This window comes from Bombyx mandarina, chromosome 16, assembly GCF_030267445.1.
Source record: "Bombyx mandarina strain Sakado chromosome 16, ASM3026744v2".
Taxonomy (NCBI): Eukaryota; Metazoa; Arthropoda; class Insecta; order Lepidoptera; family Bombycidae; genus Bombyx; species Bombyx mandarina.
In genome coordinates, this window is record NC_143222.1 from 12,088,577 (window position 1) to 12,209,697 (window position 121,121).

At 38.6% G+C, this 121,121-nt stretch overlaps 1 protein-coding gene and 1 long non-coding RNA gene across 2 annotated transcripts; both read left to right on the plus strand.

The window, feature by feature from the left end:
- The first annotated feature begins 8,972 nt into the window (after positions 1-8,972).
- Positions 8,973-112,977, plus strand: LOC114240436 (uncharacterized protein CG3556). The gene is made up of 10 exons (XM_089733481.1): positions 8,973-9,172; positions 104,577-104,646; positions 105,105-105,295; positions 106,529-106,626; positions 107,078-107,325; positions 108,534-108,694; positions 109,333-109,549; positions 110,546-110,696; positions 111,762-111,973; positions 112,557-112,977. Exons 2-10 carry the CDS (start codon positions 104,586-104,588, stop codon positions 112,616-112,618), a joined length of 1,401 nt encoding a protein of 466 aa, XP_089589607.1. The 5' UTR covers positions 8,973-9,172; positions 104,577-104,585; the 3' UTR covers positions 112,619-112,977.
- A 5,172-nt stretch (positions 112,978-118,149) lies between these two features.
- LOC149501362 (uncharacterized) lies at positions 118,150-119,627 on the plus strand. The gene is made up of 2 exons (XR_016324311.1): positions 118,150-118,532; positions 119,419-119,627. It is a non-coding gene; the product is annotated as an uncharacterized LOC149501362 (long non-coding RNA).
- Positions 119,628-121,121: the final 1,494 nt, after the last annotated feature.

The window sequence follows — 121,121 nt, forward strand, 5'->3', positions numbered from 1 at the left end:
TAACATCAGGTGGGCTGTAGGCTCGTCCACCCATCTAAACCAAACCAAAAAAAAACTCCTGCATTTTTTGCAGTGAGTAGGGAAATGTTCTCGAAAATGGAAGCAGGTAGTGATTCGTCAAATGATACTATTTTTATTCGTAGCTAATAAACGAATTTTCGACCTATAAAGCACTTTTATCAATTTTCATGCAATGTTCAATGTCCGGTGATAAATATTACATCGACCTTTAAAAAGAGAAGATCGGATAATTTCGGCTTCGTAGAGCGTTATCTCTCTCGCACACTACCTACGTCACGCTCAAGTGCGGTAGTATGCCGTCCTAATAGATACCAGACTGTTTCCTGCAACAGAGATAGCGCTCTTCGAAAAGCCGGAATTAGCCGACTGTCTGTTTCACAAAGTCGATGTGCAATATTTATTGTCGGGCACTGTAAGGGGATTCAGACAAATAATCTTGATTTCAATAACCCATTTATGCATTACATAATAATTAACAAAACACGACCTGTATCGTAAATAGTACAAACGTGTCGTCCGTGTGTAATAAGTTCGAATGCAACTTAACTCCGCTGCGATAAAGTTTCAGATTATATAGATATCTTTGACTAAAATACCTATAAATTTTCCACTTTAGTGGTTTATAATAGTAGAAATTAGTGGAATACCCATTATTTTTTCGAAATATTTTCGACTTAGACTCTTTAAAGAGATTTCAATTAAATAAACTCCTCCCACCACAGTGTTTTTTGCATCGTTTTATGAGATGGTTGTATTTTTGAGCTTGAAAATAATTCTGGTGGTAGTTTGTATTCCTTCAGTGACGATGACGTAGGTCTAAAAGCCCTTAAAAATTACTTCAAGTTAGTTTTACGTAAACAGTACCAGGTTACCATAAATATTAAGAAGCAAAAACAATTTCTTTTGATCGTCCTGTACCAACAATAGCTTGTTAGTATTTGCCACATTTTCATAATTTCTTGTCTTTCTTTTCGTTTTGAATTCCGTAATTAACCTTACTTGTATAATTTACGCATTTTTTATTTATTTTTTAGAATTGCGTAAGCAAATATATCGCGTTCATCTCTAAATATTCCAAACCCACCAAGAGAAGTTATGCAATTATGATCTCGCACCTTTTGCTTATTATGGTTTTATTTATTTATTTATTTATTAAGTTGCACCAACAAAGTGATCATCAATACAAAACATTGACAAATTGACAAAAGTTCATGGCAGATGTCACCTCAATTATAGGTGCAATCGACAGTGCATTAACATAAAAAAATATATATATATACAGCTAAGATTTGATTACATTTCATTCATTGCTTGCTTAAGATTAATTTAATTGGGAGATGATCCGCGACAGATTTTTCCTGTAAGTAGTGAGACAGTTAGAAAAAACATCTATTTCATTTAAAATAAGTTCAGCGCAATCGGACAACTCCGAAGGAACATTGACGGAGACCGCGCTACCGTGGACATTATTGTAGTCCCAAAGGATTCTGTTTAAGATAGAGTAAGCACCTAAATTCGAACAAGCTAAATCCCAGATAGAGACTAAAGTGTTCAGTTAAGTCGTCGTGGCCTAAAGGATAAGACGTCCGGTGCATTCGTATCTAGCAAGCGATGGAACGCTGTTCGAATCCCAGGCGGGTACTAATTTTTCTAACGAAATACGTTTTTTTTTTTTAATTGCTTAAATAGGTGGACGAGCTCACAGCCCACCTGGTGTTAATTGGTTACTGGAGCCCATAGACATCTACAACGTAAATGCGCCACCCACCTCGAGATATAAGTTCTAAGGTCTCAGAATAGTTACTACGGCTACCCCCACCCTTCGAACCGAAACGCATTACTGCTTCACGGCGGAAATAGGCGGGGTGGGGTCCTACCACCAATGATTACGCAAATTATAATTTTTGCGGGTTTGATTTTTATTACACGATGTTATTCCTTCACCATGGAAGTCAATCGTGAACATTTGTTGAGTACGTATTTCATTAGAAAAATTGGTACCCGCCTGCGGGATTCGAACGCCGGTGCATCGCTACATACGAATGCACCGGACGTCTCATCCTTTAGGCCACGACGACTTGGTCAACGTACTCAACAAATGTTCACGATTGACTTCCACGGCGAAGGAATAACATCGTGTAATTAAAATCAAACCCGCAAAATTATAGTTTGCGTAATTACTGGTGGTAGTTCCTCTTGTAAGTCGGCACGGGTAGGTACCACCGTCCTGCCTATTTCTGCCGTGAAGCAGTAATGCGTTTCGGTTAGTAGTGGGGGTAGCCGTTGTAACTATACTTGAGACCTTAAAACCTATATCTCAAGGTGGGTGGTGCATTTATGTTGTAGATGTCTATGGGCTCTAGTAACCACTTAACACCAGGTTGGCTGTGAGCTCGTTCACCTAAAAAAGCAATAAAATAAAAAAGATTTTGCAGAAAGAGCGAAATATTCTTAAATTGTTCATCTAAAACAAAGTTCCCGTGTAATAATGCATTGCGCTATTTATCATGAAAGTTGACGACAAAAGGGGTAGCAGCATATGAGGGTGTTGCATGCAAAGTCACAATCTCGGCTGTAGAAGTAACGCTCCTACGCTCTTCATGTAAAACCGGGGTTGTCAGATGTTTTTTCTCTAATTTCCCACATCAAAACTCCACTTTGCTTTATGGACAAAAATTTAAACACCAAATAAATATTACAACTACTTCTTATTACAGATACAGTGCACTAAACAATTTGCTAAAAACATTATTAAAGACTTCAATATTTTACACTATAATGGCGAAACAAGTTAATCAAAAAGCGCTTTAATATGATTAAGTATCTATGATCTGATTAAAAAACTGACTAAAATACAGTTTTTTATATTCAAAATTTTGCAATTTTTTTTACGTAATCACCAACAAAGATAACTTTTCAGTTACATTTCACTCAAAGGCTACCACCCCCAGTAACTCATTTTTCCCACGAAATAGTGAAAACGTTACCAACCTAGCAATGCCGTGTAAAAAGGGCTAGGCTTGTCGATTTTAATATATCGATGTCTTTAATTCTAAAACGGGCTATAATTGTTACATGCCATTATTCAGAAGGTAATTTAAAGAATACTTATACCAGAAAGGAACGTAAATTGTAAATTTAAGTAGACAACATAATATGTAATACAATGTAAAACTGTTACCAGAGTCTGTAGTACCACAAGAGGAATTACGTCCTTTTGAACATAAGAACGAAGTATTTAATTAATTTAAGACGTACCCGTTCACATCATGGTCTAAATTAATAAAACAGTTAATGTTGGACTGCCAAAGATCACTCTATGATTTGTGGGTACCATATTATTATGTTCCGAGGGTCGATTCATTAGAAAGTGTTTAACATGATCCCATTATCTTGCATCGCCCGTCACTGGAATATTTAGTTAATCCTTAGTAGATAGATCTTTATTAACACCTAACATCCGACTTTAAAAGTGTTTTCCGGGCATTATGACGATGAATCCTGATGATGATGATGAATCCTTGAAATGAAAATACGAGACAGAAGAAGACAGATCCTTTTTTAAACGTAGTTTTAGAATATTCGGCGATAAGCTTGGCTGCGTCTCGAGTAATGCTGCGATCCATGACCGATGACCACTCGTCATCAAACGGGTAAAATCTACAAATATAAAAAAAAACACGTGTGGCACTCGGAGACTGCCGCGGTAAAGCTATTGCATAGCATTTTTTATCAACTTATGCAATTACAATTAGACAATAATAATTTAATATTAAAACAATAATAAAATAAAATCACGCTATATTTATAAACATTAAGAAAAGCAAAACATTAACTGTCCCCTTCACACACATAAGCTAGACCGCGCGAGAGAGAGATGGGTAGACTTTTCATAAAAAGACTTTCATAAAAAGTCTGCCCATATCTCTCTCGCACTGCATGCGTAACATGATGCGCATGCAGTGCAACGTCACGCCGCGTGCTTATTCACAAACACTACACAAGTGCAACGTGTGAATGTGTTGAACGCGAGCTACATGGTAGGCGGAGTGGGGGTGTTAGGTTTTATTTTCGTTACGAAATTTCTTGATTCGGTCTCCGCGCTTAAAGCCCGCGATAAAAGCTATGCAATAGCTTAAAAAACCTAATCTCAGCCTAAATCTAACAAAATATACAATAACCAGTATGTAGTGGTAGCTTACTAAGCTTGAATCACATTACATTTGTTAGAATCAGAAGAAATCTTTCATACTGTCTACAAAATTTAATCGGTTTGTTTGAGAGTTGTTGGACGATTCAAGTTTTACATCAAGATTAACTCACAGTAACGACTTATGTTATAGGTTAGACTTCTATCGCACACTGTGTCCCATCACTAAGGCTGTAAACTATTTTCGGAACGGGCTGTACTCATGGCGTACCGGCATAGTACATTTTATCGTATTTATATACATTTTATTGTATTTACCCGCGCATTTTACATCCTTAAAGAAATAGACATTCTATTTAAAAAAAATTTCCTTGATTATTTTAGAAGATAAGTTTGTAAGCGTGACTACTATACAATGATGATTGTTGTTGTTGTTGTTGTAGTCCTAGGGTACCCCGCTGGTACATAGGGCCCTCACAAGTTGTCTCCACTTTACCCTGTCTTGCGCTTGCTCCTTAATGATAGAGCATTGTAAATTAATTTGTTTTTTTAGTGTTGCTTTTCTTCTGCATCTTATTATCTTGCAATTATTTTGAATTTGGAACACGTATATTATTTTTAGAGATGAAACGGATACCGGATAGTAAATCACTATACGGCCGGATTTCGGATGGTAAAATTTAAGAAAATCTCATGGTTATACAAAAGGCAATTAATACCACAATTATAGGCTATGGACAACTTTTATTTTTATAATCGCATGTCAAAAGTGATTGTTTTATCAATAGTTTGTTTAATACTCAAAGTTAACAAGTGGCAAATTGTGGTGAATGAATACCAAATCGTCGTCGTACCGAGTCGTCGCGATCTCCGTTCACGTGCGACAACACCCGAACGCGCACGGATACTTCCGAAAGTTGATTTGAAACTTTGATTTGATTTGAAAAAAAAAGGGGCCGAATATCCGGCGCTCCGGCCTCGCAGCTTGCCGAATATTCAGTATCCGGTATCCGGCCAAACCACTATCCGTTTCATCTCTAATTATTTTAAAAACTTCTCTCGATTTTGCTCCATTTCACATATTTTTTCGTGTTCATTATCGAATTACAATATGAAATGGGGTGTTAAAGAAAAAAGGCTTGCAATGATCGTCTTACGCAAAGTCGTTATGGAGTCGTCGGTCATATTCCAGACACTTCAAAACTTCAAAGCTTGGCATCAGCCGTACGTTCGTATATCGTAATATCAACAGATACAACAATATTTCGTCTGTCAAAGATCGGGGCGGCTGCGTGCTGTTAGAACTACAAAGGCTGTTAATGCTGGTAAAGCCAGAATTCGTCGAAACCCCATTAGGAAGCAAAAAATGTGATCGGCTATATCGGCCTCTATAAAAGCCAAAGGTGGCCATTTCGAATAGATTTTTTTTGCTGAGACTAATAAATATGTAGGTAAAATTTTAATAATATTACATTACTTCGTTTAAAAAAAATGTATTTTCATGGAGGAATGGAGCGTTTAGATGTGAGTAAGAGAAAACGATAAGAAAAGGAGGAAAGAATGGAAGAGAAAAGGAAGATGGCGATGACGGTTAAACGAGCAAGGCGTAAAAAGGTGTTTAGGCGGGCTCCGGATAGCCTGCCGACCGAGAGGGCTGGTGGTCGTGGCACCGACGACCGCCAGTCCGGCGTCCCGAGGGGGAGGGTGATGGGAGAGATGTGCTTCGCACTAAACACTTGACTTTCCCCCCTTTGCCTTTTCATGAGTTCTGTCTCATGTGAGGTTTGGACGTTGGTTGTTGAGCGACAGGAGGTTTTAGTCGGTTCGACTCCGACATGCTCCGCCCGCCGTCCCCAGTGGAGGGCGGAAGCCCGGCGACTTCCTCCGGAAAAAAAAAAAAAATTTTTTGTTAAACCTAATTGTTTGGGCTTGGTTCTTTTTATATTTAGAGCGCAATCGATAAGACACTTGGTAGTTTGTTAGGAACTCACCGAAGGTCTTTGTAGTTATAATAATATTTTGTAGCACTATCTTCCTGGAGTGGCCACTCCTGTCTTCCTTCTTTTTATCTTGATGAACACTATCAGTTTTTTAAGTAATTAATTAGCTGCACTCAATATTCGCTACTATTTTTCGCGATCGCACAATTTTGATGCGCACGATTCAAACTCGACTTTATAATTACATTGATATAAGAGGGGAAAGGGGCGGGACTATATCGATGCGCTCTCAATTACGTTCAAAAATATTAATGCGATGTATCCATTGCAGATAGCGTAAACAATAATGGTATTCTCGTTTTGCCAGTGCTCTCCAATTTGGTAGGACAGCTATGGTACAAATACAACGAGACTTCAACTACGACTCTAGGTTAGAGGCGGTTTCGATGTCATGAACTTTATGACCTTAAGGATAGGAGTTATTATGGGTATGGCACTCATCGCAGCCACAATTTTTTTTTTATTGCCTAGATGTGTGTATAATTTTGCGGGTTTGATTTTTATTACACGATGTTATTCCTTCACCGTGGAAGTCAATCGTGAACAATTGATAAGTACGTATTTCATTAGAAAAATTGGTACCCGCCTGCGGGATCCGAACACCGTTGCATCGCTATATACGAATGCACCGGACGTCTTATCCTTTAGGCCACGACGACTTCAAAACCACAAACTTAGAATTATTATTATATTTCATCGCTTCATTTTTCAGATATAATATTTGGTAAATATTATATCTTCAAATGAAGCGATTCATATAATAATGATCGAACTTCACTTGGGAAGTTCGTTTGATCTTATATTTTACTTGGTACCAAAAGTAATATAGTACAGGTTTCAATTTACAAATAAAAAGCGTCTTTGAATGCATTTATAAGCATCATTGATTCTGATCTATGTCCAAATTCATAGTCTCTAACTCATTTAATCTCTCTAACTCACTCACGTCCCTAACTCAAAAAAAGAAAGAAAACAATAGATGTAATTTTTTTATTGTCTATTATGTATTTCCGTCTACACGGGTGGATGAGCTCACGATCCACCTGCTATTAAGTGGTTACCGGAGTCCATAGACAATGTGATGACATGAGAAATGACATTGAAATGAATTCTAAGTCTCAATTGTACAACATAATTACTTTCCCTTCTTTGAAATAGGAACGCATTACTGACTGATTGTACAAATAGGTGATACAGCTACCCGTGCGGGCTCACAAAACGCCCTACCAGTAGAAGAGTATTTAGCGAATTAAAGGCTTAAATTAAATTAATACTAATAAAATTAAATTAATAATAATAAAAACAAAAAATTTAATTAAAGAATTAAAAATTATTTTTTTTGTTTTTATTATTATTATTGCTTTTATTTTAGTCCGAGATTGTAGTTATTATTTTTATTTAATTGTAGTATAAATGAAATGTTAATGCAGTGTAATGAAGTGTAATATGGATGCAAAATCTGAAGTAAATGAAATCAATAAAAAAAGTAATAAAAAAAGGCAGGCTGAAATTTGACTGACTCGATGGTGCAATAGTTAGCACCCCTGACTATTGCGCCGAGGGTCGCGAATTCGACCCTCACACGGGACAAGCATTCATGTGATGAACAGGTTTGCTGGGCGTTTATTATCTATATATGCATATCTTTAAACGTATATAAGTATGTATGTCAGTTTCTGGTACCCAAAACACGGGGAACCCTAATTTGGGGTCTTACAAGCGTGCGTGATTTGTTCCTAGTTATTTATTTAAAGCTGGGATCGGAAAAGAACGAAAATTATTGCTGAACTATTCTCGAAACCGAAAACGTAAACCGAACCGATCTATACGTCTCTCTTCGCATTTACGGATTCTTATAGTTTAAGTTATTAATTGGAGTTTATGTAATATTGGAATGTTCATAAGGCCTGTAATTATTAATCAAAATCTTTATGCAACTATTGTTGAGTGTTATTTTTTTTTTTGTTATTGCTTAGAGGGGTGGACGAGCTCACAGCCCACCTGATGTTAAGTGGTTACTGGAGCCCATAGACATCTACAACGTAAATGCGCCACCCACTTTGAGATATAAGTTCTAAGGTCTCAGTATATTTACAACGGCTGCCCCCACCCTTCAAACCGAAACGCATTACTGCTTCACGGCAGAAATAGGCAAGGCGGTAAACATTTGTTAAGTACGTATTTCATTAGAAAAATTGGTACCCGCCTGCGAGATTCGAACATCGGTGCATCGCTCAACACGAATGCACCGGACGTCTTATCCTTTAGGCCACGACGACGACGATTTAAGTCTTCGGCTCATTTTATTCCTTTGCTATCAAACCGACAGTGTTCCAGTAAGTAGTTCTAATAAAAGTCAATAAGCCTTACAATTTAAATTAAGGCTTTATACTCCACCGCAAAACGCGTATACGTCAAGAAGATCCTGTACCTTTAAAACATACATAATATGTAACCTTCCTTTGTTTCTATTTAAGCGATCAATATATCTGTGAGCTCGGCTCCTTCTAAGACAAATGATTAACATTATCTCAATGCAAAGACAGACAAAGGTGTGTTAACTGAACGCACGTCCAGCCATTTTGTATTATTATTGTTTGCGAAAAGGACCGTCGGAGACAATTCCCGCTAATGCGTCACTCTTGGAGCATTCACATGGGACCCGACGTTACGGGAATACGTGCTTTAAAAGCAACTGAATTAACGTAGGTATTTCTTTGAACGTCTCCTAACGAGATAATGACAAAAACGTTGTCAATCAAAGCGAAGAAGGTCAGAAGCGCGACGGAAATTAGAGTTATAAGTCTCTAATGGGGGGTGGCAGGTGAATGCATCTGGGCTGCATAGGGGGTTGGAAGAACCCTTAGCTTCGTTCAGCCTACGTTCAGTCTCCTTCGGGCGGTTGCGGGAGGCGGACGTGTCCTCAAATCGGCCGCAAAACGAACTTCAACCAGAAATACAAGTCCTGTGACGAAAATAACAGCGAAAAGCGACCAATAAGGTGAGTCGAATAAATTTTATTTTAGGGAATTCCTTATTCAAATTCGCATTTTTTTTTTCTTTTTTAACGGCTAAATTCGGCTGTCTGGTTCGCCATTTCGGCCGAATTACGGTTTATTAAAAAAGTTGAAGTTTAGCGGGTCGGCTTAAAAAGGCATTTGGGAGTGTTTAAACAGCTCCGGCCGTCGGGGCGGGTATTGCTTTACGTCTAATATTTCTGCTACAGGCTTCGGGGATTATTTCGACGTTTCTTCGGGATTACGCGCCGTTTGTTTCGTGTACTTTTGACGTTGAGAGATGACGAGTTTATCCCATCGTATCTGAAAGGGCCTGAAAGGGCTTCCAGTGTACGGGAATACATAGCTAATTGATGGTTCCGGACGAGAGATAGTGGTTTTCTATTGTTTAAAAAAACAATCCTATACACATTAGATACACATAGCATCCTTAGTGATTTCTTAAGAGCGTAATACGGTAGACAAAATAACGAATCTTTATTTAAACAGTCACCGGAGCCCATAGAACACAATGAAAACGCCACAGCTATAGCAGTTTTAAATCTCAATTGTAGAAGGGCTGTTCGATCCCAGAGACTGAAACACACGAAATTTTTGCAGCAGAAAATAAGCAGAATTGTGGTACCTACCGATCCGGGTCTTTAACATGCTCTACTTAAGATAGCCACTGAGAATTAGGGAAATTGATAGCAAAGCACATGGAGTTACTGCATTTATGGAAGCGTGGTACGAAGGTATTGCATTTTTAAAGTATTCATATTAAAAAAACTAAACTAAATCTTCATAAAGTTTTATCAAAATCAGTGAATTTGAAAAACAAAGATGTCAATAAAGTCAGATACTTTGTAATTTTCAGAAAGTTATTTAATAAATGTCTTATCTGCTAGTTTCTCAATTTATAGTTTATTTTCTTTTGTTTGTCGCCTTCGAAGGCAGACGATCATAGGAGATACTTGATGGTGAGTGATCACCGTCGGATATCAGAAATCAGTTGAGGATACATTAAAACCTCGTATGCAGAAGAACATGGCATAGCACTCAGCTAACACGGTGGGGTTCAATTCTGAAATGGTTCTATAACAAATATAGAAACTGATTAACTGTTTTTTTTGTTTATTGCTTAGATGGGTGGACGAGCTCACAGCCCACCTGGTGTTAAGTGGTTACTGGAGCCCATAGACATCTACAACGTAAATGCGCCACCCACCTTGAGATATAAGTTCTAAGATCTCGGTATACTTACAATGGCTGCCCCACCCTTCAAACCGAAACGCATTACTGCTTCACGGCAGAAATAGGCAGGGTGGTGGTACCCACCCGCGCGGACTCACAAGAGGTCCTACCACCAGTACATTATTTATTACCAATTCCAATTATTTACCAATTTATTATACTTCCTGATACTATCACCAGGCTTAGGCATTATACCGCTTTGAGGAAACAAGAGTCTCATTATAAATGGAGACCAAATTAAACATATTAAAACAAAAAGAACTTAGCGTTGGTTCATATAAGTCGACAGAATTTGACATCAGCGGATATTAATAGCTACTTATGTTACACACAGTTGTCATCGCAATCCTCACCTTTGCGTCTATTCAAACGAGATGACACCATTTTAATAGTCTACACTTTGAGACGAGGCGAATGAGACACCATTCTAGACTCAGACCCATTGCGGAGTAGAACATTCCAGAACCAGCGATGACTATTTGCTGTGAATATACCGGCATTTTAATGTTCGTCTATACTATGTGTGTCTACTAATTAACTAGTGCGGGCTTATAGCACGGTGTACCATCAGCTCTTATGTAGCCATCATAGAACCCAACATATTTAAAAGATACTTGAACCCCGCTTATACGAAGACATTATCAAGTAAGCTTGCGTATATACAAGTTCCGAACAACAACATTAGGACCGTCGGTCTACCGAGCAATATCACCCGTTGGAAGTCGTCGTGGCTTAAAGGATAAGACGTCCGGTGCATTCGTATGTGGCGATGCACCGGTGTTCGAATCCCGTAGGCGTGTACCAATTTTTCTAATGAAATACGTACTTAACAAATGTTCAAGATTGACTTCCACGGTGAATGAATAACATCGTGTAATAAAAATCAAACCAGCAAAATTATAATTTGCGTAATTACTAATGGTAGGACCTCGTGTGAGTTCGCAGGGTAGGTACAACCACACTGACTATTTCTGCCGTGAAGCAGTAATGCGTTTCGGTTTAAAGAGTGGGGCAGCCGTTGTAACTATACTGAGACCTTAGAACTCTTATCTGAAGGTGGGTGGCGGCATGTACGTTGTAGATGTCTAGCTGTGAGCTCGTCCACCTATCTAAGCAATAAAAAAAACCTTCTTTTCATCGTTAACTCACAAACTTATTTGGCTGTAAGGTCGCAGAAGACTACTAAGAGATTCATTCGAAAACGAGCAGAAACGATGACTGAGTTTTAATCCAGTGACCGCCAATCGCAAACCCACACGGATAGGTACCACCGATCTGCCTAATATCTGCAACACAATAACTATGCGTTCCGATTAGAAGGTTGAGACTGTCGTTACAATACAATGGAACTTTCGACCTCATGTGTCAAGTTCGTTCGTTCGCTATATCATTTTTATAGTTTCCAGTAACCACTTAACACCGGGTGGGCCGTGAGCTAGCCAAACCATCTAGTGCAGTATATAAAAAGTGTACCTAATACAGGCGGAGTTGTTAACTATGAATCATATGCGTCATTATTCCATTGTCAGACCATTTATCAATTAAGATCGCATTAAATGGCAGTCCTCGGTGGTATGCTCCTCAAAATCTCTCATTGTCCTGGTGTTTTTGAATGCAGTATTAAATTTTTCTTACTCAGATGTTATTTTTACATATTTACTGAGTATTTCATCAGACAATTAAAATTCCGGTTTCCGTCCAATTGGTATGGCGTTTTCCACGACAATAGACACAAAAACCCGTAAACTTTCATGTTTACTATATGTACTGAGCTTTCACTAGACATTACCATTATGGTTTTTTTGTAATTAAAACATATGATGGTGATCAGAGAATTTTGTAATTGAAAACGCAGACAAAATCTTTAAAATTATTCGTAGCTGAGATTCAATTTTAACTTTTTGATTTCTTATTATTTTTGTTTTATTATTACCGACGTTTCAGATACTTTAGAGATGACGTGGTCACGAATGACTAAAGTGTTATTCGGCCTAGGTTTAATAGTATCTACAGAGATCGTTTTTGCCACGCACCAGAGCTCCCCTCCACGGTGTTTCCCGAGCGCTATGACATATCCTTCTTCAAACGAGGCTTGTAGAGAGTACTCAACGGTAGGCAGCGGTTGGGCTCTGCCCCTGTCTTTGCTGAAGTTCCTGGGCGACGGTAGCCACTCACCATCATGTGGACCGTATGCTCGTCTGCCTACAATAGGGAAATATAAAAAAAAACCTTTTACAAACAAACAAAAACAGTATAAATGCGTAAACGATTTCCTAACTTTGTCTACTTTTGTTTTTAATGTATGTTTTACTCTCTTAGCTTTCTAAGAAATAGGTTCATACTCAGTATCTTCGGATTAGCCTTTCCCACAGTCTAATTTTGCATCAAGCCAGATTTTGTTTCTTTTTATTTGTGTTTTTATGTATCTTTAGCTTGTGATGTGTATTGTGAGCCTAATACATATATATATATATGTCGGCGGCGGCGGCGGCGGGGATGGCTGAGCGGTAGTTTCCGTTATCACTCGTATTTGGTTGAACTCAGTTTATAAAAAGTCAATAAAACCTTTTGAATATTAATTATTGAAACTCAACACACACAACTTTCATAATGACAGGATAAACCGACAGTTTCGTTGCACATACCGACAGACCGACTGACCGACTGACTGACTGACTGACTGACTGTCAGAGATTCACTGACTGAGACGGACGGAATGACTGTCTGAAACGGAATGCCACGACTCTGTCCACGTACCGCCATTTTATAACTGTGGCGTTACGTAGTCTACCCTTCATTTTGTGATATTTATCAAAACAACATTTCATCAGAAAGTCGTCAACCACGACACGGCCATTCTGTCACTTTGACGTTTGTGTATCGTTGATATTCCGAACTATTGACCCGGATGCGACATATATATATATGTATGTGGTGTCGTGGGACACCAGGTAGGAACGAAGTTCCTTCGGGTAATGTAGAATCGACACTATTTGCAAATAAAATAAAAAATAATAGATATTTCGTGGAGCCTTAGTGACATAAATCGACATAATTAGGCGCGTAGGGCACCGGTAACCTACACGGCAATCACAATGTGTTAATTTATAACATTCAGTGCTCAATTAATCAACACGAGCGTGACGAACTTATGTTATACCTACGAATAAATACTAAGTCTATTTATTCGTAGTAGTTATCACTCTTATTTTACCACTAGATATGCAAAAGTTCCTTATAAATTCCTAATATTAAAATGCTCCATTTTGATAAGCCATCAAAGACATTATTCTTCTTTGATCTCTCGAAATAAATTCTAAGTAGAACGGAGGGCTATACAAATATTCCCTCTGGACTGAAAGTAATCCAAAGAGGGTTCCGTTTTTCGTTGTGTGCGATGATTGACAGTCGAACTTAAGGCCTATGTGCTGTTAAGCGAATATCTGGGTCCATGAAAACGAATCTGTAGATATGAGACCGAAGATTTAATTTGTACTAGTGGTCCCGCAGTAGTCGAAATTCGACTATAATTAATTGGAATTGTAAGTTTTTTTAAATTGATTTTATGTATTTTTTATGCATAATTAAATAATAATAATAGCATTCTTCTTCTCTATATTCTCTATAGGTGTGGGAAATTTCATACTCCTCCGTCCGCGTAAAAAGAGATACAAAGTTTTTGCTTCAGGTATTAATACATAGAGTAAATATTTCGTCAGAAAAATTTATATCTGTCGGTGGAATTTGAACACTGGGACAGTTGTGTTCCACGATACGAGTAGACCGGCCATCGTATCCTTTAGGCCAAGATGACTTCAGTATCGATATCCTTGAATTTGAAGGAGCAAGGAAAATTACGATCGCTAGTGACCCCGTAGACGTACTCCTGTCGATCTCAATTTAAAAAAAAAGGTTATTACCTTCAATAAAACATACCTTGGGTTTATGGGTGATAATAATACCATATTGTATAACGGCCGTCTGGTGTAGTGGTAAGTGACATGGTCACTACACAAGGGGGTCGCGGGTTCGAATCCCGCCAAGGGAAGATATTTGTATGATAAATATAAATGTCTTTACCCGGGTTATGGATGTTATTAAATATTAAATATATGTATATAATAAAAATCTTACATTTATTTCCGTTATCTGGTACCTGTAACACAAGTTCTTTACGAACTTATCACGGGACCAGTTAACGTGGCGTGACTGTTAGTTAATATTTATTTATTTATTTATTTTATTTATTATTGTCATGTGTAAATGGCCTATGTGTATTCAATTGCCTACGTCGTAGCGTCGTAAACCCCGTTGCTTTATTACTAAGTTATAGCTCCGTTAATAATAGTGGTTATAACGTTAATTATTATAGCAGTTATAACTGTATTGTTTGTGATAATTTTGTTATATATACAACATAACGATAAGCTATCTGATGTGGCTAGGAGAACATCTAACAAAGTAAATGCTCTGAGGAATTGTTCGAGATGATACCGTCATCTCATTTTTACCATCGCACCTCCCGCCACCGGAGTAGAGTCCATCCATACTACCTGGAGTCATTGCTGTCATCCACAGCGCGTTTCCAGAGCTATTTTTTGCCACGTACCATCCGGCTATGGAATGAACTCTTCCTTCCACGGTGTTTCCCGAGCGCTATGACATGTCCTTCTTCAAACGAGGCAGCGGCAGCTAAACGGTAGGCAGCAGCTTGGCTCTGCCCCTGGCATTGCTGAAGTCCATGGGCGACGGTAACCACTCACCATCAGGTGGGCCGTATGCTCATCTGCCTACAAGGGCAATAACAAATAAAAAATAAAGTAAAAAAATACATGTTTTTTTTAATAGCACACACTATTCAGAATTATATAGTATTACGACCATCCCACCTTTTACCACCAATAAACTTACAGAATAATTTGGAAAATGAAAATAACAGAAGAGTATAAAATACAAATACGTATGAGTTCCGAATTCTAATGATAGTCGGAGCTCAACGTGGTAGAAACCTGCAGCCTTTGATGAAAAGCCAGACTGACTATTATAAAAATTATCAGTGTCAATACTTTCAGTACCACACACCTCAATAAGACTATACGTAAATGAATCTTAAACGAAATTTGCAAATGGCCGCCGCGCGCGCGGTAACTCACTTTTGCGGACGGATCGTATCGCTTCGAATTCCTATGGAAAGGAATATTTCATGAGCACATAATGTTATTACCGCAGGTAAATATCGCTCAGGAACGCACCGCTTCGAGTAGAATCTACATAATGGCACAATATTATGTAACGTTGTGGAGAATATGAAGGGGTGTGTGCGGTGCGTACTTTAAACAATATTATCGGTAATTCAAATGAGTGGTTTCAATGAAGTTATCGCCTAATAATCTAGATTTAAGACAGGATTGAGTTGAGTAAGTTAATTGGTGAGATAAATGAAAGTACCTTCAGAAATAAGGGTGAAGACGCGACTTTATTATAACTTTATTATGATTTTTACTGGTGGTACCTACCTATTTCTGCCGTGAAGCAGTAATGAGTTTCAGTTTGAAGGGTGGAGCAGCCGCTGTAACTATACTGAGAACTGAGAAATATATCTTAGAACTTGTATCTCAAGGTGGGTGGCGCAGTTACGTTGTAGATGTCCATGGGCTCCAGTAACCACTTAACAACAGGTGGGCTGTGAGCTCGTCCACCAATCTAAGCAATAAAAAAAAATTAACTGATTAGTATGATTTTTAAAATGATTTCTTTACATTGTAAGTTAGATTAGTTTTCGATATCGTGTTGTTTTGTCGTATAGTTTTAAGGACCATTGTGTACAAATTCAGCATTTTGTTTGCTTAATCGTGCGCACATGCCTTATGTTGCAAGCCACATTTTGTGTCTTTATACTTGTTTTTTTTATGTATCTTTTTAGCTTGTGATGTGTATTGTGTGCCTAATAAATAAATAAATAAATTTCTTTGACGGCTTCAGTTCGTGCGGCAACAAATTATCAATTCTCTTTACCCTACCGCCAGTTTGACGCAAATGGACCAATATTATTTTGAGGTTAACGTCGAAAGCTATTGCTAACTCAGCAGTTGATTTAATATCGTCGTTTCCACTATCGCCTTTGGTTCGTCGTTGTTGACTTTAGTTTTCGGGCAAGCACGCGCTCATTTTTTACGTACGTTCGCTTTTAGTGCTCACTCCATACTCATCTATACTAATATATAAATCAACAGTAGTTGTTACGGATGTTCCGTTATAACTACTGAAGCATGCATCCAATTGACTTGAAACTTGGTATCCATGTAGAAAATACATGTACTTAATGGATAGGCTAATATTTATTTGAGTGTTGGACTCCCTAATAATAATGACCATAAATAATAATGTTAATTTTAAATGCCCAGCGAAGCGGGCGAGTACGGCTAGTCATTAATAATTGTGAGCCGATAGAACTCGTATTCCATAATTACTCGAAATTTTCGTGTCCATCTTGATCCAAAAAGATATTATACAAATGTGCTAAAAATAAAACACCGATCAATAAAATAATGACTGAATTTGTAAATAGAAACCTAAATATTTGAAATAAGATTTATTTCTATTAAAAATTAGCTGACCCGACAGACTTCGTAGTGCCTCAATCGATAAATAAAAGACCTAAACTTTTGTATAAAATAAACTTAAAACAAACAAAATGAATCCGTCTTTCGAATTCTGAATTTTCATATTTATCAACTTTTTAAACCTTCCACAAATAATTCAAGACCAAAATTAGCCGAATCGGTCGAGCCGCTCTGAGTTTTAGCAAGACTAACGAACAGCAATTTATTTGTATATATATGTATATAGATTAATTGCCTGCTACACATAAATTATTTTTCAAATGGCCCGTATGGCAAGACCTGTTATTTGGGCTGTATCTTAAGATTTAGCTAATTTTATAATACAGATATCTCTTCTAGAGTAAAGAGATAAGTAGGTTAAACCGAATGTTTTTCCATACGACTATGCCGGAGCTCAAATCTCGCAGGCAACAAATTTCTAAGTAGATACTTGCACTATAAAAACGACTTCGACAACAAATAATAGTAATAACAATATAATCTTTTTAAATTTCCATACTTAGACATAATTGAGTATTGTAGGTCCACACTGGAAGGCACCACAATCGTGCGTTATTCCAAGGCGAATCAAGCTTGAAGGGTGTAAAGGCCTTTATACAACCAAATTGAGACTTACTTCATGTCTCAACGCAGGTTACGTCATTTCGTCTATCACCCAAATGCAAAACTGCAATACGAGTAGGTATCAAGTCACTGCATAGTTTTATTTAGGTGATTTTAAATCAGTGATGTACAGCCACTATCTATACTTGATATTATAAAGCTGAAGAGTTTGTTTGTTTGAACGCGCTAATCTCAAGAACTACTGGTCCGATTTGAAGAATTATTTCAGTGTTAGATAGCCCATTTATCGAGGAAGGCTATAGGCTATATAACATCACGCTAAGACCAATGCAAGCGGAACACCAATAAAGAATGTTTCAAAATCGGGGTTTTTTCCCCTTTTGATAGCTTCCACTGCGTGCGCTGCGGAAACGATTAAAGATTCGCTAAAATAATGTACGAGAGGTTCGTTACCTTTTAAAAAATCTAAAAAAAAGTCCGCGACAGCATATGTCTGTATGTTAAGGTTGGCTCTCTATAACGTTTTTAATGCTAACCAAATTTGTTCTAAAATAAAGCATTATTTGTGAAGGCGTTTTTATAAAGATGATTTTCTATGTAAATGCAGAGGCGGGTAAAATTTAGCGTTATGCCAAACTAACTATTCACAAGCTAGTACTGAAATAAAGTTATGTTTTCGATGCGACGAAATCTTTTTTGTAAGCAAAGTTTTTGTTTTACAAATATATTACTATGCTTTTTGTTTCCTTACTACAATATTTTTTTTCTTTGACAGTAAAAGGAACTTGTGACGTTTGTCACTTGAAAATATGACATGTTAGTTTTCATTTTACGAGAATTAAATTGCTTCATTTATTTTAAAATGTGGAAAAATTTAACAAGTAATTAAATTTTCTTTTGACTAATCTTATCAACATAATATTTGATTCACACGAAGAACGTAATTTTGGTAATATACACCGGCTAAATCCAGCAACATCTCCTTATAGCTCTGCACTCCTGGTAACAACGTGGCTTGGGAAGGGGTTCTAGAAATAATATTTTCACAGCAAACACAATGAGAGAACCGGCTCTTTTGTGTTCTAAGAGCAAGAACGGGACCGCTTTGTGTTTCACGCATAATATTTGCGTACTCTGCTGTATGCTGTAAAATTTCCTGGTATAGCTACAAATTCTTTGAAAAAAAAAAATATATGTATTTTACGTATTTCAAAATAAAAAAACTCGATTTTTATTCATTCAATCCAGCCACCACACGAATATCCCGCCAAATGTAGGTCAAGCAAAACGTGCTAACACTGGATATCTCATCAGATCGGATAACATGGTAATAAACCATTAGTCTAATAATTAAAAACGTAAATATAACTGATAGTAAAATTGTAAATTAGATGACACTTTTAATAAGATCAATAATAAACTACCTACAAGAATGGCACATAATTATTATTCTTTTCTGGATTTTTCTTGAATTTTTGGAACGAAGTTCCTCATGGGGCGATGCGGAGGGGTACTAACCGGGAAAAAACATCCGTAACGTAAGATTTTTATTAGTAATGCACACAGTGTACGTATTAACTTTGTAATAACGTACAAAAAATAACTTTTTTTTTCATTTCATCAATAAAAGCATCATAGTAAAAAATGTATACCTGAATAATTATTTTCTTTATAACTCGAATAGAACTTAAAATTTATATTTTTATAATAAGGAACTTCGTTCCTATCCGGTGTCCCACGACACCACACATCTTTTTTAAATTAAAAATAATAGCTAGTATCGTGAGGCACTAAAGTGATTGAATGTATCGAACAAAGGGCTTAAAAATCCAATATACTCTCTCAAAAGCAACAGACAACAGACAATAGTGTCATCGTCGAACTGCCAGACCGAAAACTAAAAAGCCTGAGAGTCAATTACTAACCCGATCGGAACCACGGCGAACGGAGAAATAATAACAAAGGGAAACTGGGAATAGCTCCTGACTTGAGTGCTGTTGCTTTTGCCTTTTATTATAAGTTTTCCTCCTTACAATTATGTTGTCCTAGTAGGTTGTTCGGAGTAAAAGACGTGTGTTGAGGTTATTTTAAAAAAATATAAATTTTACTAGCTGACCCGGCAGACTTCGTAGTGCCTCAATCAATAAATAAAATACCTAAGCTTTTGTATAAAATAAACTTAAACAAACAAAAGGAATCCGTCCGACGACGGACACATCAAAGGAAAAGCAAAATTGTTATTTTTAATTTAATTCCGAGCATTTTCATATTTATCTACCTTTTAAACCTTCTCTGGACTTCCACAAATAATTCATGACCAAAATTGGACAAATCGGTCCAGCCGTTCTCGAGTTTTAGCGAGACAATGAACAGCAATTCATTTTTATATATTATATTTATTTTATATATTATATATTTATATTTTATAAATTTTATTTTTCAAATTAATTGTGGTATTGGTAACGTGAAAAGGTTGATTAATTTAGGGATTGTCCTACCTATCATTATGATTGATGATTGTTAGCACTGTTTAAAAAATTAAAACTTTCACCTATTATAACCTGCTTAAAAAGGATTTTTTTTTTTATTGCTTAGATGGGTGGACGAGCTCACAGCCCACCTTATGTTAAGTGGTTACTGGAGCCCATAGACATCCACAACGTAAATGCGCCACCCACCTTGAGATACAAGTTCTAAGGTCTCAAGTATAGTAACGACGGCTGCCCCACCCTTCAAACCGAAACGCATTACTGCTTCACGGCAGAAATAAGCAGGGCGGTGGTACCAACCCGCGCGGACTCACAAGAGGTCCTACCACCAGTAATTACGCAAATTGTAATTTTGCGGGTTTCATTTTTATTACACGATGTTATTCCTTCACCGTGGAAGTCAATCGTGAACATTTGTTGAGTACGTATTTCATTAGAAAAATTGGTACCCGCCTGCGGGATTCGAACACCGGTGCATCGCTCAACACGAATGCACTGGACGTCTTATCCGTTAGGCCACGACGACTACATTAAAAAGGATAAAGTTCTTAATTCGATTTTTTTATGTAAATTTGTTAACTTCAAAACTTTTCTAGATAAACCGATCTTCATGATACTTCTTTCTTGAAAGCTGGTGCGTCTCATGTCTGAATTCATTTAAATTTTATCAAGATTTCACCTCAATTTTGTGAGTTATATATAATATATAATAATGCATATTTAATAGACTTTGACTGCATTTATGATACTCTCATTTTATCGAACTCAATTTTCCTTAAGGTTAAAAATGTCTATTCTTATCGTCCTTTTATACCTAGAATCACACTGAGCTAGTCGTGAAATTGTTAATATCCATAGATAAAAATGATTAGGTGTTCATTAGTACACACTCACTATTACGTAATCCAAGCAAAGATAAAAGATAACCTAAAATAGACACATCAATCTAAATAAATAAAAACCTTTGTGAATTTAGTACTGTCTATCATAAATCAGATACACGACTGCCAATATACATACATTAATTTATGAATACCTAGTACATGCTATATACGTTGAGGACAATGGTGTGAAAAGATAGCTCCTCACGCCGAAGCGTAAAAGCTTTTTTGTTGTAGGCACACGAAATAAGCTCGCATTATACGAGAATTTTATTCCAGTGCCTTCTATGAATATGTAATGGACGAAGTTTGTATGAAGAAAACCTTCGTTACTTTATACTAAGGCTCTGTATTTTTAGAATGTTCAATTTTGAGCTTTATTTCAAAAAGATTTATATTTAAATTGAATTAATTCTCTTTTTTTGTAAACCTCGCATTGCATATTTCTTCTATATGTTTTTTGTAAAACGAATACATTTTTGCCATAATTACGAATTCTCGAGCACGCTGTTGCTTCATTGAACTGTTCCATTTTATGTTGTCCTGGTATCTGACAGACGTTTAGATTGGTTTTTCTTTGATAGATTTTTTTTCACACGAGTCAGTCCGTCGGATTCAACTAAATTCGTGTCTAAATTAAATTTTGGAAAATGATTTGGACAAAGAAGGAACTGTATGTTCAAAGTGAGAGAGCATCTCGCAATCTGTTTTATTTTTAGTACGGTGACGTCATCATATATTGATTCGCCGTAAATAAAAATTGTGAACGGGTTCGAATTTCGTTCTGTTTTTCAATTAATACTGTTACAAGGATAACGAAAATTCTTTTGCTATTCGATTGCGAATTAAAAATATATTGTTATCTTCTCTGAGAAAAGAAATACGTCTTGAAGACAATTTCAATTAAGACCATCACTACATAGTATAAAACAAAGTCGCATTCTCTGTCCCCATATCTGTCTGTCCCTATGTATGCTTAAATCTTTAAAACTACGCAACAGATTTTGATGCGGTTTTTTTTAATAGATAGAGTGATTGAATAGGAAGGGTTATATGTATAATAACATCCATTAAACAGTGAAGAAATCAATAATAAATTACAGTTTCCGAAGCGAAGCGAGGGCGGGTCACTAGTTTGATACTAAAGCAAATGCTAAGAAGAATTGTAACAAATCTGTACTACAGCTTTCAGATATTTCCCTTTACACTTGTTGTTATTTTTGTTGTTAAATTTGGTCCTAAAACAATTAAAATTAATAAAGTCAGTACTTAGTAGTATTACAGGCGTAAATCTTTAACAATTGAATTCAGTTTTTATCCGTTCCCAAAAGACTTGAGCAACAAATTTGAAGATTGCAAGTGAACTTTTGTGATGTCTATTGTTATTTCAACATATGTACATATATTGAATATTTACATCCATTTTAACTAACATCATCAATGTGAAACTAAATTTCTTTGATTGTTCTACTTTCACGTAGGTATACCTACAGTATCGATCATCATATAAATTAGTATTTATTTATTTGTAGGCAGATGAGCATACGGCCCACCTGATGGTAAGTGGTTACCGTCGCCCATGGACTTCAGCAATGCCAGGGGCAGAGCCAAGCCGCTGCCTACCGTTAAGTACTCTTCAGAAGCCTCATTTGAAGTGGAACATGTCATAGCGCTCGGGAAACACCGTGGACAAGCCGTACAAAAGCCGGATGGTACGTGGCAAAAAAGACCTCTGGAAACCCGCTGTGAACATAGCGGCTCCAGGTAGTATGGATGAACTCTACTCCGGTGACGTGCGGTGCAATGGTAAAAACGAGATGATGGAATCATCTCAAACAATTGCTCAGATTTAAGTTGACAACGGTATGGGAAACCTTTTTCCTTTTTTTTATTGCTTAGGTGGGTGGACGAGTTCACAGCCCACCTGGTGTTAAGTGGTTACTGGAGCCCATAGACATTTACAACGTAAACGCGCCACCCTACATTGAGATATAAGTTCTAAGGTGTCAAATATAGTTACAACGGCTGCCCCACCCTTCAAACCGAAACGCATTACTGCTTCACGGCAGAAATAGGCGGGGTGATGGTACCTAGCCTTTTTTTTTTTTGGTACTGACGGGGAATCCCAGTCTTTACAGATACCCTGCCGACGGGGGTCGGACCGGGTTATTTCGGACTCCGCGCCTCTAGTGGAAAAAGAGGGAGAAGTTGCGAACCGAGGTCCGCGCCCTCCCCCAATTAGTCATAGGAGACTACGCCTTTAGAAAGACGCGCTGGGCTAAGTTCGGCTCTCGCCAAACCCGCCCAGCTTAACGACTACCGACTAAACCTCAACGAACTCCTCCACTCCGGCTGGACGGGGACCCAGGTACCGCCATGTGCGCGCCATAGACGGGCCTATGGCGCGCACATGGCGGTACCGCCGGTATTCGCCGGCTCCGACCCCAATGTTACGTTGGGCGGGATCTGCCACCGGGGACTTCTTCCCCCTCTCATCTCCACGTCTCGTGAGGGGCGCACCGGAGCCACAGCGCACCACCACCCCACAGGACCTTAGTGTCGAGCACCGGGCGCCCCCGCACCCAATGGTACCTGCCCTAAGCTCAAGAGTAGCCTCTTCGCGAGCCTATCCACCAATGGATAGAATCGCGACCCGCTAAGAAGATCGTGAGTTATTGAACGGATCAACATTAAAACAAACCATAAATAAATGCTGACAGAATATATACATACAGTTCGTTGAACAATTGATACTACATATTAATAAGACAATTAATCTATAGACGCCATTATTATAATGCCATTAGCTAATGATTTGGTACAGGTACCTAATGATTAAATAAAATCATTGTAAGCTTTGTAGATTACGGCTAAAACTGCTAACCAGTACAAAGAAGCTCGAAGAAACTTTTAAAGCTCCGAAAAAATTTCCATATTTTAATTGAATTAAAATAATTTTACGATCCAGCCTTAAAGTCTAAAGTGCTTTCAATTGTGAGCTTTCTTTCAAATCCATTTAGGATTTGGTGGCTTCGTCGGGTGATTTTAAAACATGAGAATGCGAATGTGAGTGAGGTTTTAAAATGATCACCTTTAAATTTAAAACGTTAATGACCTTGGTATATTTGAGAATAATTTGTAAATTAGTTAAACATATTCTCAAATAATTAATATTGTCCAATTAATGATACGTTAGATCTAATTTTATCAGATAGTAACTTACATATGTGTGTGAGTGGGTCTGCGTGTGTGTGTGTGTGTGTGTGTGTGTGTTTGTGAGCGTATGTGTTTGTGAGCGTATGTGTTTGTGAGCGTATGTGTTTGTGAGCGTATGTATGTGTATACATGGTATTTAGGCATCTGTTCAGTTGTAAATTTTTTTCTGTATGCATCTGTTTTGAATTGCAATCCAGATTATTACGTTAAACATTTAAACTTATAATTTCTATGGTTGTAATTTGTTTTGTGCATCAATAAAAAGAAAAAAATTTAAAATAATGCACTTTAAAACCTAATTTTGTTATAAAATACGAGCGAATATCGTGTAGATCTTGAAACGCTAGAGCCAAAAGTCATTCGTATCAACTTTCTTGTTTGAATTTTTCAGACACACTTGATTATATTTTATCAGATTTAGCAGATTTATTAAGTACATTTTTTTTTAACAATTATTTTAAATTGTGTTCCATTTTCGCGGTTATTTACATTCTTCACACTATTAGTTACCAAGTTCTCATCACAAACCGCTGAGGACTGCGGGTAGGATATTATGAGCAGACAAATCATTCCCGCACCTATCTAGTCCGTTTTGGGGTTACAAGTATAACTCGATGTCACGCCTCGACAATTTAAACTCACTGTGTCGACAGTTTTTTCCGAATATATTGTTTTCTAGTAAAACTAGTAGTGGACTCCATTCACTAAATAACACCATGATGAATTCAGGTTGAAAACAGCGCTGAAATATCGGGATCTCATAAAACTTGAATATCGTCTTCAGAAGCTGGTTAAATAATAGTGTGTATTGTAAATAATAGTAGTATACGCAGAGCTGAAGCGGAGAAAAGGAAAAAAAACATAAAAAGTACTTCGGTCGTATATAATATAATTATTGCAGTATATTAGTACGGACTCCAATCAAAGAACTAGATTTATTAACAAAAACTAATAAACAAGTAAACATTAGTACAAGAAATTCTTTCTTTCCTTCTCATATCGTTGCTACTCATATCTGTTCATAAAATATTTATAACTACTGATACGAAGCGCCCCACGCTTTTTTTACAATAAAATCATTTTTTTTTCTTACACTATTTTTAATTCAAATCTATTAAAATTTATTTTCTATTTTTTAGCTGGATTTTCTATAAAAGCGTATTTTGTTAGTTTCTTAAACTATTATTTATTTTTCTTTTTTTAGTTTAATTTCAATTTTTTCCATATTTTTTTTTTATTTTTTTTTAGAGTCGAATTGTCATTGTTGTCATACTTAATAAGTATACCAAATTTCACGTTAAGCCGACGATTTGAAGGGGGTCAAAATCATGTTCAAAGATTCCGTTACAAACATACATACGTCTGAAGCTAATAAAAGCGTATTAAAAAGAGATATCTTGGGAGAAGCATTTAGACATAATTAAAATTAGTTTAACGATACGATTAGTCTGAAACTAGCACCGTCAGAGCCGTATTGGTCGAACTCGGCAGAGTCCGAAGTGCTGCCTAACCTATAGACACATCCCGCTGAGTTTCTCACCGGAACTTCTCAGTGGGTCGCGCTTCCGATCCGGTGGTAGATTCATTCGCGAAAGAGCTGCTCTAAGCTGTCAGGCCTCTTTTAGAGGGGCCACCAGTAATCCTTCCTTCATAAAAAAATAAACAATATAGCACGGTCGGATCTTCGTGATCATGAGAGCTGTTAATAATGGCGCGATATCAAAGTGAAAATGTAATTTGAAAATCTTGTCTACAATTCGGAAAAACCCAAGTAAAAAAATAAGTAATTAAAGTTTAAAAAATAAATTGTCTGCTCTCCACCGACCCGGGCAACATAAGACAAAGGAGTTCAAATAACCGTCGCAATGAAGTAACATTGCAATGCCAAGAGGCTTAACAATAACTATGGCAATTAACGTTCTATTGTAGGCTTCTTGTGCGACCACGTCTTGGATGCATTCCAAGTTGAAGGAAATACAGCAGTTACGTAGAAACATGACAGTTATAGGCCACTAATCGACTCTGCTAAATGAGGAAGTCATTTAGGCTACTTATCTTTACTACTTACGTGACGTTATTTTGGGTCTACAATATTTAGCGCATAATATATTTCGCTTGCAACTATTTCCTGTCGTCCTCTGCTGTTATTATCGCGAATATACGAAAGCCGTTTCGAAACGACTTGCGCACCACCTTATTACTGGTGGCAGGACGTCTTGTGAGTCCGTACAGGTAGGTACCACCAAACTGCCTATTTCTGCCGTGAAGCAGTAACGCGGTTCGGTTTGAAGGGTGAGACAGCCATTCTAACTATACTGAGACCTTAGAACTCATATCTGAAGGTGAGGGGCGGCACCTACGTTGCAGGTGTCTATGGGTTTCGGGAACCATTTAACACCAGGTGGGATTTGAGCTCGTCCACTCATCTATGTAATAAAAAAATATGGTGCTGGTCATGGTACTATGACAGAAAGCTTCTTAAGCAGCAAAGCAAGATGAAGGAAGCCTTGTTAGCGCATAGAGCACAGACAAATAAGGCCACAAAATGACATCTTCTTCAACCCGTGTCCGCCCAATGCTGAGTCTCTTCGAATGCACCCCATTCTCTTTGGTCTCTTGCCTTTCTCATTCAGTCTCTACCAACCACTTTGACCAGGTTATCGGTCCACCTCTTGGCTGTCTGCCCACGCTACGACGTCCAGTACGAGGTCTCCACTCCAGTACCTTTGTGCCCCACCGGTTGTCAGTGCGACGGCATATGTGGCCGGCACACTTCCACTTTTTCTGAGCAATTACTTTGGCTATGTCAGTCAAACCAGTTCTTTTGCGGATTTCGGTATTGCGCATTCTATCTCGTAAAGAAACGCCTAATATAGCCCATTCTGTGGCTCTTTGCGTGACTTGCATTTTGCATTGCTTGCAAAATGACATGCTTATTTGTAAAAGTCAACATATGTTCCCTAAAGACCCCCGATTTTGATGAAATTTTCAGGGGATCTTGGGATTGGCTTAGCGATTGGACCAGACAGGTTCTCGAGTGGAGACCGTGCAGCATAACGGTAATGTAGGACGCCCCCCAGGCTGGGTGGTGCGATGACCTCCAAACGGTGGCCGGCAAGAGGTGGATGAGGAGACCCGAAGACCGCGCACAGTGGTTTGGATTAGGAGAGGCCTATGTCCAGCAGCGGACGACTATGGACTGATGATGATGATGATGTGGTCCTGTTTGTTCGTTAGCGGCCGGATTAAAGTCAAATCAACAATTGACCAGCAAAGGCGGTGCGTTTAACTATTAAGTACACTATTGACAACCTCTGTTAGAATACAATTAAGATTTAGACGTCTTGTATAAAAAAAAAATTATAGCCCTTGTAGGCAGACGAGCGTATAGACCACCTTATGGTGAGTGGTTACCGTCACTTATGGACGTCAGCAATGCCAGGGGCAGAGCCAAGCCGATGCCTACCGTTAAGAACTCTCCACAAGCCTCGTTTGAAGAAGGACATGTCATAGCATTCGGGAAACACCGCATTATGATGTCATTGGCTCGGCCACCCATAAAGTACAATCAGTAAATAAGCAGAAAGGAGTTCGGTGTTATTCGAAATCTTGTAACCCTACTTACACGTATCCTTCTTGGCTTCGGGAGACTATTATGTCTCGTGAAGTTTTAAATGTGCACTCAGAATTAAATGCTCGGCAGTGTGCTTAAGCCATTATAGAGAAGTTTCCCAACAACCCCCGCCCGGAACCGGATATTGCACTCGGAGTTCGAAATCCGGTTCCGTCGTGAAACGTTGCATGGATAGGTAGTTCAGCGAAGACGAATGTTTTGTCGGAAGCTAATCCTTCATCTTGGACTGCACGCGAAGTTTCAGTCTTAAAGAATTTTTATAATGAATACGGCACTTTTTGTCCAATAATTATTGGTTGTGTAAAATGATTTTAGATCCTCATCAGGCTGGAACAATCTGCATTCCTAAGTTCTTATATCTAGTGGCTCATTAATGGTAAGATTGAATTGAAGCTCATCAGTTTAAAAAAAAAGACTTGCCCATAAATTCAGAATGGCAATGTTTTATTTATTTATTGAGTTTCACAAAACCGGACAAAAATCGAAACACATTAGCATTCAACTTCTATAGAAGAAACGATTAAAATACTGAATTTACCTTTGTGGGAGTGAATATAACTTGCAAAATGTCTAAAATTTAGTCTTTAAGCTAGAATGTACTGTAGCAGTAAGAGACAGCGCGGTGCTAACATTCGGCCGAGTTCACTATGTTTTAATCTATATTTGTGTAGTTCTTATTTCAAAGCAACAATAAAAGACAATTACCATACATAACCTATTATTTCAACCTTCAGTATTTTAATATTTAGTCAATGGACATCAATTCTAAGACAATTAATCCAAAAAAATCAAGCATATTAACTCCACAATACAGACGTTTTAATCATAAACAGATTCAGATAATTTTGAAGTGGGTAGGCATTTATGTGTTTATTTTATTACGTTGCAGAAACACGAAATAGTCCAGAGCACATTTAATTGACTATGACTCTATTTGTCTGTGACTAAAATATAGTCCGTCTCAATTCTTAATTCAATTCAAAAATTCAAATAATTAATTCAAAAAAAGTCGTCGTGGCCTAAAGGATAAGACGTCCGGTGCATTCGTGTTGAAGCGATGCACCGGTGTTCGAATCCCGCAGGCGGGTACCAATTTTTCTAATGAAATATGTACTCAACAAATGTTCACGATTGACTTCCACGGTGAAGGAATAACATCGTGTAATAAAAATCAAACCCGCAAAATTATAATTTGCGTAATTACTGGTGGTAGGACCTCTTGTGAGTCCGCGCGGATAGGTACCACCGCCCTGCTTATTTCTGCCGTGAAGCAGTAATGCGTTTCGGTTTGAAGGGTGGGGTAGCCGTTGTAACTATACTGAGACTTTAGAACTTGTATCTCAAGGTGGGTGGCGCGTCTACGTTGTAGATGTCTATGGGCTCCAGTAACCACTTAACATCAGGTGGGCTGTGAGCTCGTCCACCCATCTAAGCAATAAATAAAAAAAAAAAAAATTGTCAAACACAGTTGTCAAATTCAAAATTAGGCTATGTACGTTTAGGCATTTTTTAAAGTGCACAAAAAGTGGGAAAATGAAGGAAAGCCGCTGGACGTAGCTCCTCGAGATGCTCCAAAAAGTCCACTGAAGAAATCTCAGTAAATAATATCATTTTACTGACACTATATTTCATTCCAATTGATTAATGTCTAAAATTAATCAACTTCATTTCGTTTCGCTCCATATCATTCTTCATGAAACAGAATATACAAAATATTAGGCTGTATGATACCTTTGCCTTTCCAGTTGGAAAAATAGTACTACTACTACTTAAAGAATACGAGAACACTGGTCGTTTCTCCGAACTATGCTAAGCCTTCTATTACGTGCACTAATATGGTCATTAAAGTTGTTCACGTTTAGTTTACGTCAGTAAAGAGACGCGTCACGCACGGATTTAGCAATGGCGGTTAGCTTACCATTATGCCCCTACGACTAATAGCAACATTGTGTCATCCTGAATGCTTTAACGGTTCAAAATAAAAAATAGTTAAAAAATTAGATTAAGAAACAATAACTGGTATTTAAAACTCTTCGTCGTATTCGACGAGAACATTGACGGGGGCTTGGAGAACCTAAAACTTTAGATTAAACTGCAGACTCGACTTGCAGATTTTGCATTGAAATGTTAGAAAATATCGAACCGTCCAATGTGTCAAGCAACTTTGTTCCCAACTCCAAAGATATTAGATGAAGAAAAGAGTCTTTTAGAAACGACGTCATCATACTGGACCGATCATTCGAAGGTGGTTTTTCGGGATGTGCACATATGTACACATATCTTTATATATATTTCTTCTGTGCATGTGTTTGTCACTGAACTCCTCCTAAACGGCTGGACCGATTTTAATGCTTTTTTTGTATGCGTTTGGGGGGCGCCCTTGATGGTTTAGAGTCACAAATCAGCCCGGCAGATGACGCTGCAGTCGGTATCTAGGTTATTTATCTATACTGCAACTAAACGGCTGGATCGACTTGTATTGCTTTTTGTAGGTCTGTTGGATCCGCTAGTAGCTATATAGTAATAAATCATTTTTTTTTTTTATTGCCTTTGTAGGCAGACGGGCATACGGCCCACCTGATGGTGAGTGGTTACCGTCGCCCATGGACTTCAGCAATGCCAGGAGCAGAGCCAAGCAGCTGCCTACTGCTATGTATGTTTCATTTTATATCTTATCGATTTTATTTCATTCTATTTTTTGAAACTGTCATTATTTTTTGTAGCTTTGGACAACAGTTATATAATATACCCAAGATTACGTCCTCATTCCAAGGTAGGTGGCGAAATTTACGTCATGATCTCATCTACCCTCCGATAGCTACTCGGCACCGGACGGGCTGTGGGCACGTCTCCACAAAACCTTCGCGTTAAAGATTACTAAAACTGCGCACGAAATAATTGTTTGTCCGAGCATTATCCATTTATCACAGGCCAAAGAACAAATGATGCTGTTAATCCATTTATCTTGTCGATTGCTTCGCGAACCAACAATGTTTACATTGATGATTGATATATTACGGTTCGACTCGATGATTAATGCTATTGAATCAATGATACTGATGAATAAAGTTACTACTATTTTGAAATATTAAGGGTGCCTGTCCACCGGAGCAGAACGAGGCAGCAGAAACGGAATAATATTAACCAATAAGATTGCACAAAATCATTTTGCAATCTTATTGGTTAATATAAATTACTGGTGGTAGGACACTCTTGTGAGTCCGCGCTGGTAGGTACCACCACCCCGTCTATTTCTGCCGTGAAGCAGTAACGCGTTTCGGTTTGAAGGGTGGGGCAGCCGCTCTAACTATACTTGAGACCTTAGAACTTATGTCTCAAGGTGGGTGGCGCATTTACGTCGTAGATGTCTATGGGCTCCAGTAACCACTTAACACCAGGTGGGCTGTGAGCTCGTCCATCCATCTTAGCCATAAAAAAAATCTCCTTTTCTCCGCTCCGCTGCCTCGCTCTGCTCCGGTGGACAGGCAACCTAAAGCGAAGTTCACAAAGAATCTAGTCTGCCCGAGTTGTGATGGTCAGTCCGATTCAGAATGTTCTAGACGCGAAAATAATAGGCCCGGAAATATATATGGATACTTTTGAATTGTTAATTCGACTCCTAACTCAACCGTCTGCTGGCAGTGCAGGACTGTATATTATTAATGACTGAGTCACACCCGGTGCCTAGTGGAAAACTTGTGCACAGCGATAGTTTTTCTGTTTATTAACGCAGAGTTTTTGAGGGTTTAATCTTTCTAAAATTGTCAAAACGTTTGTACTTTTCATTTTTTTTAAGGGATTTTATGACCTGGTAACTAAGACCTTTAGGTCATGTCTTATTTAACTTATATTCTTATTTTTATGAAAAATTATAATATGAAGATGGTTAAATTGAGACATTAATCAACTGGGATGAAATTAAATGAAATGAGATGAGATGATATGGGGTGAAATATTATTATAATCTCAGTAAAATGGTGGTCATTTACTGAGATTTTTTCAATGGCCTTTTTGGAGGATCCCGAGAGTTTACTTTCAGCGGCCTTGTTTCATTTTCCCACATTTGTGCACTTTCACAGATACTAAACAGTTAACAAAACACCGTTATTACACATTTAAACCTGAAGAAACACTATATAGACAAAATAAAACAAATCACACAACTTCACTCCTCGCGTTCCCGCCAAAAGGTCCTTGTACTTTTGAAACAATAACTGTCAATTCTTAAAAATCGGGTTCAAATTGTAATCGATGTAATCATGTTTTTATATGTTGTGGTTGTATGCGGTGCTTCGGGGATTGCGTGTCCTAATCTTTCTATCTTAGCTTCCAGTTTCCAAGTTGATACACAGTAGATAATTCTAACTCGAAAACGTTGAGCATAGTACGTCGTTTTTGAGCAATCTCCTCAAATGACAAAGTCAATAAGAAACCTCGACTTTAATGAGGTCACACACTCTGAGACATAATGCCAAGTATTAGGTGTGTTGGAAAAATGGTTACCCTACTCTATTAAGAAAAACGCATAATAGATCCTGTCCTGGTAAAACTGGAAATGACTATGGGTTGCCAGGAATCCTTCCTTCCTAAAAAAAAGAAAAAAAAAAGCGCGTGCGCTAAAGAGAGTTAAATTTATAAATATTATAATATGTCAGAATTTACATATTATAATATTTATAAATTTAACTCACTATTTACACACTGTATACATACATACTAATGATTATGTAAATAAATAAAAAAAATCTGCCCTTACTTTTTTATGTTTGAGAGATTATTGTTGGCCCGGAGGCCTTTCCAGTTTTACCAGGGCAGGTGGGCGAGCAAGGGCTCAGCCAGGAGGGGTTGGATTTGCCAACAGCTACCCAAGCGCCTCCAAAGGAGACCTAACAACTCAAGAGTAGCTGCTTCGCGAATGAATCTACTACCGGATCGGAATCGCGACCCACTGAGAAGATTCGGCGAGAAACTCAGCGGGCTAATGTTTAGGTTAGGTTGCATGTCGAACTCTTTGCCGAGTTCGATAAGTACAGTTACCGGGGTCCCTACTCCGGGGTCAGAGCTAAAGCTGTCTAATGCAAAGGACGTGAGGAGACCTGCGCTTACTGTACTACAAGACGTTATGAGACAGAATTGCCATCCAAAGTTCTAAAGTTCTAGTTTTTAATTATAATACTAAACAAATACATCAACCAATAAGGTGTATTTATCCTCGATCTCCCTTTCTCTCTCGCTCTCTCTCACTCGCTCTTTCCCCCCTTTCGCTCCATGGCACTGTGCATGAGGCGACGTTCGCTCTATCTCACTCTCTCTCAATCGGTTTCGATCGCTCTCTCCCTTGGACAAAAACTTCTCACATTCTCGTTTCACTAATATTATTATTATCATTGCGTTTCATCCGTAAATTTTACCCTCATGCGCGCAAAGAAGCTTCACTTCGAAAAGCATGATAGATAACATGTCGGTACAAGATCCTGAACGCGTTTCCAAACAAATTATCATCCCGTGAGTACATTCCAGACAGTATTCATGAAACGTACGGTTTCACTGAGCGCGGAGCTTCCGACAACGTATAAATAACGCTTCTCATGTACGAGTTTCGACCATAAATCCGTCAGCAATTGGGACTATATTCGCTTCGTCCGTTTTCAAATGTTAATAAGCCTTGTTTCATTGTCTATTTAATAATGCATCAATAGGCTTTATACCTTCATTAAAATCTGAAGTTTTAGTATGAAGCTATACAATAAAACAGAGAATAGTTCTAGAAAACGATAAAAATCGTTCACTAAAACGAGGTTGTATTATTGTTTTCTTGATGTCGGAATATAACAGACGCGTGGTTACGATCTTACACGAGAGGGTAATATTGAATGAGTGCAGTTATTGACCCCTAAGTTTGATACGTGTTCGTTGCTGTCTCGTAAAATACAAAACTACTAAAATAGATGGAAAAGTCTTCTCATGTCTTTGACCTGCACGATGATGCTACTCACAAACAGAAGAGTATTGAAACTTATGAGAACACTAGCCGTACTCGGACGCTTCGCTGGGCATTTAAAATTAACATTATTATTTATTGTCATTGCTATTAGGGAGTCAAACACTCATATAAATATTTTCCTATCCATTAAGTACATGTATTTTCTACATGGATACCAAATTACAAGTCAATCGGTTGCATGATTCAGTAGTTATAACGAAACATCAGTAAAACCCACTGTACATTTATATATTAATATAGATATGCCTAGAATCGGATATCATCTCGTCTTAATGTTGCTTTGAAACGACATAATGTTTAGTTTAAAAAAAATCTATAATAAAATAGATGCAAATCTTGAAAGCATCTAAAGGTGTACCCAGTCATGTGCCCAGTTTGTGTGTTGTCGGGGCGAATAAGCGGCTTAATGTCTCTTCTGAGGATAATCTGACTATCTGCAGCGAACGCTATTACTTGTGACCATACCCCAAGTCATGAGTTTGAGCGGGCATTTATTCGACCATAACATTATCGGCTTTTGAAGGCACAAACGCCTTTAGTTAACAACTAAAATTTTTGGAACGAAGTTCCTTATGGGACGATGCGGAGGGGTACCCTAACCGGAAAAAACGTCCGTAACGTAAGATTTTTAATAGTAATGCACACAGTGTACGACTTATCTTTGTAATAACGTACAAAAAATAACATTTTTTTTTTATCATTAATTGACCACGATCTCAGAGCGTTCGTTTGCGCAATACACTAACTCTTATGCAAACAACCGTGAATGAAGTGTACCACAATAAGTTCGCACGTTACCGAATGACCGTGGGTTGTTGCGAAACCTCCAGTTTTATTTTCTTTATACCTCGAATAGGACTTAAAATTAATATTTTTATAATAAGGAACTACGTTCCTATCCGGTGTCCCACGACACCACACATCTTTTTCTTAATTGTTAGTATGCGTAGTTCAGCTTACGGTCCACCTGGTGTTGTGGTTTTTGGAACCCATAAAGATCACATGATGACCTACCGCCGGTAAGAATTATCTGCGTAGGATCTGCGTAGGTCGACACCTACAATAGTACCACTCCGTAACATCCCGTGGGAGTCGTAAATCGGCTCAGAGATTCACCGGGGCATGGGCAGTTGTGTTTTCTGAGTAATATACCAACATGCTACAATCTATGCTACAACATGCTACAATACATTTAACGGCCGCCTGGTGTAGTGGTAAGTGACATGGTCACTACACAAGGGGGTCGCGGGTTCGAATCGAATGAATGATAAATATAAATGTCTTTTCCAGGGTTATGGGTGTATATTAAATATATGTGTGTGTATAATAAAAATCTTACATTTATTTCCGTTATCTGGTACACCTGTAACACAAGTTCGTTACGAACTTATCACGGGATCAGTTAACGTGGCGTGATTGGTAGTAAATATTTATTATTTATTTATTTAATCATTAATCGGCATTTACTAGCAGAAGGGCGTTTTATTAATACCACCTTGCCAATTTCTACGGCGAAAAAGACACACGTAACAATTTGAAAGGTAGTTTGACCGTATTGAGTCTTCAACCTCATGTCTCAAGTCGGTTGAGAGCATACACCGCTTCTGTAAGCACTTTATACCGGACTACGATGACTATAAAAGGAAAGTACTATATTATGACAATGACTTCATTGTAGAATAACATTATCAGACTCAGTTCTGTCTGAAAGCTCCGAAGGGCGCTAGGAGAATGATGTAGGTAGGATTAACACGTTGCCTGAAATACCATTTAAGACGTACCCTTCTTAGGGCAAACAGAATAAGATATTGTTTGTATAGGATCAAGTATTTATCGAAACGATCCACACCTCATTGTCTTGTGTTCTGGTTGTTTTAGTTCAGACGTAGCGTCCAATTGATGAGGTACGAGCGATTTATTATATCCTTTTATCACAGTAAATTTCATTGACACTGGTGGTAGGACGTCTTGTGAGTCGGCACGGGTAGGTAACATCACCCTGTCTATTTCTACCGTGAAATAGTAATGGGTTTCGGTTTGTAGGGTGGGGCAGCCGTTGTAACTATACTGAGACCTTAGAACTCATATCTTAAGGTGAGTGGCAGCATTTACGTTGTAAATGTCTATGGGCTCCGGTAACCATTTAACACCAGGTGGGCGGTGAGCTCAGACACCTATCTATGCAATAAATAAAAACACATTGAACATATCGTAAACTAAGACGAAATCCAAATTTTTAAACGAGATATTTAGTAATTCGTTTGTTTTTTTTCAACTTTATCGCTGGTAGCCTAAGAGGCTATTCAAACTACGGTCGGACAGGTAGGTGAGATCACGGGCTCAACCTGAGTGAATTTGCTAACATTAACCCTAGCAAGAGACTGCTTCGCTGAATCTATCGTAAAATCGGAATCGCATTAATATTAATTGTATAACCTAACCCTATAACTTTGTAAATCTGTTTATGGAGACATCCAAAATCCGAAAGAACATATTTATTTCTATTAAATATTCTATTCTATGTTTATTATAAGAAGTCAATCTTTCGTGTATGCAAATCACCATACAAGTTGCTAGTGAACATGTGTTGAAAATGCATATTTTTTGAGATAACAATGTCTGCCTGCGTTATTTGAATACTGGCATAGTCGCATCGCTGATACAAGCACACTCCCACCTGTCCTAGTGAAACTGGAAAGACCTCCGGGCCACCAGTAATCCTTCGGTCCTAAAAAAACAAGCCTACTGGGCATCTTATAGATTAAGCCACGACCACTTCAGCGAAACAAATCAATCTCAATGCATAAAGAGAATACATAATGGTTTTATCGAATTGAGTATTTCCGCTCTATGTTTTAACTTGTACCACACCGAAAGCCCTTAGGGAATCGTACTTACATCTGAAAAGCTTAACGGAATCACGGACGAGACTCTAGATTATGGCTTAATATAGAGCACAACACAGACTATCAAGATTTACCGACTCTGTCTCAAGTTAAAAGCATTTGATTTTCAAAGGAAGGTAGACATGCTGACAGCTCATCTAGTTATAAGCAAAGCTCGTAAGCACTGCTTATTCCTAATAAGATTTACTCTGATAGCTCACCGTCGGTAACAGCATCCTGACTATTTCCATTTTGAAGAGTGGGACAATAATTATGCAATACAAACTCATATATCTTGGTTGGTGATGTCCATTGGCTTTATATACAGAACTTTTTTTTTCGGGCCGGGGGCCGAACCTCCTACGAGGTCCCCGCACCTAAGGGGCGCGCGGGGTATGTGGGACTCAACGGTCTGCAAGGTGTTGTGAGCAGACTGCGGGCCCAAGGTTATACACAGAACCAGGTCGACGTCGTCTCTCCGGATCGAAACATCGAAGATAATTTCAGCAGTCAGCTTTTTATGTCTACGTATAAGTGTAGTAATAAATCTAATAAAAGCTAGTTCGATTTCCACGAAAAGCTTCCCTCGTTCTAAAACTTTAACATTACGAAACTCGTCGACTCGGTAAACAAATGCTATCCGATTCGATCCCGGGAGAATCAACATGGCGCATTCACCTCGCGGCTGGCACAGGCACACGGGGGCTGCACACGGTATAAAGTCCCTCTGTGAATAACGAATTGCCTGCAAAACTATTTAACTTGGAATCTAATTATTTGGAACTAGCGGCCCGCTCCGGCTCCGCTCGGGTCTCTAACAAAAATTTCAACGACGTTGTTTTATTTTTTTTAAATAAAAGAACACTTATTTCGGCATAACTATAATAGTTAGACATATGCTTTCGCGACACTTTTTGTAAATAATAATTAATCTGTTCTACAAAGTCGTAGTACATTATTTTATTCTATCATCAATAGTTTTCGCAGGGCACGCGATGTAAAGAATATTTTAGGTAATATTTTTACACCTTGGGTTACATTATTGGAGTTTTAGTAAGGATCCCTAATTTTTTCAAAAAAGATTATAGCCTATGTCACTCGGGAATGGTGTAGCTTCCAAATAGTGAAAGAATTTTGCAAATCGGTTCAGTAGTTTCGGAGCCTATTCAATAAAAACAAACAAACAAATCTTTCCTCTTTATAATATTAGTATAGATTTGGAATGATCCCGGTATTTCCAATTTACCATCACACCACCCGCAATCGGAGCAGAGTTTTCAAACTAAAATAACACTATATTAATTATCATTTACTACTATATCAGGAGAAATTATAGCAATATTTTTATATAAAATAAGTATAACGCGCGCGAAAATACCCAAAATGGCTGCCGTAACAATATTGCCTGAGCGCGGATTTCGGAGCGCCATAGGCCGAATTTCTTTCCGCATATTTGAGGTTGATGTTCCGGCGTACCGCTTTTGACCTGGTAGAATTATTAATTTTAACTGGCCTCGGTTATTTTACGCGTTTTCACCGTGTCGAAATTTTTTCTCTAAGTTATGGATGAACGAATTGTATTAGCCCATTCAAAAACTAGTTATACATAATAAGGTTTTGTGTAAAAAGGTCTTATAGTTTCTGTAAATAGGTGTTCTGAGGGTACTCTTAAAACCAAAAATAATTATTGGAGACTTTTTGGCGGGAACGCGAGGACTGAAGTTGTGTGATTTGTTTTATTTTGTCTATTTCGTGTTTCTCCGGGTTTAAATGTGTAAATAATGGTGGTTTATTAACTGTTTAATATCTGTGAAAGTGCACAAATGTGGGAAAATGAAATAAAGCCGCTGGACGTAACTTCTCGGGATCCTCCAAAAAGTCCACTGAAAAAATCTTAGTAAATGACCACCATTTCACTGAGATTATACTTCATCCCGTATCATCTTATTTAATTTCATCCCAGTTGATTAATGTCTCAAATTAATCATCTTCATTTCATTTCACCCCATAATATCATTTTTCATACAAATATGAATGTAAATTAAAATAAGGCATGACTTAAAGGTCTCAGTTACCAGGCCATAAAAACCCTTAAAAAAAAACATGTGTGCAATTCACACGTGGTAGAAGTGAAACCTTCCAAAATTAAAATACAATTATCCTTAACGTCTTAAGTATATGTACAATTTTGTCATTAGTAAATAATTGTAAGGTAGCGCCCTCTGTGAATTGATATTTTAATTTCACGTATAATCCTAAATTAAAATTAACTACAAGAGCTTTCATACACACGTTAGTATTAAAAAATCTCACAGATGGCGCTGTATTAAATAGTATGTATATTTCTGTCTCATTCTTTGCTGGCTTCATCCTACACATTTCTATATTTGTGTCTCTTACCTGTCGTTTTTTCCGTTGCATCTGGTTTGAAATCACAACGATTCTAAAGAAGTTTTCACTTCAAAATTGAAATTTTATTAGAATTTTCTTCGGCTTTCGAGAATCGTAAACATAATTATAACTATTTTTACGGTTTAATCACACTGTTTTTTTGGATTATTTATATTGTATCGAATACTTTACCACTTTCTTGACCACGACTAAGGCGTCTAATTTGAATATTTTACTAACTACCGTCAATTTTTCTGTAAAAGTATTTCTTGTTTTTTTTTACGTTTCATTCGACACAGAACGAACTAATAGTATCTTCAGGTTTGGCAGTTTGTTTGATTTGGATTTTCAACACAGTATTTGTTAGCAACATTTATTCTTGTTATTCCTTTTCTTTTACGATTTTCATCATTGAAATCTATTCATATATTTAAGTAACTAAGTATTTTTATCGTTTCAATTATTATTCATATGAACTGGTCATTCGCGTTGTCATTTAAATGTATTATACAAGGAAATTTCGCAGCGATTTCAAGTAAATTCATAGAGTATTGAAAAAGTTTTACGAAGTCATATTTTAAGGAGCGCACTCGCGGCGGACAATTGCATAAAACTTTGCATACAAGCTGAAGTGCTTTATGGCAGACTAAGTTTTGAATTTTAAGTTCAAGCATTATTTGAAACTTACCTTAACTTAGCACCGAACCTTTTAACAATAAAATATCGCTCATTTAAACTCAATGAAAGTAGTGTTTCAGCTGTAATCTTTTAAAAAAATATCTATATATTTTTTTCTAGACGGCCTCATCGAACTCTCGGGCCATTTGATGCTAAGATTACCGGAGCTCTTGGGTGTTAAGACGTGAATTACTTTACACCTTCAGACCACACGTTAAAATTTTTGTCGCGACAAACTTGAACTGATTCTGAATTGATTTGGTCTGATTGCTTCGCGACAGAAACAGGCATGGTGGTGGTACCAATCGATGCGGGCTTACAAATCGCCCCTTCTCCTGTAAGCGGTATCCGCCTGTGGAATTGGAACAGCGGTAGAGTCGCCAGGCCATCCGTTGGGTCATGGGTCTCCGTTGGTTCACAAATTCCCGTGACAGAATATCAATAGCCAATCACATTTTTTTTGCAAATGAAGTACTTAGGTTATTATAGGTAGGAAAAAACGTACATAGTGTTAAAATCCTCCATGGGGAGTGCTCCGAGGAATTGTTCGAGATGATACCATCATCTCGTTTTTACCATCACACCGCCCGCCACCGGAGTAGAGTTCATCGATACTACCTGGAGCCACTGCGGTCATCCACAGTCCGTTTCCAGAGGTATTTTTTGCCACGTACCATCCGGCTATGGAATGAGCTCCCCTCCACGGTGTTTCCCGAGCGCTATGACATGTCCTTCTTCAAACGAGGCTTGTGGAGAGTATTAAGCGGTAGGCAGCGGCTTGGCTCTGCCCCTCGCATTGCTTAAGTCCATGGGCGACGGTAACCACTCACCATCAGGTGGACCGCATGTTCGTCTGCCTATAAGGGCAATAAAAAAACCTTTCATCCACGCAGTCAGTATGCAGTATACAGTGTGATTAGGGTTGCCACCTGTACTTTGTGATAAAGTATTGTACGTTATTTCAGGTAATTGTACTCTATACTTTATATGAGCAATAAGATATTATCAAAATAATCCTTCTACTCATATCTGCTCATAAAATATTTGTAACTACTGATGCCATGCACTCCACGCTTTTTTTACAATAAAATCATTTTAATTCAAATTTATTAAAATTTATTTTCTATTTTTTAATTAGAATTTCTATAAAAGCGTATTTTGTTAGTTTTTTTAAACTATTATTTATTTTTCATTTTTTAGCTGAATTTCAATTTTTTCAATTTATTTTTTATATTGAATTTTCATCGATCCTTAATAAGTATACCAAATTTCGAGTTAATCCGACGTTTTGAAGGAATGTCAAAATCGTGTTCAAAGATTCCGTTACAAACGCACATACGCCTGAAGCTAATAAAATCGTATTAAAAATGGGGTAGCCTCAAAGTCGAAACAAATTTTGAATCCAATGCATAAAATGAAGACTAGTGACAACGGGCTTCATTCGTTTTCAGTGAAAAATGGCCGCAGTGGAACACTTCCTGGTTACATACTGCAATAAATATGGCTGTTTATTGCGGGCTGCGTTTGAATTTGCGCGCTTGTATTTGTTTTAAGTGTTCGTATGTTTACGTATGGACTAAGTGGGTGCTTTAAAAGCATATTTTTTTTGTGTAACCAGAATAGGTTTAAACTATATTTATTTCTGTAACAAATTTACGTTTTGGATGTCTATGGGCTCCAGTAACCACTTAACACCAGGTGGGCTGTGAGCTCGTCCACCCATATAAGCAATAAAAAAAAAGGTAGATCGTGTTTCGGTTTGAATTTTTTATTTATTGCTTATGTGAGTGGACGATCTCACGGCCCACTTCGTGTTACGTAAATGCCGCCACCTGCCTTGAGATATAAGGTCTAAGGTCTCAGTATAATTACAACGGCTGCCCTATCCTTCAAGCCGAAACGCATTACTGCTTCATAAGCAGGGTGGTGGTACCTACCCGTGCGGACTCACAAGAGGTCCTACCACCCATAAAAGTTTAATTTTTATATAACAATTTTATATTGGTGCTAGAGGGTCATGTGAGTCCATACGGGTGGGTACCACAAACCTGCCTATTTACGCAGCGAAGCAGTAATGCTTCTTGTACTATAAAATTAAGAGTTAGCCGTGTCTCAAGATAGACTACCGCGTTAACATTATCAATGTGTAAGTGCTCCGGTAACCACTTAACGGCGTATCGGCCGTGAGCTCGTCCACATAAATAGACAATAACAAAAAACAAACTGAATCGTATTTTCCGAATGTTGGAACGGGACTCCGTTATCAATATTTATTGGGAGTGCGCGTGTGACGTCATTAATTACGAACATTCACACTTTCGGGTGGAGCCAACGTCCAACTGATTTTTCGTTAATATTGGAAATGGACTTGGATTATTTTTGGTGCTGATTTTTACCAAATTTTTTTTTATTGCTTATTGGATAGACGAGCTCACAGCCCACCTGGTGTTAAGTGGTTACTGGAGCCCATAGACATCTACGATGTAAATGTGCCACCCACCTTGAGATATAAGTTCTAAGGTCTCAAGTATAGTTACAGCGGCTGCCCCATCCTTAAAAACCGAAACGCATTACTGCTTCACGGTAGAAATATGCGGGGTGCGGACTCACAAGAGGTCCTACCACCAGTAATTATACAAATTATAATTTTGCAGGTTTGATATTTATTACACAATGTTATTCCCATTTAAATTTTACTAACATCTGAACAATATTTTTTGAATTATGCTTAATAATATGCATACCTAATTGTCTTCAACTACATTGACGACATACTCATTTTATTTTGTAAAAAGTCGGTTTTATTTTTTGTGGATTTTTTTTATCATCCTTTGCTGGTTTCTACGCAACCAGAAAAAAAAATTAAGGTTTGCTTGACGTTCTTAATGGCCGTGTGTTAAACGAGTGTGTAGGTAGGCTTAACTGAGCAAGGGTCGCGCGTGCTCGAACATAAATTGGAGGCTGTATCTTACCGTGCCACGTGTTTGTCCTATATTATTTTTTCCGATGGTCCGAGGGTTTTATGGCCGTAATTAATGTGTTGATAGTCACGTATTCTTAAGCTAAATGCTTTCTCTTTATTGTGTTACTTGTTAAACTCCGCTAAGACTATCACTAATTGTATAATTTCTGATAATTGTTCGATAACTTTTTTTCCTACGTATGCTGATAGCCTTGAGAGGCTATTTCAGCTTCGCCCAAACATGTAGGTGAGCTCGCGGGGCTCTAACCGGAGTGTTGCTAACACTGGCCCTAGCAAAAGCAGTGCTTCGCAGAATCTACCACCGGATCGGAAATGCGACCAACTGAGAAGATCCGGCGAGAAACTCAGTGGGCTGGGTTAAAAATGAGCACTATGCATCGGACTTCGGTCGTACTATAGATACTTTATGTGCTTACTCTAATATTTAAGCTATTCGATTGTAAACTTTTATCACAAGTCATAGAGTAGATTTTGCGTGAAAGAAACAAACATTCATCCATCCACACAAACTTGCGCATATGTAATATTAGTAGGTTGTTATAATGCCTATATTGTTATCGCTTTAATGCCTCAACTCCCTCTTGCCCTTGAGCTGGACGAGCCCCTATTGCGTGACGAGGTTGTTACTGCCATCAGACAGCAAAAAAATAAAAGGGCGGCTGGCGCTGACCTTATACCAGGAGAGCTGATCAAGTACGGTGTAGAGGATTTGCACACGTTGGTTTGGGAACTGTTTGTTCGTATGTGGGAGGAAGAGCGCGTTCCGGATAGCTTTAAAGTATCGCGCATAACTGCTCTCTATAAGAACAGGGGCGACCGATCTGACTGCGACTCCTGCCGCGGTATTTCGCTCCTATCGGCCCCCGGAAAGGTCTTTGCTAGGGTACTCTTAAACCGCCTAAAGGACTTATCTGAAAAGATCCTGCCCGAAACTCAGTTTGGCTTTCGACCGGATCGAGGCACATGCGAAGCGATCTTCTCTGTGCGTCAACTACAAGAAAAGAGCAGAGAACAGGGTCGTCAGCTGTACCTCTGTTTTGTTGACCTGGAGAAGGCTTTTGACAGCGTGCCTCGCGAAGCCTTATGGTTGGTGTTACGGAAGCTCGGATGCACAGAAAAGTTTGTGGCGCTTCTTAGACTCCTGCATGACGACATGCAATGCTGCGTCACTGTAGATGGTGAACAGACGGGCTTCTTCCCCGTTACCTGTGGGGTGAAGCAAGGATGCATCTTAGCGCCTACTCTGTTCGCCTTGTACTTTGCGGTCGTAGTTAGAGAGGTTCTACAAACTGTTTCCCAAGGAGTCCGCATCCGCTTCCGTACGGACGGCAGTCTTTTCAATTTGGCTAGACTTAAGGCTCGCACCAAAGTGTCGTATGCATTGATCACTGAGATCATTTATGCTGATGACTTGTGCTTCTTAGCAGAATCCTCAGACGGCCTGCAACAGCTGATGTCCGTTTTTCACCAAGCCTGCCGTAAATTCGGCCTGAAGATTAGTGTCAATAAGACGGAGGTGATGTCCCTGGACAGTCACGGTCACGAGACACTAACCATAAAGCTTGGTGAGGATGTATTGAAGCAGGTGGATAAATTTCGCTATCTGGGGAACACTTTAACATCCAAGTGTGACCTTGATGATGAGATCAATAGCAGGGTCGGTGCCGCTGCTGCAGCATTTGGAAAGCTATATTCCAAGGTCTTCTGCTCACACGAACTTAAGTTGGCCACTAAAATCTCAGTCTACATGGCAATTGTGCTGCCAAGCCTCCTATACTCCTCCGAGTCGTGGTGTGTGTACCGCCGCCACATTCGCACTCTGGATCGCTTCCACCTTAAATGCCTTCGTGCCATCATGAAAATCAGATGGTCTGATAGAGTGCCAAATACCGAAGTCTTGCGACGTGCCAATGTTGGTGGCATTGAGACCTATTTAATGCGTCGGCAGCTTCGATGGTGCGGTCATGTATCACGCATGACGGAGGAAAGAGTGGCGAAGCGCATCTTCTTCTCTGAATTGCAGGATGGCAAGCGAAAGCATGGCGGACAACTCCTGCGGTACAAGGATGTCGTGAAACGACACATGAAGAGATGTGATATAGAGCCCTCTCAATGGGAGCGCTTGGCAGCACAGCGGCTAGAATGGCGCAGGATGGTGAACAGCAAAGTACGCGAGTTCGAGGATCAGCGTAAAGCTGACCTTGATTACAAACGCGACCAGTTGAAGGCCCGCCTACCTGCTGCCATAACCTATAATTATGAGAACGGCGTGCTTATGTGCCCTCAATGCGCAAGGAGTTTTGCCGCAAAGATAGGCTATATAAGCCATCTTCGAGCACACGAGCGCCAAATCGACGGATAGGAGTCAAAGTGGTCGCCATGGCCGAAATCGGTCGGATGAATCATCATCATCAGGTTGTTATGGGACAAAAATATTCAGTATATAAATAGCATAAAAATACGCCATTGGTAAATTATATGGTAAAGGTTTTTCATTACATTTTTTAGATAAACTTATTTTGTTTGAGACCAATACCATAAATCCATAAACAATTTTTAAATATATTTTTTTAAATTATTATTTATATATATTGAATATATTGAATTTATTAATTAATAAGGAAGAGAATAGCAGTGTAATTACATAATACCCTTAAGAATATTTGAATTTTTTTGTAACAACTAAGTAATGGTTTAAGGTCATTGTAGAAATGTATGTAACATTAATATAGAGGGCATGAAGTCGTTCCATAGAGGGAATGAAGTCGTTGTGGCCTAAGGGATAAGACGTCCGGTGCATTCGTGTTGAGCGATGCACCAGTGTTCGAATCTCAGGCGGGTACCAATTTTTCTAATGAAACACGTACTCAACAAATGTTCACGATTGACTTCTGCGGTGAAGGAATAACATCGTGTAATAAAAATCAAACCCGCAAAATTATAATTTGCATAATTACTGGTGGTAGGACCTCTTGTGAGTCTGCGCGGGTAGGTACCACCACCCTACCTATTTCTGCCGTGAAGCAGTAATGCGTTTCGGCTTGAAGGGCGGGGCAGCCGCTGTAACTATACTGAGACCTCAGAACTTATATCTTTTTTTTTATTTTTTTTATTGCCTTTGTAGGCAGACGGGCATACGGCCCACCTGATGGTGAGTGGTTACCGTCGCCCATGGACTTCAGCAATGCCAGGGGCAGAGCCGAGCCGCTGCCTACCGCTTAATACTCTCCACAAGCCTCGTTTGAAGAAGGACATGTCATAGCGCTCGGGAAACACCGTGGAGGGGAGCTCATTCCATAGCCGGATGGTACGTGGCAAAAAAGATCTCTGGAAACGCACTGTGGATGACCGCAGTGGCTCCAGGTAGTATGGATGAACTCTACTCCGGTGGCGGGCGGTGCGATGGTAAAAACGAGATGCTGGTATCATCTCGAACAATTCCTCAGAGCACTCCCCATAGAACATACGGTACAAAATACAGAGGGAACCGAAGTCCCTCCGCAGACCCAGAGGCTCCAAACGATCCGAGAGAATGGGATTATCGACAATCCGAACGGCCCTCCTCTGTATGGAGTCAAATGGAAGAAGCTGGTATTTGGGAGCCCCAGCCCAGAGATGGGAGCAGTACTCCATGCGAGGCCGGACTTGTGCTTTATAAAGCAAAAGTCTTTGTCCAGGCGTGAAGTACCGCTTCGCTCTGTTGAGGACTCCCAGCATTTTGGACGCCAACTTGGCTTTGCCTTCCGAATGACTCCGAAACTGGACATCGCTCGAAATGTCGACCCCAAGTATCCCGATACTCTCAAGGTGGGTGGCGCATTTACGTTGTCGATGTCTATGGGCTTCAGTAACCACTTAACACCAGGTGGGCTGTGTCCTCGTCCACCCACCTAAGCAATAAAAAAATAATATATTATTAGATTTAACACTAATCATACCAACACTTATTGGTAACTATTTCTATCATAGCTGGTAGATAACGATATACGACAAGTATTACTCAAAATAAACAAAACAATAAAAAATATACATAATAACTGTAGATTAATTGGTAAGAAAAAGTCATGAAGACAAATGTGCAAAAGCTATAAGATGTACGAGCATTTTCAATGCAAAAGCTCAAAATGGGTCATTTGACCCGTTATGGTATGTTTAGTGTTAAAACATGAAAAAGTTTACAAAGTAACGTATCAACCCACGACTCGTTTAAGTTGAGCTTAAAATTTGTGAATTCTCTCCTCTCGATAAAATGATTTTTTTAGAAAGTCCTCTTTCTTTCTTTCTTATTATGCTGTGGATAAAAAAAAATATGTTTTTTTTAGTACGAAAACGTGTTCAGCAACCGAGAGTACCAGGAGTTCATAGCTAACAAGCGGTTCAATTCAGAATGTCGAACCGTTCGTTCACAAAGGCTTTGCATAGTTTTTTTGCTCGATTTCTCTCGAAGCTTTTGTTGCGATGAAAGTTTTTCGCAATGCTTTTACATTAATGTCGGCTTTTCAAATTGCGTCTGAAATTTAAAGGTAGCGTGTTATTCGCCACGAAAAGGCATCGAAGTGGTATTTTCATAAAGAAGGCATTGCATTTTAGTATCTACTGTTTTCGACTTACAGTGTCATTTACCTTTAAAATTTTCTTTAATAGCCCTAGTCGGGGCATACAAACTCAAAATTCTCGTGGTATTATCTGGTGACCAAAGCTCATAGACCTCACCCAGAAACATGTTTTCAGAGTCTCAAGTGTATTACAAAACGGCTATCCTGCGTTTAAAAACGCAATTCATTATATTATTACTGCAAAAACAGTGGCAGCCACCCACGCCTGCTTCTTGCATCCCTTCATTTGATGGCCGTCTGGTGTCGAATCCTGCCAAGGGAAGATATTTGTATGATAAATATAAATGTGTTTTCCAGGGTTATGGATGTATATTAAATATATGTGTGTGTATAATAAAAATCTTACATTTATTTCCGTTATCTGGTACCTGTAACACAAGTACTTTACGAACTTATCACGGGACCAGTTAACGTGGCATGATTTTTAGTAAATATTTATTATTTATATTTATTTCATGTCTCAAGGTAGCGGTATTGAGGCCTAAGGGTGTATTCAGGAGCTCTAGCTTTTAAATTAAAGCAATAAAAGGTATTTGTATGATAAATGCCACACGTGAACGTTGTTCTTTTCTGTGTAGTGATGATCTTTATGAAATTCATGCAGTTGGGCATGGTATTTTAATTAATAAATCTTATGCAACCGGCATTACTCATTCATTTAAGAAAAATGCAGAAAAAAGAAATGTATACTAGAAAAAATCTACTGTAACATGTATGGGGCGCAGAGACCAAATAAATCTAATGAGTAATGATAATGCTCAAGACTTGATATTCATATCTTGCCAAGTATTATCGATCAGTCAGGGCAATATCACCAAGTCCCATGCATATTATGTATTTTCATTATAATTTAGAGACTAACATTTGATTAATGCCAAATAGTATATTCCTCGAAATTATTTTAAAATTTCCCATAGTACCAAAGTATACATTGAAATATATCATCATTCACAAGTAATTATATATTATTTTTTTATTTATCATCGATCTCTCTTACGTCGCATACTTTCATAAAATGATGCTCTCCTAGTAGGCGCACGGGCCATCTGTTGTTTAGTTGTTAAAGAAGTCTGCAGAAATAACATGAATCGGTCGATCCCTCCTTGAGACATGAGATCACATGGATTCTCATGATGAAGCTGTAGCGTTCGGCCCTTGACGGCAATGTAAACTTCCTCAAGTTTATGATATCCTAGTAAATGGTTTTCTATTTACTTCTTATTTGATTTTCTTTTTTTTTCTGTCTCGAAAAACTATAATATCAAAAAAAGACTCTTATTTATAAACATTGAGCAAAATGAAGATCAAGAAAAGGAATATATTTTTCTTCTTCTCATTCCTATGTTATTTCTTCTTGAAAATAATTATAAAGCACAGAATGAAACTACCAGGGTAGCATTTCTTTAAAGAGATATTGTAAATCTATAATTTAAATGATGAAGTGAGTGGTTTGTTGTGCTTTCTTATTTTAACTACTGTACCGAACATCACATAATTTTACAGACACGTTGTTAGCGGTGCAAAAAAGACAGAGAATACTTTTCATCATAAAAATATCGTTCCCGAAGGATATTTTCTAATTCATCGCGTATTAAATACGTAAGTAATAGTTAGTAACTGAATAAATTAGAAGTTTCTTAAAACTTCAAACAAAACATTTAAAATGAAAACGCAGAAGAATAAAATGTTTCCAGAAGATAACTTACCAGGATAGCATAAGTTTCAAGATGTTTAAACATTTGTCTTTTACCTATGACAAGAGTACGACGCCCCGAATTCAATAAAGTCACTAAATAGAAACTGCACACTGCAAACTACATAGTAATGTAATAATTCACTTAATGATCATAATTCATCTACCGGACAAATATGTCATTGGCCTGTGATTCTTAAATGGACGTATGTACATACAAACATAGATTGTGGCTGCTTCTTGCAACTTCCTTTTATTTCGGCAACACTGTCAAGAATTCCCGTAGTCTAGAATCCGAATTATAACAAAAAGTAAATATTTTTGGAGAAAGTTAATTTATCAAGATTTTATAACACTCGGTTTATAGCAGGCCACTACTTCGTAATAAATATTGAAATGACATTTAGATGCCTAACAAACTCATCCACCACCTGGTTTTGAGCGGTTACCAGAACTCATAGAAAAAAAAATATCGTCCCCAAACTTGAGACATTATTTCAGTCTCTATTCTATTGGGTAACAACTCTCCTAAGCTTCCAATCGTTATGGTGGCGGTGTCTACCCTCGAAAGCTTACAATACGCTAATTATTTTATATTATTTTTTTGTTTTTTCTTTTCCTTCATCGTGCAATTCATTAAGGAGTATTTCTTAAGTAGGTACATCATTACAAAAATTGGTTCTTGTCTGCTGGATTTGAGCACTGGCACAGTCAACGGCCGTCTTATTCCTTAGACCACTTTGAATTTAGAAAGAGACAAAAATATTGCGTCTATCAAAACACTATCAGTCTCTTTCTCACACTCTGTAAGAATAATCTCATAAAAACCTACTTCGTAATTATAAGAAATACCAAGGCAACATAAACGTAGAATAGGTTTGTGACGACATTAAGCTGTTAACAACGAATTTCAATTCAAATTGCGCGCCTAAATATATCACAACGAAACGGCGGTAAACATTCATGGAATAATAAAAATAATTTAAAGAGCCCAAGGCGGTCGTCGACGGCGTCGTTTGCAACAGTAAAACATCGTTCTTGCGACCCACACGCATATAAATCTTCATGAGCCCGCCATCTTGAAAATGCATTTTCCACGTACGTACGTAATTTCTATATTGCAATATTTATCACAGACAACATAAGTAACACGTATTGTTTAAGGAAATCGAGTGTGCCACGGATCGGAATGAAATACCAAATCGGTCTCAACACATTTGAATGACAGCGATGACGACATAATATCAACAATTTTGTAATGACATCGTTTAGTAATATCAAACCCGCAAAATCATAATTTGCGTAATCACTGTTGGTAGGACGTCTTGTGAGTCCGCACGGGTAGGTACAACCACCCTGCCTATTTCTGCCGTGAAGTAGTAATGCGTTTCGGTTTGAAGGGTGGAGCGGCTGTTGTAAAACCTGAGACCGCACAACTCCTGTCTCAAGGTGGGTGGCGGCACTTACGTTGTAGATGTCTATGGGCTCCGGTAACCACTTAACACCAGGTTAGCGGAGTTCGTCCACTCATCTAAGCAATAAAAAAGAATCAAACCTTACATACATCAAATGAAAAATTGCCTTGGTTTGTAACCATGATGTTACTAGGATAACATCACTATTTCTATACTAACCTATCTTTCTTAGTAATGTTCCTAAAAATATCAATGTTATACGAACATTAAGTAATTCGTATTACACATACGGCCAATGATCGGAGGCGCTGGCGAGACATCACAAGGAGTAAAATCATGTCGAATTATAATGGTCACGACCCTCAGCAGTGAGGAAACGACGCGAGGAGGAGGAGATTACACATACGCGTGTGTGTATTTCCATTGGCCAAACAAACGGCCCCTGAACAACGGATAGTGTAATAAACTGTACTTATTAATTTTAATCCGACATTCGACCGCGGATTATCAGCAGACCGCTATCTCGTCGGCCATTTCTGAATTAATACTACAATTTCGCTGGCGGACTCCGGACAAATTTAATAATGCTGGTACGATTTTGCATTTTTAAATTTCGAATTTATTTCACCGTCAGGCGTAGATAACGTTTTACCTACCGCAAATCATGAGCGCCTGGTACTTATTCGCTGAAAATGTTTATTTTTATCATTGAATTGATTACTGGCGGCCCGGAGGCCTTTCCAGTTTCACCAGGACAGGTGGGCGGCAAAGGCTTTTGCCAGGAGGGGTGGGATTTGCTAACAGCTGCCGGAGCGCCTCCGAAGGATACCTAAAAACTCAAGAGACTGTAAGCCCAGAGATATCAAAATGAGCAGATATCACTTAATGGATTCTTAGGTTCTTAGTGACTCAGTGTACACCCGATACTAAACGGTCACCATAGCCCAAAAACATCTCAAAGTAAATGTCATGTATTTAGTGTTGAAACGGCTAATAATGATAAATTACTTTAAGAATAAAATATCTTTCACTTGTCATTTTCGATACGAGTCAAGCGCGTTGTTTAACAAAAGTTCTAAGGCCCATTAATTTTGATTAAGATCTAAGTAAGATCTTAATTGCTATTAATGTCTAACATAGGACTTCTATTGTTATCTAACTTAAGTTTTTGTTACCTTGCGCAATATTTAAAATTTCAACAACCACGCAAATTGAATTCGAAATGTCGAAATTTTGGAATAACTAGTGGTCCCCCAGTAGTCGAAATTCGACTATAATTAATTGAAATTAAATTTTTGAACATTATTGTACTCGTACTTCTTATAAGCACAGATTTCGCCAATCACACTAAAGTGTTGCAAATAATACTATACTCAATTGGACCACAGACTTAAAACAATAACAAAAGTTTGACAATAAACAAAATGTATATATTATTATGTGTTATGTCAAATACATGGTAGTGTTTGTAATGTTTTCTTTATTGTTTTAATATATCTTTAATGCATAATTCAAAAAAAATATCATTGTGCACTCCAGCTCTATATTCTCTATAGCTGTAGGAAATTTTATACTACTCCGTCCGCGCAATTTTCGTAAAAAGGGGTACAAAGTTTTTGCTTGTATTAATATATAGATAACTAATAAAAACAAAACTATCTTTGGAAATAATTTTAATAACGAACAATAAGTTGGATATTTCATGAAGGCGATATAGAATATTAATCATATTGAAATTCCCTCTACAGCAACAATAAGCATACTCGTTTTAGCTAATTAAATTAAAATATGTTCGACAACAATGGACAGACTAATGAATTAGTCATCACTCAATTTTCCAACTGTTTATATTTGCTCGCCGTGAAAACAAGCAATTAATGAAATTACAGCCCCACCATAGGTGGAACTAGCATCGGCATTTAACATCCGGTTAGTTGGGTTAATTTCGTTGAAAATTAACCGGTATGTTTGGATTTCATTACTGTTAAGTAGAATGGTTTGGATGATCTCAGTATTGTTATCATTTTGAGCAGTGCGTATTTAAATATATAATTCTATTCATCTAAATGAGTAACCAGTTAGTGAATGAATGACTTCTGGAAAAGCTTTGGTTGAAAATAGTGTTCTAACAAAAACGTAACAAAAACGCGTGATATTTTTATGCTTCATTAATTATAAGGTTAAAACGCGAATTTTGCACATTTTGTTTCAAAGCAACTCGCAGTCCTTTTTGTTCAAACTCTGCAAACTTTTATCCAACAATTAGCGGGGTACCAGGGGAGCGTACCAGGGGAAGAGCTCTAGTATCAACTCATTAGCATCACCACAGAATAAATTTTCAAGAGCCCCGCCGAGTTCACCGACTAGCCGCGCTTATATCCAACGGCCGTCGAGTTAATCTATTCTTTCGTTTCCTGTTCCCCTGGTTCTTGCTTTTGAATTTATTTCAATTTAAACTCAGTCCGAATTAATTAAATTTACATGTTTCTTTTGAATGTTGTAAAGGAGATAGATATTATTTAACGAAACATGTAAGGCGTAGGTTTGTTATTAAAAGTCCGCTGTTTGTTGTCCGCTGTCCGCTATCCGTTGTTTTGAGTCTACACGGGTAGGTACCACCACCCTTCTTATTTCTGCCGTGAAGCAGTCATGCGGTTCAGTTTGAAGGGTGGGGCAGCCGTTGTAGCTATACTTGAGACCTTAGAACTTATATCTCAAGGTGGGTGGCGCATTTACGTCGTAGATATTTATGGGCCCCAGTAACCAATTAACACCTAGTGGGCTGTAAGCTCGTCCATCGATGTAAACAATAAATAAAAAAATTTTAAACAACTAAACGTTTCTTTCAATTTTCCAAACAAAACTTCTAAAGCACAGCCGTCGACGATTGTAACAAAAGGTAAAAAAATACTTTGAATAAATTGACAGTGGTAAAAGGAAAGCTGCTGCGTCTCTGGCCCTGACAGCCGGATGGGAATAGGCAAATTGCGCAACGAATAATGGTGTCGACTCCACTGGTTGATAAATAAGCAATTAGACTCGAATTATTAATAAGTTCTAGTATGTTCTAGAACATTTTCATTGAAAATTTTAGTTTTATTATAGTATTCATTAATCTACTAAATCTCTAATAAAATAGAGACATCAGATTAGATTTCCATGGTATCGACATGATATTTTCAGATTACGTAAGATTAGATTTCCAATTTAGTGTTTCGGTATATTTTAATAGAAATATCAAATCGATACCATGGAAATCTAACGTGATGCCTCTATTTTATTAGAGATTTACTGGATGAATGAATACTAAAACTAACAACTATCATGCATTAAAGTTTTATCTTACTTAAAGGTAAAAATTAAAATTCATTGGTTTTGGCAAATATTGATATACTTCAGAATACGTTAACGTATATTACTAGACACACTACGTATATTATACTCGTATTTGTCATTATAGCATTGGGAAGTGATGGGGTGCTATTCTAAAAACGACACAGCTAATATTTTATATTATTTTTTTCCTTTTTATTTCTCTATTGTCATCCGCCATTTGTCTTAAAATATTCAGCTAATCAAGCAGTTGTTGTAATTAAAACTATTTTTACGGTTTATTCTCCCGTATTAGTTTATTTAATTACAATAAAGAGCCGCGAAATTGAAAGTTAGCAATCTGATCCAAATAGAAAAAATGATCTTGTTTGCTTTGACGTTAAAAAGGCAGACCTAAAATGTTGTTATCAAAACTTCCATTTCAGGCAAGTAATGCACAATCTATAATTCGTATACTAGACACTGAACCGCAACACTGTGCGACTGTGTGTCGCCAAAAATTTAAGCCTGTACTATTTTGTACATTGTAAATAGAGACAACTACTAAATAGGCTTTTTTTTTATTGCTCAGATGTGTGGACGAGCTCACAGCCCACCTGGTATTAAGTGGTTACTGGAGCCCATAGACATCTACAGCGTAAATGCGCCACACAACTTGAGATTTATGTTCTAAGGTCTCAAAATAGTTACAACGGCTGCCCCACCCTTCAAACCGAAACGCATTACTACTTCACGGCAGAAATAGGCGGGGCGGTGGTACCTACCCGTGCGGACTCACAAGAGGTCCAACCACCAGTAATTACGCAAATTATAATTTTGCAGGTTTGATTTTTATTACACGATGTTATTCCTTCACCGTGGAAGTCAATCGTGAACATTTGTTAAGTACGTATTTCATTAGAAAATTCTAAACATGCATTTTTTTGTTTGTCTGTCGTCAAACTTTTAAATAGTTATTAAATTTGTAACGATAAAAAAAAAGATTGAGAACCACTACACTAAAATATAATTATTGCAGTGTGGTTTTATCATATGGCACACAACACACACCCACATACCGCCCTGTTTAATTTCCCTCGTGCACAAACTTCAATGCAAATCAATATCGTCGGACTTCGGCCGTTGATTGGCAATAATCTCGCTGACAGCACGGTACAATGAGCGTTGTGCTACGTAATACCGCACATCGCACCAATTAATAAAGGCGATGTATCGTGTGCAGTGCTGTCGGATCGTGTACGGGTAATTAATTTATCAATAAAATTCAGGCAAAAACAATATCGATTGAGAGAGCAGTAAGAATGAAAAATCTATAATAAGATTTTGAATATCTCATGCTCCCAGCCATCTGGTGTAGTGGTAAGTGACATGGTCACTACACAAGGGGGTCGCGGGTTCGAATCCCGCCAAGGGAAGATATTTGTATGATAAATATAAATGTATTTTCCAGGGTTGTGGATGTATATTAAATAGTAATAGTACTTAGTATTTTTATTAGCACCTTGGATAAAAGTTCTAACTAAAATTGCAATGCGGAGACCGCCTGTGCACGTCTATGCTATCCTAGTACTTTTAATTTAAAAGCAATGTAGGTTTTGCTCTATTTTGAACACAATAAAATCCATATTATTATTATTTTTGTTTTTATTGCTTAGATGGTGGACGAGCTCACAGCCCACCTGGTGTTAAGTAGTTACTGAAGCCCATAGACATCTACACCGTAAATGCGCCACCCACCTTGAGATATAAGTTCTAAGGTCTCAGTATAGTTACAACGGCTGCCCCACCCTTCAAACCGAAACGCATTACTGCTTCACGGCAGAAATAGGCAGGGTGGTGGTACCTACCCGCGCGGACTCACAAGAGGTCCTACCACAAGTGTTATAAAAATGAAGTAATCGTTGTCTAACCTCCAACTACATTTCGATGCCTAAATATCTGAAGACAGCGTCAGAACGATTCTACGAAAAAGCGGCGCGACACGATAACTATAACTACATATCCGACCTAGGCGACGAGGAAACGAAAAGCTGTCGTTTTCTAAACATGTTTTATCAGAACCACTCGATTCACTCTCGCTGCTTTTAGACTCTCCAAGCACGCGTCACTGTTCTTGTTGAATACGACGAAGAGTTCGACATGCAATCAAGCTCATAGACACAACTCACTGAGTTTCTCGTCGGATATTCCCAGTGCGTCGAGAATTCGATCTGTTGGTAGATTCAGCGAAGCATTGCTACAGTTAGGCTAATTCTCTCAGCTTAAGCTCGTGAGCTTACCTACCCGTCCAAGCGCAGCTGAAATAGTCCTTTAGGCTACCAGTGAATAGGTATGAAAAAAAAACATTTGTGTTAATCCCTCTATCCTCTCAGGTAAAGACAATTTATACTACAGGATGTGTGGATTTAATTAAATAACATTATCGAATAAAAATGAAACATTAATCGGATAAATCGTGATGAAAAATTTTATATTTGCACAAGAAGATGAGTTAAGAGTCCTTTGGGTTGCTCTTAATTAAAATTTACATAATTGAGAGGGATCTCGCGCCGCGTTAAGCTCGATAAGATTAAATTAATCTAGAACCAGGTTCGTGGACGAAAGAAAAATTATATTTTTGAAGGATTCGTGGCTAACATGAGGAGTTGGCTTCAAAGTGGGCTTTACTATACGGCTGTGGAGTTAAGACCGACCATGTCTTATGTTAATTTTGTAGGGCATCTAGGAAGCCACCCTGAGTACTTACTCCCCTGCCTATTTCTACCATGTAATACCTTTGAATTGTGGGGAAGTCATTGTAATATGGAACTTATAACTCATGTGTTAAGGGTAGGAGATGCAATTTGCCTAATAATCCCTTAATAATAGCCAATTAACACTAGATCAGTTGTGAGTTCCAAAAAATCAATGTTTTCCATTACAATTAATTATCAAAGCGTGACCGAGTTTCACCAGTCTCAAATTAAATTTCACGCTTATGCCGCAAATGAAAACACACCTTAAGTTAATACGGAACTCATTAGCATGATCCGCACCTGCGTTGGGGCGCGCTTTGCGTCCCATCCCTAACCGTCTGTTACCAAACCTTATTAAATAAACAAATATCCCGTAAATGTCTCGTGTACGTTTGCACGAACGAATATCGAACGATATCATGACGCTTTTGCGTTTTGGAAATTATTATTTTTACGGTCAAGATCACGCCTCGCCTTAACTGTGGTCAGTGGATAACAGGGATGTCCCCCTCCTGGCTGAGCCTTTGCTCGCCCACCTGTCCTGGTAAAACTGGAAAGGCCTCCGGGCCACCAGTAACCTTTCAATCATAAAAAAAAAACATGGATTGTCGTGAACACCTACTCTTAAGAAATCATGTTCCATGGGGAATAGAAATACGTCGAGTGATCGTATTAATTTGTGAACTAACAGACATACTACTTTGATCGCCAACTTCCATTTAAGTATTAGATAGATTAAGATAGTTTGACAACTTATGCTATTCTATTTTATTCTATGCTATTCTTTTTTTATTTATTGCTTATATGGGTTAATTAGCTCACGGCCCACCTGGTGTTGAGTGGTTACCGGAGTCCATAGACCCCCTACGAGGTAAGTGCCGCCACTCACCTCGAGACATGGGTTCTTAGGTCTCTACAATACAACGGCTGCCGCGCCCTTCAAACCGCAACGCATTACTGCTTCACAGCAGAAATAGGCAGGGTGGTGGTACCTACCCGTGCGGACTCACAAGACGTCCTACCACCAGTAAATTTCTATTATAGCTATTCTATTTCTGCAGCGCAACGCACATTAATTATCAATAGCTATCAAAGCCTGCTGATAGCAAAATAAATAATGCCCCATCAATTTCATGCAAGGCAAATTTTGCCATTTGTATGTCACACATGAACATTTACGTCACCGTTCCATATAGTGCGTCTCTGTCTAACGTCAAATTAAAGTTCATATTATTTTTGAACGAAATTTTATTTCGTTTATCGAGTCTAGATTTGAATAATCCACAAAAAAAATTGTCAAACCAACTAGTTTTTTTTTAATGGATTTTATGACCTGGTAACTAAGACCTTTAAGTCATGTCTTATTTTAATTTATATTCATGTTTTTATGAAAAATGATAATAGGGAGTGAAATGAAATGAAGAATTCACGCATTTATGTCGTTAATTTGAGACATTAATCAACTGGGATGAAATTAAATGAAATGAAATGAGATGATATGGGATGAAATATAATCTCAGTAAAATGGTGGTCATTTACTAAGATTTTTTCAGTGGACTTTTTGGAGGATCCCGAGAAGTTACGTCCAGCGGCTTTGTTTCATTTTCCCACATTTGTGCACTTTCACAGATATTAAACAGTTAATAAACCACCATTATTACACATTTAAACCCGAAGAAACACTAAATAGACAAAATAAAATAAATCAAACAACTTCACTCCTCGCGTTCCCGCAAAAAAGTCCATCAAACAAACTAGATTACACTTTAAGACCGCAGACTATACACATATAATGTTAACGTCACGTAACGAGTTTAGCGTTATCCAATATTCATGTTAAAGCTGTAACCTAACAATAGATGAAAAGCTTCGTCTCCGTAAGAAAGCTCCATTGTTAACAAATTCGCTGAGAAGCTCGTCTTTACCCGAGAATTTAGTTAAATGTCTCGCGGTTACTCCGAGCTTCTGAATCCAGACAAAGGCTTAACTTTATCACAATATATTTCTTAAAGTAATTTTGTGGATAAAACTTTTTATATCGTTTTTAATTATATGAATTTTTGTGGATTATGTTTGGGCCGCAAGGCATACTTTACTTGAGTTCGAAATTTTAAAAAATCAACCGTATTTTTCCTTGTGAATGTTGCCACTAAACAGAACTTTGCACGGATAACGCGCATTTGCCCGCACACATGTGTTTACGTGTGAGGAAATTATATTGCTTGAACTATGAGTCTATACGCACCATGCGACCACCAGCAAACTTTAAAAGCACGCAGTTGCAACCACAAGATCCTGGATATGGTTTTAAAACACTGTACCGTAATCTGTAACTAACCTTATATACACAAGCAATATTTTTATTATTTTCGAAATAATTCCTTAAATTGGAGACCTCAAAACAAATAAATCAAAATCTCAAAGTACCAGGATTACATGAACACGCAGGTGGTCAGTTACGTAAGCGGCTACCCGGCGACATTATCCAACCGCATAGAATCTGAAGATTTACTTATTTCTCTCAATTGTTTTGTTGAAAAATTTTGTAGTACTCCTACTCTCAGAATTTATGAATAATTTATAAAAAGGCGAACACCACTCGCTCATCGCAAGATCTTCGAAACTGTATATACGTCCGATAAATAAATTCCTCGTATTGTGACGTCGGAGCCCAAAAGAACGCATTGTGTGCAAATTTTATTCATAATGGATATTTTGCCTACAGTAATAAACATAAACTAGAGACGCATTCGCAAAGCAAACGTTGTCATAATATAGGCCATAGCCCAAAGCACGACATTACGGATGCTCCCGATCCATTAACGGTGCTTTTAGGCACCACAAGCACCGGTCACCGTCCTCGTCGAACCCATCGCTTGCGACGAAGGGCTCAACGAGCGAATTAACCCATAGACACAGCCCACTGAGTTTCTCGCCGGATCTTCTCAGCGGGTCATGTTTCCAATCCGGTGGTAGATACTGCGAAGCACTGCTCTTGCTAGGGTCAGTGTTAGCAACACTCCGGTTTGAGCCGCGTGAGCTCACCTACACACGTTAGGGTGAAGCTGAATTAGCCTCTCAAGGCTACCAGCATAGGTAGGAAAAAAAATAGGCCAATAGTTTTAGAACGAAATATTGATAACGTATTTCAAAATAAGGGATTTAAATGTGAAATATGAAACGCATTTAAGACCGCGGGCCGCGTCACTACACCAAATAAAGATATTATCGGAATCGTAAAACTCGGCTGTGAAAATAATGACAAATGAAATTTTGTATGATTGATGACGCAACGGGTCCATCAATAAATGATTAAGTACGCTATTCGATTCCATTTTGAATGTTAATGCGGAGTGCTATTGATAATCTCTGTCATTTACATAATGGTGTTTTCATCATTGATAATTTTGTAATGATTGGTACATTCATTCTCGCTTTAGTCTAATTTGCAATTATACCGAACTCTCTACCGTTCTATGTTACCCTGGTAAATTTAATTAATTTTTGTTTTTTATTATCACAAATGGACAGAAATTCTTCTGGATAAGTAATTGCTTGAGAGTCGATAGACACTGTGAAGTCAGTTGCAGTTAGTTAATTAAGACTTGAGGTTTGAGGTCTAAGAGACTATTGGAATCGAAGTTCCTCTAACCTTTACCTTTAAATAATTTCCACCATGTTTGTTATATCATTAGAAATTGATATAATTTTAATTTATTTATTGCTTAGATGGTTGGACGAGCTCGCCGCCTACCTGGTGTTAAGTGGTTACCGGAGCCCATAGACATCTACAACGTAAATGCGCCACCCACCTTGAGATATAAGTTCTAAGGTCTCAGTATAGTTACAACGGCTGCCCCACTCTTGAAACCGAAACGTATTACACTAGATGCATGGGTATAAGAATTAGAATAGGAATATGACCGCGGGGGTGCGGCGTAATATGGTGGTCTGAGAATACCACCCTCGATTCCACCATCAACGATGTTCTTAAAGTAGCTGAAAACAGGACGAGACAGCATAGCACATGGGGGTGGTCAAAAACCTGACATATGAGGAGCACGACTGGATGAGGTGATGAACAAACGAGTTCAGTGTCCACGAGATTTTAAGTGGACATCGAAGCCCATAGACACGAAATCTCAATAATGTAACAGCTGTTGCGCCCTTCAAGCTAGATTTCATGACCTTGCGGTAAATACATTAAAAAATACATTTTAAAAACACAATAATTTACACATTAGAAAGATTTACCTAACCGCAAACACAGTATTACACAAATTGGGTAGACTTTTTAGCGTACCCTGAAGAATACACAAAAAAAAATTATATATTTATGAACCTATTCTACCCACTCGAAGTGTAATTTCCGATGTTAATATCTAACAAGGGCTCATTAAAATTAACAAGGGCTCATACAACGCAAGATAATTGACAGATGCCTGAATCTCGCTTACGACATTTTCAAGATAAAGCGCATATATACAAGTTCCGAATAACAACATTAGGACCGTCGGTCTACCGAGTAATATCACCCGCTCGGTGGAAGATCTTCCCTTTGTCGTATATATCTCCCCAAACTGGTGACCTGCGACGAGATATGAACACGCAACCTTCTGATTCATCATCAGCGCATCAAGAACTTCGGCTACCACAATCCCCGCATTCTCACAGATAAAAGCACGTCATTGACAGTCGTCTCACAGCAAGCCAGCATCGCAGCCTCAACAGGACCATCGCAGCCGACTCACCGCGCTTCCTGGTCCTACGGCACGCAACTTCACTGCCTCATCACGCCGCTACAGTTCATCGCAGCCCACGACCGGATCATCAACGCTTGGGGTCACACATCTCCGGCGTGGCAGCTCTGCATCACATGGACTACGCACGACACGCACGCAGCATTCAAGCTCAGCCTCGACTCACCGCAGGATTCGAGCAGCACTGGCCCTTGCAAGCTAATCTCAGCACGGACAACGCTAACTAAAAAATGACACGACCTCCAGTCTCGGAGGGGAGTGATGTGGCGGGTAGCCATCATACAACGCAAGATAATTGACAGATGCCTGAATCTCGCTTACGACATTTTCAAGATAAAGCGCATATATACAAGTTCCGAATAACAACATTAGGACCGTCGGTCTACCGAGTAATATCACCCGCTCGGTGGAAGATCTTTCCTTTCTTCGTTAAAACTCCCCAAACATAGCTCGATTGCCATTCTTAATATAAAATAGGGCCAGTTCTTTTTTAGAACGGGCGTTAAAATGTTTGAATACAAATTATTTATGGGACCGTCGGTCTAGCGGAAGATATTCCTTTTGATCTTCTCAATGGGTCGCGATTCCGATCCGGTGGTAGATTCAGTGCAGCACTGCTCTTGCTAGGGCTGGTGTTGGCAAATTCCCTCAGTTTGAGCCCGTGAGCTCATCTATCTGTCTGAGCCTAGCTGGAATAACCTCTTAAGCGACCATCGAATACAAAAAAAATCATAATATTATTATATAGGTACATGCAGTTAATCGAAAATTGAATTTACAATACTTCGTTTATTCCGACCTGAAATTGAAGTTTTAGGCAAAGTTTAAAATTTGGCGTCTAGCACCTTGGATAAAAGTTCTAACTAAAATTGCAATGCGGAGACCACCTGTGCACGTCTATGCTATCCTAGTACTTTTAATTTAAAAGCAATGTAGGTTTTGCTCTATTTTTAAACACAAGCATAAAATCCATATTATTATTATTTTTTGTTTTTATTGCTTAGATGGTGGACGAGCTCACAGCCCACCTGGTGTTAAGTAGTTACTGAAGCCCATAGACATCTACACCGTAAATGCGGTCAATGGATAACACGGACGTCGTGAACACCTACTCTTAAGAAATGATGTTCCATCCGGAATAGAAATACTTCGAGGGATCGTATTAACTTGTGAGCTAACAGACATAGGTACTAATTTGATCGCCAACTTCCATTTAAGTATTGATAGTAAGACAACTTATGCTATTCTATTTTATTCTATGCTATTCTTTTTTTATTTATTGCTTAGATCAGTCTTTCTCAAAGTGGGCGATAACGCCCCCTGGGGGGCGTTTGAAACCTAGAGGGGGGCGTTAAGGGGCCCAGGAAAAAATGGGGGGCATTGATGTGGGTTAGGGGGGCGCTGTAAAATTTGTAATTTCATTTACTTAATTTACCCATTACCGTCCAATGTCAAATAGTATAGTAAGCCTAAACAGCTCACTTATTGTAAACATTGTTTACTATTTTATTTCTATATAATAATAGGTTGGGGAAAAAGTTTCTTCGCATTTTTTAAGAACATTCACAACATTTTTTAATATAGTTTATTCGCATTTAAGTAAAGTATGTCGGTACCATTTTGTTCGATAACTTTTTGCCATCTTGTAGGTAGGGACATGATCCTATTGCTATAGAAAATTTGGGGCTTCTGATCAAAATACCGCGACAATTGGTTTTGGCAGTCCTCTCGTGATGTTAACCTGACACTGCCTAAAGAATTCTGAAGAGACCGAAACAGGTAGAAATCTGAAGGTGCAAGGTAACACCTCCCAGCCAAGCTCTCTTAATTTTTGCTGAGTGGCTAAATATGTGTGAGGTCTAGCGTTATCGTGATGAAGAACCAGACCCCTTCTGTTGATTAATTCCGGCCGCTTTCTCTCAACTTCTTGCTTTAATCTCATCAGTTGTTCGCAGTAGAGTTCAGAATCGATTGTCCTGCCTGGTGGTAACAGCTCATAATGTATAATGCCCTTCCAATCCCATCACACACACAGCATCACCTTGTTGCGAGTTAACCCGGGTTTTGCCAGAGTCTGTGAAGCCTAACCGGCCTTTGACCACAACCTTTCTCGTACGTTCTTGTCGTACGTGATCCACTTTTCATCACTAGTTATCAGCTTCTTCAAAAATGGTTCGGTTTCATTACGTCGTAATAAAGAATCACAAATGAGTACATGGTTCATTAGGTTTCTTTCAGTGAGCTTTTTTGTGTACCCAGTTTTTTTCAAATGCGCCATAACTATTTTGTGGTCAATTCCCAGTTCTTCAGTTACGTCGCAACTACGATATGCCGATCTTGCCTCACTTTTTCAAAAATGGCATCGATTTTATCCGTAATAGGGCGACCAGAGCGACGTGCACCTTTGACTTTAAAATTTTCGGATTGAAAACGCTTAAACCAAATTTGTGCTACTCTCACAGACACTGCACTAGGTCCATAAACATCGCAATATTTTTTCACGGCTGGCGTTGCTTTTTTACCTTTTTTGTAGTAAAATTTTAAAATGTATCGAATATCTTCATTAGATTCACTCATCTTGACAGTACGAAAAATAAGTAAAATCACACATCTTCCTAATTTTAATTTGGAATTATCTTCTTTCGAACTTAAACTTTTAATGATACTAAAACCAGCCAGATACAAATAGTATAGCCAAGGAGATTTTATTACAAGTTCATACATTTTTAAGCTATTGCATAGCTTTTATCGCGGGCCTTGAGCGCAGCGACCGAATCATGAAATTCCGTAACGAAAAAAACCTAACATCCCTCACTCCGCCTACCACGTAGCTCGCGTTCAACACATTCACACGTTGTGCTTGTGTAGTGTTTGTGAATAAGCGCGTGGCGTGACGTCACACTGCATGCGCATCATGAAAAGTCTGCCCATCTCTCTCTCGCGCGGTTTAGCTTATGAGTATGAAGGGGACAGTTAAGGTTTTGCCTTTATTAAGGTTTAATGTAGCGTGGTCTTGTTTTATTATTGTTTTAATATTAAATTATCATTGTCTAATTATAATGTCATAAGTTGATAAAAAATGCTATGCAATAGCTATACCGCCGCAGTTCCCGAGTGCCACACGTTTTTTTTTTTGTCAAATGGAAATCGCCGGACTTCCGCCCTTCACTAGGGATGGAGGGCGGGGCATGTCGGAGTCGAACCGACTAAAACCTCTTGTCGCTCAACAACCAGCATCTAAACCTCGCATGAGACAGAGCTCATGAAAAGGCAAAGGAGGGAAAGTGAAGCGTTTAGTGCGGAGCACATCTCTCCCATCACCCTCCCCCTCGGGACGCTGGACTGGTGGTCGTCGGCACCACGACCACCAGCCCTCTCGGTCGGCATGCTGTCCGAAGCCCGCCTAGATGGCGCCGGTTAGAATGGTCTATCCTACGGAATACCTCGCTGGGTCAGAACCAGCGTGGGTTAAGGATAGCCGGCCTTTCTTCACCCGGATGCTCATGCGTAAAACGTGTGCAGATCAGCTTGCACATCGTCTTCTTAGGCTCTCTTCGCCGGTCCCCAGGCCGACATGTGAGGGAGATCCGAAACACTTAGAGGTCCAGATTGGCTTGGCCGAGATTCACCTCCCTGGACCCCGCTCGATGGTGGCGGGCCTGTGCATCTCTCACGCGCCCCGCCGCCTCCTTTAGCGAGATGGTGCACTCGCAGAAGTCGAGCATCGCCTTTCACGACTCGTCGTCACCGAGCATCGATGCCAGAACAGTCGTTTCCTATTTTTGCGACGAGGACACGCCGCCGCCCCTCCCATGCGGGGCAGGCGACGAGCGTATGTTCTGCCGTGTCCAAGTCGTCTTGTTTTATTATTGTTTTAATATTAAATTATCATTGTCTAATTATAATGTCATAAGTTGATAAAAAATGCTATGCAATAGCTATACCGCCGCAGTTCCCGAGTGCCACACGTTTTTTTTTTTGTCAAAAGGAAATCGCCGGACTTCCGCCCTTCACTAGGAATGGAGGGCGGGGCATGTCGGAGTCGAACCGACTAAAACCTCTTGTCGCTCAACAACCAGCATCTAAACCTCGCATGAGACAGAGCTCATGAAAAGGCAAAGGAGGGAAAGTGAAGCGCTTAGTGCGGCTCTGCCGTCGGCCGTCGGCTCGGCTCCGATCCGGTGCAGGAACTCACCGAAGCAACCATGCCTAGTGAGTACCTGCGTGAGCCGGAAAGTGAGGCGTCCTCTGTCACGATTTACCCAATTCACAAGAACCGGGCGAATCGCCTCGACGGTCCTACGACCAGCCGAAGGATCGACCAGCCGCCTGGACCATGACTCCAGCACGGACCGCCGAGATTGGGCCCTCCGCGCTCTGACCACACCGGGGCTGGGACGCACTACGCCCCGGGCATGAAGGTTAGCCCGCCACTGATAGTCAGCGGCGGGCGCCTCCGCCTCCAGGACCCAAGGTGGCGTCCCAGCCAGTACACACGCCGCCTCGAAAGAGATGGTGCGATAACCACGGATGATCCTGACCGCGATGGTGCGTTGCGGCCGTTGCAGCAACTTCGCTACCCCCAAGGCCAGTGACTGGCCCCACGCGGGCGCCTCGTATAAGGCGCGTCACCTGGTCAGGCCCCCCGATGTTGGGAAGAAGCCGGCTTAACACGCCGGCCACCCCCAACAAACGAGGGACCAGGTTCTGAAAGTGAACACGGAAGGTCCAACGACTGTCCAGAATGAGGTCGAGGTACTTTAACTGCACCCCGACCCGATACGGACGCCTCCAACCACGATATGGGCATCGACAGGTTGCACTCTCCGCGGCCTGTAGAACCACATGGCCTCGGTTTTACTGACTGTCACGTCGAGGCCTAATCTCCTAATTTTGCCGATGACATGCGCCACCCCAGCGGTGGCAAGACGAGCAAACTCAGCAAAACTCCCCCCGGGACATGACCAGCGTGTCGTCTGCGTAACAGATTAGGCTTAGGCCCGGGAGGAGCGCACCTCTCAGTACCCAGTCATACTCGATATTCCACAAAAGGGGGCCGAGCACCGACCCCTGTGGAACACCGCGCACGACCGGGAACCTGTGCACGATCCCACCGTGCTCAGTACACGTGACCGATCTGTCCTCCAAGTAGGAAGCCAAAGTCGGCGAAGGTAGGGGGGCACTCCGTGTCTTACCAAGGGCATTTTTTTAAATAAAAGAACACTTATTGCGGCATAAATATTATTATGCTGTCGCGACACTTTTTGTAAATAATAATGTTTTTTACAAAGTCGTAGTACATTATTTTATTCTATCATCAATAGTTTTCGTAGGGCACGCGACGTAAATAATATTTTAGGTAAAATTTTTTTACACCTTGGGTTATTGGAGTTTTAGTAAGGATACCTAATTTTTTTCAAAAAAGAATATAGCCTATGTCACTCGGGAATAGTGAAGCTTCCAAATAGTGAAACAATTTTTCAAATCGGCTTAGTAGTTTCGGAGCCTATTGAATACAAACAAACAAATCTTTCCTCTTTATAATATTAGTATAGATATTAATTATTACAAACGCTGACTTAGGCGGCGGTTTTTATTTGAACCAGTTCTAAATTATAAACTAAAATTCTATGAAAAATTAGCCATATTTATCTATAATACGAAATGATATTAATTTATTTTTCGTAGTTTCCTTCCTTCTTGCGTCGATAATCCTCTGTGCTGAGGGTCGTGGCCTCCTTTAATAACTTTCTCCTGCATCATCTTGCGCCATTCCTGCCTGTCCTCGGCTGTGTGGATAGCAACGTGGACTGAGGTACTGAGAGTGGAGCGTATTTGGTCCAACCAGCGCATTGGATTTCTGCCTCTGTGCCTTCTCCCGCATACCTTGCCTGTCACCAGCAGCTTTTTCATATTGTTACCTCTCTTTCTGGCGATATGTCCAAAGATCTCGAAACTCCTCCGCGCGCATGTAGTGCGGAGGTGCATTGGAATCTTGAGCTCGGTAAGAATGGATTCTTTGGTTCTGTGTTCTGTCCAACGAATCCCGAGCATTTTCCTCCAGCACCACATCTCAAACGCGTCGATACGTTGGCGGTCGGCTTTCTTGAGGATCCAAGTCTCTGCGCCGTAGAGAAAAATGCCACCCAAACTCGGTCCATTTGGGACATAGCTCTCTTTGCCACACTGATTCGCCTTCTGAGGTCCTTTTCGGAGGATCCATTAGTAGCTATGACGGAGCCCAGATAAATGAAATCCTCTACGACTTCCAGGTTTAGCTTATTCGTACTTTACTAAGTTATTATTGTTAGTAGTATTATTTACTAGTCGAAATATAAATTTTTAATTATCTTATGATGAGAATCTTATATTAATGAGAAAGATATTCAACAAAAATAGTTTCGTTCTAATAAATTAGCATAGTAATAGTACAGTGAACTAGCAATTTATTTTGGTAATTCTGAATTTAAACAAACTTATTGATGAGAAGAATTCATTTTTACTTTGCAAATTTGTAAATACAGGCTCTGTAGCAATGTACGGACATATAATATATTGAAGAAACAATAATAGCATCTACAAATATATATGTACTACGTGGTACTACATTTACTAAAATTAATACAACATTTATTAATTAAATTAATGAAATTGTGGTTTTAAAGTTTTAGGGGTGTATAAAAAATGGGGGGCGCTGAAAAATTATTGATTTTCAAAGGGGGCGGTAAAGGAAATAAGTTTGATAATCACTGGCTTAGATGGATGCACGAGCTCACAGCTCACCTGGTGTTAAGTGGTTACTGGAGCCAATAGACATCTACAACGTAAATGCGCCACCCACCTTGAGATATAAGTTCTAAGGTCTCAAGTATGAGTTACAACGGCTGCCCCACCCTTCAAACCGAAACATATTACTGCTTCACGGCAGAAACAGGCAGGGTAGTGGTACCTACAAGTGCGGATCACAAGAGGTCCTACCACCAGTATTTAATCTTAAATGCGAAAATCTGTTTATTTGTTCCGGATTTTAAGTGATTAAAATTACATAAATAACTAATCAAATAACGCTTATAAAATTTTGCATATGCACATACGTTCTCAATTTTTTTACATAAATGTTAGTAACCGCAGGCAAAAGATAGGTACTTTTAAGCTGAAAAGTTTTTTTTTTATAATTATTGTGCCGGTAAAATCCGTTATACTTCTCACTCCGCTAAGGACTACCAAGTTATTGATTTCGATAGTGTCCCCAGTTCCATAAACACGAAAAGGAGAATTTAATTTTCACTTCACCCCGACGATTTTATTAACATAAAATATATTTGCAAAACTTAAATTTCACTTCAACGTAAAGGTCAAACAAAATTTTGTCTATCGCAATATTTCGATGTTTCAAAAGTTGAAGCCTCGATGTTAATTTCAATTTCACTTCTACGTTTTGGCGGCGAAAATCACTGTCCAATTAGCATTTCCATCAACAAAGCAAATACAAAAACGATAAAATTAATTCCCGCCGCGCCCCGCATCTTGCGCGGTACGCTTATTCCGCTTGCCAGGCAGAAAAAAAGTAAATCCTTAGTAGATTTTGACAACATTAATATTACTCTCTGAAACTGGATATAAATACACAGATTTTTATTGCTTAGCTGACTGGACGAGCTCACGGCTCACTTGACTTTTAATGGGTACCGGACCCCATAAACATCTACAACGTAAATGAGTTCCACCTGGAGACTCGAGGTCTATGTCTCAGTTTTTACAGTACAACGACTGTGCCTCTCCCTACCTTCGAACCGAAATGCATTACTGCTTCACGGCAGAAACAGGCAGGGTGGTGGTATCTACCCGCGCGGACTCACAAGAGGTCCTACCACTAGTAAAATATGACTATATAAAGATAATTTAATAAAATAAAAATGGTGCGCGTGCAACTTTGTGCAACTTTGTGCACGTGAAAGAAGTGAAACTTCTTTTATGGTGTGTAGTATTGTGGTTTTCTTCATTTTTCCCTTAAATCAAATTTCTCTTGTAATAGGAAATAATGTGTGTAAGAGAAACGACCTAACTCGCTTTGTCCTTTTCCTCTCTCCACGGTCGAGTGGTTCGCGAGACGCTCTGTCTATTTTCTCACTCTCGCTCGTCCTAAATTGTATATTTTCTCTCTAGCCGTAACGAATCGAAATTTCGCTTGAAAATATTATATCGCAATTGTTAACTAAACACTATAATATTTCGCATAGTTCTACGAGATAATACAAAACCTAAAGGCTACGTAAAGAACAGAAAGAAGGTTGATTTGTTTATACCAAATAGAGGTGCATCTTTACTATTATTGTCGATTTGCGTTGTTAAACGAATTTCTGTCCAGGAATGAATCAAAATCAAGGATGCTGACGTGTTTGCCGATAGTTAGGGAATACTTTTGTCTAAAATAATGTTATTTTTAGGATACTAATAATACTTATTATAATAATATTAAAAAAAAAAAATGTGTTAACGAGTTAGGCGTTTTGGTGCAAACTGTAAGCCTGATTTTGTATTGAACTGAATTGAACACAAATAAACAACTAGTTTTAAGAATTACAAACTATTCGAGAACCATCATTATTAAACGATTCTAAAACCAAATCGAACAACCCAACATTTCAAATTATCTGATGGTAGAAAAACAAAATTAAAAAAAATCTACTATTAGTTTAATTATTTAATTACCTTGCAACTTTGAATCCGTCCAAACGTTGATAGCGAGGTATATATGTAGTACAAAAATACCCGCATCTAAGGTAGGCTGCACACCGGCGTCACGCATGAGCGCTGATCAAACGCGTTTATCCCGCGGAGCGTGTGCGACACCTGGCCGAGCACGAGCCCTGGTACTTCTTTTTTAATTTTCTAAATTGCCGACGGGAAAATTTTGCCGGTTTTTTTTACAAATTAAGTAAGCATTCGCCTTTGTGATATACGAGCATTATTATTGTTTAAGCGGGACTTTTAAGCTGCTCTAAAAACGTTTTTATTTTTATATGTGTGCCTCGTAAATATTGTAGTAGATTTGGTGCTAAACGAATATTAAATTAGCCATTAGAACTGATTGCGCTACACCTTGACTATATCTAGTTGAATACTCCAATCGATTATTAATTATAATTGTTTGTATTGCAGATGTTGCATGATAATATAATAATAATATATTGTTTAACGATTTTTCTTTCTCCTACCTATGCTGATAGCCATGAGAGGCTATTTCTCGTGTAAATAGCATTGTGTAATAAAAATCAGACCCGCAAAATTAAAATTTGCGTAATTACTGGTGGTAGGACCTCTTGTGAGTCCGCACGGGTAGGTACCACCAACCCGCTTATTTCTGCCGTGAAGCAGTAATGCGTTTCGGTTTGAAAGGTGGGGCAGCCGTTGTAACTATACTGAGACCTTAGAACTTATATGTCAAAGTGGGTGGCGTCATTTACGTTATAGATGTCTATGGGCTTCAGTAACCAGTTAACACCAGGTGGGCTGTGAGCTCGTCAACAGATCTAAGCAATAAAAAATAGTCCAAGATATTCGCAAGTGAAGAAACTACATTGACACCCGTATCTTTAGTCGTTTACACGAGCTTAACTCGACTCGACTCAACCTCCAACGCGCGTTTTGGTATGATTAGTCGTAAAAATAAACTCCACTCAAACGTCCTTGGAAAAATTTCCTAACCGGAGTGAAGTAAGCGAACTGTCAAGTCAAGGTACGTCGCGACGTACCTTGAACGTTCCTCAAGGCTGGTTTTCTATCAATGTCCAAATAGTATGTGGACCGCAAATGGAAATATATGATATTGTTGTGCAATGGCCTGGATCTGTGCATGATTCCCGCGTATTTTGATAATTTAAGTTTGATAATATTTATTAATAAAGTAAATAGTTCGAGGTTAGACATTTGAAACTCTTTATTTTATTTACCTACATAAGAGACATATTTTGGTTACTACCTGATAAATAAAGTCAATGCGATTATAAGTTTTATTTATATAATAATAAACTGGTGTTTGTGGAAAAGCACTTCAACAACACGATGCAACCAAAATCACACAAAAGCGGCGAATAAAAATACAAAGCCGGATCCGAAATCTAAAATAATAATAGGTTAGAAAATAAATTATACACTTTCAGATTTACCGCACGCACACATATTTACGAATAACTCAGCAACCAAAACATCAAACAAGTTCATCTAGTGTCAAACAGACAGCGGCAGCCTGACTTTGACATTAAACAATGACCATAGACTACAGAACTCTATGGGTTTGATGCTAGCTTGATCAAATTTTCATCATTATTACCTCACTCGAGGACAGTTGAGGAATATTGTAATGGTCGACTAAAAATACCAAACTCGAGTAAGTTTGGAGGGAATTCTCGAGCATCATCGGATGAGTTAAGAGTGGAGGACTATTTTACGAAACGTCTAAAGATACGGGCATGAAACCCTTCAAAAACATTTCCCGCTCTACACACCATGTAACAGTATACCGGAGAAAATTGATATTACATTATCGATAACTGAATAATACATCGATCGCTCTGCACGCATCGCTCACTCGTCAATCAGAGTGCACGCGTCGATGAATCTCGAACCAAGAACCGTGAACGAGATAATACGCGTCTATCACTTTGATGGCGCTTGTACCTTGTGAGGCAAAATTAATTTCATTTCACACATTTTTACTGTTGGTAGGACCTCTTGTGTGTCCGCGCGGGTAGGTACCACCGCCCTGCCTATTTCTGCCGCGAAGCAGTAATGCGTTTCGGTTTGAAGGGCGGGGCAGCCGTTGTAACTATACTTGACACCTTAGAACTTATATTTCTATGTGGGTGGCGCATTCACGTTGTAGATGTCTATGGGCTCAAGTAACCACTTAACAGCAGGTGGGCTGTGAGCTCGTTCACCCATCTAAGCAATAAAAAAAGTATGTTTCAGATTACCATTCATGTCATGTTGTCCATGAGCATAATAGCAGGTAGGCCATAATTTTTAATGTCATTATAATCTTAGTAGAGATAAAACAAATTTATTCATTACTTAACTTATAAATCATGAAATTCAAAACCAATTCCCTAAAGTTTGAGGTAAAAATTCACATTTTGTATATTTAAAGCTTATTCTAGTTAGAGAGTTTTTTTTTTCGCCAGCGTAATAATATGAAGTACCCAAAGATATCTACCGCATTTCCCAGCGGAAATGAAATCGGTTGGGCGCTATCTTTGCCCTCTGGCGGTCTGCTAGGGAGAGAAAAAAAATAGATAAATTTTTGGGTTCTTTTGCGGGAAAAGTCACAAGAAATTCAGTATCTACACGGAGTTGGCTATGATATATCTTAACTTAAAGTAATCTTGTAATTTGGTAAATAAAAACAAGGGCATTTTATTAGCCAGGATCTACTAGATGTTAAGGACCTACAAGCTGTTCATCATCAGACCTTTAGATTATCTAGAATTCTAATTCTTTGTGTTATCTGATGGCGAGTAGTGTCATAGGCAATGCCAAGCCAATACATTGGTTTATCGGTAACGCTTTTTAATCTGGATTTAATTTATCTATATATGAATGCGTGAAGCAAAAACTTTGTACCCCTTTTTACGAAAATTTCGACGGAGAAAAAATGAAATGAAATGAAAACTGAAATTTCCTAAACTTATAGAGAATATAGAGAAGAAGTGCAGAATGCTAATATTTTTTTTAATTATACATAAAAAATACATTAAATCAATAAAAAAAAACATTACACATACTTGATATTTGACACAAGACATAAATACACATACTCTTTGTCTATTGTCAAACTTTTGTTAATGTTTAAAGTCTGTGTTCTAATTGAGAATAGAAAAAAAAAAAATTGGTTCGATTGTCAAAGACTTTATAATACTTATATGATTTCGTCAAGACTACACACTATAGACAAATAATATTAAAGACAAACAATTGGTAGGCAGCGGCTTGGCTCTGCCCCTGGTATTGGTGAAGTCCATGGGCGACGATAATCACTCACTATCAGGTGGGCCATATGCTCGTTTGCCTATAAGTGCAATAAAAAAAAGCTTATTCATACATAACTATTTTATTTAAATTATATACGATGTCAATGTCAAATCGTGTCTTACCCACGACTAGACTCCTGAAAGCCTGGTTTGAGGGTAGTTATATCATATCGCTCGAGAAACACCGTGGAGGGGACTTCATTCCAAAGCCGGATGGTATGTGGCAAAGACGATATCTGGTAATGTCCTGTGGATAGGCATAACGGTTCCAGATAGTGTGCATGAATTCTGCTCCGCCGGCGGGCGGTGCGATGGTAAAAATGAGATGAGGGGATCGTTTTTGAACAATTCCTACAGATCAAACGGTACAAATACAACCGAAGTTCCACCGTAGACCCATAGACTTCAAACGACGTCTAACATATTTTTGTGGCCATGATATTCTCTAGGTTAGATGGACCTTTTCTGAATCATTGCAGAGAGGTCCACAAAATTTAATCGTAATGCCGCTATTGCAAACGTTTGATTTTGAATTTCAATATGTTGTTTTCTTTTATTTCTGTGTCCTTACTAACTTATTTTTAAGAAATAACTGTTACTAGCATTTATATAGATTATTGTATGAAATAAAGAATTCAATAATAAATAATAATAGCAGTATTGGGGATGCTATTTATTGAAAATAGAGGTTAGATATTATTTAAATTAAATTTTGTATTATAATTATGATTTAATAATATGTACGGCGTTGTGTGTGTTTGTATATGTATATAACATTATTAAAATTTTTCTTATTTGTCAAAAAGGAAATGCGCTTACCACGGTACTCTCTACACCACCCTTTCGTTGAGTGGTAGGGAATGCCTTGGGCATTTAGTGCGCTGTACTTATGTTCATAAAGCTGAATAAACAAATAAATCTCTCTTTCTTCGATCGGTCCCTCACTGCTGAGGATTGTGACTCCGTCAGATTCCGTCAACCAGCTAAAAAATAATGGGAAAAAAGCCTAGGGGTAGAGGTACCAAACGATGGTCGGACAAAATAGCGGAGGAACTGAGTGTACCTGTCAGCGACGCACTCCACCAAGCTACAAACAAATAAATAAATTAATAAAAAGTATATACTTGTATAAAATATATATACTTGAATAAAAATTACATGTCAAACGCGAGACAGTAGCTGTTAGCTAATCCCACCCCTCTTGGCTGACCCTTTGCTCGCCCACCTGTCCTGGTGAAACTGGGAAGGCATCCGGGCCACCAGTAATCCTTCAATCATAACAAAAAAGAAACGCGAGACAAGAACGCTGGAGCCATACGACTTTAAGGTCATTTTGAATGAAAGAAAAAGAAAGAAAGAAAGAAATCATTTATTCACTAAGCATAATTATAATATATATAATATAAGCTAAGCATATATAGACTTCCACGGTGAAGGAATAACATCGTGTAATAAAAATCAAACCCGCAAAATTATAATTTGCGTAATTACTGGTGGTAGGACCTCTTGTGAGTCCGCACTGGTAGGTACCTCCGCCCCGCCTATTTCTGCCGTGAAGCTGTAATGCGTTTCGGTTTGAAGGGTGGGGCAGCCGTTGTAACTATACTGACCTTAGAACTTATATCTCAAGGTGTGTGGCGCATTTACGCTGTAGATGTCTATGGGCTCCAATAACCACTTAACACCAGGTGGGCTGTGAGCTCGTCCACACATCTAAGCAATAAAAAAATAAAAACCGTAGTGAAAATGAGTTATTACATAAATTAAAACCAGCGCGCATGCTTTGTTATTATTTGACATGCGAATTTTAGTGCAGTGCAAGATATTATGATATTATATAATTTACCATTCATTCATCCATAATTCAACTAACAATAAAAAAATCCATTTATTTTCAATGTCGTCCCTAAGAAAATCATTTATGTGATAATAATTTTCACTAATAAGATTATCTTTTAGTTTTTTCGTAAAATGAAAATCGTTTAGGTCTCTTAATTTCTTTGGTAGTTTATTTAATGTCCTAACTAACGCTCATACCTAGTACACTATTAGTCTTCATAAACAAACAGCAAAAAAAGCTTATAACACTGCCGCCCCATTATTGTATCGTCAACCCAAACAATATTCAATCAATAGCAATCAATCATATTTCAAAGAAACGGTATTATTAATGTCGAAGCGAATAATGATTTTGCATTTCGTTCCCTTGTATACCCTTTGTGCAAAACAATCGTCCGCCATCCGCGGGCGCAGCTCTATGGAGGCTGCATCGACTACGCTTTGCTTTATAACGAGCCATAACCACGCATTCCGAACTCACTGTGTGCTTAGTCCGAGTTTTTTAACGTTCCCGATAGCGTAAAAGTTAACTCAAATTTGTATACAGTCGGAACAGCGCCCCTAGCGGCAAACGTAGACAAACGTTCTAACTTCATACAAATTTGAGTTAACTTTTGCGCCATTGAGAACCTTAACTAAGCACTAAGTAGGTCACGTAACTCGACACTACTTATTCAATCGATAAGTACACGATTAGCTTCTTTAAATTCTTGTCTATGTTACGGCTGTTTAGATGAGAACGCCTACTGTACGTTTCGTATATAATGTTTTACATTGTTTTGATTTATCTTTTATCTCTATATATAAAAATGAATTGCTGTTCGTTAGTCTCGCTAAAACTCGAGAACGGCTGGACCGATTTGGCTAATTTTGGTCTTGAATTATTCGTGGAAGTCCAAGGAAAGTTTAAAAGGTGAGAAAATATAAAAAAGCTCGGAATTATATAAAAACAAACAATTTTGTTTTTCCTTTGATGTGTCCCCTTGATGTGTCTTTTATTTAACGATTGAGGCACTACGAAGTCTGCCGAGTCAGCTAGTCTATAATAAATCATACTCTAATTGAGAAACATAACATTATCAACAACATAGTATAAAACAAAGTCGCTTTCTCTGTCCCTATATCTGTCTGTCCCTATATATGCTTAAATCTTTAAAACTACGCAACGGATTTTGATGCGATTTTTTTATAGATAGAGTGATTGAAGAGGAAGGTTTATATGTATAATAACATCCATTAAATAGTGAAGAAATCAATAATAAATTACAGTTTCCGCAGCGAAGCGTGGGCGGGTCGCTAGTATATATAAACATACATTATTGGCGTAAACAATGAAACAAAATCGTTAAGTGCATTCGTAACCATTTCTATTTGTATACATCTTCTAAAAGTGATCTACTGATAACGATTATTAGCTTTAGTCATAATTTGTCGTTAATCATACAAATTGGCCTCTGTCAAATGACTTGTGCGCAATTACGTTCATTTTCGAAGTTTAATTTTTTTTCCTACTTATTCGCTGGTAGCCTTTGAGGCTATTGCAGCTACGCCCTGACGGGTAGGCGGGCTCACGGGCTCAAGCTGAGAGAATTGCTAACATTAGCTCTAGCAAGAGCAGTGCTTCGCTGAATCTACCACCTGATCGGGATCGCGACCCACTGAGAAGATCCGGCGAGAACCTCAGTGAGCTCAGTGTTCGCTTGTCAAACTCTTCGTCGTGATTCACAAGTTCGACGAGGACGGTGACCGATGCTTGAGGATCCTAAAAGCACCGATAGTGAATCCGGGGGATCCGACCAGACATGTTTCAGGCGACGGAGGCTTTGCGTTGTCCCGGCACGGTAGGGATTCTTACATTCGTGTTGAGCGATGCACCGGCGTTCGAATCTCAGGCGGGTACCAATTTCTCTAATGAAATACGTACTCAACAAACGTTCACAATTGACTTCCACGGTGAAAGCATAACATCGTGTAATAAAAAATTAGACCCGCAAAAAATTATAATTTGCGTAATTACTGGTGGTAGGACCTCTTGTCTGCACGGGTAGGTACCACCGCCCTGCCTATTTCTGCGTAATGCGTTTCGGTTTGAATGTTGTAATTATACTTGAGACCTTGGAACTTATATCTCAAGGTGGGTGGTGCATTTACGTTGTGGATGTCTATGGGCTCCAGTAACAATTTAACACCAGGTGGGCTGTAAGCTCGTCCACCCATCGAAACAATAAAAAATAATCAAAAATCGACTTTCAAACGAGTTACCATATTACCTTCCCGTTCTGAATGTATGTCGAGTAGCCGTCCACTTGTGTATTCCGCGTTCCCTACCACGATGCTCGCCAACGAGGGACCCGCCTCTCCGTCCATCGTCTCCGGTCTCTTATATTTAATGTCGTTTTCAAATCGCCAAATTTATAGGCCGTAAACTTAAGTCGGGCTCGTAAAATAGCTCGGTGCTGAGGGGCGACCTTTAACGTTCCATTGTTTAGTGGGGCGATACGAATTTTTAATTTGTCTGTGAACAATAAGGGAAGTTTAACTGGAGAGACATAAGAGGTCCTGCTGGTGGTAGGACCTCTTGTGAGTCCGCGCGGCTAGGTACCACCACCCTGCCTATTCATGCGTTGTAACTATACTTGAGACCTTAGAACTTATATCTCAAGGTGGGTGGCGCATTTACGTCATAGATGTCTATGGGCTCCAGTAACCACTTAACACCAGGTGGGCTGCGAGCTCACACACTGTGAGTGTGTGTGGGCTGGCAATGAGAAATACTGACAAACGACAAGTTCTCATCATAATTTTTTTACCTTATATTGTTTATTCTTGAACAAATAACTTAAAGATCACATTAATCTTAACATTGAATTACAGTCACATATACTTCTAAATAACGTTTTTTTCCCCAAAATCGACGGAAAACCCACCAACCTGGTAACACTAACTCCGATTGACAAACTAGGATATTCCTAAAGTTGATACAGTTATAGTTTAACATATTGTTATATTAAACAAACAGTCATTACTACAGTTTTTCGCTTTAATACTCGATAGCCAGGTAGCGAATGAGTGATTGCAGCGATATTATTCCACATCGAAGCATATCAATCACTCGCCCACGTCAATTTTACTTACAATTTTACGTCAATGGTCCTACGAATAAATAATAAGTTAATGGTCTCGTTCTTTTCTACATTACTAAAATAACATTAATGAACGAATTTGGTGCTTATTATCTTTTAGTTTATAATAAATATGTGACGGCGCAGAAGTTACCGATTTCCCGAACTGGTATTTTTTTAAACAAAATCCGTTATGACAATTTAAAAAAAAAAACAGTATCCTTTAACTATTATACTTACAGATTTAAACTGATTATATTGCGTAAACTTACCTGGCCCACGGACATCACAACGTTAACGCTGTCAACCACCTTGACACACGAGGTCGGAGTTTCAATTGTACAGGTTAACCTTCCTCAAATAACACGATATTTTACAACACGGTTCCACTATAACACGAAAAGAAAAATTCCTCAAAACCCTTTTATAACACGGTACTTATACAACACGATATTTAGTAAACTACATTATGAATTACGAACCCACAATACCTACCGTGCTATAGGAGGATTATGCGTATATCGATTGCCCCACCCTTTAAAACGGAACGCATCTAGTGCTTCTATTTTGGGTGAGTTCACCACCATCTTCGACTACACTAATATGTCATACACTAATATGTCATACACTAATATGTCATACCCTAATATTTCAAACACTAATATGTCATACACTAATATGTCAAACACTAATAGTCAAACACTAACATGTGATACAATAGTAATTCACCGCGCTAATGACTAGCAAATAAAGCAACAACATTAAACAAAATAAGGGTTATTTTTTTTTCTAAAATACAAATCAACAAGAAAACCATGAAGCTTCTCATCATCTCAGTCAGAAATTCCTTGACGACCACCATTGATTAGTTTTCAGAGAGTTTTCGCGAAAGGTAAAAGCCATACAGAATCTCAATAACCAAACTTTACAACTAATTGAATTCTTCAAAATTAAACGGAAAATAAAACAAGGCAAAAGACATTAGGCGGCGCGTCGGGGCGCTCAAGTTACGTACAAAAAAAAAAACAGGAAAAGTTTTCTTTTGAAACGTAATCAAAACATCCCCTTTTTCGGCTCGAAGTAGTTATTGTTGGCAAACACGCTCGCTCGGAAAGGGGCTCCCTTGTATTTCGGACGGAAATCCTACTTGCTTTTTGTTTACAGCTTGAAGAATTCTCGAACACGGGTCCTTTAGTGGTGCTAATGTTTTTATCGCTGTCTGATAAGCTGAGAGTCCACTTCATCTTGGTACGTTAGTATTATAGCACTAAAACCGATCACACAACATGACGGAATTCTCTGAATATCACTATATAAATACCATTTTATATTTCACATAACAGGGCTATCTCTATATTATTATATAAAAATTAATTGCTGTTCGTTAGTCTCGCTAAAACTCGAGAACGGCTGGACCGATTTGGCTAATTTTGGTCTTGAATTATTCGTGGAAGTCCAGAGAAGGTTTAAAATTATAAATGTGGTGTCGTGGGACACCAGGTAGGAACGAAGTTCCTTCGGCTAATATAGAATCGACACAATTTGCAAAAAAAAAATCGTGCTCAATTTTATGTAGGTTTTCTTTATTTTTCTCTTAAATTTTGCTGATTAGTTTTTATTTAAGTATAGGAAAGTATTTAGGAAATTCAGTATTTTAGGAAATAATAAATTACGTAAAATAGAAAGAAAATGGATGAGAGAACGAAAAGAAAGAGGGAGAAAGAGAAAGGTATTATACCTAGTCAGGTCATAAGTATTGTCACACAGTAAAAACTTTTCTTTTAGAATGCTGGCTACAAAAAAGTTTATTGAATTCGAATTTCGAATTGTTCATGAAAATAAAAATGTATACTTTTAGAATTTAACACATTTTTAAATATGGAGTGGACGCTTAAAGAAGACCGTGTTGCAGTTACTGCGTTGCATCGTTGCGGTTACGCGCCAATTCAAATTTTTAACATACTGAAAAATTTGAATATAACCAAAAGATTCGTTTATCGTACCATCAAACGATACAATGAAGACTCTAGTGTAGATGACAGGTCAAGAAGTGGTCGCCCTCGGTCTGTTAGGACTCCAGCAGTGATAAAAGCTGTGAAGGCGCGAATTCAAAGAAATCCCAAACGTAAGCAGAAACTGTTGGCCCTTCAGATGGGGTTAAGCAGAACCACGGTGAAAAGGGTGTTAAATGAAGACTTAGGGCTTCGGGCATATCGAAGAAAAACAGGACATCGTTTGAATGCTCGTCTAATGGACCTGAGACTGAAGAGATGCCGCGCTTTGTTGAAGCCGTACGCGGGAAAAAAATATCGGGAAATTATTTTTTCGGATGAAAAAAAATTTACCGTAGAAGAGAGCTACAACAAACAAAATGATAAGGTGTACGCACACAGTAGTGAAGAAGCGAGCAACCATATTCCGCGTGTCCAACGAGGTCATTTTCCATCCTCGCTCATGGTATGGTTGGGAGTTTCTTATTGGGGCTTAACAGAGGTACATTTTTGTGAGAAAGGTGTAAAAACGAATGCAGTTGTGTATCAAAATACAGTCCTGACGAACCTTGTGGAACCTGTTTCTCATACCATGTTCAATAACAGGCACTGGGTATTCCAACAAGATTCGGCGCCAGCTCATAGAGCGAAGAGCACACAAGACTGGCTGGCGGCGCGTGAAATCGACTTCATCCGGCACGAAGACTGGCCCTCCTCCAGTCCAGATTTGAATCCGTTAGATTACAAGATATGGCAACACTTGGAGGAAAAGGCGTGCTCAAAGCCTCATCCCAATTTGGAGTCACTCAAGACATCCTTGATTAAGGCAGCCGCCGATATTGACATGGACCTCGTTCGTGCTGCGATAGACGACTGGCCGCGCAGATTGAAGGCCTGTATTCAAAATCACGGAGGTCATTTTGAATAAACTTTAGTGTCATAAGAATCTATGTTTTGTTAATTTCATTTTGGTATATGAATGGTTACATAATGAATAAACTTGTTTCAATTATTTTACATTAAACATGTGACAGAATTTATGACCTGACTAGGTATATTATATATTGCATTAAACCTCTTTGCCACGAAAACTTTTTGTTTCAAAATATTTTTGTTTAACTGCTGAGGCTAACCAGGAACAGACAAGTAAGGCATACAAATTCGTGTTAACCTGATAATACACCTTAACACAAGCAGTTGAGATATAAATTAGAAGGTTTGGAATAGTTAGGACATAAGATGAGAACAGCACTGCGAACGGATGATGAAAAATCTGTAGTTCAAAGAGGCCAAACCAGTACACGAATATTTTAAATATAACAATAAAACAAACTAGCTTTTAATATTATTTGGTTCAATCCTTTTTTATTTTAATACATTAAACCTCTTTGCCACGAAAGCTTTTTGTTTCGAGATATTTTTGTTTAGCTGCTGAGGCTAACCAGGAACAAACGGGCTGGATGAAAGGAGATTACAAAGGCAATATAACAACTATAACATATAGCTCTGTTGTTTGAATTCAGCTTTGTTCTACAGCGCGCTACGTCGGCGCTTTGCTTTGCATTGCTTTGTTTTTCATTTAAAATTAAACTTACTTTTACGTCACAGGCGACTAAGGCTTGACCGTGGAAACTGTGGAGTATTCGAAACGCAAAGTAAAGCAAAATGTAATTCCGGCCCTTAATAAAAATATGTCGGAGACCGTCATTAGTTTGGTAGCAACGAAACGCAGCACGATTCCCGAGAGATGGCAGCACGATCGCGGTGTCGTCTGAGCTCTGCTAACTTCGTGCTACGACAGAGCCTAGTCGATGGAGGCGCGTAGACGCCATCACGCTTACCAACCAGCCTTCTTGAAGAGCGGTGTCTCTGTCCTAAGAAATGTCATTCGTTATCGTTTGCTAACGTCAAGAGATGTTTTCTAAATAGTTCTAAGACAACAAACGTAACTCAATATTTCGCTTAGCTCGATCACCCCATTCGCTTCTATGATGTCTGACGATGATGTTAATAATTGTGGTTTCTCCGACATATAAGGGACTGTGTGTGGCGGGTAGCCATCATACAACGCAAGATAATTGACAGATGCCTGAATCTCGCTTACGACATTTTCAAGATAGAGCGCATATATACAAGTTCCGAACAACAACATTCGGACCGTCGGTCTACCGAGCAATGTCACCGCTCGGTGGAAGATCTTCCCTTTGTCGTATATATCTCCCCAAAGTGCACACAACGTTTCTTAAACGCGCGTTCTTATCCTACAGAGCAGTTTGATGGCGTTTGTATCGATACAAACGCGCGTTAGCATCGCGTTTGTATTGATTCAAACGCGCGACACCGATGCGACCGCTGGCGCGCGCGCCTTACCTACGGGTGGCGTTTTCTCTGCAACGAGGGAAATGTGAATCTATGCTAGTATCAATCGAGTAATTTGATGCACCGTATGTCTTTGGAAAAAAAATGGCGCCTTTCGACGCAGAAAGCTCGACAAGATGTCTCTCTTACCTTATTGTTTTAAGTAATCGTTCTTCCACCGATACACATGATCATAGCAATGTATTTTGGCGAGTTAATTCCGGTCTAAGAATCTCATGAAGTTCTTGAAATGATGAATACGACATTCGCTAACAATTTGCAAATTTTTTGTCGTGTCCTATTAATTTTCTAAACCTTGTATAATGTCCACACAATATTCTCTCGCTTGTAAGTGGGTGTACCCAAAAAAGTCGGTAATTTTTTTCTCCCTTTTTTTTAAATAAATAACAAAGCGCATGCAATCAATGTTGTCACGACCGACTGCTACTGTTTACAAGGCTCTGCTTAAAAACGTAAAATGCCAGCGCGTTTGTATCGAAACACAGCGCGTCTGTATCGATTCAAACGCGTATTTGAATTTTTACAGGTGTGCAAAGGTCTACAGGCTGCGTCTGACTTGCGTGCGTATCGCGTCTGTATCGCTACAAACGCGTGTCGACGGCGTGTTTAAAAAACGCGGTATGCACAGGCCTTAAATGTTTAAATACTGATAATAAGCACCCAGACAAAGAGCAAACAAACCTGTTAATAAATGAATTGTAGAGTAATTCCATTGTAATTCGTTAAGCCCTGTTATTGTTACTCAGCTTTGTAACATTACAAATTACCTGTACAAGCTAAATGCGCTAGTGGTTTTCTTAATAATTAAAGAATCAAAAGGAGGCCGTGCATTATCTTATCTTTACTGGTGGTAGGACCTCTTGTGAGTCCGCGCGGGTAGGTACCACCACCCCGCCTATTTCTGCCGTGAAGCAGTAATGCGTTTCGGTTTGAAGGGCGGGAAAGCCGTTGTAACTATACTGAGACCTTAGAACTTATATCTCAAGGTGGGTGGCGCATTTGCCTTGTAGATTTCTATGAGCTCCAGTAACCACTTAACACCAGGTGGGCTGTGAGCTCGTCCACCTATCTAAGCAATAAAAAAATAAAAGAAAGGGCTCAGTGGTGTAGATTGAGCTCTATCAATCCACGCCACTGAGCCCTTTTTTTCGAAGATAATGATGATACTTGATAGACATCACGACGTGAATGTCGCCACACCCCAAAGTATGTCTCAAAAGACAAAACATCGAAGTCTCAATTTCAATGTAAAACGGCTGTTCCATCATTCAAATCTGAACGCATTTACCCATATAGACCCTACCTCTATTAAAGCATTATAATATTCAATTATTTACAGCATCGTATTATTAATGCGCCATACTTGATATGTTTCAAAGGTATAAGCATGACGGGCCTTTTTTTTCCAAAATTTCATCTCATTTTACAAAGTAACTCGTTTCCTTCGATGCGGAGAATGTGATAAGGCATTAACTCAGCCCGTGCGCGTAGTCTCGCGTGTTTTATCTCGTTACAGCCGAGGTGGGGTCCGCAACTTCCGCGAGATTAGCCCGCAAAGGTCGTGTAGGTAGTTTTATAACATTATAACCTCTTTTTTTACCATTTAAATCAGATCGAACATCAATCTAATTTTCTCAAATTCGTAATTTGACATTTCGTAATTCGTTTACTGGAGGTAAGACATCTTGAGTCCGCACGGGTAGGTACCACCACCCTGCCTATTTCAACCGTGAAGCAGTAATGCGTTTCGGTTTGAAAGGTGAGGCAGCCGTTGTACTGTTAAAACTGAGACTTAGAACTTATGTCTCGAGGTAGGTGGCGGCATTTACGTCATAGGTGGGCCGTGAGCTCACTCACCCTCATAAGTAATAAAAAAAATTTTAAAATAATAAATTAAAAATATAAAATTTCAAAATTCAGTTCCAATCAGTTTCGTTTTCCGAAAATCGATACCAGACGTTATATTTCGTATCCAATGACAATAACAATTTCCTAAAACACATTTATTTAATTCAAGCATAATGCGCTTCGAACTATTATCCAATTAATTCGATTTGTACGGTTCCATTATGCCTCAAATATTCCATAGTCCAATAACGACTGCGTTTTACAACAAATGAAAATATTAAAAACATCCAACATGTCAAACACAAAAATTAAATTACCAGATCAAACAAAAAGTTCTCAACCCTAACTAACCTAACCCTGGCCGTTGTATTCCTGGTATACAAACAAACAAAAAATTACAATTCCAAATTTAAATTTCCCGCGACATTTTTATGACGCTATCCAAAATGTGTTCACTTATATAATATGGCCACTAACTTCGCCAGCGGTCTGTTTAATTCAAGGCAACACGTTCTAGTAATACGCGACAAGTCCAGGAACGCGCCAAAATGAGTTCCTTGTCGACATGGAATTGGCTCCATGCCTACATACAACGCGTCACTACAATGCCCAGCCGACAAATGAAATTCATGGCTCGTGAAAGCTTAGTAGAAGACATGAAGTTTAATATTAAGATTTGCAATAATTTACAAGGACATTTATTACCAACGGCCATCTTCAAATACAACGCAACTTTTTTCAATTTGGTTATTTACTAGGCTGCACTAAAAGTATCGGGAATGGAATATTTCCACTGTTCCTGTCATATTAAAATCTTTTTAATTGAAAACTCCTTGGTTTTAAAAATCGAATACCATTTATTTATTTAAAAAAAGATTCTCGGTCTTGTCACGAGGTTTTTTCAAACTTGTTTAGTCGTTGAGAAAATGGAATTGACTCGAGAAAATTCAAGAGCGATGATTTATTATGACTTTCGGAGTGGTTTAACACAAACAACTTTTCAACAAGATCCCACAAAACGTTCAACTACTACCTGTTCATAGATTTAAGAAAACTGTCAAGGAACGTTTGTACAACAAGGCATATTATAAAGTTAAGGATTTTTTACTAGATGGCACTACGTGGGAATGAGGCGTTCGCTCCTGGCCTTTTCATTTTTCATTATTATTATTATTTATTTGAATTGTATTTTTTTTGACTTGTTTTTTCGTATACTGTAAATATGTTTTCTTGTTTAAAAAAAAAAAAAAATAGTTGAGAAAATACAAAAAAAAAAAAAAACCCGCTGAGTTTGTTTCGCCGGTTCTTCTCAGAACTGTGGCTTTTTTTGGAACTGGTGGTAGAGTTAACATTTTCTTTTACATTTTGACATTCAACAAGTGTGTTTTTGATGACATCCAAGTTGAAATAAATGATTTTGAATTTGAATTTGAATTTGAAAAACAGTGTGTTGACCGGATGATTTCTGCATTTGGTGATGAAGCCCCATCCAAAACCACAATTTATCGCTGGTTAGCTGAGTTTCAACGTGGACGTGTGAAGCTCAGTGATGATCCCCGTCAAGGTCGTCCAAAAACTGCAGTCACCCAAGAAAACGTTGATGCTGTGCGTAAGCTGATTGAGGAAGATCGACATGTGACATACCGCGAAATTCAGGCAACTTTAGACATTGGTATGAGTCAAATACAAATAATCTTGCATGAACAATTAGGTGTAAAAAAGTTGTTTTCCCGATGGATACCGCATTCGCTCTGTGAAGAGCAAAAAGCGGCTCGCGTTACTTGGTGCGTCAGAACTCTCGAAAAATTTCACGCACTCAAATGCTGTATACAACATTGTATGAGGTGACGAATCCTGGATATACGCGTACGAACCCGAAACAAAAAACCAGTCACGAGTTTGGGTGTTCGAAAATGAGTTAAAGCCAACAAAAATTGTTCGGTCGCGGAGTGTTGCAAAAAAAATGGTGGCCACGTTTGTCTCCAAAACCGGCCATGTTACGACTATTCCTCTTGAGGGACAAAGAACGGTTAATGCAGAATGGTATGCTAGCATTTGTTTGCCACAGGTCGTTTCTGAACTCCGTAAAGAGAACTGCAACCGCCGCATCATCCTCCATCACGAAAATGCGAGTTCTCACACCGCGCACAGAACAAAAGAGTTTTTAGAGCAAGAAAACATAGAATTATTAGACCATCCGCCGTACAGCCCCGACCTAAGCCCTAATGATTTCTATACTTTCACTAAAATAAAGAATAAATTGCGTGGACAGAGATTTTCATCACCTGAAGAAGCTGTGGACGCCAACAAAACGGCCATTTTGGAGACCCCAACTTCCGAATGGAATGGTTGCTTCAATGATTGGTTCCATCGTATGGAAAAATGTGTCAAATTTCGGGAAGAATACTTCGAAAAGCAATAAATATATTTTTAAATAGTAATGTTGTGTCACTTCGTTAATTCCCGAAATTTTCAGTGCCGCCCTCGTAATAAGAAAAAAAACATTCCCTGTTTCGGTAATCGAGTAATTACTGTTGGAACTGTACTCAGTCTGTTGTTTGGATAGAAAACAATGATTCGTTTAATCTACTCACGCGTCACCCTTCCTATGTTCTTACTACGAGAAAAACCTTCTCTAATATACTCTCAACTGTACAATATTTAAAATCGATATCTCTTCGAGTAATCGATATAATTACTTCAGTGCGCCACGTAGGGTACCGGTGACCTACATCGCATTCAAAGGCTTAACAATAAAAAACCCGAGATTAAATCGTAATATCATGTCTACGATTCAAGAAAACCTCTAAAATTCCTAATTACATATTTTCTTAGTAAAAGCAACAGTTAATCTCTATACCAGGCCTGGGCAAATGGCGGCCAGCGAGAGAATTTATTATTATTAAAATATTGTACATATTATTATTAAAAACACAAATTTTAGTTTTTGTCTAACATAAATTGGTGCATAAAAAGTTTTAGATAAAATATTAAGCAATACTTATACACATTATCAGGGTCGGTGGGAGCTAAAATTTTCTCCCGGGCAACCGCTTTTTTTAGCGCCTCCTATTCGAAAATATAATTATGATAATTGAACAATTACAGTATGTATAATAGTCGCACAATTTTATTAGTTATTATACTTATTATATCACATTATTGCATGAATAAACAAAATCTAAAGCCGCCATTTTCTTCTGCGATATAGTAGAACGTAAAATAAAAGAATAAAAATCTTTTAAATTTTTTTATTCAAATGACTTGATAAACAAATATTGTGATTCAAAAATGTTGGTTTTAAAATTCATTAATTAGGTCAAATTTTCATCTGCATCTGCATCTGTGGCCCGACTATCAAAATATTTGCCCACCCCTGATCTATACTAATACTAATATACTAATATATAAATCTACAGTGGTTTTTACGGATGTTCCGTTATAACTACTGAACCGTATATCCGAATGACTTGAAACTTGGTATCCATGTAGAAAGTACATGTACTTAATGGATAGGCTAATATTTATATGAGTGTTGGACTCCTTAATAATAATGGCAATAAATAATAATGTTAATTTTAAATGCCCAGCGAAGCTGGCGAGTACGGCTAGCTAAATTATAAGGCAGTAGCGTGAGTAGCGGCAGTAGCGTGATCGTTTGTTTGTTTGGTACTACACTTCAACTAAACGCTACGTAAAGATACTATTAGTAGTATAGTATCTTGAGGTGCTTGCTGTCAATGTTAAGATCGTTCTCAACTAATGAAGCTAGATCTAGTCGCACGTTTTTATTTATTTATTTTTATTTCTTAGTTGGGTGGACGAGCTCACAGCCCACCAGACCTGGTGTTAATATGGGTGTTAATATGTTTACCGGAGCCCATAGACATCTACAACGTAAATGCGCCACCCACCTTGAGATATAAGTTCTAAGATCTCAGTATAGTTACAACGGCTGCCCTACTCTTCAAACCGAAAGGCATTACTGCTTCACGGCAGAAATAGGCAGGGCGGTGGTACCTACTCGCGCGGACACACAAGAGGTCCTACCACCAGTAAAGTTGTTCTTGCTGTTTACCGTAGTGCCTTCCGAGGCGAAAGTGACTTGGAAACCGGTATGAATCACGGGAATAACGCGCGGCAACTCGTTTTAAAATGGCCCTAAAAGGTTGCGAAAATCCCAGGAGTTTTGGGAAATGTTGTATTTCTACCTAATGACTGGTAGCTTCAAGAGGCTATCCCGGCTGCACCTAACTGGTAGTCAAGCTAACGAGGCTCAGCCTGACTTTGCTAACACCAGCCCTAGCAAGAGCAGTGCTTCTCTGAATCTACTACTGAATCAGAATCGCGACCAACTGAAAAGATCTGATGTAAAAGTCAGGGGGTTGTATCTGTGGGTTAGGTTGGGTCGAGCTCTTCGTCGCATTCGGTTTCTTCAAGTGAAACAAGTACTTGAAAGAAAAAATGTTGATCTCGTACATATGTATGTACCTACCTAAAACACTAAACAATAACATATTTTATGTACGACCTATATAATATATAAATAGTGAGGAAAAACAAATATTTTGTGCCTAGGGCTCCCCTATCTGGATATTAGGCCATAATAATATGGTTTATAATATAGTCATTGATACGTGTAAAAATTTTCAAATTAAGGGCACGCTAGAAATAACCAAATTAAAAACATTATCGGTAAAACCTTTCATAATATCATCTTATTTTTTTAATCAATTTATACTAAGGCAAAAGGATTGTCAACATTTTGATAAAACATACCAATATCACGTCTGTGGTTAAAGACCCAATTTAAAATAATGAATAGAACCGGGGAAACTATAAAAAGGACTAAAATGACTAACATAGCGCAAGTCCCCCTCTATAACTAGCCAGTCGGACAGGTCATCGTCCGGGTCGCCCCCGCCCCGCCTTTATTTCCCCGGGGTGTTGTACCAGACATAATTCTCTCTATAAACATCAATTTTTCTACTAATGGATCTCGATTATATATTAAATGGACGTCTTATAATTTTTCATCGATAGCGTGTATTCCTATGAAGCGATAGAGCTAAGGTGGCGGTTTTATTATGTGTCTTGAGCCCTAGTGTGCACTTCGTATCAGTTGAGCCGTCAACTTATCGCACATGACTACTGGAAATATAATGCTTCATTTCGAATCTCAACCCTATGATTTCTTGATTTAAAGGCACGATTACTGAGTCAAGAAATAACGATGGCTCCCAAAAAAATTTACTTACGACGTATTTGTTAATTCAAAATACTCTTCATTTGGATATTCGGTTTAAACAATCAAATCTGCCCTTCCGAATACTAAAACAAGAGCTACGAACTTCCTCTCGCATCAAACGTGACCGATATTGCCGTTCAAATCTCATAAGTATACAGGAAACATTCTGTTACTCGCCATTTTTGCCAAGTACCCTCTATCTTTGAATTAACCCCCTTTTTCTTCTGTGAAGTGTTTGAAAAGAGGCGAATGCTTAAAATCTTATATCTCAAAGTGGGTGGTGCATTTACGTTGTAGATGTGTATGGACTCAGGTAACCACTTAACACCAGGTGGGCTGTGAGCTCGTCCAACCTTCTAAGCAATAAAAAAATTAAAAATGTAGTCCATGACCCTTAATAGTTTTTTTTTTTGGTCAGGAGGAAATCGCCGGACTTCCGCCCTTCTCTTGGGATACTGGGCGGGGTATGTCAGAGTCGAACTGACTAAAACCTCCTGTTGCTCAACAACCAACGTCCAAACCTCGCATGAGACAGAACTCATGAAAAGACAAAGGGGGAAAGTGAAGCGCTTAGTGCGGAGCACATCTCTCCCATCACCCTCCCCCTCGGGACGTCGGACTGGCGGTCGTGGGCGCCACGACCACCAGCCCTCTCGGTCGGCAGACTGTCCGAAGCCCGCCTAGATGGCGCCGGTTAGAGTGGGTATGACCGTTAATAGGTAGCAGTTAACCTATGTCTCTTGCACTGCCAATGTCCAAGAGCGACAAACTGTTTTTTAAAACAATGAATTACCGGTGAAATGAAATATGCCCTTGGAAATGTTTATGTTATGTACCAAAATCTGTCTCGTTGGATGCATCTCCTAACTCATTTCTATTTCGCATGACTGACAACTAGCGAGTTAAGGAACCGTAGTAAGGGTCTTTTTAATATTTGTTTCGTTTATTAGAAATTCTTACCTGCGGCCTTATTTTGTTGCATATTTCACGAACATTCCCTAACGAGGAACAACCTGGTTCTTCATAAACATAAAATTAATGTAGCGATTCGTCTATAGATGTAGGAGAATCAGTTTTTATTATTGGACCGCTGTATCGCCGTAACATTTGGCTCTCAACTGATGGGAGTGAAAGCTTGAGATGAGGTAATTAAGGAATTGCTTGGTGAGTATCATTGACTGCTACCGAACTGCATCTGCTCGATGATGTTCTGGGAATTTGAGGTCATCTCTCTTTTTTTTTATATTGCCCTTGTAGGCAGTCGAGCACACGGCACACCTGATGGTGAGTGGTTAACGTCGCCCATGGACTTCAGCAATGCCAGCAAAATATTTACTATAAAATGAAATTTTGGCCACATATCCCTTGGTTTTAAAACGAGCTTTCCTCCACGGTCTTTACTGAACACTATTCTTATATGTCACTTTTTAATCCTAAGCTAAGAAGGGCTTTTCGCGACTCTACAAGTGAAGGTGACTCTACATCCGGTAGACTATATGCTTGTCTACAAAAAAAAAGCTAATACCTGAACAAGCAATACATTGCTCTATACGTTACTAGCCGTACCCGCCCGCTTCGCTGGGCATTTAAAATTAACATTATTATCTCTCACCCACACAAACATTCTCATCATTAACGCCCTCGCAACTGTTGTAGGGAGTCCAACACTCATATAAATATTAGCCTATCCATTAAGTACATGTATTTTCTACATGGATAGCAAGTTTCAAGTTAATCGGATGCATGGTTCAGTAGTTAGAACGGGACATCAGTAAAAACCACTGTAGATTTATATATTAGTATAGATAGATTAGCGTAGAAATACTCTGTCCCGTATACTGGTCCATAAAGTACCAATAATGTTTTCATTTTTCTGATGTATATTTTGTGACATGAATCGCATCCGTTATATAATACAATGTAAGCATATTGTCTACGGCACTTTGGTTTCATAGTTGGCGATCCATTAACAACAATGTATCGACATTATTTATATTGTATGCCTTGTTTTATATCACTGTCGCATCCGTTCGTTCGCTTGCCAAAGTGGGGTAATAAAAATTGATGAAAAGCCTTACAGTAGGGCGCATTGTGTATTAACGAAACTTTATTTGAATATGACAACTATGTTTGACAGTGGAAGAGGTAGACCTAAGAAGAAATGGATGGATTGCGTGAAAGACGATATAGGTAAGAGGGGAGTGAGCGAAGAAATGGTATATGATAGAAGAGTATGGAAGGAGAAAACATGTTGCGCCGACCCCAGGTGACTGGGAGAAGGGCAGGATAATGATGATGAACTATGTTTGACAGTTGATAGGAGAATTAAGTCATGATTGACTTGTTTTCCTCCTACCTAATCATTGGTAGTCTAAGAGGCTATTAGATTCTAAGTTCGCCCGGAACGGTAGGTGAGCTCACCGGCTCAATTTGAGTGAATTGCTGTCACTAGCCCTAGCAAGAGTAGGGCTTCGCTGAATCTACGATCGGAATCGCGACCCACTTAGAAAATGCTGCGAAAAACTCAGTAGGTTGTGACTGACTCAGTGGTACAGTACTTAGTATCCCTGACAATGCGCCGTAGGTCGTGGGTTCATTCCCACATCGGACAAACATATTTATTATCTATGTATATATTTATGTATATATTTAAATGTATATGAGTATGTTGTCTCTGGTACCCAGGAATCCTAAAATGAGGCCGGATGACCGTACGTGATTTGTGCCCAGTTATTTATTTATTTGGGCGTGTTCGCTCTAATCAATAAAATAATAAAGTACCACCTCTTACTCATTTCTACGGCAAAGCAATCCTACGTTTCTGTCTGGAAGATAACGTCAGCCTTTATATGATGGATATTTAGGCCTCATGTCACAAGGTGGGTGACTGCATTGAATCAAAATACTTTAAATTACACATTTACTTATTAATACTCAATTGCCGACGTTTCAAATACTCGCCAATAACTATCTTGATTATATTGTACTGAATTTAATCTATGCTAGATAATGCCCGAGCTTTGCACGGATTTTTTATAAATTGTGTTTTTTTGGAATTATATTTAAATACGAATTACATATTGATAAAATATGAATAATATTTTACGATCTTACCGACAGAATAATAAAAAAATATGAACTGGTTATTTAAAGAGAAAATCAAAATTATCGATAAAGTTGATTATTAAAAACACGAATAAAACAACATTTTCTGAAAATAAATCGTAGCTAGATCGATTTATTGCCCCCGAATTCCCCTGTATACTAAATTTTATGAAAATCGTTGGAGCCGTTTCCGAGATTCAAATTATATATTTTTTTATCTATAACTAGTCAGGTCATAAGTATTGTCACACAGTAAAAACTTATCTTTTAGAATGCTGGCCACAAAAAAGTTTATTGAATTCGAATTTCGAATTATTCATGAAAATAAAAATGTATACTTTTGGAATTTTACTCATTTTTTAAATATGGAGTGGACGCTTAAAGAAGACCGTGTTGCAGTTATTGCGTTGCATCGTTGCGGTTACGCGCCAATTCAAATTTTTAACATACTGAAAAATTTGAATATAACCAAAAGATTCGTTTATCGTACCATCAAACGATACAATGAAGACTCTAGTGTAGATGACAGGTCAAGAAGTGGTCGCCCTCGGTCTGTTAGGACTCCAGCAGTGATAAAAGCTGTGAAGGCGCGAATTCAAAGAAATCCCAAGCGTAAGCAGAAACTGTTGGCCCTTCAGATGGGGTTAAGCAGAACCACGGTGAAAAGGGTGTTAAATGAAGACTTAGGGCTACGGGCATATCGAAGAAAAACAGGACATCGTTTGAATGCTCGTCTAATGGACCTGAGACTGAAGAGATGCCGCGCTTTGTTGAAGCGGTACGCGGGAAAAAAATATCGGGAAATTCTTTTTTCGGATGAAACAATTTTTACCGCAGAAGAGAGCTACAACAAACAAAATGATAAGGTGTACGCACACAGTAATGAAGAAGCGAGCAACCATATTCCGCGTGTCCAACGAGGTCATTTTCCATCCTCGCTCATGGTATGGTTGGGAGTTTCTTATTGGGGCTTAACAGAGGTACATCTTTGTGAGAAAGGTGCAAAAACGAATGCAGTTGTGTATCAAAATACAGTCCTGACGAACCTTGTGGAACCTGTTTCTCATACCATGTTCAATAACAGGCACTGGGTATTCCAACAAGATTCGGCGCCAGCTCAAAGAGCGAAGAGCACACAACACTGGCTGGCGGCGCGTGAAATCGACTTCATCCGGCACGCAGACTGGCCCTCCTCCAGTCCAGATTTGAATCCGTTAGATTACAAGATATGGCAACACTTGGAGGAAAAGGCGTGCTCAAAGCCTCATCCCAATTTGGAGTCAATCAAGATATCCTTGATTAAAGCAGCCGCCGATATTGACATGGACCTCGTTCGTGCTGCGATAGACGACTGGCCGCGCAGATTGAAGGCCTGTATTCAAAATCACGGAGGTTATTTTGAATAAACTTTAGTGTCATAAGAATCTATGTTTTGTTAAGTTCATTTTGGTATATGAATGGTTACATAATGAATAAACTTGTTTCAATTATTGTACATTAAACATGTGACAGAATTTATGACCTGACTAGGTATATTAATAAGCGAAGCAAAAACTTTGTATCCCTTTTAACGAAAATTGCGCGGACGGAGGTGTATCATATTTTCCACACATATAGAGAAAATAGAGAAGAAGTGCACAATGCTAAAAATTTTTTTAAATTATGCATAAGAGATATGTACATTAAATCAATAAAGAAAACATTACACACACTACCATGTATTTGACACAACACATATATATATATATATATATATATATATATATATATATATAAATATACCCTTACAAACTGTTGTTAGTGTTTAAAGTCGGTGGTGAAATTGAGAATAGATGAATATTGTTTGTCTTTATTATTATTAATGTATAGTGTAGTTTTGGCGAAATCTGTGATTATATTATATATATAAGTATGTAAAATAGTATTTGACAATAGAACTATTATAATGTTTAAACCTTAAAGGGGAATGCCCACTCTCCATAGTGTGCTAGGCCCAAGGTGGACATCAAATATTACTATAAAAATGGACTGATTCAAATTCTTAAATGTATTAGATATCTAAAAAATATATTGAAATTGACGCCACTATTATAAAAAATATAATAAAAATAAAAAAACTCGTTTTGAGCTTAATTTTCTATATAAATACCTCAAGAACTTTTCTTTTTTTAATGTTTAAGATGTTCCTAATGTATTTTTATCCAATTGTAGTTATTAGGGTATAAAAAACACACATACTTCTTTAAATATCTATATTTTCTTCATCTTCATACAGAATTAGTAAATCATCTAAAAATAGCACAGGAGAGCATATGAGACGGTTTTAAATCTCGGTCAGGTTAAAACCACAATTCACACAATGGTTTTCAGCCGTAGTATGAAACGTTATTGATAAAAGCAAAATAAATCGAAGAAAAATCAAAACACATCCATTTTGAACGCAAGCACAAGCAGCAAGCGAAGTGTCAGTCAGTCAGATTAAAATCAGTGTTGTCAGTATAAAGAAAAATAATTACATGAAATTCATATATCGATCATTTTTTTAAATAATCGATATTTGATTTATTTCTTAATATTTTTTTTACGAGTACACATCATATTTTATTTGTTATGTTTTGTTTTAGTTGTACATATTTAAATAACAATACAAGTTAAGTTTTTTTTTTTATTGCTTAGATGGGTGGACGATCTCACAGCCACCCTGGTGTTAAGTGGTTACTGGAGCCCACAAACATCTACAACTTAAATGCGCCACCCACCTTGAGATATAAGTTCTAAGGTCTCAAGTATAATAACAAGTTAAAGTCCAATGGGTATGTCTTTGATGTTATTTTATGAGCTTAAAATCGATTAAAATCGATTGATTAATGATAATATTTAAAATGATTTATTTATATGTTTTTTTATATACTTAAAATGTTTACTTAATACGTAAAAGGTTTTGATGCTGGCAATATTTTTCCCGCAAAAATAATATTCTTGTTTTTTTCAATAGAGTTACTTTTTTTAAACTACTTATTGTAAACTGTAGTGGCGCATATTTGGAAGAAAGTAAATGCATATTTATTTATGACAAAATTAATGCACTAAGTATTTTTTCTCTAATCTATTGTCCGCTTTGGGCCTGAAATGGGCCGTCCCCTTTAAATTGATTAAAGTCGAATTTCGACTACTGCGGGCCCACTAGTATACAAGAATTGCTCGTTTAAAGATATAAGATTCTAATTTAAAAAGTATAAATTACGAACGAACTATAAAAAACTGGTGTAATATTCACGAAAGAGATTCGTGAATTTTTCAACTTGATAACAGACGATTTGGTGTAGGTACGTCGAAAGAGCACTTTTCATTTTAACAGCGGCCCGGGGGCTGCGAGCGACATGGCGATCGCTAGTGCCGGCATTTCATTATAAAATTGGCTGAATAAAGAAAACTTTAATACAGTAAATATTCCAATATGTTATAAACGTTACTCTTTTATGATTTTTTTTTTATTGCTTTGGTCGTGGAGGAGCTCATATCCCACCTAGTGTTAATTTTTTTTTTTATTGCTTAGGTGGGTGGACGAGCTCACAGCCCACCTGGTGTTAAATGGTTACTGGAGCTCATAGACATCTACAACGTAATGCGCCACCCACCTTGAGATATAAGTTCTAAGGTCTCAGTATAGTTACAACGGCTGCCCCACCCTTCAAACCGAAACGCATTACTGCTTCACGGCAGAAATAGGCGGGGTGGTGGTACCCAACCGCGCGGACTCACAAGAGGTCCTGCCACCAGTAAAAAATCTCTTGTTTATTATCTTCCACCTTGAAGTATCCCTACGAGTCCTTCGCGACGCTAATTACTTACTCGTATCCAATTGATGCATTTGAGATGTGGTACTAGCGAAAGATACTAGGAATTCCTTGGACAGCACGTCGCACCAACGTATCGACCACATAAAACGCACCTATAATTACAATGTAAATGTCGCGTGTTAAGTGAAATGATGATTCAACCAAATAGGCTTTCATGTTATTCTGTATTAGTTTGAATGCTATAGATAAGTACATGTGAAAACATTTAAGGGTCGTTTTCAATTTTGCAGCGAAAAACGATTTCATGATTTTAAACTTTCTCTAATTTTCCATTTTTTCGTATTTAGGCGTGTTCAGAATAAAAAATGCTTAATCACAATCAAGTTAATCACTCATTTATTGATAATATTATATATGTTATATATTCATTTACGAGTATATTTTTCATTTTACGCATTTGATAATGCCAAAGCTTAGAAATCGTACTTCTTTTGTTTTTAATAATGTTCTAATATCCAGTTAGTTTTCCTTTATCACTGATATATTGATTAAACATTGAAGTCGTCGTGGCCCAAAGGATAAGACGTCCGGTGCATTCGTATGTAGCGATGCACCGGTGTTCGAATCCCGCAGGCGGATACCAATTTTTCTAATGAAATACGTACTCCACAAATGTTCACGATTGATTTCCACGGTGAAGGAATAACATCGTGTAATAAAAACAAAACCCGCAAAATTATAATTTGCGTAATCACTGGTGGTAGGACCTTTTGGGAGTCCGCACGGGTATATACCACCACCCCGCCTATTTCCGCCGTGAAGCAGTAATGCGTTTCGGTTCGAAGGGTGGGGTACCCGTTGTAACTATACTGAGACCTTAGAACTTATATCTCGAGGTGGGTGGCGCATTTACGTTGTAGATGTCTATGGGCTCCAGTAACCACTTAACACCAGGTGGGCTGTGAGCCGTCCATCCATCTAAGCAATAAAAAATAAAAAAATAAAAAATTGCCGCATTTCAACACGCATTACTGGAAAAATATCAAACAAGTTAAAACTTAAATTTCGAACCAGTGATACGAATGAGATTTGGGGTTGTTTATAATGTATAACTTCTTTTTTTTTTTTAAAGGATTTTATGACCTGGTAACTGAGACCTTTAGTCGTGTCTTATTTTATTTTATATTCATATTTTTATGAAAAATGATATTATGGAGTGAAATGCAATGAAGATGATTAATTTGAGACATTAATCAACTGGGATGAAATTAAATGAAATGAAATGGGATGAAAAATAATCTCAGTAAAATGGTGGTCATTTATTAAGATTTTTTCAGTGGACTTTTTGGAGGATCCCGAGAAGTTACGTCCAGCGGCTTTATTTCATTTTCCCACATTTGTGCACTTTCACAGATATTATAGTTAATAAACCACCATTATTACACATTTAAACCCGAAGAAACACTAAATAGACAAAATAAAACAAATCACACAACTTCACTCCTCGCGTTTCCGCCAAAAAGTCCTGTATAACTTCTAATTTAACAGTGTTGTCATGACAACAAAACTGTACTTACAATTACGGTAACATTAAGGCTATGAGAATTAAATCAAATAACTCGCTTTCGGTCCCCTAATTTAAAAACGACCTTTAACCCGATTAGTCAACTATCAGCGTAGTATAAGTAAATGATAATTGTTCTCTTCCGCCGTATAACTCTCTCGCGCAACATATGTTATTCAACACACTGTAGCAACGCGATGAAACGCCACATTAATCGTATGAATACGGGTAAAAGAACTATGTAATTTATCTTTTGGAATGTCGCGCGTCGCCAGCGCGGCCTGATTGATAGCTCAGATCTGCACGTACTGTTTTTTTGCGGAGCGAATGTTTTATGCGAGCGCCTAACTAAATAAGTTTTGGAAGTTAAAAAACATGTCTGTTGAGAGAATGACAAATTTATGTGTGAAACGAAGTTATTTCCACTTTTATTTATTTAGTGCTTTGATTGGTTACTGAAACCCATAGGCATCACTATGTGCATGCCCCCACCCGGATCGAGATTTGAGGTACAAGTCTCGATATTATTACGTAAGGCTGCTTCGTCCGATTTAAAAGTTGCTGACACAATTCACTCCATTGTTTTCTAAAAACGAAAATTAAATATTTAATTTTATTTAAAAACAAAGTTGTCTCAATGCGAAGTACATATATGGATGGGTCTTGTGACTATTTAATTTCCGGTGATCATTAACTTCGTCTACGGTACAAACTTATGAAACAAAAGTAGCTTATAACATGAAATTCATCAAAAAGAGTCACACATACGAATAATACGTCATTACGGATCCGCCCGATCCATTATCGGTGCTTTTAGGTACCTCAAGCACCGGTCACCGTCCTCGCTGAACCCGTCGCTTGCGACGAAGGGCTGTTGAACAGCTGAGTTTCTCGCCGGATCTTCTCAGTTTGTCGCGTTTCCGTTCCGGTGGTAGATTCTGCGAAACACTCTTACTAGGGCTAGTGTTAGCAAATTTTCTCAGGTTGAGCCCGAGAGCTCACCTACTCATCCGCGAGAATCTGGAGTAGCCCCTTAGGCTATCAGCGTATAGGTAGTCAAAAAAAAAACGAGTAAATTGTTCATTTAGGCTGGTTGTAAATTTTAAACGTCTATCACGGTACAGAACCTAACTCCATCAAAGCTTTAATAAGATTATAGCCTCGTCACTTGCGCAAATTACCATCGGCCTTATACAGCTGCCTACAGCAAGTGGCGTTCTGTAATTTTCCGTCTAGTGCACTAATTGGAAAGGTGTCCGCGCAGTCAGCCGTGAAAATACGTCCTATTAACCGTTTACCTGTCGAGCTTCGTGTGTTTTACGCGATGTATCGTAACATCGTGTATGTTCGGTGTGGTATTATTAAAGAATCTTAATAATCTTAATAATCCCTCTCGTAATAGTTAGTTTTACGGCAGTTTTAATAGATTAGCGAAATAGTCGGCGAAATAGTCCTATGCTCAGACCTCGCGTCTGGAGTGGTCGTATTCACTTCTATGGGCTCACTTACCTTGTAATAATAAGTTGAACTTCATTATACACGATGATCTTTAGGAAAATCAGGCAAAAGAGTGGTACCTTCCGCTGAGAAATGTCAAACTGACCTGCCACTGTTTGGGCTTTTATTTATATTTAGTTAAGAGCTAATTTTGCAAACATACATAGTAAATAAAATGTGTGCAGAGTGCGTTGTGCTATGTGTCTACAAGTACTAAGGTCACATATAAACGAGGAGCTTAAATTACGTTAGTATTTTTCTTCACATACCTATGAAACAACTTTTGAATACAAAAATCTTTCCACATTATAGATTGTTTTTTTTTCAGAAGTGCTCAGATGACAAAATTTTATTCGATTACGTCCCATATATTTTTCATTAAACATTGCGCCACACGTCTCGTACATAATAATAATAATATTTGTGAGCGTGTGAGTGAGTACACGCTCAACGTGTTTGTTCACGAAGTACCAGGTTCGCAGAATACCTGAGGAGCTTCATCGTACCATATATTTTTCATTAAACATTGCGCCACACGTCTCGTACATAATAATAATAATATTTGTGAGCGTGTGAGTACATGCTTAACGTGTTTGTTCACGAAGTACCAGGTTCGCAGAATACCTGAAGAGCTTCATCTATCACGCGTCAAATCGAACACGGATCGTCTCGTGTGATACGCCGCATAAATTGTCTTTCTCATCGAAATCGAATATCAAACGACTTACATTTATATTGGGCCATAAAACAGACGCAGGGATAAAGTGATTTTTATTACATTTCTTTTCGGCTTCACCGAGTGTAACAGGAGCTAACGGCGTGTACTATATAAAATCAATATGCCTTCGGTAGATTTGATACCTTTATTTTCTATGAGATACGACTTAACGACACGAAGATTACGACAATCTTGTCTTTCAAATTGTTTTCGTGATACTTTCCGATCTGTTCCGTGATACCAGGTGGTCTATACTAGGTATCAAAAGGTATGCTTTTGTATTTGAGGGAGAAACCACAAAACTCACTGCTGTTGTTTGTTATCCATAGACATAGTGACCTGAAATCATCACCCACCGATTTTTGGAAGTCCTAATAGTACTGGATTATGGTTACACCATTCTTCTAGACATAAATATGTAGGATTGTAGTATGGTATAGACTTTGAAACAAACTGAAGGATATCATTTTTGTGTTGTGTGTAATGACAGTAATTGCAAGTGACCAGGGTCGCATACCCGTATCCCGTAACAAATAACTGGAATGATAAAGTGCAGGATCATTTTCCCTGTAGATATCTAGACTGAGCACATATTTCATTTAGCTTGTGGTTTTACAACCGGCCGCTTATTTAAAGTTAACCTTGCTTAGGAATTTGCAGACTGGATTGGTAGCTGCTTTTGGTGCTGTAAGTGAGAGGGTCAGCAGCCCAATCAGATGATCCGACCAAATTCTCTCCAATACGGTATAAAACACAGAGAGACTCTCTGTAGACACCGCGCGTTTTAGTGACGATAACTAGATAATGTAGTAGGCTGCGGTTTGACTGTGCCCCTGGCATTGCTGACGTCTATGGGCGATGGTAACCATTTAACATCGGGCTGAATCGTCGTCTGTCTACAAGGGCAATAAAAATAAATACTAAATAAATAAATATTTACTAAAAATCACGCCACGTTAACTAGTCCCGTGCTAAGTTCGTAAAGAACTTGTGTTACAGGTACCAGATAACGAAAATAAATGTAAGATTTTTATTATACACATACGTATATTTAATATACATCCATAACCCTGGAAAAGACATTTTATATTTATCATACAAATATCTTCCCTTGGCGGGATTCGAACCCGCGATCCCCTTGTGTAGTGACCGTGTCACTGACCACTACACCAGACGGCCGTTAAAATAAATAATTAAGCTTGTATGACAGCTAAACATCTTAACAAAACAAACTATCTGTAGTGGACTGTATGATTAGGATGGGCAAGGAACTTGATAAATAAACTCGCGAGGATTGCACGTATAAAATTTGTATATTTTTACAATTTTATAAATCGCGTACAATAGCACGGAAAAAAGAGAATTGACAAAACTAAGACATTCCAAAATTCAAATACAAACGTAATGTCAAAACCACAACCACAACAATAAAAAAGGTTTTATATCAATTTTGTTGGGTTTCCAACACTATCCACGATATTAAAGAACAAATATTATAAACGCCGCCGATACTATGGCCCCACGAGAACAGAGCAGACGTAACATTATACATATTCAGAGACGCGATCGACGGAGAGCCGCGTCTCGCGCGCTTGTATCATGATATAAACTGTATATTTGACTGAAACGCCCACACAATCTATACGTATAAATAAAATTGGAGTGTGTTTGTAAATTTTTTTTTATTGCCTAGATGTGTGGACGAGCTCACAGCCCACCTGGTGTTAAGTGGTTACTGGAACCCCTAAACATCTACAACGTAAATGCGCCACACACCTTGAGATATAAGTTCTAAGATCTCAGTATAGTTACAACGGATGCCCCACCCTTCAAACCGAAACGCATTACTGCTTCACGGCAGAAATAGGCGGGACGGTGGTACCTACCCGTGCGGACTCACAAGAGGTCCTACCACCAGTAAGAATATTGAATAATATAATAATATTGAAATAACCGCTTTTTACTACATGCATATGAATATACCTAGTCAGGTCATAAATTCTGCCACATGTTTAATGTAAAATAATTGAAACAAGTTTATTCATTATGTAACCATTCATATACCAAAATGAACTTAACAAAACATAGATTCTTATGACACTAAAGTTTATTCAAAATAACCTCCGTGATTTTGAATACAGGCCTTCAATCTGCGCGGCCAGTCGTCTATCGTAGCACGAACGAGGTCCATGTCAATATCGGCGGCTGCTTTAATCAAGGATAGTGACTCCAAATTGGGATGAGGCTTTGAGCACGCCTTTTCCTCCAAGTGTTGCCATATCTTGTAATCTAACGGATTCAAATCTGGACTGGAGGAGGGCCAGTCTTCGTGCCGGATGAAGTCGATTTCACGCGCCGCCAGCCAGTCTTGTGTGCTCTTCGCTCTATGAGCTGGCGCCGAATCTTGTTGGAATACCCAGTGCCTGTTATTGAACATGGTATGAGAAACAGGTTCCACAGGTTCGTCAGGACTATATTTTGATACACAACTGCATTCGTTTTTACACCTTTCTCACAAAAATGTACCTCTGTTAAGCCCCAATAAGAAACTCCCAACCATACCATGAGCGAGGATGGAAAATGACCTCGTTGGACACGCGGAATACGGTTGCTCGCTTTTTCACTACTGTGTGCGTACACCTTATCATTTTGTTTGTTGTAGCTCTCTTCTACGGTAAAAATTTTTTCATCCGAAAAAAGAATTTCCCGATATTTTTTTCCCGCGTACCGCTTCAACAAAGCGCGGCATCTCTTCAGTCTCAGGTCCATTAGACGAGCATTCAAACGATGTTCTGTTTTTCTTCGATATGCCCGAAGCCCTAAGTCTTCATTTAACACCCTTTTCACCGTGGTTCTGCTTAACCCCATCTCAAGGGCCAACAGTTTCTGCTTACGTTTGGGATTTCTTTGAATTCGCGCTTTCACAGCTTTTATCACTGCTGGAGTCCGGAACGGCTGGACCGATTTTGACGAGACTTTCACTGATAGGTAGCGGATGATATAAGGAATAACTTAAGCTACTTTTTTAGACTAGGTTCGCCCGCGGCGTCACCCGCGGTACGACAATAACCGCGGGTAACATCGCGGGACTCCGCTATCAATAATAAAACTAAATGTTCCCGAAGCGAAGCGAGGGCGGATCGCTAATGCTATTATAAATTTTGATGTGTCAGCCTCTTATACACGTATTACGGATGGGAATCTACGTAAATAAGAAGTTCACGCGTGTATTCATAATGTATAAGATTACCAATGATATCTCGTTCCGCTGTGAATGTCGCCGACTTATTGAAAACCATTTATTCATCATAGCGTGTCACTTGTGGCACGCTGATCGTCCTATATTATAGTTTAATTGCCATTCTAATATATTAACCATTAGATTGTAAAGTTTTCCCATAATCTATTCAATAGTTTTTGCATGAGAGCGTAACCAACATCCGTCCTCGTAAACTTTCGCATTTATAATATTAGTAGGACTAAACTTGGACACTGAATATTGAGTTAACATATTATCCTAATTGACCAAAATTAATGAATGCTTTCACGTGTGTAGTGTTTAAACATATTAACGTGATAAGAGCAAATATACACTGGCAGATATTCATTTGCTAATCAGCTAACTCACAATTTCACCACCGTGACCTATCTTACTTCCCTTAAACGCGAAGTAAGATCTAATATGCCTCGTCCGTATCTCCCTTGTTTAGGACCTCCTAGATCCTTCTAGATATTTATCCAGACTTTTCTGTCGTACAGAGGTCGTGAGCATTTGAATATTTATCTAAGATACCTTGTGAAAAGAGAATTCCCGCCGTGAACTTGTTAGAATGGCACAACAATCTTAAGTCCAAATTGATTAATACCCTACTAAATTCCATTGATTAATACTCTACTAAATTCCATGAGTGAACGAGCTACCAGCCGAGCTCACGGCCCATCTGATACTAAATCGTTACTGTAGCCCTTGGACATTACTACGTGAATACCTTCTCAATAACATGTCGAATACATTGCGGTTTTCGCGGTCACACGCGACCGAAATGTCGTCGTCATTTGAATATTATGCCAACTAGTTACCGTAATTATATAGTAATTCTATTTCTTTGTTTCAGATCATCAACATGGCTTTTTATTGGGCGTTTTGTGTTCTGATCTTCCTCCATACGGTCTACGGACAAACTGGTATGTTAAAATTGGACTTCTCGTCTTCCAAAGATCATCTTAGTGCTTGTTTTTTATTAAGAAAGTAGCATGTATGATTGAAGTCGTCGTGGCCTAAAGGATCAGACGTCCCGTGCATTCGTGTCGAGCGATGCACCGGTGTTCGAATCCCTTTGGCGGGTACCAATTTTTCTAATGAAATACGTACTCAACAAATCTTCAAGATTAACTTCCAAGTTCCAACTTCCAACTTCCAAGTTAAGTCGTACAATGTGTGCATTACTAATAAAAATCTTACGTTACGGACGTTCCTTCTCGGTTAGGGTACCCCTCTGCATCGTTCTATAAGGAACTTCGTTCCAAAAAACATTAACTCCATTGTCACTAAACTCTAGAATAACGAGCTATTAAAAGCTCATTGAAGCTATAAAAGAAATTAACGACGAAGGAGAAGCTGTACACCCAACTGTACTCCACAGAGACCGAGCCACCGACCACAGCCACGACCAAATCTTCTACGACCGCCTCTCCCCCTACCAGCGTGGCTTGGGAAGCAGAGACCTTGAACGAAGGTCAGGCCATTCAGAAGGCGCTGCAGTACCTTCTGAACCATCGGCAGGCGGACTGGGGCTGGGGCAACGATACCCACAACGTGATGCTCACACTTCAGGTAGATAATAATAATAATAGTAATAATAAAGCCCGTTTATTTCCAATCCATAATGATATCGTTATTACATGCGATTTAATATATAAATATACTAAGGTAGAATTTCTTTAATTTTCTTTTATTCGCTAACGTTACTTTCTTCTGTACCATTGATCGGAACCGCTTCTCGGGTAAAGACCTCCTCCAGCTTCTTTCAAATCACTTTGTCCATGGCTTTCCTTATCCAATCGCTTCCTGCTATCGCTTTTATATCTTCTATCCACATTTTTCTAGGGCGCCCTCTTCTTCTTTTTCCTCTTGGTCCTTTCCACATAGTTGTCTGTAATGTCCATCTTTTGTCTGTGCGTCTTGCTGTATGTCCTACTTCAGGTAGATACAAACCACTAATCCATTATAGCATGCTACCAGCACAACTATAAACTATACCTCCTCTTAAAGTATTACCAGAGTACGGGATCTGTGTGCTTAGTGCGAGCTTTTTAACGTTCTCGATAGCGTAAAAGTTAACTCGAATTCGTTTGCAGTTGCAACAGCGCCTCTAACGGCAAACGTAAGCAAACGTTAAGTTAACTCTTACGCTATCGAGAACCTCAGACTACCATCAGTAGCCCACGGATTAGATAGCAGAAAAATTCTAATCTTTATTTAAATATATAGGTATATTTCTTCTGTGCGTGTGTTTATCACTGAACTCCTCCTAAACGGCTGGATCGACTTGAATTAATTTTTGCAGGACAACCTCTGTCGGGTCTGCTAGTAGAATATAATTTTATAGCAGCGACCTTAATATAGATGTTCTTCATAATAACTTGTTTTATAAACAAAGAAGTTTTGAAGCCTAATCGAACGGTCTCAGTACTTGCAGACTTCACTATGGTTGGTATTCAATGGAAACATGGAAATTGTGGCCCTAATTTGAAAGATTTGTAAACACACTTTTGGTCTGAAATAAAAATATTCAGAGACGCAAAACATTTTTTTTTTTGTTTGTTAAACTATACTGAGAATTTAGAACTTATATCTCAAGGTGGGTGGCGCATGTATGTTGTAGATGAGCTCCAGTAACCACATCAGGTGGGCTATGAGCTCGTCCGTCCATCTAAGCAATAAAAAAATAAAAAAAATAAAACCACTAGTAGTCATTTTACTATTTCCAATGAAGTAATTAAAGCCAAACTTCAGTTTGGTTACTCGAAACCCAAACTTTTAAGTTAAATTAAATATTGATTTCAGCTGGCTAATAACACTGGCAAGGAGATCGAACAGCAAGGACTGGAGATGCAACTGTCTGCCAAGCAAATGGAGATCGAGGTTTTGCTCATGATGTCGAAGTAAGCAATCTTCTTTGTCGTGATCTTCGTTGCTAATGGTCGTGTCATCGAACGATTCATACATCAACTGACCCAAAGCAGTATTGTCCTGTGATGGTCAATAAGGACAAGTATACACAGACGCCGTATGCCAAATAAGTTTCATAAAGATATTAAGGATACTTAATGATTTATATGAAAAAGAGGATACCCCGCAGCTTCACTTGCCTCAAAATTTGTATAATAATAATTTCTAATAATGAAATAAGTGGCCTTTTTTTAAAACGTAGAAAACCAAACCGGCATAGTTCTGAGTAAAAACATATAAATTTACTCTGAATACCTAATTTAATATTTTAACGGCTAATAAGTACATCGTATTGTTTAACAATTAGTAATGAAACCCTGTCATAGCTACTTAAAGTTTTTCTCCCAATTAATCCAATAAAAATAAGTTATTCGTTTTCTTCAGGCACCACGAGTCTCCGCCGCCGCTGGGTCGTCTCGCTGCCTACACCCTCGCTCTCGGCGCACTCTGCAAGGACCCTCGTTCTTTCCACGGTCGGGACCTGGTGGCCGCGCTCCTCCATCGCGAGCCTCCTCAGGACCTGGAGTTCGCGTACGCGACCCTTGCCGCCTGCTCATCGGCAGCTCACGTCCGCCGGCGGCATATCCGAAGACTGTTAGACATCGCTAATGCCGCATCTGACCACAGTCTTGGTAAGATTAAACAAGATTAAAAGGTCGTCGTGGCCTAAAGGGATAAGACGTCCGGTGCACTCGTATCTAGCGATGCACTGGTGTTCGAATATCAGGCGGGTACCAATTTTTCCAATGAAATACGTACTTGACGAATGTTCACGATTGACTTGCACGGTGAAGGAATAACATCGTGTAATAAAAATCAAACCCACAAAATTTTAATATGCGTAATTACTGGTGGTAGGACCTTTTGTGAGTCCGCACGGGTCCTATTTCTGCCGTGAAGCAGTAATGCGTTTCGGTTTGAATGGTGGGGCAGCCATTGTAACTATACTGAGACCTTAGAACCTATATCTCAAGGTGGGTGGCGCATTTACGTTGTAGATGTCTATGGACTTCAGTCACCACTTTACACCAGGTGGGCTGTGAGCTCGTCCGCCCATCTATGCAATATATTTTTTTTGTCTAGTGGTAAGTGGCAACAATATGCAGTAAAAATGTGTTTAAAACATCCTTTGACATAAACGTGAGACCTTAAAAAATACATATTTACATATCAATTATAACGATTAATTCAACAGTACGGTTTTGAAAATTTGCATAAATTTTTTCCTCTATTTAGAATCAACAAAAGCAGAAGACGATACGGTTTCAGTATATTTCTTCTTTTATTTGATAAAAAGTAAGTCAAAGCCTGAAGGCGACGTATGTTCGGGTCATTATTATCCTGTTGAATATCAACTTTGTTCAGATCTTGCTATCCGTGATATTCAGTGTGAATGGAGACTGATTTACAATATTGTTATATATCTATACTTAATATTATAAAGAGGAAAGATTTGTTTGTTTGTTTGTATTGAATAGGCTCCGAAAGTACTGAATCGATTTGAAAAATTATTTCACTGTTTGGAAGCTACACTATTCCCGAGTGACATAGGCTATAATCTTTTTTGAAAAAAGTAGGGATCCTTACTAAAACTCCAATAATGTAAGCCAAGGTGTAAAAAAATACCTAAAATATTCTTTACATCGCGTGCCCTGCAAAACCTATTGATGTTAGAATAAAATAATATACTACGACTTTGTAGAACACATTATTATTTACAAAAAATGCCGTGACAGCATATGTCTAACTATTATAGTTATGCCGCAATAAGTTTTCTTTAAAATACAAAACATTGCATTTTGACGAATCTTCGAGATATCACACCAACTTGCCTTTTCAGATACGATTTCAATGGTTATCCTGGCTCTGCGCTGCGTGGTCCAGGACCATCGCCACCGCAGCCTCATCCATTTCGTGAGACGCCCCATGGCGGGACTGGCCCGGCAACAACATCCTGACGGGAGCTTCGGAACCCTGACCACCACCGCACTTGCTATACAAGTAATGATTTTTTCCCCAAGCCTCGAGATCGTATCTCGCCGGAGCTGTTGTTGTTGGGAATAGCGTTCATTTTACCATTTCAGTTGAAATGTTTCAAATTATTGATTAATTAATTCGTGTTGAAATTATCTGTCAATTCTGAAACCATTTGACGTCTACGTCTAGTGCAGTAAACATACGTTGCACATAAAACTGATGAAGTACTTTCAAATCTTCATTAATGATGCCAGGTTTTTTTTCCTACCTAAGCCGAGAGCCTTGAGAGGCTATTTCAGCGTAACCTTAATTAGTAGGTGAGCTCACAGGGCTCAAACCTGACGACGTTGCTAACACGAACCCTAGCAAGAGCCGTGCTTCGCAGAACCTACCACCGGATCGGAAACGCGACCCACTGAGAAAATCCGGCGAGAAACTCGGTGGGCTGTGTCAGGGTTCTCGTGTCGTGGGTCGCGATTTCAATCCAGTGGTAGAATCTGCGAAGCACTGCTCTTACTAGGACTAGTGTTAGCTAATTTACTCAGGTTGAGCCCGTGGGCTCACTTACCCGTCCGGGCGTAGCTGAAATAGTCTCTTAGGCCACCAGCGGATGGGTAGGAAAAAAGCCGTTGCTTACACCTTTCTAACATATCTATCCTCAGGCACTAGAGGACTCTGATAGCGGTCCCGGCGCTCACCAGCACTGGAGTCTGCCGGCGGCTCGCAAGTGGTTGTTGGAGCGTCAGGCGGCGGACGGCGGGTGGGGCGACGTGTCGGTGACGGCCGCCGCGGTGGCTGCGCTCACTCCCGCCTCGCTGGCTGCAGTCCGACCTCCGCATTGCAGCGACAAGCTCATGGATAGTCGTCACGAGCCTTTAGGTTTGTCTCTTACGTCTAGCCTACTGAGACCTTAGAACTCATATCTCAAGGTGGGTGGCGCATTTACGTTGTAGATGTCTATGAGCTCCAGTAACCACTTAAGACCAGGTGGGCTGTGAGTTCGTCCACACATATAAGCAATAAATAAATAAAAACGGGCTACGTGTCCTTGTTCTAAAACTATACTTGAACACGTGTCCGATAGACACAGCCCGCTGAGTTTCTTGCCCGGTCTTCTCAATGGGTCCCGATTTCGATCCGGTCGTAGAATCTGCGAAGCACTTCTCTTGCTAAGGCTGGTGTTAACAGATTCTCTCAAGTTGCGTCCGTGAGCTTACCTACGCGGCCGTGCAAAACTGTAATAGCTCCTAAAGCAACTAGAGAATTGGTAGGGAAAAAAACACACGCTGTATATACAACTGAGTTGGTAGAAACTTATAGTTATTCAGAGAAGGTTACTGTAACAGTACTATCAACCTAATATAAATGTTAAGCGAATGGCAGTTCTGAACGGACTCTTTTAGTTAATTCATATGTCGTTTGTCAGTTGTTGTTCATTTGTGGACTGTTTATGTTTCGTGCGACAGAGTTAACGCTCTTTGCTTCAATCCAGGTCAACTCAATGCTGAGTGTAGGTCTCTTCACATCCACTCCATTCTTTTCGGTCACTTGACTTCAGTCCCTACCACCTATTTTGACCAGGTCTCTGGTATCTCACGAAAATCAAAAGTGTCAAGAGCACAACCGAATCGATGCCTGATGCAATACCACAGCGAGGGCATGAATAGCGCTTAGCTCCGATCTTGAAATAAAAATCCTTAATAAATTGGCTATCTTATCGAACCAAGTTGTATTTGCAGTAAATATACTGCAAAAATATAAGTCGGTACCAACACACGTGGACTTACAACGCACCCAAGACCCTATCACTGTCGCCATACCGACACCATTACAGTGACAGTTCTCAATACGCAATCATACCTCCTTTCTTCGCAGATAACAACGGTGGCGACGGAATCCTGAAGTTGGCTTATCAATCCGGACAGGCAATTAACGAATCCGAAGCTCGCAACGTCTCCTTCACCTACACCCTATGGCTCGGCACTAACGTTACTGAGAACTTCACTTTGCAAATGGTCGCTCCGAGGTACCGGTTTTGAATCCAACACGCAATGCGTTTCTTTAATTATTACGTCTTCAAACGGACCTGGTTCGCTGCAGACTAAATGTAAAATGGTTTTTAGTGGCCACATTATCACCAATGTAGACCCTGATACACACGAAGAGCCAAACGTTTCAATTTTATTTCATAACAGATGATGTCTTACCCTTCGAACCGAAAAATAAACATGGCATTTGCGATAATTTAATAATTTATTAAATATACCAGTTTGCAGGTACTATAAGCAAAAACGGCTCACTGTGACAAAGAGCACGTTACTGGGATACTTAGTGCGAGTTTTTTAACGTTCTCGATAGCGTAAAAGTTAACTATTGTATGTAGTTGGAACAGCCTCCTTAGCGGCAAACGTAAGCAAACGTTCCAACTCCATATAAATTTGAGTTAAGTTTTACGCTATCGAGAAAGTTAAAAACTCGCACTAAGGACACTGCCCTGAGGTAGCAAAATCGAGGTGGAAAGGGCTGGACAAATATTCAGTACCCTGATGTAGTAACAATAGATCGCAATGATTGTTTATAGTAGAGATGAAACGGATATCCGGTAACTATCCGATATCCGGCCATGTTTTCACTATCTGGCCGGATACCGGATAGTAAACCAGTATCCGGCCGGATTTCGTATAGTAAAATTTAAGAAAATCTCATGTTTATACAAAAGGCAAATAATACCACAATAGGTTTTTTGACAACTTTTATTTTTATAATCGCACGTCAAATGTGATTGTTTGATTAATTAGTTTGTTTAATACTCAAAATTAACAAGTGGCAAATTGTGGTGAATGAATACCAAATCGTCGTCGTACCGAGTCGTCGCGATCTCCGCTCACGTGCGACAACACCCGAACGCGCACGAATATTTCCGAAAGGGCCGAATATCTGGCGCTCCGGCCTTGCAGCTTGCCGAATATCCGGTATCCGGTATCCGGCCAAACCACTATCCGTTTCATCTCTAGTTTATGGTCCCACCATTCTGTGCTTGCAATAATTAAGGTCACGATTTTTAAGGTTAATGAGTGCTTCTCGTCCTCAGGAACGTGTCCTTCTACCGCGTGATGCAAATGGCCGCTGAACAGAACCCGAAATTCAAGTTCGAAGCCAGCGAATGGCCGAACGGTCACTACGTGCACACTCTAGCCGGGCACAAGGAGGAGCCAATGGGCTACCACTACTGGCTGCTGTACCGTCTCCCCGAGACCCCGGACCCCACCAGCCCCCCCGGAAACCAACTGGTCGCTCCTGTTGGTTAGTATAATAGAAAATTATAACAGTTATAACGATTTAGCCGTTGTAACTATACTGAGACCTTAGAACTTATATCGCAAGGTGGTTGGCGCATTTACGGTTGTAGATGTCTATGGGCTCCAGTAACCACTTAACACCAGGTGATCTGTGAGTTCGTACACCCACCTAACCAATAATTAAAAAAAAACAGTTCTCAGAAGAAGACAGGGATGGAGTGTGTGAATGACGATATGAGAGAGAGAGAGAGGAGTGATGACGGCTGATAGAAGAGAATGGAAGTGAAAAATTAGCTATGCCGACCCCACCTAGTGGAACAAGGTAGAGAAAAAGAAGAACCCATGTCTCAAGGTGGGTTTCGGCATTTACATTGTTGATGTTTATGGGCTCCGGTAACTACTTAACAACAGGTGGGCCTGCCTTAACAACAGGCAGTGGTGAGCCTCGAGATTCAGACTTTGTGTACAAACTATTCAGACGCTTTTACCCACAACTCCTAAAATCATCAGCATTATCATTGACCGAAATTTGAACTTTAGGTGTCAAGTTATTGCCACTAATTGAATAAACGATAAATCTCCTCCAGGTGTTGACGATCTGCTGGTGGAAGACGGAGAGCATTACCTTTTCTGGTACAAGAAGCTGTAAACGAAATGTAATTGTTGTCATCAAGAGAGAAAGATGAAGAACAACAGCAGAGATGAGACCATAAACTGTGTACTTTAGAGTTTACCTTAAAACTATCTGAACCTTAAAACTGTTTCGAAATTAGAATTCATTTTTTATACTAAAATCTTATAGTGTTCCTTAATTCAAATATTTGTATTACTTCATCTGTTTTAAAGTTGGTAACATTGTTTTTCACCAGCGCATCTTATTAATTTCATGTCAGCATCTTCATCTAGTTCTTATAAATCTAATTTTGTGGTGTGGCTAACACGAGAATTAAAATTCATATTTTATCGTTATCTATATGTAGCAAAATAATACAGACTTTACAATTTTCAGATTCGATGATTTTTAGTATTAATTAGAGAGAATTACGGGTTGGCCAGCCACGGTCGGAGGTAGCTAGACTGGATGGACTCACACTGAACTCGAAATGGTAAATTATTACTGCATACCATTTCGTCTCGGTTGAAAGTTATTGCGTACTTGAGACCTTAGAACTTATATCTGAAGGTGGGTGACGCATTTACGTTGTAGATGTCTATGGGCTCTAGTAACCACCAGATGTGACAATCCGTTATGCTCCCGTAAAATGCAAACCGTGGATTGACAGTCTTAATAAAAATCAAAATAACGCGACCCCTCTCTCTATTATATTACATTATTTTATGATTTTAATATTACAAAGTTAAAATATCTCCGACACCAGTAAATTGTAGTCGTAAAATACATTATCTTAGCGCACAAATTGAATTGAACATTTCTGCTAATTTAAAACCTATATATAGTAATGTTAACTTGTATTTTATATCTGTATTGATACAGATATAAAATGAGTGAATTTTCAAAGAGTGAATTTTCAGTACTTTACCAACAATAATACAACATTGTAAGTTCAGCGCTGGTAATGGGAATAAGCGAAATCATGTGGTCAAAGTCTGAATTCGACCAAGAATGCTATACTGTTTTGCGGTAGTAATAGGTAGAGTAATGGTACTTACTGTATGCGCGCGAGTTCATGTCCATCGGGGCCAGAGCGCGGGGGCAGCTCGCCCCACCTTCGCCCGCCTCCCCGCATTCGTCTGACATCTGACGGTTGTGACGCGAGCTTATCGATATCATAATTTAAGCTAACGCTATTGTGTTATTTAACCATGACTACTCCGCTTCCAACAAGTTCAGATAGAAAAAAACCTACTGAAAAAATATACATACTGATTCCGACTCTGATCTGTCGGTTGTCTTTTCATTCGATAGTGATTGAATTGGAATTTAAAGAATATTTTTCTCTATTAGAAATAAACAAGTAATTACTTATCACATTTATTTTATTTCATAAATTGCAAAATTACCTTAAGTTAAATTAAACCAAATTGACAGCTGATGACTAAATCGGTAGTTATTATCGACATTACCATAATTCAATAGGTCACAGCACTACCGCATTCCTCAGGATGGACATGAACTCGCGCGCATACAGTACCTATGCTGGCTATACGCCCGAGTATCAATAGAGTTAAAACCAGGCTAAGACTTCTAAGACTGTAAGTTACCTGCAAACTATTCAATTAACTTAAACCCGCTTACCTAATACTGAGCTGAAAATCACTTTTGGAAATACATTATTTATAAATTAAACGTTATATTAAAATAATCAATGGAATATCCTATGTAAACATGCAGTACAGAGTCCGGTATTTTTTCCTGGTCGGGTATTTATTGAAATTAGTAGCTTAGTACTTCAGTTTAAGGGTATTGTCTTGATTGGAATGCTCTAGAAACTTTGGTCAATAACGCGAGTACTCTACGCGAAATAAAATTTTTATATGTGAATATAAAAAAAATTATTGAATATTATCTTTAAAAACAACATTCTATATCAACCATATTTAAATATAAACTGAAATCGTTGTATTTTTGTTAATTTACTTACGAGCGAAACCTAATCGCGCTCCGTTGTGCCTATATAGTACTTACTAATCGTATGAAAGACATCGATTTCTTGAAACCGAGCAGTTTACGTCATATAACATTCGTTAATTAAGTTCGTTAAGTACTTGTACTAACTTACCAGAGTCGGATGAATGGCTGAGTAAAGCTTAAGCAATGCTCCTAACGAAGTTAATTTTTTATAACAATAGATTACAGTAAAACACACTAAAAACTTGGAAAAGCCTCTGAGCCATTAGTCATCCCTCAGTCATAAAGAAAACTAAAATCATACAAAAATGAGAACACGCAATGTATAATCTCACGCAAATCTTGCAAGTTTTTTTAGCTATTTATAAAGAGAGTATAAGGAAAGGAAGAATTCTTAGTGAAAATTCCGACGTATTTGTTGTGTGTAATTAAAAATGCATGTGAAAACTATCTTCTAGTGGGTACACGTCCGAATCAGACCGGACCGACGTGGAGAAGCTTTTTTTTTTTGGTCAGGAGGAAATCGCCGGACTTCTGCCCTTTTCTGGGGATACTGGGCGGGGTATATCAGAGTCGAACTGACTAAAACCTCCTGTCGCTGAAAAACCAACGTGGAGAAGCTGACAAAGAAAAAAAACCAAAAGATTCGCTTTCTTAATCTTTTAAGTAATCTCTCGATCATTTTCTTTTACCGGATTCTGTACAACACGTGATAGTAATTAGCCATATGTAATCGATAACTCACCTACGACATACCAAAGATTTCACTTCACCATCAAAAACTACATCAAACCTACATACATACATTTTTTACTATTGCAGTGATTTGTTTAAAATAATGTGTCATATGATATTTAAACGACTATTAGGAACGGATCGCAGGCGGTACGTTGGTAAAAACGAGATGATTGGATCATAATATCATCTCGTTTGTGTTACTTATGCTATTTTTGCATTCCGAAACTTTTAAAATAATTAAATCTTTTAGTTTTTCCACGACAAACGGTGATAACAGTAATACGAATAAGAACGAAATAATCTCTTAGCATTGTATTTTCTTTGCTATAGTTTGATATTTCTAAAAATAAAACACAATCATTAATAATCAAAAACGAATTTTGAATTTGAGAGATCATTTCATTTTTCAATAAGCTGAGCAAGACACGTTATTTTACACAAATACTTTTCCTAGCAAACTCTATAAGATTAGTTCTTGTTTACTTAAACATAATTAGCATTGTTATTATAACATTTAAACGTTATTATAAAATAGCATTCTAAACGTTAACGGCAGCCAATACTCAATGTTATTTTACAAATTAATAAGAGCTCTCGCTTGACACGATTCTAGCAACACTATCGTAGTGAATAGTAAGAATTATTTTGGCAACTACGAGAAATATTTATGTCAACTATTGCTAATAAACGAATAATGTTATATAAAATGGGTTCGCCTTAGTACCTACGCAAAAATAGGCCCTATGACTCAGAAGGTCGCATTGAATACCTGATTTTGTATTCTACCTATTCGCTGATAGCTTAAAAGTTACGCCCGGACGGGAAATACCTGATTTAACCCAATACAGTACCTAAGCCCTAGTATATTGAGGGAACAGATGAAATACCTTACAAGCATTATCTAGTCTTTGTTTTTTAATTTTGTTGCAATTTGAAAACAGCAAATAAGTTTTTATATTTATGAGGAAAGTTTTATTATTTCACATGTATTAATATCAAAACATAAAGTTTCTTGTTCAAGTACTTTTAAATTGTCATAACATGACCGCTGTTAGGTTGTGTTTAAGTAAAATATATTTGTTGCAATACTTATAAGTATGTACTAAAGGTAAAGTAACATGATATTGACTGCACTGCTAAGTATATCTCATTCCAACATTTATATTAGCTGTTAAGATCAGTACATGTTAGTTCCTTAGACATTTTTCTGGTTTAGATTTGAGTTAGTGAAAGGAAGCGTGAGTAAGATTGTCTTATATTTTTAATGTAATATAAGTTGATTTACTAAGAAAGCTGTTAATTGTTATTAAACACCTATTTACAATATTTTTTTTGGTAAATTATGGTTATCTAATACAACACGTATTAGTTCATTTTCTGATGACCACAGCCAGGCTACCGCTAAACAAAAATGACAGCTTTCGAATTAAAAATTAAATAATTATGTATTTAAATGATTCAATTACCGGTTCTTTGTCACGTAAAGATTGTAAGACCGGTAAATGTCTTAATGTATTCATTAACCAAACCTATTACAGTGTGCTTAGTGCGAGTTTTTTAACGTTCTCGACAGCGTAAAAGCTAATTGAAAGTATGGAGTTGGAGCAGCGCCCCTAGCGGTAAACGTACGCAAACATTCCAACTCCATACAAACTTCAGTTAACTTTTACGTTATCGAGAATGTTAAAAAACTCGCACTAAGCACACAGACTTATAAACGTTTAGCCAACAAAATTAATTCCGAAAAACAAATTGGATATAGTTGGAAGCTAACGTTGCTTTCACTAACTCAAAATGAGGTTGTCGTTCGTAGGTAAGATGTTATCTGGAATGAAATTAAGTACTATTAAATTCTTAGTACGAGACTGAGCGACCGACTCGCTATCGTAATATAGCAATTCGATGTAATTTGATGAATGATTCTTAATAAATTATGAAAAATAATATTAGTTTTTTTGAATTTTAGTAAATCTATATTTACTACGTAATAAGTATACCAAGTTTCGAGTTAATCGGACGTTTTGAAGGGGGTCAAAATCATGTTCAAAGATTCCGTTACAAACATACATACGTCTGTCCGCGCCAGTACTTCACGTACAAGCAGGGACTACGAGGTTTGCGGGGGGGTTCAACCACCACCACGGCATCGACGCCTCGAGCGGCGAGGACCGAACACAGACAGTGACACAGAACACAACTGGAACGATATAGAAGCGCACGCGCGACTCGCGGCTGATATTGAATTATACTTTACTAGCGACCCGCCCTCGCTTCGCTTCGGAAAAATTAAAACACACATGAAACCAAAAAAAAATAATTTAAAAAAAAATTAAAAAAGTAGCCTATGTTCATCAGGGACAATGTCGGCTTCTAATGGAAAAAGAATTTTTCAAATCGGTCCAGTAGTTTCGGAGCCTATTCGAAACAAACAAACAAACAAATCTTTCCTCTTTATAATATTAGTATAGATATACAGTCCACCTTACAATAAAACCTCAAGAACAATAACCTTTATTTTACTGAGCTATCAAACAACGTCTGAAGCTAATAAAAGCGTATTAAAAAGCTCTCATTTGATCGCTGCAGTTTGTAGCAGCCATTGATTTCGATGAAACAGCGTCGCTATCTCCGTGTGTGATAAACTGCGAGTCCACATATCGTTATAGTAATAGGTGATCACCGAAGCGATGTAGCCAGACAGCTACCAGCCGGTGTGGTACTGTGGGGCTCAGTGTGGTCAGTGCGAGTTTTTTAACATTCTCGATAGCGTAAAAGTTAACTCATATTTGTATGGAATGGGATCGTTTTCCTACGTTTGCCGCTAGGGGCGCCGTTCCAACTGCGTACAAAATATTACGGTTTTACATAACAATAAAACCGATATTATGTGCCGAGAAGGAAAACATACAGCATTGTATTATGAAGAAGCAGTGTGTACTTAGCTTAGATTCCTTGTCTATGTCCAACCATAGACCGTCAATTTAGTTCCATCTTTAGCCGCTAGGTGCTGCCAGCAAGTATAAAGGGAGCGCAGCCATCTTTGATCTTCATAGTCTTCACCAGGAAGAACTTCCTGCAATGCTGTATGTTTTCCTTCTCGGCACATAATATCGGTTTTATTGTTATGTAAAACCGTAATATTGATGTGCCTTTGGAAAACATACAGCATTGTATTATGAAGACGTGTTTGTTATCTGCTGGTGAAATTATTAAGCACAACGCTATGATGAAATAGGTAAAGCCATAATAAAATTATGAAGCGCAATGATAATGTTCATAATTTATATAATTATTAAATCGAAAAAACAGTTGTTAACTTCCACGTTAATTCAATAATTAAAAAATATTTATAAGTTTGTAATAAACATTTTATCTTGTATATACAAGAAAATGTATAAATTGTATAAATGATGTATATACATCATGTAGAAGTAAATGTGTTGAAAAAAAGAATCGTGAGGATCTTTACGAAGCTCTATTATTCGGCAATAATTATTGTAAACGTTTGGATGATTTGCAATTGCCTCTAGAAAGTATTTCGTCCATTGGTTCATTATCAATCCATCTCAGAGGCTACTGCTGATCTACCACTTCTTAGAGATGCGTTGATGCCATTACCTCGTAAGGTTGAACGAAGACCAGTTTCCAATTACAGTACGGGATGCCGTTTTTGTGACAACACACATAGTTAGAAAAAAGTCCTTACGAATCTTACCGGGCATGTCTTTAGTTTCATGTTTAGAAAGCACTTATGCAGATTATTGACGAAAATGGATTTCAATTTTAGACCCAAAGACTGGTATCAGAAAGATGTTTTTCTCTGTTATCAAAGAAACTGTCTTTAGAAATGTTGAGCAAAGTAAGGTCATTAACTCTGCGTCCCGTAGCCAGCAACATGGTTGTTGGTGTCCTTCAAGCTACATTGAGGCGTGATGTGGTGGCTGGGTTTGAAGAAAACCAGTTTAGAACTATTCTCGGATCTCATGTGAATGGGACTACACTTAGTAAAATTGTAATAAGTAGTTGAATTTTGTTTAGCTATTCCGATGGCTTTTTTAAAATAGCAATTTTTATTAGAGAGCTTGAGAATGTTTGCTGTCCTACATGTATTTCGCCCACAGAAAGTCGACAGCGCTGCTTTATGATGCAGAAGGATTGTTTTATAGGCAAAATTTTCTTTTTGGAAAAGAAGAAAGAATTTGGCAACATCTGCAGACTTAGGATCAATTTTAAAACTGTAGCACCATATGCACCATCTTCTAGTTGCTGGTAAGTATGCTGACAAAGTGGATTGACACCAGCTAATTTTCAACAAATCTTCTCCTGTTTAGACCAGTCATTATTTGTACAACCTCCCCCCCCCCCTTTCTAAGCTTTCAGGGTTAATGTTTAACCTGTGGAGGGGGCAGGTTTTGGATTTCGTGCGAGTTATCTAGCGTTCGGGATCTGAGGGCTTGGAAACCCAAATGCTTTCGCTCAGTCTGGGAACACTACCAGGTAGGTTCCCTAGATACTGTTGAAGTGAGTCAGTACTTTGGGGAGAAGGTTGAGAGGAGGAATTCTCCATGCTAGTTGCATCCTCTACGGTCTGCTGAAGGTATCCAATCTTGGTCGGCGAATGGGTTTATATCCGGATGACTCCACTTTCGAAAAACTTTTGTGGTCACTTGTGGTAAAAAGTGCCATTTCGCAGGTTGATTTCCTCGTGATAGCCTGTCGGCTATGATGTTGTATCTCCCCGAGAGATAAGCTGACAGTTATCTTGAACTTATCGCTTAGGTTTAAAAATCGAAAGGTCAACGTTAGTGAAATACTTTCAGATTCATTTTGATTGTCACTACCATTGCAAATAGCTCTTTTGTGGGTGAGCCGTTTCTGTTGTTGAGCTGACCATAGACAGGACGTTAATATTTTGTCTAATTGTAACCCCTACCCATGTCCGAAGCTTCCGTTGCCAGGAAATGGTTGGTTTTGTGTATCGGCAATGTCTAACATGTGGCTTCGCGTCAGCACTGCATTTAATTGTTAACACATGCAGGATGGCCTGTTTTTTACCCCTTTTCTTGAAACTTCGCAAGAAAATTTGCAAGTTAGCATAGATTGATGTAATTCCGTCAGAGTTTGAGCTAGGATGTTGTTGAGTGGCCACTTCGTTTCTCGCAATTTTCCATCGAATCCCTAGACATGTCATCTCTTGAACCAGTGTACTAATTGATTTTTTGTAAGGCTGACTTGGCAGCCCAAATAATCCAAGAGCTTTACAGCTTATGTGGCCTGAAGACTCAACTTGGACTTCTTTTGATGGACCTGGTGGGATTTGCGTAGGTGGGATAACACTCAACATCCCTTTGCACGCAATGTTTCCGCGACCGAGCATGCTATGCAAGCAAAAAAGGTGTATTTGTCTTCAAGGACCAAGAGAAAGTCGCGTAGGTACGTTAACATTTGACTTCCCTATGTACGCAAGGTCTCCGCGACCGAGCATGCTATGGGAACAAAAACGTTTATTTGTCTTGGTGAAACGAGATTAAGTCGTGTAGGTAAGCTAGCACTCGACTTTGCACGCAATATCTCCGCGACCGAGCGACCGAGCGACCGAGCACCCTATATAATGGAAATTGACATGCCAGCCCAGATAATCCAAAACCTTCACAGCTTCTGCAGCCTGAAGTTTCAACTTGGATTTGTTTTGGTCGACCAAAAGGAAGTCGTCTAGGTAGACTAGCACTCGAGTTCCTTTTGCACGCAAGGTCTCTGCGACCCAGCATGTTATGGAAGCAAAAAAGGTTAATCCAAAAGCTTCACAGCTTCTGCAGCCTGAAGT

What these genes read in the sequence shown, in the direction of transcription:
- LOC114240436 (XM_089733481.1), top strand. Translation starts at nt 104,586, where the DNA reads ATGGCTTTTTATTGGGCGTTTTGTGTTCTGATCTTCCTCCATACGGTC. An exon ending in TTGCAAATGGTCGCTCCGAG is followed by an intron (nt 110,697 to 111,761) that starts GTACCGGTTTTG and finishes TCTCGTCCTCAG; the next exon opens with GAACGTGTCCTTCTACCGCG. An exon ending in CCAACTGGTCGCTCCTGTTG is followed by an intron (nt 111,974 to 112,556) that starts GTTAGTATAATA and finishes AATCTCCTCCAG; the next exon opens with GTGTTGACGATCTGCTGGTG.